General features: G+C 36.7%; 6 protein-coding genes and 1 long non-coding RNA gene across 11 annotated transcripts in view; 3 read left to right on the forward strand and 4 right to left on the reverse strand.

The window, feature by feature from the left end:
• Positions 1-733: 733 nt before the first annotated feature.
• wwtr1 (WW domain containing transcription regulator 1) lies at positions 734-57,555 on the forward strand. 2 transcript variants are annotated; one of them, XM_048168930.1, is made up of 6 exons: positions 734-1,475; positions 37,149-37,288; positions 48,523-48,734; positions 52,412-52,533; positions 52,687-52,799; positions 54,708-57,555. In XM_048168930.1, the coding sequence occupies exons 1-6, from the start codon at positions 1,066-1,068 to the stop codon at positions 54,887-54,889; spliced, it is 1,179 nt and encodes a 392-aa protein (XP_048024887.1). In that variant the 5' UTR covers positions 734-1,065; the 3' UTR covers positions 54,890-57,555. The 2 variants fall into 2 exon arrangements, with proteins under 2 accessions (XP_048024887.1, XP_048024882.1); XM_048168925.1 differs by having other exon boundaries at positions 735-1,475; positions 52,409-52,533.
• Positions 40,422-43,725, reverse strand: LOC125254358. Its single transcript, XR_007181642.1, has 2 exons — positions 43,208-43,725; positions 40,422-42,378 (listed from the first exon to the last, which is right to left on the reverse strand). It is a non-coding gene; the product is annotated as an uncharacterized LOC125254358 (long non-coding RNA).
• A 4,799-nt stretch (positions 57,556-62,354) lies between the features above and the next one.
• tm4sf4 (transmembrane 4 L six family member 4) lies at positions 62,355-64,441 on the reverse strand. The gene is made up of 5 exons (XM_048168941.1): positions 64,150-64,441; positions 63,744-63,833; positions 63,275-63,417; positions 63,004-63,187; positions 62,355-62,879 (listed from the first exon to the last, which is right to left on the reverse strand). The coding sequence occupies exons 1-5, from the start codon at positions 64,321-64,323 to the stop codon at positions 62,874-62,876; spliced, it is 597 nt and encodes a 198-aa protein (XP_048024898.1). The 5' UTR covers positions 64,324-64,441; the 3' UTR covers positions 62,355-62,873.
• Positions 64,442-75,847: 11,406 nt separating this feature from the next.
• Positions 75,848-89,555, forward strand: tm4sf18 (transmembrane 4 L six family member 18). 2 transcript variants are annotated; one of them, XM_048168961.1, is made up of 4 exons: positions 75,848-76,122; positions 88,480-88,551; positions 88,653-88,795; positions 88,892-89,555. In XM_048168961.1, the coding sequence occupies exons 1-4, from the start codon at positions 76,057-76,059 to the stop codon at positions 89,088-89,090; spliced, it is 480 nt and encodes a 159-aa protein (XP_048024918.1). In that variant the 5' UTR covers positions 75,848-76,056; the 3' UTR covers positions 89,091-89,555. The 2 variants fall into 2 exon arrangements, with proteins under 2 accessions (XP_048024918.1, XP_048024910.1); XM_048168953.1 differs by lacking the exon at positions 75,848-76,122 and adding an exon at positions 86,225-87,428.
• Positions 89,556-100,359: 10,804 nt separating this feature from the next.
• On the forward strand, positions 100,360-110,527 carry LOC125254375 (ceruloplasmin). Its single transcript, XM_048168972.1, has 20 exons — positions 100,360-100,545; positions 101,427-101,671; positions 102,463-102,675; positions 103,515-103,688; positions 103,875-104,129; positions 104,217-104,382; positions 104,474-104,613; positions 104,699-104,839; positions 104,928-104,972; positions 105,887-106,101; positions 106,262-106,412; positions 106,519-106,731; positions 107,210-107,417; positions 107,954-108,093; positions 108,188-108,316; positions 108,408-108,514; positions 109,225-109,444; positions 109,765-109,904; positions 109,991-110,153; positions 110,406-110,527. The coding sequence occupies exons 1-20, from the start codon at positions 100,388-100,390 to the stop codon at positions 110,444-110,446; spliced, it is 3,264 nt and encodes a 1,087-aa protein (XP_048024929.1). The 5' UTR covers positions 100,360-100,387; the 3' UTR covers positions 110,447-110,527.
• A 979-nt stretch (positions 110,528-111,506) lies between these two features.
• Positions 111,507-134,945, reverse strand: hps3 (HPS3 biogenesis of lysosomal organelles complex 2 subunit 1). Of its 2 annotated transcripts, XM_048168985.1 has the most exons (19): positions 134,605-134,945; positions 131,380-131,601; positions 130,011-130,298; positions 129,465-129,642; positions 129,293-129,375; positions 129,022-129,208; positions 127,648-127,729; positions 126,702-126,856; positions 126,444-126,545; positions 123,707-123,815; positions 122,484-122,671; positions 122,227-122,404; positions 120,488-120,721; positions 119,634-119,819; positions 119,359-119,553; positions 114,249-114,356; positions 113,128-113,334; positions 112,177-112,267; positions 111,507-112,081 (listed from the first exon to the last, which is right to left on the reverse strand). In XM_048168985.1, the coding sequence occupies exons 1-19, from the start codon at positions 134,819-134,821 to the stop codon at positions 111,969-111,971; spliced, it is 3,123 nt and encodes a 1,040-aa protein (XP_048024942.1). In that variant the 5' UTR covers positions 134,822-134,945; the 3' UTR covers positions 111,507-111,968. The 2 variants fall into 2 exon arrangements, with proteins under 2 accessions (XP_048024942.1, XP_048024947.1); XM_048168990.1 differs by lacking the exon at positions 126,444-126,545 and having other exon boundaries at positions 134,605-134,944.
• Positions 134,946-142,799: 7,854 nt separating this feature from the next.
• Positions 142,800-144,179, reverse strand: part of si:dkey-37m8.3 (serine/threonine-protein kinase pim-2) — a 6,488-nt gene continuing 5,108 nt past the window's right edge. The window contains exon 7 of one of the 2 annotated variants that reach the window (XM_048169009.1): positions 142,800-143,470. In XM_048169009.1, the coding sequence (XP_048024966.1) occupies positions 143,370-143,470 (101 nt within the window). In that variant the 3' untranslated portion in view covers positions 142,800-143,369. The other variant, XM_048169001.1, reaches the window with a different exon arrangement.

Raw genomic sequence — 144,179 nt, forward strand, 5'->3', positions numbered from 1 at the left:
GAACCACTGAACTCACATGAACTGTTTCAAATATGTTTTTAGTATCTTTATGGACCTTGAGAGTTTGAATGGCTTTGCTCTCAATGGAGGCCTCACTGAGCCATCGGATTTCATCAACAATATCTTAATTTGTGTTCGGAAGATGAATGAAGGTCTTACATGTGTAGAACGACATAAGGGTGAGTAATAAATGGCATTATTTTCATTTTTGGGTGAACTAACCCTTTAATACCAATAATCTAATATTAATATTTTATTTTATTTTAATTGAGCTTTATTATCACTTCACTCTTGTTTTGTGTTTTGTAATATTTTAAATTGCACAGAAATAACAAGTTGACAATTAATGCATAATATGCCAAATTTGTTATAAATGTATTATTCATTTCCAGCGTGTTTAGAATTGAATAAAAAACATATTGTTAATATTTAACATATAATATTAATAAATATATTAATTTTTAATTTAACAATACAACAGCACATTTTAAACTAATTTAATGGATTACAGTAAAATGTTTAGATAATTGTATCAGATTTTTCTTCATTTTTTTGTTCAAAGAAAAGTTGGTTTAGAGTAGGCTATCACTGCCGAAACAATAAAATTTTAAAAAGTTGCTATAAATTCTGGATAATCCATAGATAGTCTGTTGTTGCTTTCATGGACGAAACTGTATGTTACTGGTTAATTAAATATTCATGAGTTCAAGAGTCATTGAATATTCATGAGCTGACACAAGAGCCGCACAGAGAGCGAGAGAGAAAAGCTTGAGTTTACAAACTTTCCATCGGGACAGAAACTCCGTCAGCGGACGCAGGAAAGTTACGGAGCGCAGGAGGAATATTACTGAATACTCTCAATGCGGGACATCATGACATATACTTTTTTAGCTTTATGACAACTTTTTAAAGACTTTAAAAAGCTTTTTAAGTCGGCCGAAACTACATTTACCAAAGAAAGCACAAATAGGCCTAACCAAAGAAGTTCCTACAGTTTTCAGGAGTTCCATAGGCCATTTTTAATCGAATATTTTGACTAAGGTTTGTTTGTTATTGTTTTACAAAATGAGCAGTAACCCTCTCCAGCCGTTACCGGGCCAGCAGGTGATCCATGTCGCCAAAGACCTTGACACGGATCTGGAGGCTCTTTTCAACTCCGTCATGAACCCAAAGCCCAGCTCCTGGAGGAACAAACATTTGCCCGAGTCGTTTTTTAAGGAGCCTGACTCGGGCTCTCACTCTCGGCAGTCCAGCACGGATTCCGGCAGTCACCCGCCGCGGCTCCAGGCGCAGCACGTCCGCTCGCATTCGTCCCCGGCGTCCCTGCAGCTGCCCGCGGGCGCGCTGGGCGCCCCGAACCCCGCTCGTCATCACTCTCATATCCGACACCAGTCGTTCGATGTGGCCGAGGAGCTGCCTTTACCCCCGGGCTGGGAGATGGCCTACACCCCCAACGGACAGAAGTACTTTCTCAAGTAAGTGCTATATTAATTATTCATAGCTCACGACATTCCAGCACACAGTTACATTAACTGACCATAAATCAGTTACGGTAATATACCAATACAGACTAATTACTTTCTCGTTATCTTAATTTAGTACTTTATTTACTTGGTTTATTTATAAAATTACTTATTTATTTATATGCTGACTAAATAAATAAAAGGGAACATGAAGTTAAAAAATTTGCTTTATTTCACTTTATTTACATTATTTGCTGATGATGATTCATCTAGAAACATAATCACAGTGTTTTTTTAATGGCAAGATGTCCACAAGAGGTTGGGATCTCTAAACTGGTTTCTGATCTGAATCAGTGCATTCACACTAGTGAAATCTCTGCAGTCACGTTTAGCTTTCGTTTTGACCTATGAACAGATTAATGCAGAAGGTGTGGGCCGGAAACACACAAAACAGTATCTGGGCGTGGATCAGAAAGACAAAAACACCCGGTCCTGCTTACTGTCATGTGCAACACATGTTTCACACAACAAGCCTATGATCAAGGCTCTTTCTCACCTTGATAAGAATGTGTTTAGCATATCTCAGTGTGTCTCAATGTAAATGTGTGTTTTGACTTGTGTCTCTTCAGGAATGAGACAGCTATTCTTCTGTGGCCCTGGGGACACTGTTCTTATCTGATTCAGTAGGGATGATTAGTCACCAGGGTTGTGATCGACTCGGTGGGACATCGACTGTGGGTTCGCTAACTGAGATTAACTCAGTCTCGCCCCCCCAGGGATCACTTCCCTCACCTCGCTGATTGTGTTCAGATGACAAACATGTTTAGATTAAATCGCTTTAATGTGTCTAAATCTTATTTGCTCCATCAATTCTCACCTACATGGAAAAACAATTAGTTACCCACCTCTCTCTTCCAACTAATAAGTCTTTGGCTGTTCTCTGTGTGGTAGTTTGTCCTGTTTGGGGAAAAACATGGCTGTCAAATCAGTGCTTCTAAATTGCTTGGCCCAGATTTTATACTGGAAACCATGTGGGGAAGCATCGCGAGACAAAAGTAAACAAAATGAAATGTATTAACTATGTAGGCCCAAAATAGTATGAAGAGGAAAATTTTGTAAATGCATAAATAACAGCACATTTGCCACCCTAATATATGAAACAAACACTGGGTTAAACATTGCATAAGTATTAACTGTATTACCAAGTGACAGATCTATTTGCACCAAAATACTGTGGAGTTTGATTGGACACACTGATGTCAACAGCAAATGATTTAAAAGTTAGCTTATTTATTTTGTATATATTCTTTAGCTATACTATGCCTGATTATATGGTTGATACTTTATTATTTGCATTTAGCAGTTTTCCTTGTTGTATATAACCCTGCAAACCATTTTTGGATTACAGTCTACCAGTTGATGAATAAATATACACTACCGGCCAAAAGTTTGGAATAATTAAGATTTGTTAATGTTTTTGAAAGAAGTCTCTTCTGCTCACCAAGGCTGCATTTATTTGATCAAAAATACAGTAAAAACAGTAATACTGTGAAATATTATTACAAATGAAAAGAACTGTTTTCTATGTGAATATATGTTAAAATGTAATTTATTTCTGTGATCAATGCTGAATTTTCATCATCATTACTCCAGTCTTCAGTGTCATATGATTCTTCAGAAATCTTCAGATTTGCTTTTCAAGAAACATTTCTGATTATTATCAATGTTGAAAACAGTTGTGCTGCTTCATATTTTTTTGGAAACCATGATACATTCAAAGTTTAAAGATTAGAAAAAGATTTAAAAAAAAGACATTGATACTTTTGTTCAGCAAGGATACATTGAAATGTTATAAAAGATGTCTATTTCAAATAAATGCTGTTCTTTTGAACTAGCAACAAATCAGCATGTTCAGCATGATTTCTGAAGGATCATGTGACATTGAAGACTGGAGTAATGATGCTGAAAATTCAACTTTGATCACAGGAATAAATTACAGTCTAAGATAAATTCAAAAAGAAAGCAGCTATTTTACATTGTAATAATATTTCACAATATTACTGTTTTTTTAGTGTATTTTTGACCAAATAAATGAAGCCTTGAAGAGCACAAGAGATTCTTTCAAAAGCATTAACACATTTTAATTATTCAAAACTTTTGACTGGGAGTGTAAATAAATGCTCTGTATATGAATTTCCACGTTCATTGATCAGCTTATCAACCGCACTAAATTTATATGTGGAAATACTTTACTAGGACAATCTGACTGCAGAGTTCTAGTCTAAGTTTCCTTCCATCTTTTACCCGAAACTCTCTGTGTGAAAATGATCAGAAAGCGTGCCAGGGCTTGCCACACATTCAGCGGACAGACACCTCCGCCACCAACAAAGCAGCAGACTTGAGCTTCACACCGCCCTGCAATTAAACAGTCAGAAAAAGCAAAGCCAACCTGTCAGTAATGATAACCCTGCGCACCTCTGAACCTCTGAATGTGAATAAATCTCTTCCTGCCAACTTCACAGATATCTGTTTGTCTTTTGAAGTCAATACGCAGAAGAAAATACAATAGTTTGTTGAGGCTCAGGAAGTGGATATTGTTGTCAGTGAAGTGGCTGCTTTGAGAGACTGATACAACTTGTCTTTTTCGTCTTTGGATTGTTGCAGCTGTTCGTTCTCATTCACCCCCACTATTAGGGCACACGTATCTCTTTCCAGCGTCACACGACCCCCCTCTTTCTGCTTAAACATCTTTCTGAATATCTTTGTTACGACTTGCAATTCAAGACGCTACAGCTTAAATGTCTCAGTGCAGAAATGATTGAGTTGACTGATAGCAAAGAGAAGCACATTTTTGCAGCAAAATCTTGTAACTATTGTACGTTTTCCTGAATTGGTGGCTAATTTGTATGAAATACGTACAATCTCATATGCTCTTTTTCATACGATCTGCTTAAGTGCCACTTACAGTCTTATTTTTTTCTTTGTTCGAATGAATCGTATTGTACAAATTCATACAAAATTGATAGTTTGTAAAATACGTTTTCTCATGAGATACTGTTGAACTTTTGAGTATGAGCAACAATCAAACAAAAAATAAAAACAAATTTAATTCAAAATGATTTACATCATGATCACAGTATACATATAGTGATTCAAAATTACTGGAAAAAATTAAGTGTGCAAATACTAGAACTGATAAAGGGATAGTTCATCCAACAATGAAAATTATTTACTCACCATCAAGTTGTTCCAAATCTGTTTAAATTTCTCTCTTCTGTGAAACACAGAAGAAGATATTTCGAAGAATGTTGGTAATCAAACAGTTGATGGGCCACATTGACTTCCATAGTATTTTTTTTTTTTCAATGGGGTCCATCAACTGTTTGGTTTCCAAAATTCTTCACCATATATTCTTCTGTGTCCAAGAGAACAGAGAAATTCATACAGGTTTGGAACAACCTGAGGATGAGTAAATTATGACAGAATTTTCATTTTTGGGTGAACTATCCATTTAACTGCTTGTTAGCTTCTCTCTTATTAATCAATCATTTGCAAACCTGCATTTCTTTGCCCAACTTCATTACATAGGAAGAAAATAAAGGATCACCCTCCAAGAACCTTTCGGCTGGTGGTTTAATTTTTATTGTTATTGCTCTGACACAAATACACCATAGCAGCTTTGATCTAAAGTGAAGTGAGGTGAAAGACTTTAGTGTTTAGAGTTCATTCTTCATGCAAAGGCAGTCTGTAATTATGCTTCCATTTGATGCCATGTAAAGCATGAAAATGTCTTCCCTTCAGGCTTTTTGGTGGCCCTTATTCTCCATTATGTTGAAGAATAAGTTTTTATTGCTGCCAGCTCACATATTTCTATAATAATTGCTTTCTTTGCCTCGATTCATGAGATACATGAATGTCAAAACACTGCCTGCATCACATATCACCCCAAACCAAAGAGAAGAAATTATAGAAACAAAATATAGAAAATATGGAAAACAAAGCCTATTATAGGATTACTTACCAGTAATATTTTTTACCATTTAGTTTTTTACACTGTGACATGATTTTCATGACAATTGCACACATTTATCTCAAATTCTATTTACAGTAAATTCCTTTCTTATCCATTCTCATCCATTTTTGTAATTCCCATTATTCTACAATGTTTAGACTGGTTTTGTTTTGTTTCTGTGCAATAAAAACTACCATGATGTATAAATTTAACAGTTTAAATAAGATATTTTTCACATTACAGTGATGAGAATTTTGGGGGAAAAATTTGTTGTTTTCATGAAAATAATGTCCCAGTGCAAAAAAAAAAAAAAAAAAATCTCACTGGACTTTATGCACATTTTGAGATATTGCATAAAACACTGCTGGATGGAAACACAAAGATGTGCATAAATTATTTATGATAATTTTTTATTTTTTTTATCCAATAAGAAGACATAAACTACGATGGAAACACATTTACCGAACAAATCCCTCAATTAGCAACAAATAACTCGGGTGACTTTGCCTCAACAGAGGATGTGATTGGATAACTGGACATACCAGCAGAAGAGTCGCATCACAGCATCTCAGATGTTGGTTTGGTGGTTCTGAAACGCCTGAGCCAAAGTCTGCCATCAGAATGGTTTCGTTTAATTGCCTTCCAGAAGCGTTTTAAACGATTGTGTTCCCAAACACTAAACATTAGCTTACTAACACAAGAGAACATGACAGCATTTATTGCATTTCGTCTGTCGCTCTGAGACGCAATGTCATTAATGATGGAGGTTTTGTAAGATTCACCCATATAAATGAAAATGGCAGGTAACACAGAACAACACAGATGGACTTTATTAACATTTTGAGGTAATTATTAAGTCTTTGATTTGGCCGCAATCTGGCTGGCAGTGATGACGCTGATATTGCGGTAAATAAACTCAGAGCAGTTGTGGGTGTGATGTGTAACAGTGAAATTAGAGAGAGGAACATTTCGCTCGATCCAACTCATTCTATAAACTAAACAATTCTGCTGTAGCAACTGGAGGTTTATTAAACAAAATCCTGCTCAACTGTTATTGAAGTCCAGATGTGCTGTGTCAAGGAGAGGTAACGTCTGAATCTCAACTTTTATTCGGTAGCATTACACTTTTAAGACACTGTTAGCAGAGTTAGGTTTGGGTCCAGTCTGCTGGAAATGTTTACCAAAGACACCGTTAAATGTATCCCCCTTTTTCGTGGGCTGACGCTGAAGGAATGTCAAGACAGTGTTTCTATCTTGGCAGGGGTGAGCGACAAAACAATGGCTTTTGGGCCGCAGTGGCATAAAGCAGCCTTTAATGGAATCCCAGGCCTGCTCCTATCTGCGCTGCAGACATAACAGATGTGTTTGTTGAGACGGATGCCAGTCAGGATCTTTCTCTGTCTGCTATGGAGGTTGAGAGGAGATGTTGGACTCTCGTGGCACGGGAGGCTCTGCACTTGAGGCTGGAGGGACTTCCTGTCCAGCGCGTGAATTGGAAAGGCATGAAGATCTAGTCGTCCGATGCTGGTTGGCTAGGCCGCATCTGGCTGGCCCTTTCTTCTCCGCCGATAGCTGCCATCAAAAGACAAAAGTCTCTTTGTAGCCATGATTTTTTTCCTGAAACACTTCAGGGCCTTGCGTGACTCGCCGATATAAACTGTATAAAAGCAATTAAACTTGAAGGAAATGGTGTGTGGGGAGTGCTGAACACCAGTGTCTTTGTAGAGATGGGCAGAACTGGTAGAAATAAATGAAGGTAAAAGAGACTTTACAAACTTGTCTGATGTAAACAAATGAACCTCTTACTGCAATAAAATGTCAGTTCACTCAGACGAATCTAGATTTAAGGTACATTTTCAGCATATGGACATCAGAATAAAGAATATGATCTTTACTGGCCAGATACTAGCCAAATAATCATTATAAGTAGTACTCTATTAATATTGCTGATACTTAGGATTTGGGATGTCGCTACGAGCTGAATGATACATCACAAAGTTTCTTATCTGAGTGATCAAACTTACAGTTTTCATCCAGAATATCTTGAAGACTTGAAGATGGGCAATTTTCCCTTGTGAAAAAGAAGTGCACTTAACTGTATTGAATGTACACTTATAATGTACTTCAAATCTTAAAAGTATATTTTAAAAAAACTGTAATGGCAGATATAATATCAATGAAATTAAAGGCCGCTAAAGTGTACTTAAAGAGTACTATTTTTGGTAACACTTTATTTTAGTGTCATTGTCACATATGTTACATGTACTTACTATAGTAATAACTATGAATTATGCATAATTACATGTAACTAACCCTAAACCAAACCAAACCCTATGTATACTCAGTATAATTACAGTGTAACAGACACCTTAAAATAAAGTGTAACCCTATTTTTCTTAACACACTTAAGTACACTTTTAAAAATAATGTTTGTAATAATGTCAAATTGAAAGATTTACTTTAAAATACATTTTAAATAATTATGTTTTAATAGTCTTTTGTCGTGCTTCAAATAGTACACTCATTTTATTTATTTATTTTTATTTTTTTTATTTTAACTGTAGTGTGTTATTAGATATAACATTTATTACATAAATTTAACTTCCTCATTAGAAATGTGTAATTACAGGTATATTTAAATACATGACATACAAGTTTCAATAGAAATTACAGTAAAGTATATTTTCATTTACTATAAATGCTGGTCAGTACATTCAGCAGTATACTTTAACCATATCTCAAAGACAGAATTATGAAATTAAATATAAAGATATAAAGTGTCCTACTTAAATTGGTAAAAACACTCTAAAGTTCAGCTTAATTTGTGTAATATAACTATAATTCATTTTCATTTAATTGCATTTAACATGTGTAAGTACATTCTTTTAAAGTATGTCTTTTCCGTAATAAGTACTCTAAAGTCAAGTGTTTGCTAAATTGTACTTCTTTTTCAGAAAAGTTGACTGGGACTAGCAAGTAACCACCTTAGTAACCACACAGCAACATACAAATATCCACCTTAGCAACCACCTAGCAACTGGAAATCACTCTAAACACCTAGCAACATGCAGCACTCACATTTTATTCAGCAAATGTAATAAAAACTAGTTACGCATACTATGCTCTATATTAAAATGTGTTTTATTTGTACTTTGTAACTAAAACACATGGTGCTCCATTGAAACAGTCAGTGGTATTGTGGTGTTTTCAGACAAAGGCCAGTGTTATGAAGTGCTCAGTAAGCTCATTGACGTCTACAATAACACTAGAGCTGCGCTTCACACACGGCAGCTGATGGGGGGCTTTCAGAGGTGACGGCTTCTGGGCTCACACATATCCAATACGTTAAAAGCATCTGTTATTTATGGTCCTCAGGACTAGACTGTGTTCTTCTGCCTTTGTTTGAAGCATGATCTTTACGGACTGTTTAAAAAGATAGTACACAGTCTCCTGTGTGTTTCTGCACATTCTGAAGGCCTGTTCACACCAAGGCTAATGTTTGGTCTGAAACTTAATTTGAATGAACGGCTGTTAAAGCATCTATTTAGACCGTCACAAATGCTCACGGCAGATTTTTTTAGTGGACAAGGTGTGAAGGCCTGATCAGACCAATTCGAAAGTTTGGTATGAAAATTCCATATGCAGTCTTTCTGTTCAGACAAATGTGTAAAAAATAACAAACTGACTGAAAATGCAAATTCACACTCTGGCAGTAGATGGCGCTTATAGAAAAGCAGAATTACCCCATCAAGCAAAACACTGGAAGTCAAACAGTTGGTAAGATTTTTTTATTCGCTATTTTATGAAACAACACCAGTTACAAGAGTACAGAGTCAAGAGAATAGGTTTCGAATTCTTTCTCTGCTATTCGCTGCAGCTTAGCAAAATAGTCTGTGAGCGCAACCAAGTCAAAATTGTATTCAACAGCAGTGGCCATGGGCATGTGACCAAAAGTGCAAAGCTTATTGGTTGGCCTGTTTTATTTGCAGTGGAAAATAAATTATAACACATATTTAAAAAAAAAAAAAAAAACGGTCACATTAATGGCATGCAAATGTTTGTTTCTGTGTGAACTGGTGGCATTCATTCAAAGTAAAATGTTTGTCACACAAAATATTTGTCTTGGTGTGAACAGGCCGTCAGAAATGGAAATTTGTGCAGTGCTGCCCTCTGTATGTCTGCTTTTCTATAAGCGCCACCTACTGTCAGAGAGTGAGATTGCATTTTCATTCAGCCCATCTGCCGTTTATTTTGCATTTGGTCTGAACAGGCAAATCACATGCGAAAATCAAACCACGTTTTCTTGCCGAACAAGCTTTATTTTATGTGTCATTCTATTCCAAAACGCGTAATGCAATTCATAATGCAATGCACTCAATATATTTGACATTCTCAGCATTGTCACAAGGGACACTATTGTGGATGTTAGTGTCTACAAAAATCTAGCTGAGCAAGTTAAAGTAAACTGTTGACATGTTTATAGTTAGTTGTGTGAGTAATAATGTTCAAATTTAATAGAACCGTCATTTGAAGGTGCAAGAACACAATTTACCATTTTTCGACGAATTTTCTCAGGCAAAATCCAGTCATTTTCAATAGAAATCCATGCAGTTGGGAATTTCATGTGAGAGCAAATGATTTCCCCAAGCAGATTTCACTGCAGGTTCAAGTTGGTCACGCAGGTTCGACGCATTGACCAACTGAAAGCTGCTCGGTTTGAAAGCACTAGCAGTGCTTCATACTTCATATTCTACACTATTGACAATAGACAAAATTTAGCTAATGTGACCACACATTCACGGTGAAGAGATTTATTTACCTTTTTTTTGTGATGCTGAAATGTAACTTATGCCATGATGCCATCACTTTAAACATTTGAAAACAAAGAGCCCCTTTAGATGACTGATTCTCTCCGTTGACGGTCTTCTCAAGCAGAGTGTATTTCTGCACTCAGGGCTTTGATTTCGTTAATGCGCACCTGGCAAAAGAGCTAAGAAAGTTACTAACTTAACAAGGCTCTTCTGCACAGATCAGTTGATCATCCAGATGCATTTTAGTTTGCATTAAATGCCAGATATAGGCTGAAAGTGTTTTGACAGAGACTGCTTTGTGTACAGCGCTGCTCCTCTGAGCTCGATGCCAAAGTGTTTTACGACGTTTAAATAAAGAAGCAGGTTTGTAGCTCTTCAGTGGCTCTTGTACGCAGTGTTGCTGACCGTCAACAGACATCCCCTTCTGGGAAGACATCTGTAACCCTTTAGCAGGGGAGGATGGGAGATTGCTATGCACACGGCCCTCATATCTCTGTCAGTTTACAGATAGTGACCTAAACTACTGGCCGAAAAGCTGTTTGCTGGTTCTTCATTTGTGTTGTTTGCTAAGGCAAGAGTCACTTTTACTATTGCTCATACTTTAAGGGATAGTTCACCCAAAAATGAAATTTTGATATAATTTACTCACCCTCATGACATTTCAAACCTGTATTTTTTTATTTATTTTTTTTATTGAGTTTTCCTAAGAGGAGTTTGAATTCTTATTGAAGCCATTCCTTTTGCTTACCTTTACATTTTTAGTAGTTTATGTAGCGCTTGGCCATGATTGTTCGATGTGGATGTTATGTCTGAGTGCTCCGTTGCCCTCTGAGAGGTATTTTCCAGTGTTTTCCCTCGTCTCCGCACCCCCTTTCCAATAAGCAGTTGAAAGCGATGGCTCTGTCTGCAGGATATGGAGCTGCTCATTTCCTTTTGTTCATGAGAATAATGGCAGGAGGGACGCTCTGGGCAAAGTAAAAACAATAAACACACGTTACGCACTTCAAAGAGCATTTCAAAAGAAAAACAGAAAATAAGAATTACGTACCTCAAAAAAAGTTAGTTTATAGTTTTGACACCTGCTGTCTGACGGTGTCTTTCCATAAAGGGTAAAAAAAAAACCTGTAAATCTGTGCTCGAGCTTCAGATCTGGCTGCAATAACAGTTCTCACAGTATCCACTCAAAACTTTAACTTATATTAAAAAATATATATTATTTGCTTGAAATATTTCACATAATTTCCTCACCTTTATGACATTCCAAACTCTTTCTTCTGTAGAAGACAAGGCATAGACAAGACAAGAAGAGAAATCATATGTTTAGTAAAATGTTCATACTGCTCTCTTCTATACCCTTGTGAAAAGTAGTACACTTTAGCATACTTTTAAAAAGAGTACTTATTATGGAAATAATGCATTTTAAAATAATGTTGGATGCTTGATTGCATATTAATTGCAGCTAAAGTAGTTTCGGGCAGGTTTTGACCACGTTACACTTCTATATCACTTTGCCAAATGATTTCAGTTATTTTATTTCCAAAAGCCATGAACAAAATGAAATTTATGTTATGTTTTGTTAAAATTATGTTTTATGCTTTGTTTCTCCCGCTCTCTCTCCCACACACATACATTACAGACACAAACTCGGAGACTGAAACATACACATGCTCAGAAACTTGTTTTCAGCGCTGCCCTGTGACTTTATCAATAAAATAGATTTGCTTATTAAAAGCTACATTACATTTCACTATATCGACTTGGTAACATGGATGATTTTGAAGCATTTAAACTTACAGCTTCGCTATTAGCAGAAACTCTGCTGCCGAACACTGTTGAGAGTCTGCAAATCAATGGCTCAAGACTTTGTTACTAACTCTAAAATGACAATTTGAATTTAACAATGGAGACTTGCGATGAGATGCTTAAGAAATTAGTCTTACACACAAGAGCGTTTTAAGGACAAAAACCTGAAAAATGTCTTGAGGTGTGGTATTAGAAAAATAGTGCACACCTGAGGTGTAACAGCCGCCTACCATGTCAGGTGTGCATTATATTTCTAATAATTCAATGGCCCGGAGATTACGGTTCAGTTCTCAATTCTAACTATTAACTATGACTTTTGCCTCAATAAACTCCTAATTACTGGTTGTTAATAGTTAGTAAGGTAGTTGTTAAGTTTAGGTATTGGGAAGGATTAAGGGATGTAGAATATTGTTATGCAGAATAAGACATTAGTATGTGCTTTATAAGTACTACTAAACAGACAATATTCTAGTAATATGCATGTTAATAAGCAACTAGTTAATAGTGAGGATTGGACCCTAAACTAAAGTGTTATATATTGTTATATAATGAATGTGTTTTTTAAATATACTTTTAAGATTTGATACAGTACAAGTGCACATTCAGTACAATTAATTGTTCTTCTTTTTCACAAGGGTGCAGTGAAAACATACAGTGACTGACAAGCTCTAAAAGACATAAATGTATCAGAAAAGTAGACCATATGTATTAAAAGTGGTGTGTCAGTTTTGACATCAGTGATAAACACCACTGGTTCTCATTGGTTCCCTCAAACAGTAATAACACATTAATTTGAATATGCAGAAATGCAAATGTGATTTTACAGCTGCCATGGTGGGGCCAATGTAGGCACGATATGAGCTTGAGGTATGGGCCCTACATTAGGTTCATCCATGTGTTCATAGGGCTGACGTGGAACCCATAGACAAACTCATTTAGGTCTCATACCCATTTAGGCCTCATACCTACTTGAGGCCAATTCAATTCAGGCCAACATGGGACCCTTGGACAAACATACTGGGCCTAAAATGTTGGTTGGGTCAGAGCTTTATTTATGTAACAAAGCTTTATAAGAAACCATCACCAAGTCTCAATGATATTCTGCTCTCTGGATATGAATAGGTTAAGTTTAGTATTATATTATGAATAAGTTAACACAAATGATGCTGACTGTCATTACAACCATGGTCTAACTGTATTTTGGTGTTTAGCAGCTTTAACTCTTGTCTTTTCACATTCTGTTAGAAATTCTGAAAGTTTTTTTATGGCCACAAAGTCCCTGTTATATTTGACAGAAAGCATCTGTATGAGCTGATTGCTTTGGAAAATGGGTGTGTGTAAGAGTCTCTATCCAAACTCCACCCACTGTGTTGTAGGTGTGTTCACCCGTGAAAGGGCAGGGCTGAGAGAGGCACCGCCCCCTTCTAGACATGTTGACAGAGTCTGTGACAGACTCCTCCCTCTCACTGAGTTTTTGTCTCTCTCTCAGTTATGTGGATGTATTGTTTTCAGCGCTCCTCTACCAGGGCCATTTCATTCATCAATGAGGGGGGGAATGCGTGTGGTCGCATTTGTTTTGGAGTCGATCAGGGGCCCGGGGAGGTGGGCCACATCAGCATGGGCCTGCCCCTGATTCACAGCAGCGTCACCCCGTCTCGTGTGATGCATTGCTCGGGCTTTACTGAAGGACAACTTTAGCGTGATGCTTATTGTCTGTTGTCTGTAAGGGTCTGGCATGCGTCTGATCTTTGCAACGCAATAGACGGCCATGCATTCCATTCACCACGTCACCAGCAAGAAGGTGGGTGACAAGAGGAGAAGAGAAAAGAGTCAAATTTGCTCCAAGTGGCTCCTCCAAAGAATACACATTCCAGGAGAGCAATGCCTTTATGCCGCTGCCGAGGAATCTGTATCATTCTAAAGAGCAGCGAGAGCATTCCCAGGGGTTATTTTCTTTGAGTTTAATCGAATTTGACAGACCATTTAACATGCAACCGTCAAAGTTTCTAAACCGGTCTTGAGTCAGATGCCATCAGGGTCCAAAGTTAAAGGTTTTTGGCACACCTGCCAATAGCAAGTGAATTGAGAACATATGTAAACCATAAATATTATGGCATACCAGCCATGATAGAATCTTTATGACAATGGAATATTTAGCTGTTTCATTCTATGTCTATTTGTAACAAGGGCATTGTCTCTTGAGACACTTGAGACAAAATATGAAGACACCTCTTGTGAAAAAGAAGTGCACTTGATTGTATTGAATGTGCACTTGTAGTGTACTTTAAATCTCAAAAGTATATTTTTAGAAAACTGGACTTTCAGATAATATAATATTAATAAAATTAAAGGCTAATTAAGTACTCTTAAAGAGTCACTTACACGACTGTTTCTGAACACACTTACGAACACTTTTAAAAAGTACACTTTGTACTAATTATGTCAAATTATAAGTTTTACTTTAAAGCACATATTAAATCATTATGTCATATCATTTTGTCATGCTTTAAAGAAGTACACTTTTGTTTTTGATGTGTTGACTAACATACTAAAGCACATGTAAAGTTATGTGTGTTTTTCACTATTACATTTAAAGTAAATAAAATTGCTGTTTCATCATTACATTGTGAAATTACAGGTATTTAAATACATGACATACAAGTTTTAATAGAAATTACATTGAATTTTACTTTACCATGAATGCTTGTCCGTACATGCAGCAGTACACTTTAACCATATTTCAGACAATAGAAGTTAATATTCAATTACAGTAAAGTTTAGGGTCCAATTCTCACTATTAACTAGCTGCTTATTAGCATGCATATTACTTGGATATTGGCTGTTTATTAGTACTTATAAAGCACATATTAATGTCTTATTCTGCATGACCATATTCTACATCCCTTAATCCTTCCCAATACCTAAGCTTAACAACTACCTTAATAACTATTAATAAGCAGTAATTAGGAGTTTATTGAGGGAAAAGTCGTAGTTAATAGTTGGACCGCAATTACATATGAAGATTTGTGTAACGCAGTTAGTAGCTCAGGGAAGGAGGCGGGAACCAGTGAACGTTCAAATACTTTAATAATCACAAAATAAACAAACACAAAACAAAAGTAAAGCCGATTACTGACGATTACTAAAAAAATGTAATATTCTGGGTTTGGGACAAGTTATGCTCAATGACAAAATTAATGTCCATTAGCCCCTCATTTTCTTTAAAAAAGATTATAGAGCCGTATGATGTAAAGCAAACAGTTTGTGTTAAGTGTGAAATGCTTAACCTTTTCTGTGTAAAGTTATTTCCAGTTTTACAACTACAATGGAATATTTAGCTGTTTCATTCTATGTCTATTTGTAACAAAGGCATTGTCTCTTGAGACACTTGAAACAAAATATGAAGACACCTCTTGTGAAAAAGAAGTGCACTTGATTGTATTAAATGCGCACTTGTAGTGTACTTTAAATCTCAAAAGTATATTTTTAGAAAACTGGACTTTCAGATAATATAATATTAATAAAATTAAAGGTCAATTAAGTACTCTTAAAGAGTCACTTACACGACTGTTTCTGAACACACTTCGAACACTTTTAAAAAGTACACTTTGTACTAATGTCAAATTATAAGTTTTACTTTAAAGCACATATTAAATCATTATGTCATATCATTTTGTCGTGCTTTAAAGAAGTACACTTTTGATTTTGATGTGTTGACTAACATACTAAAGCACATGTAAAGTTATGTGTGTTTTTCAGTATTACATTTAAAGTAAATAAAATTGCCGTTTCATCATTAAGGTGTTTAAATACATGACATACAAGTTTTAATAGAAATTACATTGAATTTTACTTTACCATGAATGCTTGTCCGTACATGCAGCAGTACACTTTAACCATATTTCATACAAGTTTTATGTCATGTCGCCGTGAATGCATAAACTGACTATAAAAAATATTATTAAAATAAAGAAAGAAAAACAAAAGAAAACATGGGGTGTGTCAAAATTATTGGTGGTAATCAACATGCCACAAATGCTGTCTATTGAGCATAACTTGTATTGAACCTGGAATATTCATGTAATTTCAAGTCAAGTCATCTTCATTTATGTAGCGCTTTCCACAATACATATTGTTTCAAAGCAGCTTCACAGTGGCAATAGGAAAATTCTTATCGAGCTAAAGTTGGTTTTTGATTGAATCACTTCCGTTGTAAAAATTGTTAATTATTACTTTAGGGGCTGCTTAAATGACACCTTTCCTACTGAAAACCGAATATCTTTAATGCATTCTTGCCATTCATTTACGTGTTTAGTCTATAGGTTTGCATGTTTGAGTGTGTATGTGCGCAGAAGCTTGGTCTTTTTTTTAAAAAGTGATATTGCCAAATTACTTGTCTGGTCCACATAATACAGAAAAATTAGTTGTGACCACGGATCTGTGCGAACTGGAATAATTTTGATAACGTTTTATCTATACATAGGGAAAGGAAATTTCAGGTAATTTCTTGCACTACATGAAAATATCCAGAGACTGAGCAGCAGAACATGTAGTTGTTCTGTAGATGTAATCTGTCTCCGACTCATTGTGAGCGTGATTAAGCAGGTGTTAAGAGTAAAACAGGTAAAGCTGCATAGCTGTGCAATGGAGGTTTTGCCGATGCCTGAACAGATTATCCTTCAGGCACAAAGACACCTGAGCGAAACCCAACCAAAATCCTCCAGATAATCCTACACATCAGTACACCATTGGAACAGTGCTTGGTGTCAGTGTATCGCTGGTGTCAAGCATGTCTCGGTCGGTGTCTGTAGCAGCTTAGTGTCTTATTGCATTTTTGGCTCATGTGCTGTCTCACAGCTCTGACAGCCCCATCCACCATTATTGCTCATTTGATTGTAATTAACGCCATAACTAGGGATATAACTGAAGATCTATGGCAGCCCTCGTTGGTGTTTTATAAATGAGGCAACATTTGGGATTGTGGGAGTCAGTGTTTCCTACAAGATTTTGTTTTTGGCCCCTTTCATTATTATTATTATTATTATTATTATTATTATTATTATTATTTTAATTTGGTTTCAAATTGGGCACATATTTCAGATTTTACAAATTTTTACATTGCCATCACAAAGGCACAATAAAACAGTAGTGGCTCTTAATAAGCAACTCATTACATGTCAGACATACAGTATAATAACCTGCAGTTCAGTGACCAGGTTAGTAATCCAATCTAGTTTAGAATCATTTGGCAATTTGTGATGAATTCATGAAAATTCATTGTGATGAATTTGTGACCAATTCATGAAAAAGAATTGCGCAAATCATGCAACTCATTTGCAGACTGGAAAGCTTGTTGTGCTGCCAGTTTGTTCTTGCATGCATTCAGCTAATAATGATATAGAACGTTATGTTGATTATTATGTTGTTATTTATGTTAATTTATTTAAATATGTTATTTTTGTCACACACAGTCTCTGTTATTACATACACAAGTGCACACACGATATTGTCCCCAACACTTTTTGAAACATCTCGTGGCACGGACGTATCTAATACAAAAGAAACATCTCTAGTTGATTACCAATTAATTTTTTTTTTGTGTTAAATAATAGGCGATCTGGGATGTGTTGTTTTTGAAATCATGTTGAGTGCTCGTTGCCACTGTTACCAGCAACAGTGTTCTCTCTTGGTGCTCATGCACACTGCGCACTCTTCACATGGACGAGTGCTACAGTCTATCGCTTAACGCTGTTGCGGAGACTCTCTGTTCATTCTGGGGAAATCACAAAACAAAATGCACATAAACGTGTCCCTGCTCTTGATATACATTCACTGATGAACATCTTTGGATTTAATGAGAAAAAAATAAAATAAATTGTATGAGGGTGGATTAGACCCCAGAACCTCTGGCACGCTTGACAAAAATTCAACCACTAGTCCATTAGGACAACCTAGTACTACTAAATGTGGATCCATGAATTTATTGACTAAAGTAAATACTCTCGAGACTAACAATATATTGTGTTATGTTAGATGTAAGGATGAAACTATCATATTAAACATGAGGTTTATGTCATAAATTTTGTGTATTTATTATTGTAATAATACAATTACAATACACCCCCCACCACCACACACATTCCTGTCCCACCCACTTTTTAAAACAAAGTTACGCCACTGCACACACACACGCATATATATACATAAACACACACTCCTGGGCAAAAAAACTGGCTAAACACTAAGCTTTTATTTGTCTTAACCATAGACTGCAAAATTTAAGCAAATGCACTACTTAAAAAGCCATTGCCGTCTCAGAAAAACATCAAAGCAGAATGAAGTTTTTACAGAATATGGGAAGTTGTGTGTGTACAAATGATACACGAGTTGTAAGGTGATGCTCCAGAGCGGTGTCTTCGAAAATCTGCTGAGAAATTTAATAATAACTGCATCTCTACCACAGTGAAGCATGGAGGAAGAGGTGTCGTTGTGTAAGGAGCCTTTTTAGCTGCTGCTGTTGGTGAGCTGCTTCACTTTGAAAAGTCATTTAATGCTTTAGAGTACAGGAGAGTATTGCAGAATGGCTTGCTTCCCACAAATGAAAAGTTGTTATCTAAAAAGGAATGACCAGATGTTATTTTTCAACAAGACAATGCTCCTGCCCAAATTGCAAAGACAACCAAGAAGTGTCTTGAGAACAAGTCCATCAGGCTCATCTTTTGGCCTGTTCAGATTTCTAATTTGAACCCTATAGTGAATATTTGGTCTCACATTAAACTCAAACGAACTGGGAGACATTTTTCAACTACCCATGAACTGTTTGAAGCCATTAACATTGAGTAGAACAACACTGGCTCTTCCTGTAAAAAGCCGCTACGTTACTTTATCTACAGTATTTGCACAATTCTTGCTAATTTCCTGACCAGTGATTTGTGTGTAAAATGGTTAAGATAATTAAAAGTCCACTAAATGTTTTCCCCTTTTTTGCTTGGCCCATTTTTTTTTTTTTTTTTGCCCAGGAGTGCGTGTATAGTAGTGGCCAAAAGTGATGTCTGTCCTAGGAAAATTGACAACTTCACCCTTTATTTAAATATTATTAAAAATGTAAAAACTATTTTGTAAGCATATTGCGTAGTTGTGCTTGGAGTCAATTGCTTTATTTGTTATAATGCAATTAAACATACCAAATTGTTTGAGATTTTTTTTTTTGTTTTGGCCAGGTTGTCATACAAAGAATTATGTACAGAATTTTTTTTTTTTTTTTGTGTGTTTTTGCCAAATAATTTTGTCAGATAAATACCTTAACAAAGTTTAGTGTTTTTTTTTTCTTCCCTCATATTTAAAATGTTTAAAAAATATAAAATATTATGTAGGTTTTTGTACTTTGTACAGTTTTATACTGTGGTTTACAGTACCACAGCAATATAAATATACACTATTTTGCCAGATGTATTGGGACACCCCTCCAAATCATTGAATTTAGGTGTTCCAATCACTTCCATGGCCACAGGTGTATAAAATCAAGCACCTAGGCATGCAGACTGCTTCTACAAACATTTGTGAAAGAATGGGTTGCTCTCAGGAGCTCAGTGAATTCAAGCATGAATAAGTCCATTCGTGAAATTTCCACACTACTAAATATTCCACGGTCAACTGTTAGTGGTATCATAACCAAGTGGAAGCAATGGAAACAACAGCAACTCCGCCACAAAGTGGTAGGCCCCGTAAAATTACAGAGCTGGGTCAGCACATGCTGAGGCGCACAATGCGCAGAAGTCGCCAACTTTCTGCAGAGTCATCTCCAAACTTTGTATGGAATTCAGATTAGCTCAAGAACAGTGCGCAGAGAGCTCACCAAGTGCAATGCAAAGCGTTGGATGCAGTGGTGTAAAGCACGCTGCCACTGGACTCTAGAGTAGTGGAGACGTGTTCTCTGGAGTGACGAATCATGCTTCTCTGTCTGGCAGTCTGAAGGACAAGTCTGGGTTTGCGGGTTGCCAGGAGAATGGTACTTGCCTGACTGCATTGTGCCAAGTATAAAGTTTGGTGGAGGGGGGATTATGGTGTGGAGTTGTTTTTCAGGGGTTGGGCTTGGGCCCTTAGTTCTAGTGAAAGAAACTCTTAATGCTTTAGCATACCAAGACATTTTGGACAATTTCATGCTCCCAACTTTGTGGGAACAGTTTGGGGATGGCCCCTTCCTGTTTCAACATGACTGCGCACCAGTGCACAAAGCAAGGTCCATAAAGACATGGATGAGTGGGTTTGGTGTGGAGGAACTTGACTGGCCTGCACAGAGTCCTGACCTCAACCCGATAGAACACCTTTGGGATGAATTAGAGCTGAGACTGCGAGCCAGGCCTTCTCGTCTAACATCACTGCCTGATCTCACAAATGCGCTTCTAGAAGAATGGTCAAAAATTCCCATAAACACACTCCTAAACCTTGTGGAAAGCCTTCCCAGAAGAGTTGAGGCTGTTATAGCGCCAAATCCATATTAAACCCTATAGTTTTATGTGTGTGTGTGTGTGTGTGTGTGTGTGTGTATATATATATATATATATATATATATATATATATATATATATATATAATTATATAATACCATTCAAAAGTTTGGGGTCAGTAATTTTTTTTTTTTTTTTTTTTTTTTTCACCAAGGATGCATTAAGTTGATCAAATCCGTAAAGACATTTATAATCTTACCAAAAACATGGCTATTTAAAATACCTTAGCAACCACCCTGAGTACCCTAGCATTTGTCTGAGAGACTTAAAACCTTCAATCTTTGAGCTTTTAGCACTGATTCAAACATAAAACTACTTCATATTTAAATTATTTCAACTTCAAGCTTTTAAAACTGCATCAAACCTAAAACCTTCAAGCTTTTTAAACTCTCTCTCTTTCTCTCTTTCTCTCTCTCTCTCTAAGTTATTTCACACTTTAAGCTTTTACAATTACTTCAGGCTAGGCTTTCTCAAGCCAAAATCAAAGTTTGTTCACAGACTTACTCATCTAGTTTAAATTGTAATAATACTTCACAATATTACTGTTTTTATTGTATTTTTGATCACATAAATGCTTATTGAGCAGAAGAGATGTCTTTCAAAAACATTTTCAATGATAGTGTATATATATATATATATATATATATATATATATATATATATATATATATATATATATATATATATATATATATATATTATTGTAAATGATGCATTAGTATGTTTTCCAAAGAAAAAACAAGTTTAGTCTTTTTATTCTGTAATCAAAATGTTCAAACCCATCCAGTACACTTACAGAAATACAATTAGCTGCTAACAGCATTTTACATTGAACGAAGATCATGTCCTTGAGAATGAGAGTAACTTTGTTAAATGCCTAATGTAACTAATTTGTTAATGATGTGTAGTAACTTTTTTTATAGAAGAACAGAAAATAATAGAATTGGAAAAAAGATCATTGTGTTTTTCAGCAGTCGAGCCAAATGCATGAATTGAGAGACAGAAGCGAATGGAAAGGACAGTGGTGGGGGTCTGTGTGTGTAGAGCCAGGGTTCATTCCCATGTCTCCTGTAGGATTATTCACAATGAGTGCTTTGTCCAGCAGACATTAGGCTAATATGTGTCCAGTCTTTATATTTGTACTTACTCTGAGACAAGAGAAAGACGCCTGTGTGCCGTCATGAGCTGACAGGGGTTTGTGTCAAACGCTCTTTTGTTTTTTTTTGCGTCCTCATTGAATGTGCCACAGTTGACTGACGGCACACAGGCCCGTGTTACTGTCGGCTGGCATATGGACACAGTTATCAGACACTGGTGAGCCCCGCTCTGGGTCTCCAGAGAATTAGGGCCACACAAGGAAAAAAAAAAAAAAAAGCTGGCATTGTGATATGAAAAGATACAGGGGTTTTCACTAGATGACTTGAATAGCTATATTAGGAAAGTATATATAATCATTCAAGAATGAATGGGGTGAATTTTTTTTGGAAGTGCATCTGCATAAAAAAATCTAAAATATTTTGAGTGCAAAATCCTTGTGGGGCTGAACTTGAACTACAGGACTGAAAAAGTTCAGTATTTATACTTGGGTTTGCTTTTTCCAAGATCCAACTCAAACCTCTTTCAGTAATCTCAGAATTAATCTCAGAATATTTATACTTGGGTTTGCTTTTTCCAAGATCCATCTCAAATTCTGATATACATACATACAAAATCGCAAATTGCGAGTTATAAAGTCTGAATTGAGAGATTTCTGAGAAATAAAGTAGCAATTTTGAGACATAAACTCACATTTATACATTATCTTGCAATTCTAACTTTATAACTTGTAATTTTTAGTTTATATCTCAATTCTGAGAAAAAAAGTTAAGAAAAGTCAGAATTGCGAGATAAACTCGCAGTTATGCAGTTTTTGTTTTTTGTTTTTATTCAGTGGCAAAACAGGCCTCCATATCATTCCCACTGTTTTGGACCAATTCAATGACTTTATATGATAGCATGACTTATTATGATTTTATTTATTATTATTAAATTAAAATATTCAACAAAATAAGAAATATATTGTACTACTATTGTACTGTAAAATAAAATATAGAGTAATTAAAAATAATTTTATTTTACTGTAAAATTACAATACTATTATTTACTGAGCCTGAAATGCACATGACATGCAGACAAAAAAATATATATCGTATATTTTTCAAAAACACAGTTTGAAAGTTAGTCAGGCCGACACCAACAACAAACGTGTAACCAATTAGCATTAGGGGGCGTATAATTGTCGAGGAGACAGAACGAGCGAGAGGGAGATTTGAAAAAACTGCAGAAAGAGAGATGAGGCAATACATAAGAGCTCAAAAGAATATCACTGGAATGAAGGTTTATGACTGGGTAAGTGATTTAGGACCCACTTTAATATTAGAAAAGTTTTCCAGCACTGGAGAGAGCTAAAGCCACGCACACACTTAACGATTGTAAGGCCGATTATGAATGTAAATTGATACTTATGACTGATCGCGTCCAGTCAGAGCCAGTTGCGTTCAGTCTGCGATTACAGTCTGTGTTCAAATTCCATGTGTAAGTATATAAATCTGCTTCAGTCGCAGGAAACAATCGCTGTATGTTGAGCTCAGTCTTAGAATGTTTCAGCTAATCGTTAGGTGTGTTCCCGGCTTAAGCAGGAAGACGTAAAAAAACGTATGCGAAGGCTGCTTTTATTCCGCTTCACACGTGAGTAACACTGGCTTTGTGTGTCATGATTGTCTGGAGCTGCAGGGTGGTTAGGATTGGAGGGTGAGTTTTGGAGGCGGTGCAATGAAGAGAGGGGTGTTAGTAGGTCTTAGTTTTAGTAAATCGTGGTCACATTGAACTACTTCGTTCCCTTTTTTTATTTAACTAAAACAAGGGAACGAATTAGTAAAACATGCTGACAAATTGGTAAGTTACATCAATTTTTTATTTTGACGGGTTGCCAGCAAATAAAATTATGCGCTGTGGGTTTCAGAATGCAGCGTGGCACTGTGTGTTCTTACTCACATGCAGTCTGAAACTGGTCCGGTAGCACATATATTTAATATTTAATTCAATCGCAGCCTGTGTGATTTGACTGTCACACTAAGCCATATCGAGATTACGATTTTATTTTGATATATTGTGCAGCCCTACAGAGAATTAAAGCTTTTGGTGCGTTTGATGGGGGAAAATTAGTTATGCAGCAAAATAATGCACAACGGTTTGTGCTCATTTCAGAAAGTTGTCAAAGAGCCTAGCGTGGCTGTTGATTTCACTTTCAGCCCTCTCATCTCTCTGGCGTTCCCTCAGGCCTGTGGTGCCGGCCTCTCCCAGCTCCGGGGTCAAAAACAGACATCAGACATTGTGCTCTTTATCTTGGAGGGAAAAGGATACATGGGGCACCAGCACTGGACTGTTTTCCACAGCGCAGGGCTTTCCAGCTGAACTCAAAGTCCTGGCAGCCACATGGAAAAGGGCTGTAATCCTGCTTTTGGCCCAATGTCGGCCCACTGCTGGTGATATATTGAGCACGCTAGCTGTAGAGCGCCTCACACTTTAACTGACTCTGTTTTAACCTTTCCAGCTGCTGGGAATATTTTGATAGGTGGCGTTCCGACCTGCTCAGTGTTATTTTAGTATCATTGAAATGCTGTTATAGTTTTTGGTAATATTTTGAATTAGATTTTATTTTTGTATTTTTTGTTTTCACTTTAATTTTAGTTAAAATTTTAGTAATTTTGTTTTGTTTTTGTTACATTTTGTTTATTAGTTTTAGTTTATTTAGTTTTTGTTATCTTAATACTTCAAGTTAAACTAAATGAAAATGAGAAATTTTGCCTTGGTAACTAGCCAAAATGAAACACATTTTTTTTATATAATAACATAAAATGTTATTTCCGTTAATGTTCAATTTATTTCAAATAATGAAATAATTTTTTTGTGTGGTTGTGGTTTTAGTTAGCAACAATAACCCTGGACCGACTGTATGAATCCAGAACAAAATGCTAATGCTTTTCAATTATTTGGTTCATTCAATAATTGCAACCAAATTAACAAAAATAACATCAGCATTCTTCTTTCTCACTTCAGATAAACTCAGTTTCAAGTCCTATTTTTTAGGTACTTTTGGTTACATTTAGAATTGCATGTGTCCTTCATGGGCAAGGCAATCCCATAATGCATTATGAACTAAAACCAAAGAAGGATTAATTTGGGTTAGAATGATTTGGCCACTTATGGCCACTCTGAATAAATGTAGAATTTTATTTCATTTACCAATGACTCAAATGCTCTTTTGTCAGTGGTGTTACACCTACAACCAGTTACACCACCTGCTAATTTCATAATAAAGCTTGTTGTCAACATGGAGGAAGGAATTAAAAAAACAAAAAGCACTGATTTTAGTAACACTTAATTCTATATAAATTCAAATAATATATCTGATGAAGAACTTTGGTATTTTCCTTTTTTGTTGTTTTTTCTAATATTGTGAGATTAAAATTTGCGAGACTTTTATTTTATTAAAAATATTTTATTATTGAAATATTTATTTTATATTTTATTAATTGTTTATAAATATTTTTAATAATTTGTATTAATTTATTAATTATTTAAATATAAATATTTTTTAAACTCCTGGTGCTCTTCTGTAATTTTTTTTAACTTCATCGGAATGGTACGGAACTTGGTAAAGGTTTTGGCACTTGCTATATGAACACACACACACACACACACACACACACACACACACACACACACACACACACACACACACACAAAAAAAAAAATCATGGACACAGGGGCGTCAGTTGGGTATAGTAGGGTGTGGCAGCTGCCATAGCTTGGCTTCCAAGTCAGGTCAATGCAAAGTAATATATTTTTTACTACGTGTAACATACAGTACAGTTCAAAAGTTTTGAACCACTAAGATTTTTAATGTTTTTAAAAGAAGTTTCGTCTGCTCACCAAGGCTACATTTATTTAATTAAAAATACAGTAAAAAACAGTAATATTGTGAAATATTATTACAATTTAAAATAACTCTGTACTATTTAAATATATTTGACAAAGTAATTTATTCCTGTGATGCAAAGCTGAATTTTCAGCATCGTTACTCCAGTATTCAGTGTCACGTGATCCTTCAGAAATCATTCTAATATGCTGATTTGCTGCTCAATAAACATTTATGATTATTTTCAATGTTGAAAACAGTTGTGTACTTTTTTTTTTCAGGATTCCTTGATGAATAGAAAGTTCAAAAGAACAGCATTTATCTGAAATACAAAGCTTCTGTAGCATTATACACTACCGTTCAAAAGTTTGGGGTCAGTAAGAATTTTTATTTTTATTTTTTTGAAAAGAAATGAAAGAAATGAATACTTTTATTCAGCAAGGATGCATTAAATCAATCAAAAGTGGCAGTAAAGACATTTATAATGTTACAAAAGATTAGATTTCAGATAAACACTGTTCTTTTGAACTTTCTATTCATCAAATAATCCTGAAAAAAAATATTGTACACAAATATTTTGTACAATTGTACACATTAAATGTTTCTTGAGCAGCAGATCAGCATATTAGAATGATTTCTGAAGGATCATGTGACACTGAAGACTGGAGTAATGATGCTGAAAATTCAGCTTTGCCATCACAGGAATAAATTACTTTGTGAAATATATTCAGATAGAAAACAGTTACTTTAAATTGTAATAATATTTCACAATATTACTGTTTTTACTGTATTTTTAATTAAATAAATGTAGCCTTGGTGAGCAGACGAAACTTCTTTTAAAAACATTAAAAATCTTAGTGGTTCCAAACTTTTGAACTGTACTGTATAATTTGTATTTGTTTAATAAAAGAGAAAAGCAAGTAAAGCGAACCGGTTGTTATGTCTGTTCATCTGTAAAAGATGAACAAAAAATTTTTTTCATCATATTAAAAATAACATTTAAATTGGATAATATTCAGACTTTTGAGCTTTGATGTGAAGAAAAAAGCACTTGAAAAGTCCTTCATTCTTACAATTCTATAACTGTCTAATTTGCTGGGTTATGATCAAAGCTGTGCGCTTCATCTTTGGATGCACTACACACACTTGTCGTATTTTAAGGTTGGTGCTGTTGTCAACAGCATTTTAATCATTTTTCTCTCCGCTATACCGCTTTGCATGGATTTCAGTTTCAAAATTTCATCTAGTGGAGGCACAAAATCTTACTGAAAGCTCATTTTTTGAGATATAGATCTCAAATTTGGAGCACAACTTTTTTTTAGCTTTGATTTTTTTGCAGTTCTAGAGTAAAATATTTTTTTGTGCAATATTGCATATTACAATAACTTTCAACTTTCAAGTTCACTTTTTACTTTTTTCACTTCAGCAATAATCTGCCCAGTGTCATCTTTAAAAAGAGATCAAACTGAAGTCTGTGCTCAAAAAGTGAATAAAAGGATTATAACTACTGCATAAACATAATTGAGTACCATAAAATCCCCTAAAAATACAAAATATTAAATTAAACATTATTGAACTAAAATATAGTTCATTCATTTCATTGAAATAAAAATAAATTTCAACCGCCACGCGAGGAGCATCGTACATTAACATGAACTTAACAATGAGCAATATAGTTTTACAGCCTTTTTTAATTTTTGTTAATGTTAATGTTAATAAATCTTCATGTTCATGTTAGTTCACAGTGCATTAACTAATGTTAACAGATACAACTTTTGATTGTAAAAATGTATTAGTAAATGTTAAGATTAACATTAAGATTAATAAATGCTGTATATTGTTAGTTTTTAATTTATGTTAACAATTAACTAATGTTAACAAATGAAACTTTATTGTACAGTGATACTGTTTTTGCATAGGAAATGTGTTTATTTCCATTTATCTGAAAGTGAATGCCAGCATCTGCACTGGATTTGTATACAGTGACCCCTGTACCCATCAAGAGCACAGTTATAAAGTGACACACTTAAACAAGTTATGACAAGTTATACTTCACCATAGCATCATTACCAATGTTTAACTAAATGTTTTGGTACCTCAGTCCAGTAATGAGACTCACACACATTAGAAACTGACTGAAGTTAACTATTAACTGTGTGAAAGGATGTTGGCTGCAGGTTTGAGGGTGTTTATATGTTAATGTGTGATGTGGGAATGGGTGACAGGTGACGGGTTGTTGTCAGGGTGATGCTGAGCCAGAATTTAACTCAGCATTCCAACAACCCACACACACACTCAAGGAAACTGTCTTTGTGTAGCTAATCAATGTAGTGATCTGTAAAGGGTTAGTGAGAACTGCTGAGTTTACCATACATTTCAGACATTCACAGTGGTTTATGGGTGAATCTCACAAAGAACATTATTAAGAGATTTCTTTTTTTTTTCTTCTTTTTTTAAATGTTTGAACGGCAGTGTATATATACTGTATAAGTGGGGTAAATTATGAAAAGAACATATACTTTTAGGACTTTATAAACATTTATAGTTCAGTTTGAAAGCACCAAATGACCAAATCCTACTGAATTAAAACAAACCGTAACTCTCTCTCACACACACAACACACACGCACACTCTCTCTCACACAGCTGGGCTGCGTGAGCACTTTGATGGCCAATGATATTCATGAGTTTTGTGGGTTCATGAGAGGCTCAATAGCTCTCCGCTTTAAGAGATCGGATCAGTACATTCTTTTCCGCAGCACAATTTGCTTCTTGTTAGGCTGCAGTCTGGGCAGAGTCGCTCTGGAGTTGTTTAACATACTGGGCTGCCGTCCAGAACTGCCGCATTATAAAGTCCTAATGAGATCATCCCAAATCATGCAGAGTCTCAACACCAGCATGGATCTGGGGATCTGGACTCGGGACAAACTTTTGTGTCAATAATCAAAATACTGAAATGTATCAGTAATGTATTTAATGCTTTTAAACAGGCATTTACATTAACTCTTGTTGTGTAGCTGAACAATGACAAACCTCTTAATTGTGCTAAGGGTCAAGCAACTCTCAAACTTCCCATAAGGCTTTGCTTTGTCTCTGACGGGAAAGGCAGTAGTCATGACTCACTGGCTTACTGTCAAGATCTCTGTATTCAGTCGCTCGGCTTGAGCTGTAGTTCCTTCACAACCACAACCTGTCCACTCAGTGTATGCAGAGATCACACTATTGTTTTCTATATGTTAACTTGGTACTTTGGCTCTCTGTTTCTGGAGCAGTATGGCTAGTAAACAGTTGAGTGACTGAACAGACCCAGTAAATCCCTGCCAGGTCTAAAGTTAGCCCACCCAATGGCAGCTGCTCGGCCGTTCACTCCCACACTTACAGGCCAGTTGTCCAAACCAGTAACACGACGAGCCGCCCAAAGTCCTTCACAACAGCTGAGGTAGATCTGATGCGGGAGTGCTTCAGTTTTCCACTTGCTGAATAAGTATTTTTGGAGTCTGTTTCCACGCAAACACGGCAATAATGTATCATTGACTATCTCTTGCCTTTCGATCCAGTGGTCATGTTAGCGCTTGAGACTTTGTGATGTTGAGTCCTATTTTTGAGAAACAAAAAAGTGTTTCAAATAGTTGATTGTGAGTTTTCAGTGTTAGAGTTGTAACTAACTAAATCGATTGATGCTACTAACATAAATTTGTCATTTCTGTGTCGCTAGCATCACTTAATGGAATTGCAAAAACAGTGACTGTTTTTAAGCAGGTTTGTTTCAAGCATGCATCGTTCCACCCTAAACTCATGCCACTGATCGAGGTGGGATGATTGTGATGTTCAAACCACAGTCACAAAAAAGCTGAGATAGAAGAACAGTTAAAAAGTTAAAACTATAAATTATAAATAATAAAACTAATACCAAGGTTATTTCTGTAAACAAAAACTGAAACGAAGACGAAAACGATTGATCAAAATCGGTTTTTCGTAAACTGAAATAAAATACAAATAAATGTAAAAAACTCAAACGAATCTAATGACTTACTGAAAAACAAACTGAAATAAATAATTCATAAAATAAATAATTGTTTTCCTAATCATTTAGCTGCCAGCCTATGGCAGAAAAAAATAAAAAATATATTAGTTTCACTAAAATAAACAGTGAAAAGTTATTATTGAGTGCCAGGTACAGTATGATTTATATGCGCTTGTTCACCGGTATGAAGTGAGCAAGACATGACTTGATTATGGTTAAATAAAATAAAAGACACATCTAAATTGAATCTATAAAAACTAAATAGAAATGTGTTCACAAAATAAAAACTAAACTAAAACTAACAAACTCAATGAAACTATTTAAAACGAAACTGAATTTATAGCAAATTTAAAAACGGTATTAAAAAAAAAACAAATTTTAAAATGCAAAGCTATAATAAACTTGGCTAAAACCCTCATAGTTTTTTGGCAAATAAAATACTAATCAGTTTGTAAAAAACAAGTAATATCTGTTATTATTTATAAAGATATTGTTCCCTTCAATATTACTGTGATATTTCCCTCCTCACTCCCCGCAAAAAAAAAAAAAAATATATATATATAAATATATATATATATATATATATATATATATATATATATATATATATATATATATATATATATATATATATATATATATATATATATATATATATATATATATATATACACACACACACACATTACATGTACTTATTATAGCAATACAGTACATACAAACAGTACATTATGTATAATTACATGCAACTAACCATAAACCCTAATCCTACCCTAACCTCGTGTAGTTAATTAATCAGCTTCCACAGATCATTTATTATACCATGTTGTAAATGCCTGCATTTTTGAGTGGGAGGAAAAACGGGTGGAAGCTGCTAATCCCCACCCTGCTTTCCAGAAGAGGGCAGAACCTCTACAGCTCGTGCCTCAGATACTACCAAAAACTAAAACATCTGTATCAATCTTGAATAACTAAGCTTTATTAAGAATACATTTCTTACTTGAATGCTGCTTTTAAATGCTCTGGCGAGGAGATAAACATGGCAAACTTCGTACAGTTCATTCATGACGGGGTCTATGCTAATAAAGTCCATCAGCAGTCATGGGCGGGGCCTAAGCAATGTGATGTCACATTGCAAGAATCTGCAAATGGCTTGTTCTGAGACACTGATTATGATTTATGGGGATTAATGTATGGATTTTTACCATTATAGAGTGGTTGTGTACACGCACTGCTGACACATTTATGTTCAAACATTATATAAAAGTGAATTTTGCATAATACATCGCCTTTACAATAGTGTAACCAATTTTTTTGTCTAAGTGGAAGCTTTAAGGTAATATACAATCAAGATTATTTTAAAAATTAACCAGAATAATATTTCATGTCCATGTAGCATGTAACAAGTATGTGTAATAGCTAACTATTGCTTAGATTCCAAAAAAGTTAATATCATCTTATAGTTTAAAATATATTGCCCCTCTTAAATAACTTTACATTCGTTTTTACAGTATATAATAATCAACTTTGTATTAGCTTGTAGCTAATTTAAGCGTAGTTGCTTGACGTCACACTGTCTTCACTGCTGACCAGGCCTGCAAACACAAGCCACGACTTGCCCCGTTTCCACAGAAGATGTCAGAGCTCAGCTTTATTCCGTGTGCTGGCGGCAGTAATCTGGATGACTATAATTAGTAGCGCATTCCATTTCCTGCATGCCCCTCCCTCACATTTTCACATTCAATTGAATATTTCTGATTCCACAATATCCAGCTGGTGTTCTTCAACAATCCCCACCATCTAAATCTGACCTCTGGCGATCCGTCTTATGGACAGCCCCTCCGTCACCGATTTCTTTTCTCTTCTGAGGAGGAGTTGCCTTTGTGCTGGATGTGCAGGAATTCCCCAGTAACCCGAGCTCAGAGTAATTGGGAAAGTGGATCTTTTTCTTTTGTTCCTGTTTTCAATTAGCACAGCTGGGTGGAGAGAGTCCCAGAGCCATGCTGGGTTGCTGTCACCCTGTGGATGGGCCACTTTTGAATGGGGAGGATGTCACTGACTCAGCCCAGATGCAACCACAGTTACCATCCACCCAGTTTTATTATAACCTGTTGGATGAGATGACCTTTTGAGATACTTTTAAGAGTTTTGTGGAAAAGGGAAACGCTTTTGATCCTGTGAAGCGTTTCGATTCCAGTTTGCACAAAAGGTTAAAACAGTCAGCCAAAAATTACTATTTGGTAACACTTTATTTCGATGGTCCACTTCTAGACATTCTGCTAACTATATGTAACTACATGTCAACTTATTCAACTAACCTGAACCCTAACCTAACAGTCTACTACAGTCTACTTATACTAATTAGAGTTGACATGTAGTTGCAAAGTTACAATGTCTAAAGTGGAACATTGAAATAAAGAATAACTGACTATTTTTATTGGTGAATTTCAAAATATTACTGTATTCTTGATCCCCAAAAAATGCAGCATTGATGAGCATTAAAAAAAACAAACTATAAACCCTAAACTTTTGAACAATATATGCATAATAACAATATGCAGAATAATATTTGAAAAAAATATAAAAAAAAAACATATTTGACAGAATTATTGACTTGTACAAGAGTCAGCACTCTTGAACCCACTCAGGTGGGTTCAACTCTTATATATACTGTATCTAACAAAGATTTTCTTCTTAAGTAAGTGTGTTCCTTGTGTGTGTGTATTTATGTGCCAGCTCTGTCTGGAGTGTGTTGAAATCACTATGGCTACAGACAGACTCACATTCCAGGAGATTTCTTGCTGGACGCTGAACACACATGCGGGTGAAAGGTGCCTTCAGATTTGCCACTGCCTGCTCTATAATTAGAACATTAGATGGGGTTGATCTGGGTAGAGTTTATCTTTTCAAACAGGGAGTTGGGATGAGACATATCAAAAAGACCATCCCAGTTTTTATTTTAATGATTAATATGCTTTAGTTACATCACAGCCAATTTCTAGTCAGTCGCAGGTGGTATTAGGGGGGGGACTCTTTTTGGAGTGCATCTGATTGGACAAAATCTGTGGTTCAACATGAGTCGTCAGTATTTTTTTTTTTATATATATACTTGTATGAATTGAGGCTATTTGGGGGCGACATACAGGCTATGTGCAGCTACCAGGTGCCCGCGGGCACTGTGCTGGAGACCACTGGTCTAGACCCTCCATATAAAACCCTTCACAGACCTGTGCTCAGGACAGCGTCTTAAAGCCTGGATTTTCTGGTATAAATAATTCCAGAAGTCTGCCGGATTCCCCTCTTTAGATGTAGTCATGAGTTTAAATGGCGACTGAGAGAGATTCAATCACTGCTGCAGTGTATACAGTGCATGTTTGTTGACATGAATTTGGCCCATGACAAGCACTGGAACTATACTGGAGTGTGTGTGTGTTATTTTCCACAGCTAGCACGCTAACAGGAAGAGCGGGAAGCTCAGCTCAGAGGTGCTGTGTCCATCTGTTTACTGTGAGTGTGTGTCGGTGTTGTTTCAGCCTGTGTGTCACCTCTAATCCACCACCAAGCCATTGTTTCTTTGAGATGTGTGTGTGTGTGTGTGTGTGTGTGTGTGTGTGTTTCCTCTGCAAACAGCATATGGCTGTGCGAGACCTAAGCGTGCCTCCTAATCTCTGCTTCATTTTTCCAAACCAGTTCAGAAACAAATTTTTGGAAAACTACAAACCCTGTTTTTAACCTTAGAGGGGGTAGGGAAAAGTAAAAATCACAATATTTATAGGTAACGGATTTTGATTGTTAATTATGCTAATTGACCATTTTTTTTAAACATGTTGCAATTACAAAGGACGAAATAAAATAACTGTACCATAAGTGGACAACAAGATTGTAATAACTATAATAAACAGATTATTGTGGCGATACGAGTACAAACTGTACAATGAATATTATGAGTTAATAATGTTCTTAGTCTTTCCTTCCTGTAACGGGTGGCCCAGAGAGAAGCTATTTTTAATAGCTAATAGTTTGTTGAATTAAATGCCAGATGCAGTTTAAAACATCAATAAAATTCCAAGCAAAATAGCAATAATAATCAGAAAAAAACTTTATGCATAATGTGTGACTTTTAATTATAGACAAGATTGGGACTCTTATTTTGAAATCTCTATGCTTTACCATTGCCGGCTGCTAATTCTAAAACATGCACTCTTACAACCATATTACAATATAAACACCTAAATGCTTGGTGTAAACAGTATTTTCTGATTGCATACTTCTCTGAAACTGTGTGCCTTCAGAATGTACAACAGTGCTGCATTGCTACTTTGAAACATGCAGCCCTCATATTTATTTAATGTCTCAGTCATTTGAGATTTGCATGGTTGAGAGCTTTTATAACTTGCTGCTTATTATTTGCTCTGTCGCTAGTCCTATAAAACTCTACAAAACAAGAGAAAGTGAAAACTGTGCCATTGACCAATTGTAAGTAAACTGCTGTTTGCTTTAACAATAAGCTGCTAAACAGCTGCTCCACTGCACATATTGGCTGTAGCGTGCTGGAAGATGGGCCTCAAATTTAAGGGGCCCAGCCCACAGGTGCAGGACAGCTGCCCCACCCCAGAAGCCGAAGACCCCCGAGGGCCCGTTCCTTCTCTCTCCTGTCAGACCTTCATAAATCTAAACCAAATCTAAGTCTGCTAGCATCCTAGCTTTGTTAATTAACACCACTGTTGATGTATTTCACACAGCTGTCTCTTAAACCACAACTTCAGAAACTGATAGTCAGGTTTAATAAACACTAAGTTAAAAATATTACACTTCAAGGTCTTATAAGAAATTCTGGGAAATTTAACCTTTAAAAATGATGAATAGTTTATTAAAGATTAGGATTAGGAAAAGAAGATTAGATTGGAAATGGATTGTTAAGGGAAAAAATGTGCATTTTAGTGCTTTAAAATAATATTATCGGGACTAAAAAGTTCCCCTAATTAAAGAATCATCCTCATATATTCATATATAATCTCAAACATTCTCAAAACAAGAACTAAAAGGTCAGACAGCACATGGACACATGGCTTCCTGTTCTGTCACTGTGCGGGCATGAGATCAGCAGGAAGTAGATAATCTTCCCAGCGGAGCATGAATAGTTTGAGTGAGTCACTCTCTGATTGAGGCTTTTGTGTATTTTGTGACTCATTTGCCCATGTTCAGTCCAGTTTGTGTACAAACAAGCAGGTGGAGTTGATGGGGAATATATTTTAGTTTAAAACTTTTTTTTAAAATTATCTGTAAAGAATCTAACCAACCAAGCCATACGTTAATGAGCGGGAAATGTGTCTACATGTCACTAATGTGAAAATGGAAACCTGTTGCTGCCCTGAAGTCATGTTGAAATGATGAAAAGAGCACACATAAATCCAATAAAATTGATGTAGTTGCAGTGAGAAACTACATCTTTTTTAAGCCCAGATTTTTATATTGATTGATTTGTCATAATTAAGCTATAAGTGTGATTGTTGACTATACATATTTTCTGTACTATTTTAGGCAAATAAGCTTGTCAGTTGCATTTAGAAACGTTTTCCATCATTCTCTGTTTCAACAGGTCTGGTCAAATTTACCGTTGCCCAGCAAAATTTTGTGGGCAAAATCCACAAAATCCATTCACACAGTCTGGAGTTTCACATGAGGCCAAAATAAGTTTCCAACACTGATTTTGTTCATGTTCAAGTTGGACATGCAAATTTGTTATGTTGGCCAACAGAAAGCTGATTGGTTTAATAGTGACTTCTGTGTGAGAATTGCTTCATACATCACTACAGACAATAGAAAATTGACATATTTTAGCCACAAAAATTCACCAAAATCTTGCTAATGTGACCGCACCTTAAGAATAATGAAATAAATCCGTTATATTTCACAATGTAACACTATTCAATTTTTTTGTCAAATTCATAACTAGGAATTTCCCTGTATGAATTAAGTTCAGAATTTATCCTGCGTTCCATTTAAAATGTAAAATGTAATGGACGTGATATGATGTCACGCTCATAAATTCATTGTATAACAAATAATAACAATTCCAAAGCTAAGTGGTCATAGTGTAAGATAGCAATCTTCTATTTGTCACACATTTTCACATCATTTGAATTTGCAGGCCTTATTTTCAGCAAACTTGAACTTTCATACAGAGCGGAATGTGAAACTTCTTCACATGAGATTGTCCAGGAATGGCAGTCAATGGAACGAAACTGACCACCCCCTTAGCTTTGCAGGTGATCGACTGTCAATAAAAAAGTTTCCTGACAACCAGTTTTAGAAGCATAACCAATGCTATACAATGCTTGCATTTCATTCATCATTTACCGTGTCCTACAGATCTACATTCCTGCAGAGCTCATTTCCGATTCTAACAAAACACAGCTGAACCAGCTCATCAAGGTTGAGACTAATCTCAGCCGGAAGTCAGATCTCCTGGAGCAGGTTTGAGCACCCCTGAACTAGACAGTAAAGCCTACTTGATAATGAAAAGAAAGAAAAAAAACTAAAAAACTTAAAATAAACTGGTTTTCTGACTGAGGGACACTGAGATTGTCATTCAGCAACCGCCTGGCTGGCGCTTGTGGCCTTGCATGAAAAAATGTAGAGAAGCCAGAATTTCATGTAGCTGCAGTTTTGAAGGGTTCACTCAGGGTGGAGGAGTGGCGAGGAAGTGATTGAACTGGTGAGGAAAACACGGTACACCTGTTACTTGGTTCACGTACCGCAGGGTTTGTTCATGTCGGACGTTTAGAGCCGTGTGGTAAGAACTGCAGGTCAAACAGCTGTGTTGAGTCCAGCCATGGCTTAAGTTGAACGATTTAAGGCAGATTCTGGCATTTTCAGCACAAGAGTTAGAATAACATGAGACCACCAGAGAGAAACACTTGTGCACCACTAGCATGATATCTGGTTTTGTGGAGTAACTGACTTAAAATAGCAACTTATATATTTAACTTATATATATTTTGTTGGTTGTATTTTTAGTTTAAATTTGTCTGTTCAAATGCTGTCACCCAAATTGACATCATCAAACATTTTTGACACCCAAGTAAGTTTGCATTTGCAAGTTCGCAAAACCTTTGCTTTCACCCAAGAGACTTTGTTTTTATTCACAAAGACCTCAAAAATTGTTTGAGCACAACATTTTTGTAGGAATAGTGAATGATGGTATAGTGTGTGTGTGTGTGTGTGTGTGTGTGTGTGTGTGTATGTATGTATGTATAATCTTCTATTACATTGTAGTTAGGTACCATTTTGTGAGCACAACATTTTTTACCCCATAATCACGTTCCTTTACGGTCTCTGACGAGCTTCCCCAACACTGACGCCACTGTAGTTAGACACGGCCAAGAAATCAAAATGTTTGGGTTCTAAAAGTGTTTTGCAGTAGATTGAAGGATCATGCTAAAATGCCCATGGTGCAAAATCACCAATGTGTTCCTTGAATAGTTCTGATTCGCTTGACCATCCAAAAAGTGTAAATGCCTTCTACAGAAGTGTTTAATGTGAACATTTGCCGTTTTTCTTGTGCAGTCACATTGAGAAGATCACCACATGGCATGACCCCAGGAAGAACATGACACCCTCAGTGACCCAGATGAGTCTGCACAATCAAGCCTCCAACAACGCCAACATACAGCAGCGCTCCATGGCGCTCTCTCAACCCAACCTTGGTGAGTGTGAAAGACGTCCCTTGTAGCAGTCCACATTCCCCATTACTCATGAAAACAAACATGTTCTCTTGAGCTATTTTCAATCAGCTAAGAAGGAGCTGAAGGAGCTTTGTTACAGGTTCGCTCCAACGCTCAATGCCCCATGACATTAACACAACTCATTATGTTGTTCCAAACCCATAAGTCCATGGTTAATCTCCAAAACACAAATTAAGACACAAACTAATGAAACTTTAGAGGTTCCTGTCCCTCCACTGAAAGTCCAGGTAACCAAAACTTAGAAGATCCAAAAAAGTCATAACCATAGTGGCTGAAACCATAGTGGACATAATTGAGTGCACTAATTCAATCACATAATGGACCACAGTATCTGATGTACACTCAGCTTCTTCCTGGAGGGTCCCAGCCCTGCAGAGTTTAGTTCCAACCCTGCTCCAACACACAGATCTGGGGCCAGTTGCATAAACATAGCCATTATGTTAAGACAGTGTCTTAAGATCTAGTATGACCCACTAGCAGTTAGTCAAAAGGCATTCAATCTTACTTTTCAGTATCAAATTAGGCAAATCCACGTTTTTAGGGAAATAACTTGAAAAAGTTATGAACAGTCTAAAAGAAAAAGCATTGATGGCTAACTGGTAAGACCAGTCTTAGCGGTTTATGCAACTAGCCCCTGTAGTTTTCAAATAAGCCTGAAGGACTTGATTCGCCAGATCAGGTGCATTTAATTAAGGTTGAAGCTAAACTCTGCTAGGCTGTGGCCTTCCAGGGAATTAGTTTGACATGCCTGCGATAAACAATACCCATGCACTGTGTGGGCCGAATAATTTCAGAAGATGGCATCTACAGCTCTTCCGGCACGCTCAGTTTTCTCAATTTGCTCACTCATTTTCATACACTCATGCAAGAGTACTATGTTAGTGGAGTGTAACACAGTTCATTGATAAGGGAAGGAGGAGGCGGGAGCCGGCAAACTTTTCAACATTTTATTTAAAAAATAAACAAACACAAAGTGAAAGTAAAAGCGACAGCCCCTCATGGATGAATGCTGCACTCACATAAACAAAACATAACATAAATAGTCCAGGCATGGTCCTCTCTCGGCCTTCATAGTTGTCACTTTTCCATTTATCCTTCCAAGCTCCTCCATGAGAACTTGAAGCCGTGCAGGTGATGCTCATTTACACTCGTGCCACCTTCCTTGCACTGCTCTCACAGCTTGGCCTCGTCCTGCCCCTCACATACCCCCCTCGCCCCTCGCAGGCTGGAGGGTACCCACGAGACTGCGCTCTACTCTCCCCGTCACAGCGACAGTATTCATTCAATTCATATGACATCTGCAACTACATTTTCAAGTTACATTTTCTCATGAGATTGGATATTTAATTCTAGCACTGTGTCAGAGTTGGCGCTGGAAAGCACCATTCACATTTACTTCAAAAATGTAAATATCTAGTCAGTTTTTTTAGGCTAGGTACCAAAAAAAATTAAAAAAAATGAAACAATATGCTTCATCCAGCAACATTTTACTTTAATAATGTGTTTATGACATGAACACTTCTTGTCATTTTTGTATAACACCTACATCAGCCTGTCTTTTGATCAGAGGCCCTGAAAGAGGCGTAGCTGCTTCTCTGAGGGCTCAAATGCTGATTTAATGAAGAAAGTCTTCCAGCCGACAGATCTGAAGGCTTTTAAAGCAGTATTAGATTTGTTGACTGTCATACGTGAGGCATTGTGTATCGTGTTTGCGTGTTGTTTACCCTGCCTCATGATACAGGCTGCAACTCTACGGTAAATGACTTCCAAATGTGCTTTCTTTGTTTGCCTTTTTTCTTCCCAAATCCTGATTTGTGATGAAATGGAAAAAAAGGTGTGCCTCTGCTTTGTTGGCAGCCGAGAAACAGATTCCAGTGAAGGGGGTGGGGGGATAAGAACAAGACTAAAGAGTTTGGAGGGAGAAAGATTCCTTCAAGCACTTCCAGCATATAGAGTTACACACTATGAAGTTGTCTGGGATGTAAAGAAATTTAATTAAAGTTATTAACAAAAACTTTGACCTCCCAAAAGAACATGTCCAGTGTGTGTTTTGTAATAAAAAATATCAAAAAGTTTCCAGTGTGACAGTAGCACACATGACTGTAAGGAGAAAGCACTGGTGATGACATCTCACCGCACTGGATGTGAATAAAGCTGCTCAGCCTGAAATAATGAAGTGTGTGTAAGCCAACCTGCTACACTCGTTCAAACGGCTGTTTTTTCCTCCCTGATCATCTGTAAACTCAACCATTTGTTTCTGTGTTGCACGATCTTCCGATGACTCAATCAGTCAGGTTTTTTTGACATGGCCGTGTCATCCATTTTGGCTCACAGAGTACTAGAAGTTCAGAGGATGCATAATAGAAAGCCATGACTCAGACCCAGCCCTTACAATCCCATAATGCCTTGTTCTTCCTCTATCCCTGGCTTTTTTCTGTCTCTGGGAACTTGAGGGGCAACAGATTTCCTGTATTCTTATTTTAGACCAGCTCGAGCCTTCACCTGTTGTGTGTATTCATGATGGGCCCCCCTCAAAACTTAGGGATTATGGGTAATTGACACTCTAATGCAGGGCCCAGGGTCCTGTTTTTCCCAGTATCTCTTTTTCTGTCTTTTTCCTCTCTTATTAGAACAGTACATTTTTGGTGGAAATTTTCCGAACTTTTTCTTCTTGCAGTTGACAACAATTTACATATTGCATCACACTCAGGGTTTTACAGGCAGCTGCAGCTGCATCAGTTTTTTTTTTTTTTTTTTGTCTCTTATGAGACTAAGCCCAGTATGAATGTATGGCTTGGGTCAATAATGTGATGCTCATTTTATATGTATTTAAACGGACATTTAAAAAAAATGCAGTTAATGCAGTAACTTGAAAATACATCTTATATGATGAGGGTGTTTTTAATTTCTGAATGAAAATTACATTTGATAAATTATGTCATAGAGAGGTCTCTTAAAATAGCAGATTATTTGACTTTTTTGTGACAAAGCAAGGATAGTTCAGGTTACAAAATGTACCACTAAAACTTACCAAAAATGCAATGACATTTATGAATTAATAATTTATAATAATTAAAAAAAAAACTTGCCTTGAAAAATATTTACGTAAATTTTATTACTTTTTACATTTTACACCACATGACATTATTGAAAAAGTTATTAAATGTAACCATTTTATAATATTGGATATGCAACCTTGGCTGCATCAACAGAAAAGGAAATTAATTTTAGGGGCAACACAAGCCATTACATTTTAATTAAAGATGAGTATTACTCAAACCAATACACACAATATTTTGGTGTTGCAAGGACTACTTTGTATCTTATTTACCCATAAAAGGTGTTTATTAGTAATATGTTATACTGTGTCCCTTTTTGGGGTAAATACGGTACAAGTAAGGGTTCCATTAAGGTTACTGCTCAGTGACAAGCTGTTGTTCCCATAAAGGTACAATTGCACATTTAAGCAGACCAAAAAGTAGCCGTAGCCTAAATGAAGCACACTTCTTTGGTCATCACTCTGGAGTGTGGGTCAGGCTGCTGGCTGATCTCTAGCTGTTGTACTGTTGCTGAACAGGACAGTTGCCCGAGGGTTGGGAGCAGGCCGTCACCCCTCAGGGAGAAACATACTTCATTGACCACAAAACCCAAAGCACCTCATGGCTGGACCCACGGGTGGGTAAGTACTCCCTTCTAGAGTTCCTGGAGTCCAATCAGCCCTGTAGCTTGATTGAATCATTTAATTATTCCACATCCTGCCACCCCGTTCCAGTCCCGCAGTCTCATTCCTGTTAATTTGACCCCTGTTTCCCCACACTACCACTAATCTAAACCCACAGTATGATGAAATGGCATGAAGGTGTTTCTCTAGTGTTGTAACTAGCATGTGTTGTTTTGTTGACATGTCCGCTGAGAGTGTAATGATCCACAGATGATCTGCACTACATGCTAATACTTGTTGATTGTCATTATTGTCTGTTGACCTGATCAGTAATCATTATACTTATAAAAACTGAATGATCCTTGATGGACATTAACATGACCATTTCCTGGGACAATGAAAATTCTCATCACAACCTCATATCTTTCCATACCTGTATGACTTTCATTCTTCTGCGGAACACAATTTGAAGAGTGTTTTCTTCAATACAGTGGAAGTCAATAGAGTCCAAAACGACACTGGACCACATTGACTTTCATTGTATGGACAAAAAGTAAGAAAGTCGTACAGATTTGGAACGACATAAGAGTTAGTAAATGATGATAGAATTTTTAATCTAAAAAAAATTAATCTGATTTTTTTAAAAAGATATAAGTATAATATTAACGATAGATAGATAGATAGATAGATAGATAGATAGATAGATAGATAGATAGATGTACATATGAACATATATAGATCTTCAACATAAGAAGCAATAGTGACCCATATGGACCTATGATACAATACACTTATTGTGTAAATATGTTTTTTTACATTGTACTTATATATAAAAAATACCTGCATGTAATTATATATGTAATTAATTTCTGTAATTACCCCTACAAGTTGTTGACCTGACACCTACTCCTTAATCCAACCTTAAACCTACCCATATCACCAAACTTTACCGATATCTCTAGATAGCAGCAAAAGTAAGTATGTAGTAGTTAAAGACACCTAATATAAAGTGGGACCAAATGTAATTTTGATTATGAGCTGTTGTTGAGACAGGATGTCCTTTAATATCTCACAGATTTTTTTGGTCTGGATGTTTTTTCCTTTCCTTTTTTCTTGTCGTTTTTGCTGACCCTGTTGGACAGCTGATGCCTTTTCTGGGAAATCAATGAAACAAGAAGTTCTTTGTTGCTGTGGCTTTAGCAACTCAATCGACTCTGTCCGATCTCCCTCTCCTCCCCTTCACAAACCTTGTCCACTCCGCATGTGTTTTCTATCATGGCGGGTGTTGTGACACTCAGATGTCAGGGGAGCCGAAAGCTGGAAGCCAGAGTGTGTCGGCCGCCTCCAGAGCCACGGCTGAAGCTGTTCACATCTGGACAAGCAGCACACACTGGAACAGAGTGTAACCAAGAGTCAGTGCCGCTTTCCACCTGTTGGACTGTGTTGGACTCAGACAGTGAACCACATGAACTTTGACGTCTAGATAAATGGCATTTAAAAAGTAAATCTCACAGAACCTATCAAAAACATTTTACCTTAAATTCAAAGAATTTTTTGACCTATTTTTAGGACCATTATGATTAATTGCATTGAGACTACATTTTCATCACAATTATTTTTTGAGTTTCTGCACCACACACCAATCAGAATCCTTTTTATACAAATACGAAGTATTTTAGCATTGACAAAGTTTACCCAAGGAAGAAAATTCTGTAATTGTAATATCATAAATGTAACCCATATGAATCAACCGGTTTAATCCAAGTTTTCTGATGATACACAATCACTTTAGATTATGAACAGATATAATTTAGGCTTTTATTCACATCACAAACATTGATCAACACACATACATAGAGCACATCAATAGGTCAAGAGAAGCTTAACCATATTTAAAATGCACAAGAACAAACCTCACTGGTTTTCCTGTGTCAAGCAAGCATGTTTTGGTGGAATTGACAGAAATCTCTCAGGTTTCAAAATATTTTCTTTTGTGTTTTTAAGATGAACAAATGTCTGATACTTTTGGAACAACATGATGGTTAGCAATAGATTACAGAATTTTCAAGTTTGGGTGAACTAACCCTTTAATTGAATGGAATGAATTGTCATGGAAAATAATATCACAATGCAAAATAGCTTAATGGCAGTAAAAATAGTGGATGACTTCAGTGACAGAAGTGAAGTCTGAACTAGCGAATGTCTCCTATTCATCTTACCATATAAGGCCATCTTTGCTTCACCTCAACTGCTCGATTGCCAAATCCTCCACCCCATCCATAAAACCGACCTTTTGAAGATCTTTTTTTGTTGTGAATAAATGTTTGCAAATTGTATAAAGAAAGCAAACCATGGTAATTCTCAGCTCCTGCGTACCTATGATTCTGGAGTTTAGTAAGAGTTTAGCTTTAGTTGCTTGTTTGTGTACATGATGCAGATTTGATCGCAAAGTCCTTTTAGAGTGATAAGTTGGTCGTATGCCTTGACATTTGACCTGGTTTATCATTTACCACGCCCACTTGGATGGTTAACTTGTTGTCTTCCTGTTCACTGGACAATTGATCGCTTGAAAATGTCTATAGCAAGTCTGAAGAATCACTGCATATAGTCTAACATGGAAATTGGTTAGGTGCCAGTTTTATCCCATTCTCTTGTGCATTATGTAACCTTCTCCAACAGAATAGTAGAACCATTTATAGTAGAACTGTGATACACAGAGGGTTATGGGCTTCAACTTTTTCCACCCAGTAAGTTTGATTGAGTCTTTTACACATTTAAGAATATGTGGGTCCTGTGCAGATACAGTATGTACAGTATATGACATACTTGAGGATTGGGGATTTGAACAAACAGACTACGGACATAATACTTCAAATCATTATTATATTGCTTATTTTACATTGAAGGAGGAACGTGGACCGTGTCTATAGACCAGAATATTATAGAGACTTTAAAATTAAAGAGACTTGGGGATGGTCTCTTTTGATTTAGGTTAGCACTTTTACATTTATACATTTTACAATCTTTTATCCAAAGCAACTTTCATTGCATTCATGGTATCATTTCTTGCATTCCCTGGGAATTTAACCCATGATTTTGGCATAAGTAGTTGTTACAGATACATAAAATGGAACCCAACATTTTTCTTGAGATTTTCTTTCTTGAGATCTTCCATTAAGCTCCCAACACCCTACAAACCACTTAGCAACAGTAAAAACACTCAGAATATGTTACAACCACATATCAATGCCCTGGCAACCACACTCACCAACCTGAAAGAGTTTTATTCCATTGCATTTCATCGAGCTCAGGAGTGTCCGGTCTTGCTCCTGAATGGCCAGTGTCCTGCCGAGTTAAACTCAAACCTGACCAAACCACATGCCTTGAAGCTTCTGGCAGTCCTGAAGACCATGATTAGCTGGCTCAGGTGTGTTTATTTAGGATTGGAGATAAACTCTGCAGGATAGTGACACTCCAGGAGCAGGATTGGACAGCCCTGATTGGGCTGCTTTTGAAATGAAGTACGCGTTCTGCATGGACGTCCCCATATGCAGTATGGCGACTGAGTCATTTAGACAAAAAACAAAACAAAAACAAACCTGAAACAGGTTAACTCAATATGCTAACATGATTATTTTACTGAGTATACTTAGCGTGACCTGATTACATAAAGAGAGTCTCTTTTTTGTTTGTTTGTTTGTTTGTTTGTTTGTTTGTTCTAAACCTTACTGTAATTCTCAAGAAAACATTTGGTTCCACTTTATGTACAGTATCCGTAACTACTATGTACTTATTAGCAGTGTTGGGGAAAGTTACTTTTAAAAATAATGCATGACAATATTGCGTTACTCCCTAAAACAAGTAACTAATCGCTTTCTTAGTTACTTTTTATGGAAAGGAATGCTTTAGATTTGCATTACTTTTTCTCGTCTGGGCTGGGCTTGCTTGTTTGTTTTATAATAACAACAAAAATCTGTTTTTGGCAAATGTAAAGGCACTTTCACACCAAAGGTGAAATGAATAATCCTTTGGCTGAAGGAAATGCAAATTCACACCTGTACAGTAGAGCGCACAGCTCAAACTAACCTTTCAGCTGTGTTGATAAAAAGTGAAAGTAACATGTGAAGGCCAAGTATGGTAACCCATACTCGGAATTTGTCCTCTGCATTTCACCCATCCGGTTAGTGCACACACATTAGGAGTAGCGAGTAGTGAACAAACACACACCGTGAACACACACCCAGAGCAGTGGGCAGCCATTTTTGTTGTGCCGCCCGGGGAGCAATTGGGGGTTAGGTGCCTTGCTCAAGGGCACCTCAGTCATTTCCTGCCAGTATTGAAACTTGAACCAGCAACCTTCGGCTTGCCTTCTCCCATTTAGTCTAGAACTACAATAACCATCATGTTCACACACAGCGCCTCTGTGTTTACTCCTGATTTCTCTCAACATAGGGAGAGGATCGGTGTCAGTCAATGAATGGGAAAACAAAGTAACATGCGTTACTTATTTGAAAATGTAACCCCAGATATTTTGTTGTTATAATCTGATTACATAACTCGTGTTACTTGTAACACATTACCCCCAACTCTGCTTATTAGCTGTTTACAGTTACAATTAGGTGGCAACAGCCCGCTGTTTCACAGTTAAAAAAAAAAAAAAAAACTAAAGAGACCAGAACAACAACAAACTACTGGAGACCGCAACAACAATAGAAGGCCACAACAAGCGCATGTTTGAGGGTGTTCAACCAGCTTTTACTTAAGAGTACAAAGAAATTTTTATCGTCAAAACTATACTTTGGCTTTAAGGTTAGTAACTTGTTATAGTAAGTACACAGTATGTACAAGTAGATAGGAATGTCAAATAAACAGTGTAATTACATATATATAAGCACAATGTAAGAACATGTATGTACACAATAAATATATTGTATCAGTTTAGTACATTGAAGTTATAGATACCTAATATAAAGTGGACCAAATGTAGTTTTCACTTGCTGAGATTTGCACCAAGAAGAAAAGAATATAAACTGAATCTAAAAGTTGTTAGGGCCCTTCCAGCCACCTGATCATCGGCCATAGTGTCACATACGTCAGTAAGCCTTTTTTATTTTTAAATAAGCTGCACAATAATTAATCCAAGAGCAGTACAGGCTGCAGCCATGATCCGGAGTGCAGAAAGATTGTGCTTTGTTTGTGCCATATCTCATGACTCTTTCAGCCCACATCTGGCTTTTACAGGAATGTTTTCTCCATGTGAAAGTGGTTTACCCAACAGATAAACACACCACACACACAGATACACACATGCTCCAAATGGTCACAAGTCGCAAACATTCTTCACAGGAGCTGAGGGGTGAAAAACCCTTGTGCCCTTCAAAATTAAAAATATAGATTATGATAATGAAGCTGGTTCAGACTGAAGTAAAGCATGTGAATCTTGTTGCGCAGTAGATGAAATGGCTGTACATAAGGTCAGTTCTGAAACTATGCCAGTGGTGTCCTTGAAGCAAACATTGTGTCCCATCTGTCTATTCCTCTGAGAACATCAGACGTTCTTTACACTGAAACAGAACAGCTTTTCATGAGCCAGATGAATGAAATCGCATTAAAATACAGTAATTATTGTGGAAACTTATTGACAAAAATCATACTGCCTGCTTAAAGCAAATTGATTTGTTTCATAATTGATTTTTTTATTTTTTTATTTCAGACAAGACGAGCCAACATTCAAAGTTTATCTTTAGAAACATTTCTTTTTGAGTTAAAATAAAAGACATTTTATAAGCATCTAGAAGAGGCCCATCCTAATGATCACCAGTGTGACCTACACTGCTACATGGAGGTTAGCCAATCACAACAGAGCTTATTTACATATTGAAATCTTAAAGATACACTACCATTCAAAAGTTTTGGCTCAGAAAGATTTGTTTTAAAAATAAATCAACATTATACAGCAAAAACGCTTTAAATTGACCAAAAGTGGCAGTAAAGGACATTATAAATATTTTGTAACATTATAATTTCAAATAAATGAAATAAAAAGAATCCTGAAAAAATGTATCATGTTTTTTACAAAATTATTAAGCAGAAAAACTGTTTTCAACATTGATAATAATCAGAAATGTTTCTTGAACATCAAATCAGCATATTAGAATGATTTCTGAAGGATGAAAACTGGAGTAATGATGCTGAAAATGAGTTAAAATTGTGCACCTGCATTGTTTTATTTGACTGAAAGTCAAAAAATGCAAAAGAAATATTTTTCCAGTCATATATTTTGTCATTGAAGATTTCTTAAAAATAGCTTTAAAATATTGTCTCGTCTCATTCTTGTGAACCCAATATGTAATTTCCCAGTCAAAATGCTGAGTGGCTAATAACTTTAGAGAACCACTAGCAACAGTGGCTGGTGAGCAAAAAAGTTATTGTCAAGCCATGGCCATGAGAACTAAATTCTTACTTGGTTTTTGTACAGCTAACAATTATAAGTGGACTTATGTGACTTGCCTGTTGTCGGTGGTGACAGTGAAGCAGGGGCGTTTCCTCTGAGGAGGCAAGGGAGGCAGTGTCTCCTCAAAAAACAAACAAAATATCGATATTGCAAAAAATAAAACAGCACAAATATTACATTCAAAAGTGTATGTTACATTCAAAAGTGTAAAAGTCGCTCATTTTTATAAAGTAACAGTGTCCAACAGTGACACCCGCAGTTGAAGTTACAGCAGGAGGCTTGCCTCCTCTGTCCCCATTGGGTTAAAATAGACTGCCTAAAGTGTGCGGTGGGTTTAGTGTGGGGTAATTGAGAATGAATGGGGGAAAGTCACATGAGAGGAGGCAATGCCTCCGTCGCGCTTTGATTGGATATGACCGGTTATGATTGGATATTGGTTCATGTTCATTGGTTCAAATCCCGCCTCTTGTTTTTGTGTGTGTTCTCATCAGCCTGAATGAAGACTATAACTATAACTAATAAAAAAAAAAGTAAACAACTCAGCCACTTTGTCACGTCAAAATCAAACTTGAAATGGTCTGACATTACATAGTTATTGCAAAAGATACAAAATAGAATTGTATTTGGTCTCTCTTTTTTATGTAATGTTTATTTAACCAGGAAAATTAAGGACATAAAATTACTGGACATAAATTTACATATGATATAGAGTGTACAAAAGACTTTGCCTCCTCATTTTAAAAACACCACCACACACCACTGCTGTGAAGCCCGTTTTTTGTGTTTTACTGCTCACAGCCCATTTTTTGTTTCACTGCTCACGTTTTTAGTGTTTCACTGCTCAAGTGTTTCACTGCTCACAGAAAAAAATAGTAAAAAATGTGTATAGACTTCAGAAAAAGTAATAAGTATGTATTATTTCACAACTATAAGAATAAAAAGTATCCCTCACTGGGTCACTCATTGTAGATGTCTGATACCTTTAAACATCAATCAGCTTAGAGCTTGCCAGATGGAGAAAGTTCTTCTCAGTATGCATCAGATGATCAATGAAGTGTGTTTGTTGTGTGTTTGTCACAGTGCTCAACCAGCAGGCCCATCAGCAGCACCTGCAGCAGCAGCAGCAGCAGGTTCCAGTTCAGGTTCAGGCCTCCCAGCCGCAGAACTCTCAGCCCATGATGAACATGAGCAGCCCCATGAGTGCCCAGCAGCACCAGCAGAAAATGAGGCTCCAGCGCATCCAGATGGAGCGAGAGCGCATCCAGAGGAGACAGGAAGAGCTCATGAGACAGGTGTGTGTTTGCTGGAGAGAGAATTATCACAACAAATATAGCATAAAGGGCAAAAAATTCTCTTTTCATACTGCTGTGTAGAACAATTTATATTTCGTGATGCCTCAGACCTCACCAGGTGTCACCAGAGCTCTCTTTAGGGGTTGGTTTTAGGGGAACTGGTTATGATTTCACTTGTAGCTGCAAAAAAATAAACCAAATGCAAAAACACCTTTCATGTGCATCCATGTTTCCATTCCAAGTTGTGAATTTAACTCATGCACAAAAAATATCGCATAAAACATTTGTGCAATGTTCAATGAAGCACCGTTTCCATCCCTAATTCAAAATGTTAATAAATATTATAATAGTATATAAATAATAGTCAAATAACACTAGAACTTTATTTTTTAGATTCTTTTTAAATGTGTAAATAAAATGTGTAAACTTAAAAAAAAAAAAAAAAAAGCCACCTATTTCAACTAAAAAACTTAGTTCAGTTGCTGCCTTAAATTAAGTATAATCAGTTTGGCTGTACAAATCATTTCAACTTAAATTATATTCAACTGACTTAAAAATCAAGTTGATTCTTGTATAACTTATAAAAAAGTTGAAATTGCTTAAATTATTGTGATGAGGTAAAGTCATTTAAAAACATATGTTGCCATGACTTATTGATCATATAATTTTTTTTATAATGTATTAGAAGTGCTTTTTCCAAAATGGTGACATTGGGCATGATGTATTGTAACACAAGGGTCAGCTTAGAAAAAGGCTGGGAAGCTCTGGTGTAAACTTTGACGCCCCCTAGTGGTAATGCAAGTTCAGGCCACCCTCAGCAGGCAACATAAATCAAGCTCAGGTTTATAGGAATGATTCAAACGAGAACGAGTCCAGCCTCAGTAAAGCAGCAGCAGCAGACAGACCTCACGCAGCATGTGCTTACATTAAACATCTCTGACTCTATTAACTAGTTTGAGATGATGTAAATGATTTTTTTTTTGTGTGTGAGAACACATGCTGTTTGCATATGTTTTTGGACTAAGGCTGAAAAAGAACACCTTAAAAAAGATGAGTCAGGCATTGGTTTCTGGTACTGGACGTCTTCCAGGGTTTTCTGCTGGACTGGATTCTAGCAGCTGTTTTTGTGAACGCACTCCACCCTGAATCTTATGCCGAGAGACGCTCATCTATATATAAACAGCTTGAGCTGCTCTGACCAGCGCATTTAAAAGCAGAAATGTGAAGCTTATCATTTTATAAAAGCATTTACATTAATTCTTCAGATAAAACTCATTGTTAAAACTGTATTATTTGAGCTTTAATGTTGTGTAAATCCTCTGTACAGCCATCTTAGGGGTTTAGCTGTTATGTTGGCATGGCAAGTTGTAAATTTGGATACAACTCATGGTAAAGTCATGGTAAAAATCATTGTAAACATAGGCAAAAAACAAATGTGGGCACGTGGGTCTTCACGTTCTTATATAAATTTATTTCTGTTTTATTTTTAGCAATTTTGGTACAAACAAAAAAAATGGAAATGTTGCCTTGCCTAAACCAATTGAAATAAAATAATGAATTACATAAATAATTGTTTCAATCATATAATTTGTAATAAAAATTTATTAAATTGCAACTTGCAACAATGAGCATTTTTTTTTATCTTGTGGAATATACAATAAAGTACTTAAAGGGGTCATGAATTGAGAAATCAGATTTTCCTTGAGCTTTTGACATATAGCAGGTCATCATACAACAAGAATATACTGTAAGTTTTAGAACTGAAAACTTCTTTGTTAGTCCAAAAACAGCTTTTATTTAAACCAAGCCCAGATTATGACTCATTGTGGAACATGCCTATTTATTACATCATAGATAGGTGAAAGACCGCCTCTGCAGAAGATGATCAACGCCTACTTCTACATCGTTATTACTGTAGCCCCACCCACTGATTCGCGCATGACTAGTAGTAGGTAAATAATAGACATGACTTTAACAATGAATCCAGCAACTAATCAATAAATATACCTTTGAAGAGTGCAAAATGTTGTGCAGTGTCAGGTTGTGGAAAAAAAAGTAGCTGCATTGCATTGGATTTGCAGAGAGCCTAAAGTTAAAAAACGATGCTGTGCCTTCTATATTGGGTCTGACAGGAATGGCGCAACACACTTATGTGAGTAAAAAAGCTTTTACTGTCACTATTTCTTTTGTTACAGATCGTTTGATATGTACGGATTATGTGTACACGTCTAACCAAAAGCACCAGTGACCAGTGATTTCGGTTTTGCAATGATTCATGTACAGTCAGATCTTCTTTGTCTCAAAATCATTTATTGTTAGTAAATCAAACCAGTGACTAAACGGTCAACTTCACATTGTTTCTCTTAGTAGGATGAAAATAATCTGTTATTTAAATTATATATTGAAAGTGAATAAAGAACGCTCCCTGTACAGCCACTGGAGCTGTCAATAAAATAGCACAAGTTTATCAGTGACTGAGCTCTGGATTCTTGCCAAAACTCCCGTTAGAATCAACAAATCTCTTTTTTATTTATCGTGTTTGTACTGTTAGTAATGATGAAAGCATTCGTTAGTGTGCAGAAATCGAGTTATAATGACGAGATCACTGCATTCATGTGCTCAACAAAATGTCTGTGATCGGCTACATGCTCATCACTGCAACCTTTCATAACACAATCTAAACATAATGCTGTAATCAACACTTTTCATGATTAGTAAACCTTGAGAACTTTTTTTTTTTTTAAAGATTTATTTTTGGCGTTTTTGCCTTTATTATGATAGGACAGTGATTAGACAGGAAGTGAAATGGGAGAGAGAAGGGGACGGGACCTGGAAAGGACCATAAGCTTGGACTCGAACTCGGGTCGCCCGAAGTGCATTGGCGCTACATGTTGGCGCGCTGCCCTTGAGGCCATCGGCGCCGACGCCGACTAATCTTGAGAACTTTAATAGTAAAAACGTGCTAAAATCAGGGTAGGAAAAATGCCTTTTATATCTAAATTATGACAATTTTTGATGTAAAAATTATAAAAACATTATAAGTGCATGGCAGGAAACATTATGAAAAAAACTGCAGTTCATGACCCCTTTAAACACACGAACACTGTTTGCAGAGCTGCTCATAAGTTACTCAGTTCCGTGTGTGTGTGTGTGTGTGTGTGTCTAAATAAAATTGCTAGTAGGATGTATTAATACAGTGGTTCTCAACCACGTTGCCTATTGTATTTACTTGTATTAGACTTAATCATTCCACAATATAGCTGCTATTAGAAAGCACCACCATAACAGTAATAAGCCCCAACCCAATAAAGCACATATAGATATTGTCTTTAACAACTACTATTTTATTTAGATTCAACTAGTTTTAATCAATATTTGAGTATTAAATGAATTAAATAATGAATTAATAATCAACAATTCTCATTTATTTTCCTGACACTGACACCAGCACTAATAACTGGAAATACAAGGTATATTTACTTTATTATAATACAACTAGTAAACCAGTTTTATGAACACAGATTGGCATGTTTGTTTAAACTAAATAATGTAAATGTTAGTTCTTCCTCTCATTGTTTCAGTTCCTCATGTTAATGTTTAACAGGGTAAATGAAAATCATGTAAACCAGCTGCTGTGTGAATGCGGTCGGGTTACAGTGTTTGTGTTTCTCCAGGAGGTGGCGCTCCGACAACTGCCCATGGACTCTGAAAATATGGCACCTGTAGCACCAGCCATCAGCTCTCCGGCCATGACGCAGGGCAACATGCCCAACAACAGCTCAGATCCCTTCCTCAACAGGCAGGTGTCCTCTTTACCCTCTCGATGTTCTCTAATGTTAAAAATGAGTTTGTCTCATTTTTAAAATCTCCCAGAATGCACTCTGGTTGTGCCACAGCATTGAGGGTGTGAAGCTGTGTTAAAGTGTGTGTCTTTGTGTTTGTGTGTGTGCAGTGGGCCGTATCACTCACGAGAGCAGAGCACAGACAGTGGACTCGGACTGGGCTGCTACAGCATCCCCACCACTCCTGAGGACTTCCTGAACAACATGGAGGAGATGGACACAGGTGCAGCACAAGACGCCATGACATAACAAACATACTCAGATAAAAACATTATAATTACATGCCATTGCTAAATTCTTACACAATATCTGGTTGAATGACACATATACATAACCATATATATATGGTTGTGTGTGTCTGTGTGTGTGTGTGTGTGTGTGTGTGTGTGTGTGTGTGTGTGTGTGTGTGTGTGTGTGTGTGTGTGTGTGTGTGTGTGTTTGTGGCATTTTGCACTAAGTTATGACATTATTTTCATATGTCCCTAAATCTCATTATTCCAAATGATTATTCATTTGATTCTCATTGTGTCATTCAGTATATATTTTTTTATTTAAATCAGTTTGAGTTAGAGGCAGTACAACCCTTGTTAAAAAAAAAAGGTAAAGAGTACTTATTACTGAAATAATATACTTTAGAAGAATATGCTTAAGTGTGAACTGAACTTTATTTTTTTCTGACACTTAAATAATTTTGTTATTTGCAATTAAATGAAAATGTATTAAAATATTTTTTTGGACCCACTTAAGTAGAACATAAGTACCTCATTATACTGTACCTGTCAAAAGTTTAGAAACATTTAGTAATATTTAACATTTTTAATGTTTTTGAGAGAAGTCTTTTATGCTCATCAAGGCTGCATTAATTTGATCAAAAATACAGAAAATACAGTAATACTGTGAAATATTATTACAATTTAAAATAATGGTTTTCTATTTTAATGTACTTTAAAATCTAATTTATTTCTGTGATCAAAGCTGAATTTTCAGCAGCCATTACTCCAGTCCAGTTTTTTTTTTTTTTTTTTTTTTTTTTTTGGAACCTGTGATACTTTTTTCAGCATTCCAAAAAAAAAAAAAGAAGAAGAAGAAGAAGCATTTATTCAAAATATAAATCTTTTCTATCTATATAAATCTTTACTATCTCTTCTTTATCAATTTAACACATCCATGCTAAATAAAAGTATTAATTTAAAGTAAAAATAAATAAATGCTGTCCTTTTTAAACTTTTTATTCATCAAGGAATCCTGAAAAAAGTATTACAGGTTATAAAAAAAATATTAAGCAGCACAACTGTTTCCAACAATGATAATAAATCAGCATATTAGAATGATTTTTGAAGGATCATGTGACACTGAAGACTGGAGTAATGGCTAATGAAAATTCAGCTTTGCATAACATAAATTAGATTTTGAAGTATATTAAAATAGAAAACTATTATTTCAAATTGTAATATTTCACAATATTAGTTTTTTTTTCTGTATTTTTGATCAAATAATTGCAGGCTTGATGAGCATAAGAAACTTCTTTAAAAAACTTTTGACCAGTACTGTATGCAATTTCATAATTCATAAACTTATATCGTAGTGTACTGCAGAATGTACTGCCTATTACACATTAGTAATAATGAAGGTGCAATTTAGTTACATATAAACTAAATATATGCAATTTTAAATATAGCTTTAAATGTTAATGTCAAATAACAGACTACAGTTAAAATTATAACCATGTACTTTTCATGTGCTTTAGTACGTTAGTCAACATATTAAAACAGTGTGTGTGTGTATATATATATATATATATGTATATATATATATATATATATATATATAATATAGTATTTGGAAGGGAAATATAAGAATTGGGACGAAAATATGCTTGTCATAAAAATATGACAAGCATATTTATATGTTTTCTAAAATAAACAACTAACTCAAATAAACATATATAACATTTAACCTTCCCCATGGAAATGATAGCACATGCCATATGCCTGATTTAGCAGACTCTTGCTCGATTCAGTAGGTGAACAGAATTGTTCTTAGCATTGTTAGGATTGTTTTATATACAGTATGTTGTGGGTGCGAAGGGTAATATTAATTACTCACTAAACCCCCGTCTTCCTGTCTGCAGGTGAGAACATGGTGCCTGTCAGTATGAACGTACCCCAGCAGAGCCGTTTCCCAGACTTCCTGGACTCCATGCCCGGCACCAACGTGGACTTGGGCACCCTGGAGGGTGCCGACCTCATGCCCATCCTCAATGACGTGGAATCGGTTCTGAACAAGAGTGAACCCTTCCTCACCTGGCTCTAGACTGACACGCCAGATTAAAGACTGTTTTATATAAATATAGATATTATATTATATATTCAATCAGCCTCTTCCTCTAGTTTCACTTTTTAGGTGTCAAATTTGTTCTCTCACATCACCACAACTCTAAGAACAATACCAAAGTGTTTAGCCTGCGAACAAATAAGTGAGCATGTGTCAATCAAGACATTAGAGGAAGACAAATATGTTTGTTTTGTAACTGATGTTGGGTAGATTTGATTATGACTGTGTGTTCAGAATGATCACTTTGACAGTGGAAATGCCTGAATAGTGTCGTATAAATGAGTCGGGCTCTCTGATCATGTTTGTACATTTAACCCAGAGAGAGAGTCTGGGTGAATCTCACGAAACCCGTCAAGAATGTAAGCAGTCTTATTTCTGCCACGGAAAAAAAAAGAATATTAAAAAAAAAGGTAATTGTGACTTTCTCGTCTCACAATTCAGACTTTTTTTCTTGCAATTGCGATATTTAGACTTTTTTTCCTCAGAATTCTGCATGTGTATGCATTCAGGTCAGGTAACTAATGGGCCGTTTATACAACACCATTTTCAACTAAAAACAGGAAACTTTTTATGCTTTTTGGCCATTCATTTAAATGACAACAGCGTTTTGGGGGCCTGAAAATGCAAACTTTTGAAAACGTGAACATTTTGGAAAACAATTCCGTTATCATCTCAGTGTAAACTACAATTGTGAATTTGTGAAATCGTTTATGTTATTCGTATTATGTGTTTCTTTACGAAGTGACATCGCCAAGTACTGGCCTGGCATGAATACTAGTGTTTTTAGTCGTTTCCATGGATCTGTGTGAACAGGATAGTTTTGACAACGTTGCCGTCTGTACGCGAAAAACGCAAAGAATTTAAATTTTTAGTACAATGATGTTGTGTAAACGTACCATTAAAAAACTGAATTGTGAGAATTGCAGAAATGAGAATTCATAGAAAACCAATTTCGAGATATAAACTCTCACTTCTTAGCAAAAAAAAAAAAGTTACAACTGCAAGATATAAACTCGCAATTCTGAGATAAAAAAAAAATCAGAATTGTGTGATATAAACAGTTACATTTTTTAAAATATTTTTATTCCATAGCATAAATAAGCTTCCATAAAAACGTGTCTGTATCAAGAAGAAGAAAATTAAGCCAATTTTCAGGACCATTAGGAATTTTGGCAATAATTGGCAATATGCATTTGCTACCTTAAAGAGCTCTTTCTATCCTACTTAAACCAAAAAACTAGCTTTATTGGTATAGATTAATGTATTTAGATTGATTGAGTGATGTTAAATAAAATTGACTTGAATGACTTGAATAAAACCAGCTGATTTAGATGCTTCAAAAATCATAATGGTCCCTATGTTTTCATGAGATTCACTCTGCTTTAATAATTCGCATTTTGCCAAATCAGTAGGAGCAGTATGCCTGTCAAAGCTTTACATTGTGAATTTATATCCAGCATATAACTATTTCAGATGTGTTTTACTTTTATTCCAGTATAGATATTGTGTGAAGCTCAAGAAGCTCATGTAGACAAGCGTTTCATATCATATGTTTTTATGTACTGCTACAGTATTCCTATTTTCTATTCTGTGCTCTTGACATCTGGTGCATTTAATTAGTTTGCAGTTTAGTATTTATCAAGAGCTACTGTATGAACTTCTTTTTAAATAGTTTTAGTTTTTTTTTTTTTTTCACTACAAGCACTACAAATACACCAAGGATTCAGCAATACTAGTCTAGTCCCACAACAATATATTCAGGGAATATCCGCATTAAGTATTTTCTGATCATTTTTCCTTCATTTGAATGATCATTGTGGCCGACACATGTTTTTTTTATTGATTTTACTACCCTGGCTGAAATCCAGTTCACTATATAAACATATAAATATGTTTTGTTTTTCTACACAGGTCTAATTTTTGTATTGCATGTTTGATCTGTTTGATATTCATAGCATCAGGGGTGTGTAGACCCACCTCACCATGACTTCTTTATTGTGTATGGTTACTTTATAGATGGGTTATGAATTGAGAAGTGTGTTGGATTTGTGGATTGTGCAGTTGTTTGGGTGGAGGGGTGGTTTTTAGTAACTGTAGGTCAAACTGAGCTCATGACGTCCTTTATGAGGACCGAACGGTTAAGTACCGGGTCAGAAAGAGCCGATACAAGCTGTTCTCGAACCCGAGTGACCTTTGGTTGGTTTCTTCAGTTTTGGACAACTAAGGATGAGGTCTGGTGGTCTTGAGTGGCCAGTTCTGAAAGAAGGACCTTTTAAAGATTTAACTAATTTCTGTGATATAAACTGCTTTTCCAAAACCTAAATCATGCAATTTCCCAAAGAGTTGGATATGAGGTTTCAGTTCTGGTTGGGAACAGAATTTATTCATTGTGTTATGGGGTGAACTGAAATCTGGTGAGTGTAATCTGTACCGGTTGATGCAAGAGTTATGTAGCGCTCAACATTTTAGAATGCATTAGGTTTTGTAACATTGGTCACATACTGAAAAGTTCAGAAATCAAACAATTTACCACAGAAAAAAGATAGTGGTGTACTGTACGTGAGAAAAGTGGTTGTAACCTCTAAGAAATCTTTAAAATTGTCAGTAAAATTGAAAAGGAAAAGAATAAAATGGTTTTATTAGCATGGATGTATAGCTGTGTTTCTTTATGAATCAGTTTGTTGACTTTGACTTTACCAGCTGGTATGGTTAAAAAAAACTTTTTGGCACATACTTTTGGATAAACAATTTATTAGCCATTTTCAGAGAGTACACAATTAACAATTACACTAAAAAAGTGCACTTAATAGTCAAATTAAAAGTTTTACTTGTAAATACTTTTAAAGCATTTTTAATAATCTTATGTCGTGCTTCAAAGAATGAAAATTAGAGTTGTATTAAAAAATATCCTGGCTCTTCCAAGCATTATAATGGTAGTGAATGGTCCTCACGATTTTGCAGTCCAAAAAAGTGCATCCATCCATCATAAACATATTCCACACAGCTCCAAGTGGTTAGTAAAGGGCTTCTGAAGCGAAGGATTATATTTAAAACTTTATAAACTATATTAACAAGCTTCCTTCAAACATCCGTACTTGCGGCGGAAGCTTAACCTTTGATGCGACGTATGATGTAGGACATGTAGTAGGAGTAGTTGAATAGATATTTTTCTTACAAAAACCCATTGCTTCACTTCAGAAGACCTTTATTAACCCCCTGAAGCCTTCTTTGATGGATGGATGCACTTTTTTGAGCTTCAAAATCGTGAACACCATTCACTACTATTCTAAAGCTTGGAGGAGCCAGGATATTTTTTAATATAACTACGACTGTGTTTGTCTGAGAGAAGATAGTTATATAAAATTAGGATGGCTTGAGGGTGAGTAAATCATTGGATAATAATATTTTTGGGTGAACTATCCCTTTAAGCTAGCATGCTGCTTCAGTAGTTTGGTTACGCTCTTGTTTTCCGGAAATCTGCTGCTAGTTCCGCCATCTCTATGACATCACACACATCGTTAAAGATGGCAAGCGATGATTGGTCAGGAAGCAATGTGTAGTCTGACGTTTCTTGTACATGACACAAGAATTCAAAATCATATAATCTGGCATTTTTGTCTATCGTAAGAAACAAAAATGTTGTGTAGTCTGAAACCGGCATTAGTAGGTTAATGTCAGTGGACATTAACTTGAAAAATGGTATGTAATTATGTCGTTCTGTGGTTTAAACAACATACCTTCTGATGTTCATGTTTATTTCATGCTATGGATAGTAGGAAGAGACTAGTAGGAAGAGATGATCGGTTCACGTGCCGCTTGAACTGAGGCGCTACAGTGATCTATCGCCACACATTAAGAACCCAGTATTTATTGTTTGAACTTCTTAAAGATTGACAAAATTTGAAAGCTGAGACTTTGTTTCATACTAAAAGTAATCTGCTTTGTCTCATCTGTCTGTGACTTGTCAGTGTCCTCTTTGCTCCGCAATGTATTTTTTACCGCGTGAGAACTTGATGTGTGGCTTTTCAGACGTAACAACAGTAACAGCAATGGGTTTTTACAAAAGTTGGCTAGTAAAGACAAATACTGTAGTTTCGCAGTTGTCCAGCAGGGGTCTCAGCATCACTCAGCAACATTTGTGAGTTATTCTCTTCTGGACAAGTCAGAGATTGCTGTCCAGAGTTCAAATAATCCAAATAATTACGATGATCTGCACTGAAAGAATCATGTTGGCTTTATAAGAACTTCATTCATTTAAAAACATTGTTCTTTAATAGGCCTATTGTTATTTGAATGTAGAATGATAGCCTACATAAACTTGTCTGTTAATAATTAGGCTATATAATGAAACACTTTTTACTAATGTCTTATTGAAGTTACATTTTACGTTTGTGTTTATTTTACTGTGTAACTGCATATAGCCTATACTGCTACTGTACATTTACTTCATGGCAGGGCCATCGCCAGGACATACAGTATAGAATGGGCGGGCATTTCGTTAGGGGGGCACACATTTTTATGATATGACTTTCACCAAAACAATAACATCCCGTATTTATTATTACTGAAATAGACAAAGTTCTATATTAACAACAAAACACAAGATAGTCCATAATTAGACCAAACTAACCCTTTTGCATTATGCCTACTAACACGAGGCACAAAAACATTCCTTGAACAACACAATAATAAAAACGATACTAAATAAAAATAATATGTAGCCTATAGCATACTGATGTGTAACAAAGACTTTGAGTGTAGCCTACTCACCAGTAAAATAGTTGAAGGAGGCGGGTATTTGAGTGATAGTCATTTATAGATATAGCCTATTATGTATGAAGTTCCGCAACTGTGCGTTAAATATGAATTTTATGATCATAGGCAGGGGGTGAACCAACTCCACGCAGGCACGCACAGGTAGGGCTCAACCTGTGCAGAGCACATGCCCTTTTTGCCCTTACACTCCGAAGTGCTTTATTTATTTATTTATTTTAATTTTTTTGAAACAAGCAAAATAAACCTCAGAAGAATCGAAAATGGGCTAATTTCCCATAGACTAGAGCAAGACCATAGACTCGGCTGCCTCAATCTGTTTTGGCGATCTTTGATTGCGCCTCATTCGAGTGAAGCGAAAGCGCAGAGTGCACGTGAACCTACAGTCTCTTCCACTTTTACTAGTTACAACATGAAATAAACATGAATGAACACCAACAGGTATGTTGAAAAGATACAGTACAGTACACCGAAATCCGTATCATGTCACGTAATCGCTCAGTTTCAACCGTGGAAAGATGTCAATAAAACAGCTTGTAAACAATGTCATACATAACATTTGCCTCAAAAAAAGCAGTTCAGTGTCCAAAAACTTGTTAGTCAGCTAGACAAAATGAACTTAGAGAGCAGCATTTTGCTAAATATATGCACCATATTTCATATTCATTTTTACTTAACCCTTTTTTAATAGTACTGTTTGAATAGGCCTAAATCTGTTTTATGACAGCCACCATTTAAATGTTTATATTAAAAAACGTGTAGAAACATAGGCTAATTATGTCATTAAAATGTATTAGTAGCCTATAACGTTATTAATTTTAACATTTAATATTATAATTAGGCTACGTACCAACTGGGGTTAGCATTAGTCGAGACATTTTTTTTATTTGAGGAAATTTGCCATGTTGCCTACTGTACCTGATACGCCCCAAATTAATCATTATTGAATTGAAGTTAATCGAATCGAAATTGAATCCTGGTGTTAATGCCCAGCCTAATAGTGTAAATAAATGTTTGTTTATTTATTTATTTATTTACTTGAAGCAAATGTTGTCTTTTCCCATTATTTTGTTGTCAGGGTGTACCAGAATTACATGTTAAAATCACTAAAATTTTCTCGTGGGGGAGGATGCCACCAGACCACAGACCTATAATAATCTTATTAAATTTTTCAGTTTCAGCTCATACCCCTCAAAAGGTCTGTGGATGGCCCTGACTCCATGGAAAGTCTAAGAAAATGCACTTCCCATTTGAAAATACATTTAAATAGATTTCCTTGTTTCAAGTTTCTCACCACTGCACAACCTAAATATCCCTACATAAACACTGCTGATAAATTCTTTGTTAATAAAGTGTCCACGTTCACAAACCACTGTTAATTTTAACAGATTATGTAACGTTATGCGGGATTTGGCATTACAGAAAGCATGCAAAGGGCGCTCCCTTTATGATCACAGAAATCTAACTCATCTTTCATCGCGATCTTAAGAAGTTCTGTAACAATAAATGAAACTGACTGCACAATGAATCTCTTATTTACATAATTGTTATGAGGGGATATTTGCCAGCGTGCAGAACTCAGAATTCATTCACCGCTCAAAACGCCAGAGTTTTTGTTCAGTGCTAACTTAAACACCTCTGATTGGTCATTGCATTCAGGAAATCAACAGATATATGTTTGTGATTGGCTACAATGCTCAGTGCTGCAAAAACACGCTGTAAGCCTGAGTGAGAAAAATTTCACACTTGTCTCAAGTCTGTGGTCAGGGGAAGGTAAGCCTCGCCAAGCACTCTGCCTGATTTCTGATTCATATCTCTGAAAATAATGTGTTGTTTAAAGTTACCATTTTAGAGATTGTTCCTGTGAGCCAAATGCTGGACATTTGATTATGGAATACGTCAATGGCCAAATCCACAGAAATATTTTGCTCTCAATCGTAAATTTGCTGAATAAACATATGATTACGGGTCAAGTTGTGTCATCTGGCGGGACACAATGTCCTCTCTTGGGGATGGGCCTGCTTCATGGGGAATTATTTTTATTGTAATTACACAATGTTGATGTTGTTATTACTAAAGTGATATTTGCAGGTCTGGCTGTTTGTTGAGAATAATTTATCATGCAACTATAATACTTTAGTTTGCCACAAAATCGGGGGAAAGTCAGTCAGTAATAAAGCATCAGCCACATGCATCATAGGACATAAAGTTAATCATTCCTGTGTGAAGATGAGAGCTGTTGCCTATAAACCCATCATAAAATAACATTCCCCTCATAAAAAACTGATAGCACATCAATATCACAACGGCGGAACAACAAACATTTACTTTAGCCAGAAAGCCTTCTCTCAATAACTTGGATAGGCCTATAAGGTATAGCATTACATAAGAATGCTTATCAAAGACGTGTGAGTACAGTTTCAGCTTGCGGTTGTTATTGGACGCTCTTTACATGTTTAGTTATGAAAATTACGCAAATCATCTCCAACAGGCCAGCTGTTGTTTATGAAGTAACTCGAAATCTCCAGAGTACGTCACGGTGCTTCCCAGATCAACTCACTGCTGCTTCCTGTTTTCTCGAGTGAGAATTCAAAGAAAGAAAAAAAAAAAGTCTTTTTTTTTTTTTTGCTGAGTGATACGGAAAAATGCAAGTATACAAGGACAGATACGATTTTTTTTTAATTCATGAGTTTATTAAATGTCAAATATTCTTTTACTAATATAGCAATGGATTTCAACCAATTTCCTGAGATTTTTTTATCTTTTTTTTAACCAAATATTTCATATATTTGCACTCTCCCTTTCATCATTAAAAAAAGTCTAAATACATGTACGAAAATAACATTCTCTTACAATAAATATCTTTTTAATAGGCCTATGTATCAATACACTAAAGCTATCATATATATGAATATCCTATTTCATATAAATCTATATCAAACATCATGTGTAGCCTATATAGGCCTATATATATATATATATATATAGCAATATATAACAATATCAAATATCTGTTGCCTTCATAAGCCATCAGCCATCAGGCAGATGTTGTATACAGCAAACACGGAAGAAAACACCATCCGTCTGAACAGTATAAATAAAAATCATGAGGTGAAAAATGCTGACAATTACAGATATCGATGTATGATTAGTACTGAAGAATCATTGAATCAAGTCCATTCCGAGTGGTTTATTCCTGTGGATAAACATGGATAAACACATTAGATATGTGCTGCAAACTAATAATTCCCTGATGAATTTGCATACATCAATATAGATATAAACTGTGACTCTACATTACTAATATTACTATTATTTACCCCGCAGCAGCCGCAGCAGTCTCCACAGATGGTGCCGATGAGCCCGTTGATCACCTGGAAAGCGCACAGACCGATCTGAACCAGACCAGTCACCAGCAGGATGCAGAACAGGGTCAGATGCCATGTGATGATGTCTCCTGGACCCTCACATAAATCCCACAGCGTGTGATTGGTCAGGTAGTTTCTGAAAGAAATAAAACAGGCGACGGATGTTACATTACAGCTACTGGATTATTATCTGATTTAATTTAATTGGAAAATAAATACGCACCCGTCGATAAATGGGTAACTGGCGTGAGTGGTGTTAGTTTGTGTGAAGCACTTGGGTCCGTGATTAATGGCCAGACAGGAGACAATAACGGAGTAACCAGCACCTATAGCTCCGGCTGCGGCAAACAGAATGGAGCTGAACATCTAGATGAAAACAAACCAAATGTTAACATGAAAACACAAAACGTAGCCTGTAAGTACGATTTCCTGCTTAAATGTTACCATAATGTATTGAAACTATAATTTTATTCTTGTTTCTTCTTTGAAACAGTGACCTGTGTGTTGCGCTTACAAAAGTAAAAAAAAAAAAAAGCATATTCTGAATATTTCACTCGGAAAGCCTTTTCTGGAGGGAATTCTCAGATGGCGGGAATAACATGACCATTGTGTGGAGGAATGGCGTGAAAATGTCATTTGTCACATGACTTCTAATCCTCAAGAGTGTTTTAGTCAAAGGGGAGTTTTCTCACCGCAAACCGTTTTCCACAGCTCTCATTCCCACAGCAGCCACAGCAGTCGTTGTTCTTTAAGCCCAGGAAAACCAGCGCGGGGAAAATCATCTAAACAAAGACCATCCCAGTATTCATTAAATGCCTCAAAAGTCTTTTTTACATTGAATCAAACACCTTAAAATCAAACAAAACTTGTCTAACAATTAGTAAAATAAAAATGTCCCCTTCAAAGTACTGGCTATAATGCAAAAACAAACAAACAAACAAAAAACAATAAATAAAACAAGCTTTATTCATGAAACACGAACAGAGCAAATGTCACGCATTAAATGCATGACAGTTAATTTACAGAAATTAGAATATCTATTTAACTTCTCGTTAGAGGAAAAGTGTAAAACAGTTTGCTTCACAAATGTTCACTCACCAGCACACCAGATCCCAGAATTCCTCCAAAGTAAAAGACTTCGTTTGCGATGTCACTGCTCTGCTCGGCCACTGTTCCACTAGGGAAAAACAGCAGAATGTTGCAAAGGACACAGATGATGGCCAGAGGGATGAGGGTTATCCCCAGGCATTTGGCAAAATTTCCAGAACACATAATTCAGTCTTTGCTAGAGTCAAGTACAGTCCACAAAGTGTGCGCGATGGTTCTGGCCTTTCGGATTCCTTTGTTCGGGTAAGGCTTCCGTTCCTGTGCTTGTGCAGGTGAGTGTCTGTGTGGATTTATACCCTCCTGCTTCTGTGATGTTAGTGATAGCCACCTCCCTGTAAATGTGTAACTGTGGTGTGTCCTGCACCTACAGAGGTGCGTTCATCTATCAGACCCCACATACTATCAGCAGTGAGTCACAGTGGCCTCACCTTAACATGCAACACTTTACAGCACAATAGATCATTCACACACATCAGTGTACCATGAACAAATTTGACAAAAATTCGGATGATAAATGATGTGAATGATGCTTTTTCACATTTTTTCAGACAGATATTCAGGTTTGAAATGTTACTTTGTCAATACCAATTACACATTTTAAACAGTAAAATAACAGTAAAATTTCACAAATATTTTAAGTGAAAAAGAAGTGCACTTGAATGTGCATTTGTAGTGTACTTCAAACTTTTAGTTAATATACAGTAATATTAACTTGCAAATAATATAAAGTTAATGAAATAAAAGACTGACCATTTCCTGACCGTTTCTTACATTTAAGTACACTTTTAAAATGTACACTTTGTAATAATGTCACATTAAAAGTTTTACTTTAAAGTACATTTTAAATCATGTTTTAATAATCATGCTTTAAAGAAGTAAACTTATTTTGATGTCTTGACTAACATACTAAAGCATGTTAAGTACTTGATTATAATTTTATTTGTAGTCTGTTATTTGATATTACAAATAATTCAATATTAATAACTGCTTCATTACAAATGTGTAATTACAAATATATTTAAATATATGACATACAAGTTTCAGTAAAAATGACATAAAGGTATATTTTAGTTTACCATAAATCCCCATAAAATTTACGGTAAAAAAACGGCAGCTGTGGTTGCCAGAACTTTACCGTAAAAAATACGGTAGCAACGTAACAAAAAATTTCTGTTCAATTTGCGTATTTAAAAAAAACGTATTTCATTAACTGATATAATGTTAATTTAACAAGACGTTTAATAACAAGACGCATTAACACGATCTGGCATGGAACAAAAAACACAAAGGGAATATAAAGGGAAGCTAATGAGGAGTAACATGTGAGATTAATAATGAGTTAACAGGGTAACAAGAGGGCGGGGCAACAATAGACAGTTGAACGCATGACGCAAACAACACAACAACACGTGCCGAAGTACATGGCGAACGAACACAAACACCACACCACCACCGCTGAAGCGCGTGACTGGACAAACAAGACAGCCATGCGTTCCGTACGAACAGTGGTACAAACACAAACACAAGGTAGATCAAACTGCCGTCCTGACATATATGGCTTGAAGGTTGAACCACTGTAGTCACATCGGCTTTTTTAACAATGTCTTTAGAACCTTTCTGGACATTGAAAGTGGTGGTTAAATTACTGTCTATGGAGGAGTCATATATCTCTCGGATTTCATCAAAAATATCTTAGGCCACGTTTACACAACAGCAGAATACGGTTGTCAGTCCTGTATTTGAGTCTTTAATACGGTTACGTTCACACACAGTATGGTTATTTACGGGAGTGACAACCGCATTCTATAACCGAACTCACACCCGTAAATTTTCAGGACTCACAACCGCATTCTCGAAATATTTGCGCTGTGTGAACGGAACCGCACTGGACAACTAGTTGTCTGTCACATCATACAGTGCGAGAGAGCCGCTCTTCTGAGGTGTTTTGTGTGTGGTTTCACTTTCGGTAACTTACAGCAACAGAGATATGAGCTGTGCGTCATCTTAATGTGTTAGATCCAGTCACTGTTCTCCACCGGAGCGGCTCCCGTCAGTTTTGTGTTTCTTTTCCAAATTCAAATGCCGTGTCATGCGCGAGACGTCGCAAAGGACGTGACACGCGAGTGCAAAGGTTAAAGACTCCGGCTAGCGTGTGTTTACATGCTGCTGTTGGTTAATGAAGTTATGATGGATGAACTTGCGGTTCACTTAGTCTCTTTTCATGTCAAAAGTGATGAGACTTTTCAGTTTTTATGGACGTCACCATCTTTAATATTACATTGGTCACTGCCGTTATGGTTACTAGTAAGAGAATACGGGCTTGACTCTCGTTGCACGTTCATACAGGCAGTGTTCCAGACGCTAATGTAAGTTGCTGTGTGAACGGGACATTTCAAGACTCATACCTGTAAGTAAATGCGGTTGTCAATCCCAAAAACTGACAGTGTGAACGTGGCCTTAAATTGTGTTCCAAAGATGAACGAAGGTCTTACGGGTTTAGAACGACATGAGGGTGAGTAATAAATTATATAATTTTCATTTTTGGGTGAACTAACCCTTTAAGTATTGATTGCATATTTAAGTCCAAATGTCTGTCCATTCAATTGCTCTCACAAAATGTCCCTTCCATCAATACCAACTTTTGAAATGTCCAACATCATCTTCCTGCTTTAAAAGGAAATAGCATTTATCAAGCCATTTCATGGTGTTTTTAAAGTGGGTCATGTGCACACACTGGCTGAAATGAATGTTTTAAATATATCCACTGGTCAGGATGAATAACAGAGCACCCCTGTGACCCCATGCACACACACCCTGATCATCCTCGCCTTGATGCCGGCTGTTCATTCAGTGTATGGTTGGCTTAGTTCCCAGGGTCGCTCCATGGAATATCTGCATTGTGGGATTTTCCTCTTTCACTCCTCATTCCTCTCAGCACAATCTCTTAAGTTCATCTTGAAAAAACAATGAACTGTTTAATGACAGCATTATGCAAAGAATGCAGTGTTTCTGGTGTATACTCTAAAACTGAGGGGCAATATGGGATAGGTCAGAGTTTGAAAATGAACCATCATTCACCCAGACATGGTCAAAATGTAATAATGTTTTAATACTTTTCGGAACAAATTTTTTCTTGTTTTAGTCTTCCTATCACTGTTCGGGAAGACACACACTCTGTCAGTTTAAATCTAGACTAAAAACACATCTGTTTAAACTTGCATACACATAACACATTATCTACTTCATTCAAATCATGTAAATTGTTAGGCTGCATAGATTAGGTCAGCCAGAATCGGGAACACTTCCCATAACACCTGATGTACTCGCTACATCATTAGAAGAATGGCGTCTACACTAATATTAGCCTCACTCTGTTTATCCCGAGGTTTGCTGCACCCTGCCAGATCCAGGCCGTATCCAGATGAGATGAAGGACCTGGATCTAGACATGATGATAATGCAGCCCTGACGTTTCAACTAAACTATCCCCTGTGAAGGCCCATTTCCCTTTCCTTTCCTTATGTATAGATAAAACGTTATCAAAATTATTCCAGTTCGCATAGATCCACGGTCACATCTAATTTTCTGTATTATGCGGACCAGACAAGTAATTTGGCAAATATCACTTTTTTAAAAAGGACCAAGCTTCTGCGCACATACACACTCAAACACGCAAACCTATAGACTAAACGTGTAAATGAACGGCAAGAATGCATTAAAGGTATTCGGTTTTCATTAGGAAAGGTGTCATTTAAGCAGCTCCTAAAGTAATAATTAACAATTTTTACAACAGAAGTGATTCAATCGAAAAACAACTTTAGCTCGATAAGAATTTTCCTATTGTCTCTGTGAAGCTGCTTTGAATAAATAAGTATTGTGAAAAGCGCTATATAAATGAAGATGACTTGACTTGAACTGATGATGACTGTTATTACCAATGTTTAGTTTATAAATGTGTTATAAATACATAATACTGTGTGCATTACAGCATTTTTTATTTTTTTTTTGCATTGCATTGTCTTGCTATGTTTTCTGTTGGGGCTTATTGCTTTAATACAATATGTATTTCATATAAAATATCAAATATGTATGACTATATGACTGCAGAGTGAGCCCACATTTTTGACGAATCAAGTCATTTTTGACGTCACAAGTCTTGACGAATGTTTCTTTTGACCCCCTTCAACCTTGTTTTTTGAATATAAATAAAGTATCCTGATGACATTATATGACCATCTAACAAAAAGTTATTATGGCTTATAAAATTTATCTCATAGGGGGTGATTGTATCAGAGCGTCACAATCTGTACTTCACACATCTCGTCATCAAACCTGCACACAGAAGTTTGCTCAGACCATTCCCCATTTTTAGGGTGTGTCTTCTTCAATGGCCAATGATAAGAGTGACAGGTCCAAAGGACTTCTCTTTAGCTGAAATTTTATCAGAGGTGGGAGGGAAGTCAATAATTAAATAGTCAATGGAAAGATCAATGTGCATTGTGAAAACAATGTTGCCCAGAGCAACAGTTACCATGATAGGTCAGTTACTTGGGATAGTGGACATGAGTGACGCACTCGTTGAAGTATGCACTGAAACAAAACTCCTGTGATTACATCATCAATGCATACCCAACACCAAATCACTCTATTTTTACTCGGACCCAGAAAGGGATAGTTCACCCAAAAATTAAAATTCTGTCATAATTTATTCATCCTAACGTTGTTGCAAACATGAATTACATATTAAATATATTACTAATGTACTAGTTATAAGTACATTTTGCCAACTGTGGTACTTAAGTTCACTTAATATAAATGCACTAATTAGCACTAACACTTAAAGGGTTAGTTCACCCAAAAATGAAAATTCTGTCATTTATTACTTACCCTCATGCCGTTCCACACCCGTAAGACCTTCGTTAATCTTCAGAACACAAATTAAGATATTTTAGTTGAAATACGATAGCTCCGTGAGGCCTCCATAGGGAGCAATGGATCCATAAAGGTACTAAAAACATATTTAAATCGGTTCATGTGAGTACAGTGGTTCAATATTAATATTATAAAGCGACGAGAATATTTTTGAAGCGCCAAAAAAAACAAAATAACGACTTATTTAGTGATGGCCGATTTCAAAACACTGCTTCATGAAGCATCGGAACACAAATGAATCAGTGTGTCGAATCATGATTCAGATCGCGTGTCAAACTGCCAACGGCTGAAATCACGTGACTTTGGCGCTCCAAACAGCAGGTTCGACACACTGATTCATCTGTGCTCCGATGCTTCCTGAAGCAGTGTTTTGAAATCGGCCATCACTAAATAAGTCGTTATTTAGTTTTTTTTTTGGCACTCCAAAATATTCTTGTCACTTTATAATATTAATATTGAACCACTGTACTCACATGAACCGATTTTTTTAGTACCTTTATGGATCTTGAGAGAGGAAGTGTCCATTGCTCCCTATGAAGACCTCACGGAGCTATCGGATTTCAACTAAAATATCTTAATTTGTGTTCTGAAGATTAACTAAGGTCTTACGGGTGTGGAATGGCATGCTGGTAAGTAATAGATGACAGACATTTCATTTTTGGGTGAACTAACCCTTTAAATTGATTTTAAGTGTAGTCAGATAAAGTAGACCAAATATACAGAAGTGTTTTATAAGTGCATTACTTAAAAGTGTGCTATGAATGCTTCACATAAAATTTTAGTGGATTTTTATAGTTCCATTTTAATGGATTTTCATGAAAAAATAAAACATGCAGGTTAAATGTGTACTAAAATTCACAATTTAACAGTAAGTATACTTTTAGCATAAAGTACTTAAAGTGCTTTGTCCTGGCTGTGTTTGAGTCTCTCGTTCTTGTTCTGGATATTCCCCATTGAGGCAGTTTTGGATTACCTGTTGGAATCTTGTCAGAGGACTGGTTTGCCCATTGTAGTCTCTGGGCTACCAAGAAATACTTTTCCATCTGCACCCACGATGTCTGACCCTTGCTAACTTTCCTACTGCTATTTTTCTTAATAAGCTGATATTTGCTGCATTCGCTATTGAATCCTCCTTATTTCACATGACAGTACTATTTAAAGACACCATTGACATGTAGTTAAGTATATCATATAAAAGGAATATTAAAGGGTTACTTCCCCAAAAATGGGTGAACTAACCTTCATGTCGTTCTACACTCATAAAGACCTTTGTTCATCTTCACTGCTTCGAAGCTTTACGAATCTTTCGTTTCAAATCAGTTGTTCGGAGCACCAAAGTCACGTAATTTCAGCAGTTTGGTAGTTTGATACACCATCACTGATTCAAAACAAAAGATTCGAAGCAGTGTTTTGAAATCGGCCATCACTAAATATTGTTGTAAAGTTGTTGTTTGTTTGTTTTTTTGGTGTACAAAAAGTATTCACATCACTTTATAATCACTTTATAATATTAAGAACCACTGTACTCACATGAACTGTTTTAAATATATTTTGTGTACCTTTCTGGATTTTGAGAGGTTCGGTGACATTGCTGGCAATAGAGGCCTCACTGAGCCATTGGATTTCATCAAAAATATCTAAATTTGTGTACCGAAGATGAAAGAAGGTATTACAGGTGTAGAACGACATGAGGGTGAGTAATAAATGACATAATGTTCATTTTTGGGTGAACTAACCCTTTAACATTAAAATACATTTGAAATGAATTATTTAATGTATAAAAATACGTGGGCAATACATTATCAATACATTTTGTATATATTTATCATATATTATTCTTATATTTTAAATAATTCACAAGTGTATATTCTATGTCTGTTGTGTATATTTAAAAGTGTATGAAAGATGGGATAGTATGTTAAAAGAACATTTTAGTTCATATTCATGAACTTAAGAACATATACACTTAGTATAATTTAGTATAATTATTTTCTTAAGATTATCTAAAGAAGTATTAAAGAATTTTTAGTATATTAAGTACAAAATTAGTGCACGAAAACAGAGCACTTATGTACATTATGGAAGTGTACTGAGTATACTGAAATAAAGTGTATTTAGCGCACATTTTTTCACCTGGGTGGAGAAACAGAGAAAATATACATAGAGAGTTAAATTAGCAAGGAAGAGTCAAATATAGAAACTGCTGTAAAGAGATAAACATACAAAACTTTTCTCACTGTTATCAGTTATGATAGTAAAACATCAGACCAACCCATTTATGATCACCATAATTATTGCACATTGTTTTGTGCTTGTTGATTTATCTAGTATGTGTCAAAGTTGATTGTGAGACCAATGTCATTTGTTATTGTTACATTTATTACAGTTACCACAAAACTAACAAATTAATTTTAGAGTAGTGCTTCTCAACTGGTTTTGCTCTAGGAGCAAGATTTTAATTAGAGGACGAAGATTATGGGGCAGCTTATTCCATAGCTTAGGGTCTATAATACTGAAAGCCCTACCAACCACAGTAGAGAGTACCTGGGCACGACAAGCAAGTTATCATTGCTAGATCTGAGGGTCCAGGCAGGAACAATTATATGAGCTACTTAGTTTGACAAGTAACTGGGCTGGTAACACAAAGCTTGTGGATTTCAGTCTAGGACTTGGCTACAGGGATTCCCCTGTTCAGTCATCATTGTCTCCTGAGCAGCACAGATATTCTCAGGTCACTCCAGCATACTTTTCCTCAAATGACAAAAATTGTAGAATATGTTCCTGGAATGTAAAAGATCACTTTTATCCTTAGTGTTTACCAAATCCTAAGTGATTTCAGGGACATATTCTACAATATATATATATATATATATATCAGAAAGTCATTTGACAGAAGCACAGTATGAACAGTACGTATGCCGCTGGAGCAACCTCATGGTACAAAGGTGAAAGTTCATAGATAAATATGAGTACATAAAATAATAATCCAGAGTAATTACAAAAACATGGATAAAGGTAATGCATTTAGTGATAGATGAGGAGAATTTTCTCACAGGTGTATAATGCAAAATAACTTTTAAAATGAAATATTGATTTTAATTTTAGAAAGTTATTTTAGAATATTCATTAAAGTACATGTCATCATTCATTAGTTGGGGATCAGCTTGAAATATAGTAATTAGGATAAAAATCAAATTCTAAATTTAGCTTGTGTTCAAATGTAAATACCATGTCTTTACCACTGTATCATTTTGACCACAAACAGTTAAAACTCTCTTACAGTGTTTTTCAGTATTTACGTTTATTTTGGACTTGCCAAGCTCAGTAGTTCTTCTTCATTACTCTCTTATGTTATTAGTGTTTTACAGAACAAATATTACTCTTAGCACAAAGTACAAAAATACTATCTATTGTGGTATGTTGTGATAATATTTTCTATCTAAGACTGACTCTGAATAATGTGGTATGATTATTTGTCACAAAACATGTACAAATGTCTTCTATGTCTCTCTGGGTACTGTGTGGTGCCAGGTACTGTGCTTACATTAGATAGTGTTGTTTGCTTATCCCCTTCTCCACCCATGTGATCTTTCACTTCTCCATCTGCTGACGCCATGATAGGATGCTATTTAGAGCTAACAGTGAGTGAGGAACAGCAGGTATGGGTTATTACCTGCAGACTTTAGACTCTTGCTTTGACATCAAGTTGTGATGGAGAGTATCAGAACAATACAATGAGAACAATTTTTTTTTTATATGAGTTAGAATTCAGTTCACCATTAACAAGGTGTTGAGAGGTGTTTCAATTACATAAGCAGAAAATTATGCGTTTCTCAATCAAACTGTGTCCGGAGAATTTACAGTCACAGATGCTAATTTGAACTTGAGACTTAGTTTTTCTTGCTTAATATGTGTCCGTTTGACCTTTCAGCTGAGCTCCTTTCTCTCCACAGGGCCAGGAGCATGTCAGCACTCCCACAGGAAGTGACATGTTGCATTTGTCTGTAGTGTACAGGAAGGAAATAGGGTGTTGCTCACTGCCCGACCATGCCCGATATGGCCCAGAGGCTGACCAAACTGCTCTTTTACTGAAAAAGTGGGTACAGCTGGCCCCAAATAAAATGAAAAATGAATATTCTTCACCCAGCCCTCCTCTGGGGGAAGGAATGGTGTGTTCACCATCTCCTGGTACAGAGCAGCTTCCTCCATCTTTGGGCCACCCTTCTCAGAGCCGATTAGATCGGCGCTTTGAGGGTTTAGCGGTGACCTAGATAGGGTGCATTGCCTTCCTGTGTGGGGCTCGACGGGGCGGCCGGGATGACAACTCCAGTCACGCCGGAGCTGGTGTAGAAAAGTGAACTTTGTTGGCATCCTTCATCTCAGCCAGGTCCAATCAGAGATTGCTTTCCTGGACCACCAAGGTGAACACTGTCTGGCTGAGGGCCCTCGCCATGACTTTCGTCACCCGGAAGGTGAGGTCAGTCACCGTGCGCAGTTCCTGATGAACCTGCAGGATGGCCATGGCATGCAGGGTGGAAGCGGCCTGTCCAGCAGCACTGTAAGCTTTAGCAGCCAGAGCTGCTGTTGTCTTATAGGCCTTGGACGGGAGACATGGACAGTTCCACCAGGTGGTGGCACTTTGCAGGCACAAGTGCATTGCAACTGCATGCTCCACCTGTGGAATCTCCACGTAACCCTTGTCAGTTCTGCCATCAAGGGTAGTGAAAGTGGAGGAGGCAGCAGAGTGGCTTTGGGCAGTAAAAGGTGCCTTCCACAACTTCTGAATCTTATGCACTTCCCAGAAGAAAGGCACTGAGGCAGAACTTGGCTGTGAACCATGCTCCGCACCCTGGACCCAATCTTCGGACCGCAAGTGCTCAGGACAAGGTGGAGGGTTCTACTCGAGTCTGCATAGACATCAACTCTGAATCTTATTCAGCGTGAGCAACCCACCCAGAGGGTGGAAGCATAGCTTCATCTCCAGAGGACAATAGCCCACTCTCTGATGCAGCTATCAACATCTGATCTTCATCTGGAGCACTGAACGACACGCTGGTTTGCCCACGAGAGGGACCCCGTGCCATCATCCAGCAGCTCGATGGCACAAAGCATGCTAGAGGAGTTTGAGTTCCGCAGAGGGATGAACTGGCCAATGTGCATTGGCCTTACGGAGTTTCTTTACTGAGGTGAGGTGATTGGGCTCCCAGGCAAGTCCCCAATATGTCAGTATCAATGTGACGCCGAACGTGACTGACTGAATGGGAATGATAGTTTTCTAGATAAATACTTGTAGCACATTTTTTAGTATATGAAAATGTGATTTGGAGGAGGCGTGGCTTTGGAGACGCTCTGAAGGGAGGGTATGTTATGATTTGAAACTAGCTCGCTATTGCTAGCCTCTCCAAAAATGTCCTATTGCACTTTTAAGTGTAATTTTATGTGACGAGCAGGGTGGGCAAGAGCCATGAGGGAACGGCGCGCGGGCTGGTGACGCAAGTGATAACGAGCATCACCTGCGAGGCGCGCCGGCCTCGAGTCTCTCACAGAGGAGCTCCGCGAGCATAAAAGGTGGAGCGACGACAGTAAAGGACGAGAGAGGACCAGGCCTGGACTTTATTTTATGTTTTATTATGTGTGTGTGGCCACCAGACGTCCGCGAGGGTCTGCCAGCATTACTTTCGTTTTGTATTTGTTTATTTTGGAATTTTGAATGTTATGTTGAATGTTCGCCGATTCCAACCTCCTTCTTCCCGTATCTACAAACTGTGTTACATTTTAATTTTAAGTATATTTCTGAGAAGTATACTAATAGCACAGTTGAATAAACTTTTTTTTTTTTTCTTTTTTTTTTTTTTTTGTAAGGGATGTCTTAAATTCATAATTACTTATATTGTCTTTGAAATATGGTTAAAGTGTAAAATATGGTTAAAGTAATTGCTTTTGAAATTTGAAATGTGAATGGTGAAATGACTGCAATTTATATGCAATTATAGTGCATTTTATACTGGACTATCAAAAATCGTTTAAAACTTGTTTTGTTCAGTTTGTTTAAATGCTAAGTTCATAGAAATAGTTAAAAACTATTTTGTTTAAAGGCACAATATGTAAGATTTTTGGATTAAAATATCCAAAAACCACTAGAACAGTGTTATATATTTTGTTGACTTGTGTACTTACATTATCCCAGATGTTTCCAAGAATGTTTAAATCTAGAGCAACAAGCAACTTCTTCGTAAGTTGAATACGGAAGGCTGTCTAGCAGAAGCTAGATGTTTTACTTGTTAAATATGGATTTTTTATTTTTACACAAACGCATCACTTGGCTTCAGAAGGCCTTTATTAACCCCCCGGAGCCATGTGGAGTGCATGTTTATGAAGGATGTGGATGGAAACACTTTCTTCAGCTCATACTCATTGGTCCCGTTCCCTGGCATTATAAAGCTCGTTAGGATATTTATTAATATATCTCCGACTGTGTTCATCAGAAATAAGATGGCTTGAGGGTGAGTAAAGCTTGGGGTAATTTTCATTTGAAAGTGAACTAATCCTTTAAGCACTTATTTTTCACAACATTTAATTTTGCTAACATGCATATAAAAATTGTAGTTTAATCCTTTTTCAGTGAGAGTATCGATCTGGATATGCTGTGAGAGACATGTTCTAGTGCTTAACCAAATATACTAGTTGCTTATTAACTTTGTAGGTTTTGTCTGTTCAGTGAGTCCTTTGTTGAATTCATCTTGGCAGTGATCTAACCAGCAATCAATAAGTTTTTTCAAATGTTTCGCCAGTGTGTTTTTACCTCGTGATTTTAGATGAAATCGAGGAGACCAAAGGAAAGAGTTTATTAAGTCATATCCTGGTCACAGTAAGAACACTGTTTGTTTATGATCGTCTCTCTCTCTCTTCCTGTATCTAATAGAACAAAGGTGCTGATTTGTCTCTGGACCGTCGTCTTGGTAACTGCATGCCCAGACGAGAGGGGCCTTATAAAACCATAATCCCACCCATGTGGACGGAGGCTTTGCTGCAGGTAAGCACATTACACCATGTGACTATTCAGATCCTCTTGCACATTTGAAGTAACACTTTTCAGACAAACATGAACAGCTCTTTGGCAAATACAAGAATTTGTCATTATTGGTAAACAAATTGTTTACTTATAGTATGATTTTGAACATGGGAGAAGAAAATGTATTTTTACCTCAAAAACAGAGAAGTGAGAAAATATCCATGCCAATGAAATCGCATACTTACTGTAGGTACTAAATTTGAACCATGTTGTCACTGTCATGTGACCTACCAGCGTCATTTCACTTCCATTCATAAATCTTTCCCATGTCCTCATGGGATAGTAAAGTGTCCTTTGAGTGCACACTTCACAATCTCAGTAGTAGGTCACCCGGGCACTTTTCGCCAACTGTTTTTCGAATACTATTTGGATATACTATGTTGGCGTACTGTTTTTCACCTATAATATATAATAGGGAAGTATTCAATTTCAGACATCTTCTGAACATCAGCCTATCTTTACACACTCTTAGAAGAAAAGGTTCTTTATGGAACCATAAAGCATTCTGTCAGGCACTTCATATATAGAACATTTTAGGGGTTCCCATCATGGGATCATTTTATGGATTTAGTTTCAATTAATTTGTTTTGTTTTGTTTTAACTCATTAAATTTTATTAATTAACCAACTCGCAAACATACTTAATCACTAGAAAAAACTGAAATAACCATTAAACATGAAAGTATTATGTAATCATAAAGGCCTTCTTTTTAAATTGAGTCGAGTACCCTAGGGTTTTATATTTAACCGCACTGAACCTTTTTTTTTTTTTTCTAAGAGTGCAGGAAAGATGGGCAAGAGAAATCTCATAAACTGAATTCAGATTCAATCTGAATTGACCCTAAACTTTCAGCACAAGCCATGCAGACATTTTAAACCCCTTGAGAAGAGTTTACCTCTGCTCGGTCCAGATTTACTGTGTTTATAAACCTTCAGAAGAGCCAGAACATAGTTAACCTCTTACCCAAACAAAACTGAATATTATCTTGCCACGCACATTTCTTTAAACAGCTATAAATTAACCATTAAGATGCTTATCGGGGCTGATTTGCACATTTCAGAGTATATGACTGTATATTGCCTGCTGTATCTGATGACGCTCATGTCAGATGTTACTTCATGTCAGAATGAATCCCAAACGTGTGTTTGATCAGTCACAGCAGCTACTTCCATGAAAAAAACTGAACACCGATTGGGGCAATCACTACAAATGAATTGCACCTCGTTATTAAATTAAAAAATTTAATTATTAAAAAAAAAAAAAAAAAAAAAAAAAAATGATGTAAATCAGATAACAGGACCAATGTAAGCACATAATTAGTTGTTTACAAAATTAGTTGTGCAGGAAGAAGCAGACTACGATCTTGCCTTTTCTTTTCTTTTTTTTACAGATCTATAAAGCGAGACAAACAGGAATTTTATTTAAATGTTTAATTTAAAGGTACACAATGTAACTTTTTTTGTACAAAATTAACAAAAATTAATACATCATCAATCCTTCTTCCAAAACTTTGAGAAAAGTTCATCCGGCTACTTTGATGTGTGTCACAGTGAGACACACATCAGAGTTGTCACAATGAGAAAGAAAGGTTGACATGGAGCATCTTAATCTCCAACCTCAGGGGAATCACCCGTTTTTAACAATCGCCGAATAGAGGAGAGTCTACTGGCAAAAGAGAAAGCGACAGAGCTCGTAATAAAACTAGAATCAACATGGGCTTGGCTTTTCGGAGATGACAAGAACTGAGGGGTCTAAAATGTTGTAAAAGCGACGTGGAGATGATGGCATATTTATTACTCAACAGATGAGTATGGTATTTTATTGAACAGATAATATGTAGCTGCCATATGTAGCTCTCTAACTGAGTTTATTGTAAAGCATTATCTATTGTGAAGACTCATTTCAATATGGTTGTTGTTTTGCTGTGCTGGAATTTATTTTCAAGGAAGTACCATGTCTATTAATGGGTAAAGCTACAGTAACATCCTCAGCTAGTTAGCTTGAGATCCTTTCCATCTAAACTGGTTATATCTCTTAAGCCCGAATGTTTTATGAGCAATAGGATAATCTCTATCTATGAGAAAGAACCATAATTATCCGCCAAAAAGTTACATGAATTATCCATAAACATGTTATTATAACGCATAACATATGAGATATTTTCAGAAAAAATTAATGACATTAATTTTACTTTTATTATAACTTATTATTTTATGATCCATGTTGCAATTCTTCATTTATACTGTATGCTAATTTACTCAATGAAATAATCAATGGATTCCCATTTTAATGACAATATTTCTTTTATAAAGTTGCTTTAAGGCATTATAAGAGAAAAACGTATGCTCACTTGAGAAAATGTTTTCTACCAGGGCATAAATAGGAATAAAAATTCTAAAGTAATGATTTATTTATTTATTTGGTCCCACCTTAATAAGGTCTCTTTAACTACTATGCATTTGCATTATAAAATTGTGAAAATTATTTGATTCAATAATTGACCCTTTGCCGGGAGTTTGATTGACAGGCGATCTAACCAGTCATAATGCCGAATCCACCATTTTGTCCGACAAAGCAGTCAGGGGAGTTAGTAGATTTACGTCAGTGGACTTTCCATGGTTGAAACAACATTCCTTATGATGTTCATTCACGTTTTTTAGATGCTATAAATCAACTAGGAAGAGATGATCGGTTCACGAGCCGCTTGAACTGAGGCACTACAGCGATCTGTCACGACACATTAAAGAGCCATAAAATGGTATTTATTGTTTAAGTTTATTTAAAAATTACAAAATTTGAAATTTGAGACTTTGTTTCATATCAAAAGTAACCTGCTCTGTCTTGTCTGTCAACACGGTGTCAGTGTCCTCTTTGCTCAGCGATGTATTTTTCACTGCGTCAGAACACGATGTGTCGTGAGAGCTCAGCATGGCTTGTCGGACGTAGCAACAGTAACTAAAGGGGTCGGGTCTTTGCGAATGGTCAATTGTGTACACTTGGAAAAAAAAGGGGTTCAGTGGGGTTCTATATAGAACCCAAGTATTCTTGACTCCATTTTAAAGAACACTTCTTGCCAAAAAAGGTTCTATATACTTTAATATGATTCAAAAATTTCCAGCTCAGCAATGACAATTGATGCTGCAGCTGAATGTGTGGACTGTGGATGTGCGTTACAAATGGTGTGACCATTAGTGAACTGGCAGAAGGCAGCTCGTGACTGTAAATGTATGGTGGGACCGGCAGGCTGTAGGAGGGTCACATACCAGGAGTGCTGGGTGTGTCGCAGTCTTCAAGCCAAGTGCAACTCATGTGTGTCTCTAAATTTGGACTTTAGTGAACTTATAAGCTTCAATAAGAATTTAGACTAGGAAAGACATGGATTAACTGCAGGGCATTGATTACTGTGAAACCAACTGTACTGATGATTTTAGTACTATTTTTAAGTTTTAACTAAAACTACTAAATTAAGCACAAAAGTTAATTCTATAAAGTTAATATGTGCTGCAGACATTTCAGCTCTGATATATTCAGCCCCAAGAGGCTATTACTTTATTAAAATATTATTATTATTATTATTATTATTATTATTAACAATTTATTTTATTGTTATATTTATTTTACACTGTAAAACCGGATAAGTTAAGCAACTCAGATTTTTTTAAGTAAACAATAGTTATAAAAAATTTAGTCAAACTGAAAGTTTTTAATTTTATTTAATGTTTAAGTCCACTGTACTTAAAACCATTCATAATGTTTCACATTTTTTAATTATTTTGATGCAGTAGTTGTTAAACCCATTAAGTTCAGAATACTCAAAACATTTAAGTAGGCTAAACAACTAAAAGATCATTTTAGTAGAACTTAAAAAATGAACTTTGTACCACATAAACTCGCTAATTACTATTAAATTGATTTACTGAATAAACTAACAGCTAAACTTTATGGTTAAGTGTTAGTTAGTAACAGCACACCAGCATGTGTTAAATGTAACCAAACTGTTAATCATGCTGTTAATCAGCTGTTAATAGCCTTGAAGCTTTGCAGCCCATTCTTGACCTAACCACAGGCACTACTCTTCACCACAATGGCAAACCTACAAAACTTCAACATCACAGAGACACATTTAAATACCAAAATAACATAACATTAAACAATAACATATCTCCCCCTGTATTAATCTTGTGCAAAAACACACAAAATAACACTCAATTTCAACATTTATTTTCCTTACGAAGTGTGACGCAAAGCATGCTGGGAACTTGAAATCTGCTGCAACTCAGTTTAATGTTGAATGGATTCTTCTGATAACGTTGGTTACAGCAATGTCACTTTATGTCCCTCAGTAAACTTAAAAATAATAATTTAAGTATAAGGGTTAACACAAAAACCTTCATTTTCACAAATTAAGATATTTTTGATAAAATCCGATGGCTCAGTGAGGCCTCCATTGCCAGCAAGACAATTAACACTTTCAATGCCCATAAAGGTACTAAAGACATATTTAAAACAGTTAACGTGACTACAGTGGTTCAACCTTAATGTTATGAAGCGACGAGAATGCTTTTTATGCACCAAAAAAAAAATAAATAAATAAATAAAAACTTTATTCAACAATATCTAGTGATGGGCGATTTCAAAACACCACTGCATGAAGCTTCAAAGCTTTATGAATCTTTTGTTTTGAATCAGTGGTTCGGAGTGTATATCAAACGGCCAAAGTCACGCCCCCCAGTGGTGAACCATTGAAATTTCGAAACACTTCTGACATAATGTGCGTTCAACAACCACATGTATTTACACTTGTCCAGTTTCATCTGGAATGCGTCTCAGACCACCTCATAAAGCCATTTGAGTGATCTGATTTAAATCTGTCGAAAGCGATTCGGAGGGCATTTACACCTGGTCTTTTCACTATAAGGTAGCTATCCGATCAGAGAAAACACATGAAGTGACCAGATGTACACAAGCCCTAACACAGAAAATTGAACAGGAAACAGTGCCAATTCACTTATAAACTCAAACCCAGAACAGACTTGACAAGTACACAGATGGAATCAAATGTTGGTTCAACATATCTTGTTGACATATCTTACTAAGATGTAATTTTATATATATTTTATACCCTTATTATGCACATAAATGGACTAATGTGATCATATTAAGACAGGTTGTGAACCCTTGAATATAACTTTCAAAAAAAGTTCAGTACAAACGTTAGTGTCATCAACCGCAGCTGTCACAGTTGGTAGGCGACAAAAACAATCCTCCGTAGGCTAAATGGTCCCATTTAACAATGCTCAGTCCGACTTTGTGGCCTCTGAATTGGGAACCAGCTAATATCTTATAGACGAGATGAACAGATTGATTCAAACAGATGAATGAATGATTGTTATATATAAGTTTTTTCTGCTCTCTCGTGTCATTGGCCATTAAAGTCTAATAAGTATAACGCTCACACTTGTCCAGTGGCCATATGACACTGCAACATATGGCTGCAACATATGAATTTGCAGTGTATGTAATGATGTATTTGTATGGGTGAGATCACAGCGGAAAAGCCCTCTACATGTGTCAGGACGCTGGAATCTGCTTGCCCATTCATTTTTTAGAAAGGAAATCAGGGGTGGAGGAGAACTGTGAGTCTTGAGGAATCTCATTACTCAAATGACCAACTACAAGAATAAACTCGTTACATTTATCAGGAAGTCATGTCATTGCACTTCCGTTGTTTTGATTAATTTGCTTTCATTGAGGGAAGTTTATAAGGTCAAAAAATGTCCTGCCCGAGGACTGTGAGAAAGACACATTTGAATCACTTTTATTAAATGGAAAGTTATGGCTGGAAATTTTGATTGAATTAGCCATGTTTGAAGATAATACATTCCTTGGCAACAGCCAACATTGTAATGAACTGTATTGCTTGATTTGATGAATAATTGATTACTCTTAGTAATAAATGTACCTATATTAATTGATCATTGGTGTATTTTGTTATGTTACTGTTATCGCTGTTTATAGTAGCAGTAAGTCAGGCTGTGTTACAGTGATTTTAACATGCTTTTAAATACTGCTTCGCGTCATATTCATAACGGATGGTTTTATTGCAGGGGTCCATGCGTCTCTGTGGTTAAAACCCCTTGTGAATTGTTTTGAATTTGCACTTGCAGTGTACATCAAATCTTAAAAGTATATTTAACAAAAATGTACTTGTAGATACAATAATAGAAAATAAATAAAAGTCCACTTAAAGAGAGTCACTTTCATGACTATGTTTTTAACATTGAAGTTTTTACTTTAAAGTATATTTTAAATCATTAAGTACATTTAAATCAATAAACTTTTGTCATGCTTTAAAGTACACTTATTTTGATGTGTTGACTAACACACAGTGAAGTATTTCATTATAATTTGAACCGAAATGTGTTATTCGACATTACATTTAAAGTATATTTTAAATGTACTAAATTGCAACTTCATCCTTACAAAAGTGTAACTACAGTTGTTTAAAAACATGACATACAACTTTAAATAGAAATTACATAAAAGCCATAAATAAACATACCATATATGTAATTATAAAATTACATATAAAGATGCACTTAAGTCCTACTTAAGTTGGTCAAAAAGCACTCTAAAGTTCAGTTAATTGCATTTAATATTACTAAATTAAACTTAAACACAATTAAGTGTCTGAAAACATTACATTCAGTTTACACTTATGTATGTTCTTTTTGAAAACTTATTTATGTAATAGTTACTAAAGTTTACTTATTTTTCACAAGGGAACATACAAGCAGAAGTTATTCTACTCTTATTAACACATATTTAACAAGCATAGAAATTAAAATGTTTTAGTAATGGTTTTAATAACATTTTAATAAACCACCATTACATGAATGGCATACTAAACTCTGAAGTATTAAATATATATTCACTAATATTTAACAACATTTAGTATGAAAGGAACACAAAGTTCATCAACGCGGTTCTACAGCATTCTTTTTTGTCGTAATACAGATGCTTGAGCACATATTTTTTGTTCTCAAACCCCCTCAAAGCACAGCTCAACATACACAACAGTGGGCATTTGTATCCTCTGTGGAACACTGTTGAGTTACGTAATGTAGTGTAATACTTCCATACCAGGCTGCTTTATTCATAAAGCCTGATTACTCCAGCGTCTAATCCTGGATCACAAAAAAAGACCTGTTACTTCATGTTTGTCTGGCTTAATAAAGATTTTACACCATAAACAAACAGTGCGCAAGTGTGCAGATGATTCACATCTAAGTATCAATGTTATCTCAGATGTTTTTACTCATTGTCTTTGGTAGTTATTGTCCTGTTATGACATCTCCTGTGGAGAAACATGTGAGGTAATCACCTGTTTTCTCTGGGGGAAAGTAAGGACACTTCAGCTAAAGTCTCTATTTTTCATACCATTTCATCTCAATTGTATATTAAAGGGATCTATTTTATGAACTCTGAACGCTGTGTCATTAGCGTGTGTGTGACAGCAAGTGATGCCATCTATAGTCTCAAATTAGAAGTGTTAAAGGCTGAAACAAGACCCATCTCCACATCATCTGGACCACATCTGTCTATAAGACAAAGGCGTAATTCCACAAAAATATTGAGCAGCAAATCAGCACATTAGAATGATTTCTGAAGGATCATGTGACACTGAAGACTGGAGTAATGATGCTTACAATTCGGCTTTCATCACAGGAATATATTTCATTTTACAATATATTCACACAGATATTTTAAATTGTAATAATATTTTACAAAAATACTGTATTTTCTGTATTTTTATCAAATAAATGCAGTCATGGTGAGCAGAAGAGACTTCTTTCAAAACATTAAAAAATCTTACCGACCCCAAAATTTGTGGTGCATTCAAAAATGACAATAAATACCTTGTAACAACTTTTCTGTTAATCTGTTAACCTTTTCACTTTGTAATCACTGAAAAACAAGGTAAAATCTCCATCTATCGTCTATGTAACCTTGTCACCAGCCTTGTAGTAAGAAACTGATACTTGTAGAAATATACAACATTAGATGTGCCTTGTAGTTTCACGACCTTGAGCACAAGGTTTTTAGCTAATGTTAAACTGCAAAGCTCGATTTCAACATATTAAGTAAGGGATAATCCATGTCTAGCTGTGCATTAAACAATTGTAATGCATGACGTGGAGGCAAAGAACCACCCAAAGTGAAGAGTAGCGAAGAAGCTATTTTATTACTATTAGTCGCGTGGCTGAATCAGCGTTGATAAAAAGATTCTCTGCTCCTGAATCCATCTGTGTCCTTCGCGATATTCGCTCTCCATGTGTGAGCGACGTACTGTGTGTGCGCTACAATGAAAACAGTGCATTATTAACTGTGCATTAAACGGTTTTATTGCACACCTTCCAGCCAATCTGAATCGAGTATTCAGACAGACCATGGTATAAGCTGTTAATTTAGGTTGAGATTTATCTGATAGAGTCCAACCTTTAAAACATCTTTTCTGAATGTCCACAAAATGAGTTTTGTGGGAAAACAAAGTCCCCCACAAAGTGCAGTCATATCATCTGTCAGAGAGTTTGGAGTCATACTGAGGCCTGGATTAAAAACACATAGGGCCCTGAGGCTAAAGCAAACTCAAGGACCCTCTTCACAGTAGTCTATCTTGGTGCCACAAAGTTTTCTACCATAAAAATAATGAATATTTAAAATAAATAAATAAATAAAATAAAATCAACAGTAAACAAAGATACAATGAGTATAGGCTTATATATAAATATTCCAGGCTACAACACATTAAGAGCATACATGCATTTAACACCAGATGTGAGTTCAAAGCAAACAGGTTTCCAGAAACAGCAACAACTGTTCTTTCTTGCTCTTTCTGGCTCATTTCCCAGTAATGTTTTGCTAGGGTTACGGCCTTTAAATCTGAATAAATTAATTAATGAATGAATAAATAAAGGACAGAAACAAGATATTTTTAATATAGTGCAAATGTTAAACAATATTCATATTGCATTGCATTACAGGCTGTTAATTATTGAATTAATATTTTACTTCAATTAAAGTTTATTAGAACTGATCATATCTACATAGAAGAAAAAGTCATAGCTTCTTCCTTAATATGGTACGCAATATGATATCAATGAGGAAAAAATTATTTGTGTTGTTTTTCCTGCTTAAAATTGGACACTTTAACAAAATCAATAAACATTTTCATAATTTTTTTATTTATTTAATTTTTATAAGTTTGTTGCCTTGAGGCAACATTGTACCACAATGGACAAAATTAAACATATGGCATTTTCATGTAGAAAAAAAGAAATATATTTATTGAAAACATTAATTTCTTTAACTAGACACTTAAACAAACAAATTTATCTAGTTTTTAATGTATTAAAAGTTTCATATTTAATAAAAAGTAAAATTTTACCATAGTGGAACACAAGTATTACCAAACTATCATATATTTATGTTATTATATCAAGTTATCATATCTATATTCATCCTCATCTCCATCTTCTCTCTCATCCTAAGTCTCTTCCTGATGGATTGTCACTATGATTTAATCTTTCTCATCACAGTATGACCCCTCATTAACTCCTCATCCTCACCCTCATAAACTGGCTTTGCTACCTGTGTTTTATACCTCTTTAAAGTGCTATAGAAAATGTGCAGATCATAATATATGCAGATATAGTATGTGAATTAGTATTCTTATAAGTGCATTACAAAATCATGCGAAAATGTGAATATATTTAGATAATTCTAACTCTTTTCCTTACAAATATGATACATTTGTATTCAAACCTATTATGCCTGTATGGCCTTATGCGATTCCATTATGGTACAATGTTGCCTTGAGGCAACATACAGTTTTTTGTTATTTTCTCTAAAACATTTGATTAAATATAATGCAAAGTTCTTAAAAATACTTCTTTACTTGCCAGTGAAGGTGACTCATATTTTTTGTGGGTGATTAAATGGTTACAAACAAGTGAAAAAAGCACTTTTCAATGGAGAAAATATGGAGTCATGTGACATGTGCACATGTGCTGAAACAGGACACAAAATGGACCCCTGTTGGTCATGTTTTGGTCTTTTCTGCACTTTTATTGATTAGTATTTGAGTTATTCTGTCCTGAGATACGTTTGATCAATCAACTGGTGGCTTATTTTATTAAAAACAAATTAAAATAGACCATGTTGCCTGGAGGCAACACCGTACCATAGAGGGTTAATTCATGGAATCCAGGCTATAAAGCTCTTAAATTATCCTTAGTTGCCCTGATAAAACGTTTCCATTGTTCTTGGACAGAATCCAGAGTTTAACTGTAAGATCATGACACAGGCAAAATCCATGCTCCTCATTACCATGGTTTTTATGGTTTCTACAATAATAATAACAACAACGATGATAATAATATTACTAAGAATAAACAATGGTATTTGTAATCAAAAAAATTAAACACATGAAAAAAAAGCAACTTCTAAAAGTGACTTATACTGCCCTTATATTACCTAATATTTAATATAAAGCTAATAGTAGTAAGATTAATAATAGATACCATAATGCAACATTTCTACGAGTTTGTCAGTGCTGTGCGTAAGACAGCTGCTCTCACGCGGCGACTACTGGATGCACGTGTGATTTAAACAGGTAGCGCTGTTTCATCACTTGGCTTTTGTTGTTTGTTTCCCATGCGCTTGCAGCACTCCAGTAAATAACAGCATTTTATATGTGGGGGCGTGGTGGGGTATTGGCGATCAGCCCAGCAGGAAAGGTTCAGGTGCACCCGAAGTCCAGTCAATCCTTCCTTCGGCCAGTCACGGGCCCTCTCCATGCTCTGGCCCTGGGGCTTCAGCCCCACCTAGCCCTTATGTTAATCCGGCCCTGAGTCATACTGTATAATGTCAGCCCGTTTCCTGTCTCCTCCTCCTCAGAGGAACAGTGGCTCATGGGGGACCGAGGAGGGGGGTAGTCTTTTAAAATTCTTCCACTCGTCCGTCCACCACTATAGTTTCCTGTCCCGGATTACAGCTGCCTGTTCTCATTCCCTCTGCTCCGTGTGAAGATGTGTTCTCTGAGCTTTGCCAGGTCTCTGGGTTTGGCCCTCATTCCCCTCGCCACTTGCTGCATCGTGGCAAATGTCCTGCTTTTCTTTCCTGATGGAAAGGCGATATATGTTCAGGAGGAGCATGTGACCACATTTGTCTGGTACTTTATGGGAATCGGAGGAGGTGGTTTGGTGGTGAGTATCAGACTTGTGTCTGGATAAATGTTGTCTTGTGTCCAACAAACTCAGTCCACCAACACTATGCCACAACCTGGACACAAGACAACATTTATCCAGTCTTAATTAAAATGTTTTAAATGTTCAGATCAGATTTAAGCTAAAGAAAAATTACACAGAGATGTAAAAATATATATAAAAACTGTAAGGTTTTGATTTAAGGGTTAGGATGTAGAAAATCTAATAAGCGTAATATAAAAACAACAGAAGTCAATGGGATGTGTGTGTGAGATTCTTAGTTGTGTATTGGTCAAAACAGATCTATGCAGTTGAGTGTGTGGAATAAGCAACACGCTCTCAAAACAGTTTTGAAAGTATTTTATGATTTGGCAAATTGGTGATGTATTCATACAATCTCTTATTCATAATCTAATTCAACTGTTTAGGGTTAGACTTAGGGTGGGTTTAGGGGTGAACCCAATGATGCCTTACAATGGGTTTCAGATTTTTTTGTATGGGTCGGATTTTATGTACTGTATTTGGGCGACTCGTACAATACTTACGAATTCTCATAAGATTGGGTTGGAATGAGTGTTATAAAGTAAACTTCTGGGCATTTTTTGGTTGAAAATGAAAACCTTAAATGTGAAAATAATGAGCTAACACTAAAATAAATGGTTGAAGGGACCTTATTTCACAAGACATTCAGTAGGCTACATCTGAAAAAACAAGAATACGTGTTTAAGCAATAAAAACTTCACTTGTAATGGAATTAAGCTTAAGCTGAAGTACAAGTACTAGGACAAATTCTTCAGATATCTAATATGTTACTATGCCTTCTTTGTCAACGATATCTTCATAAACTTTCATCAAAATGCAAGATTGCTCCACATCTAACACAATTTTCCTTTTTTGCTAACATTACCAAATCACTATTCACAGTCCATGGATAAAAAGTTCCATTCTTGTTGAATATCCCACTTGTATATGTCAGAAGTAAAATGTAGTAATTGAGGTGCAATTACTCAAGCTGGTTGAACTGTATTGAGAACTCTTTGTCCACATTCAGATGCTGATTCCTGCCTGCGTGTTTCTGGGAATGGGGAAATGTGTGGATTCCTGTGGAACAGACAGCTGTGCAGTGAGTGTTGGGAAGGGGGTCTGTGGCCCATATTTGAGCTCTAATTCAAAGACATGCTGTACAGGCCAGCCAGATTCATCAGTTTCACATTGTGTGTGTAGATGTGTGGTTCAGTGATAGCGGCTCTGGTAGGACTAGCCGGCTCTGGATACTGCTTCCTGATCTCCGCTGTGGCGCTCTTGAAGGGGCCGTATTGCTATACTACGATGGGATGGAGGTCTCCTTTTGAGACCGACAGGGGGAAGTAGGAGCTCTTTTTTTCTTTTTCTTTTTTTTTATAATGCATTGATGGTGATGTTATAAGACAAAATTCCTGAACTCTTTTCCTTCAATTTTTCAGGTATCTCTTTGATCAAGAGAGATGGTCTGACTGTGTTTACCCAAAACACATTGTGGAGTGGAATGTGACGTTGCTGTCCATCCTGTTGGGTCTCAGCACCCTTGAGTTCCTTATCTGTTTCCTGCAGTTCATCAGTGGTCTGGTTAATGCAGTGTGCCGGCCATGCTGCTACAAACAGGAGTACAGCCTAAATGCTTGAGGACGGCGCACTTCCCAGCCTCCATCAATCGGAAACAGGACTGCTCATCTGCAGAAGAAACACTGGGCCATCAGAGAGCTGACAGAACTGTCAATCACACACTCCAATACACATTAACAACTGTAAGTCGCCTTGGATAAAAATAAAAATAAAAAATGTTAACATTAAGTCACTGCATTTCTAATGAATGTATTGAAACATCACTCCAGCCGAATTTATATTAGCAGTGCATGTTTTCTGTATAGAACAAATATTTGTATTGTATACTACCTGCAATATGCATTTTGCTCAAATTTAAAAGTATTTTTGTATGAGTTCTGGTCCTTTTGTACAGGAAGTTGTTTTGTAAATTATTTAAATATTGAGAGTAATAAAAGAACAGTTGATGAATGTTGTTTTATATACCTATAAAAGCTGTAATATGTCTTGAATATTCCCTTCAGTCAATAAATAGGTTTTGTTTTAGACTGCTGTTGTCTGTTTTGTTAAATTTATGGATATGCATTTGTAGCATTTTCAGTATTTGCAGTACAACATTATTGCAAAAATCCACTAGGAAATGGTTGCTGTAAGCCTTATTATCCCATTTCAGCAATAAAATAATCTCTGAATAATAATAATCTTTAAAGCCGTGTCACTCTGTAGCACTAGCCCAAAGCCTCTTGGTATGTATTTTAAAGACATGCAGATTTCTGGCCAAACATAAGCTACACAAGTACCTAAGCACAAACTCTTTAGTACCAAAGGGCATTTATCCCATCCTGATTTGTATTTTTGTGTATAAATCATACTAAACAATTTCAGATTTCCAATCAGAATGTAAAATATGTCCCTACAGTATATTCATGTGAAAAAATTATTGCCCCATGAGCTTAATAACTGGTTGCGCCAACTTTAGCAGCAAAAAGAAGAAATCAAATGCTTCGGAGAACCATACCTCAGTCTTTCACATCGCTGAGGTGGCACTTTTCCATTCAGAACTGCTTAGTTCAGCCCCAATGCAGGATTTTTTCAGCACGAACTGCCTGCAAGTCCTGCCGCAGCATCTCAATCAGGTTCAAATCTATAGATTATCTCTGACTAGATATTCAAAGGTGTATTTATTCCTATGCTTTAGATCATTTTAGCATAGTCGACTTGTGCTTTACAGACTGGTGAAATTCTGGAATTTTTGTTTGTTTGTTTGTTTTTGGAATTTTGGAAGCTCAGACAGTTCTCAGTTTAGAGATAATGAATATCATTAGTTCTTTGGAGTACCAGATCCTTTGAAATACCTTTGTAACCCTTCCATCATCTTCTTCGTCATCATAATTTCTGTAATTTCTTACGTCTTTGGCATAGTGTTGTAGGAACTGTGGACGAACCAGACAATTGAATCATTCAGATGATTTTTTTTTTTTACATAATCCTAATTCAGAATCAAGTTGCGACTCCAGCTCGTCTGCAGAGTACACCCAGGCGGATTAATTTTATGACACCCCCATGCTTCCTGATAACAGGAGGAGTGACAAACCAAATGGTCACCAGGAAGATAAGATTCTTTGATCACCCAGATCAAAGAAACAGAGGAAACAATGCAGGCCCCATTTGTTCTCTAAAAGACCTAACCTCACAGAAAACTCAACAGAGACTGTTCTACAAATAAAACTGCTTCGAAATTGTTCCAACAATTTTAATGGACTTATCAAACATCTTTTAACTACATACATTTTGCATTATGTGTCCACAAGTACTACCTGTAAACAGTTAGGCTTTAGAACACTCACAATTCATGTAAATATGTTAACTCTTGACTGAATGACTGAAAGTATGCCTTATTTGGACTTGATTTATTTCTTTTTATCTTTCTTAAATCATGGCTTGAATGAAATCTGTTTAAAATGTATCATATTCCAGTTAAATAGAAATTATGTTAAAATGGCACTCTGCTAAAGCAGAGACAGACCGGGATGTAACACTTATGTTTTATTGGGGGCAGAGGAAGGCCCTCTTGAAACAGGACAATGTCGGATTGGCCAAGACTCCTCAGAGGTGTGACAAACAACTAAGTTTAAATAATCATATTGCAAGATAGTGAACTAGGAGTTGGTTAGTTCTGGTCAAGGAAAACAGAGCAACAGAAGAAAGAACCGGTCAGCCATGACCAGAGTACCAAGAACAATGGAGTAACAAGAAGAACAGACAAGCCGCTCATTTCAAGCCATCCAACTTCCACTCACTTTTCTTTTCTTTCTTTAATTTTCTTTTCCATTGAAAGTCTTGTGTTCTAAGTTTCGCACAAAGTTCAACCAACGACTTCTGCCGCTTCAACTTTAACTCCAGCGACAAAGAGACTTCCCTTTAATTTTTCAGCAAGCTCAAACGTGATTGGGTTCTACCGAACACAACACAGACCTTGAATACCCTGCCACAACTCATCGACTTGAAAAACTCTTCTCTACACGCCAACGAGGGATATTCACATTCAAAGTCGACGCAAGCAAGTACCTCCAGATTAAAACTGAACTGGTGCATTTAATGATTCATGGTTCATTCAGGTCAGATCTTCTGAAAAGCATAACTTTGCTAGGAATTCATCATATCACACTCTCTCTCTCTCTCCTAAACTCCTTCTCTCTCACTTCCTGTCTTACTGCAACGCGTATGAATGAATGTATGTATGTATGTATGTATGTATGTATGTGTGTGTTCGTGGTAGATTAGCTTGTGTTAGAATAAATAAAGTCTTTTATAGATTTTAAAAGAAAATGTCTTGTATTATGTGCTACTATGATTTAATGTCTTAACCTGTGATCTTAAAAAGTTACCGTGCTCTAATCAGTGTTTTCACGATACAAGAGCTTATTACGGCTCGAGCAAATGAACGCTGGACGACTCAGTTGCTCGGTCGTAATCTAAACAACTCTTTATAATTCCCTATAAATATTTCATTTGAGCTAATTTTACTTTCTAGGGTGTTTTCCCTACAGTAATGGTGGAGAATGCGGGCAGTTTAATCTAAATTTGGAGCACATATCAAGTCATTTTTCTTTTATCAACGCAAATTATTAAACCCCTCAGTGTTCGTGTGACGTATGCAGCGCGCGCGGCACGGCCCGTTTGAACGAGTGCCTGAATGAGTGAGAGCTTTAACCCCAGTCTGCTGTCTTGTCTCTAAACTCCAGTCTGCAGTAAATTTCAGATCTATGATATCACAATAAGGTAAGAATTAAGCGTGTTCCTTAAATTCTAGAATGCCTTGTTTATAGCTATCCTGATGTCTGCGTGTTCCAGCGTCATATAGCTATAATAACGTTATTGTGTATCAGAGAGCTGAATTGAAACTAAACTGTAATAGTTAAAATACTCTGTGTAGGACGAATACTCTCCTCACAGAACGGCAAGATTGAGCGTGTTCCTCGATCTGTTTCTAAATCAATATATTTATAGCTAAGGTGTCAGTGCGTGTTCCACTGTACTCAATCTGCTATTTTCCCCTTTGTTAAACATTAACGCTATACGCTTGCTTGTTTTATATTTATAGCTAAACTGATTATAGTGCGTGTTCCACTGTACTCAATCTGCTATATTCTCCCTTTGTTAAACAGTAACGCTATACGCTTCCCTATTTTATATTTATTTATAGTTAAACTGATTATAGTGCGTGTTCCACTGCTTTCAGTGTGCTATATTCTCCCGTTTGCTAAACGCTATGCGCTTGCTTGTTTGAGCTCATGTAACACTACGTGTGTCCGAGCGCAATTTAATGGGAAGTGATTTGAAATTGATCAAGTGAAGCTTTTGAAACTGTTATATTTTGCGTGCATATAGAGACCCGCCGAGGTCGCAATCTTTATTAGTACAGCAGAAAGCTATCACTTTAAGTTTAAGCCACGTCGTAAAACAGCTACGAGTGGTGTCTCTTATTTATAGAGTTGAAATGCGCCAACATTTCACGTAATGCTTGATTGTACGTGCATTTGTCTTTCATTTGTACAGTTACATGTATTTGATGTAATTCACATGTTCGCCACTATCATTTTGTTTGGTCGCCATAGTTACAGTCGTGGCACGGAAGTCTTAACCAACGCTTCCGGAAGAACGTCATTGTAAACAAACCGCACGGTGTTGCTAAGCTAACCTCTGTAGTTTTTTACATTGAAGTTCGTATGCTAAAGCCTTTAGCCTCAAAGCTAATCTAGTTAACATCATTGTGTGAACGCAGTGTCTGTTTTAGCAACTATAAAGTGATTTAACTGCTTAAAACACTGCAATTTTATGTACACTTGTTGGTCTTTCCTTCTTATTTTCCCCTTTACTTTCTCACTTATTACTTTACCTATATTTTACTTGAAAAGAAAAATATTGGTTTACAATTATTAATCGTTTTACCTGCATTTGACTTGAAAAAGAAATACTGGCTTACAATTTTTAATTGTCAAATTTGAATTTAATAAAACTAATTAAATTTAAATTGAAATCCTATTTTTCTAGAAAGTAATTTTAAATGATTTCTACATTTCCAAATTTCCATTATTTCTAATTTCATAATTTTCATAACTAAAATTATATTTTAGATCTAATTACTTCAGGTATGAATAAGCCTTGAACTTTAAAAGTTTAAGCAAACTTATTCCACCAAAGTTTTTCCTAATTTTGACTCACATTTGTTCATTATTTTATTGCGTTATATCTTTCTTTTCCTTTTCTTGGTTATACACTTAGCCACTCTATTTTATTTATTCATTTACCTCTTTGTTTAATTCCCTTTTTCTTATCTCATCCCATTATTTTCATTTATTTTCTCTTTCTTACATTTTTCCTTTCCTCTTCGTATTCTAGCTTAGGAACGACACACCTGAGCCTCAATAGGAGACATTGATATCTTACGAGTTTCAAATCAATCAGAGACAACCCTCTCTTTACTAAAAATTTTATTCTCATGTGTTTAGTTGTTCATCAACTACCAGTTCTATACTCGTAATTAGACAAAGGCTTCAGAGCCATTTGTGGATCTGGTCTCCTCCCCTTTCCTCCCCTTTTCCTCACGTCTTTCCTGTTCTATCCTCCTTTCTTCCATCTTATTCTTCAGATTTGTAGGGATCAAGCTTGTACGAACCATCAATCGATTCTAAAGAAAGAGAAACACAATCTTTCCAAAGATATAATTCATTAGGTATTTGATCTTAATCAAACCCTTTTGTGTTCTCCATACTCCCTGCATTTGTAAACGCAATTTAAATTTTGACATTTCCTCCAAGAACATTTAACAGAGTGTTGAGCAACCGTTGCCTTCACAGCATCCCTGGTAAGCAGTTCAACTGAAGGTGTGTGGTGTCAATCCTGTCAAACTAAGAAAAGAAGAAAAGAGGTATCAGCATTATTATTGTATTATTGTCCTTGCGAACATAAACAATAATATACATTTTCTTTTATTTTATTTTTAGAAACAGCTTTTCATTAATAGAAAATATTTATTGGAAATAAATATTTCTCTAAATTGAAAAAAAAAACCTCTCTTTTTCCTTACTCAGTCGAGTGACAAAGTCCTCACATCACGAGTTGAAAACAGTTTTTCATTGATAGAAAATATTTATAGGAAATATTTCGTCTATTGAAATTTGTTTTAACTTTTTCTCTTTCTCTTTCCCTTACTCAGTTGAGTGACAAAAGTCTTCTCATCACTAGCCTACCTGTCTACACACTGAGACCAACACGTAGCCTATTGGTGTACATTCACTGAACAACACTTAGCTGTTCCACCACATATAGGCTTGCACCCCACACAGATCTGTGTCAGTCTCTTCTCCCCAGCGTGCCAACATGTCGCAGACGGAAAACCCCACTGCCCAAGATGTGGACGCCTGGCTCAGCGGCATTACAAACTGCCTCATGCCAAAGACAATTGAACTGTTATTATTTTTAATAATAATCATAATTCTGAGAAGATTCCCGACACATGATTCAAGCCAGAACCAAGACCACACTGAACTAGGCAAGATAACCAATTCTCCAAGCATTGCCTTCACAGCCCAGCTGAAACTAAGCGACAAGCACATCACCCACCTACAGGAGGAGCTGACACGTGCCCAGAGCCGCATAGACAAGCTGGAAGTGAAAGTCCAAGACGACTTCAAGCGTCAGACCACTGAGTTCCTGAGAGAGCTGATGCACATCCAACGCTGCACAGACCAGCACAAGATGAAAGCTCAAGACAAACTTGTGGAGTAAGAAACAAAGGAACAAGTTGACAAGCTCCAAGAAGCCCTTGCAGTTGCTGAACGTGAAAACGAGAATTAAAGACTGTCCAAAGCCACCTGGTAAACCAACTACAAAATGCCAATTCTGACATTAAAGATAAGAACTTTAAAATCAATGCTCTGGAAGACCATTTGAAATGGTACAGCACTGAAATGGACCATCTGAACCAACAATTAGACGACGCCAACGGCAAGCTCTACATGGTCAGAAATGAACTTAAGCATGTTCACAAGCAGAAATCAGAGTCAAGAAGGGAGGGGCCTCCCTCAGCATCACCACTGCTGAGCAGAACAGAGCCCCCCATCCAAGAACTGCCATGCAACGGAAGAAGTGAGTGGCCACAACCCACAACACCACCGGTCTTCACTACAGAATTCTTCCCTGTCAACCAAAGAGAGCTCATCCATGCAGACCCCAAAGCTGCACACGAGATGACCCTTAAAGACCTTGACAAGCTGGCCAAGAACATCACACAGTTCAACCCGAACTCCACAGAGAGCCACAACATCCAGACTTACCTCCGAGATATTGACTTCCACCTAGAGGTGAGACCTAATGTGACTGACAGAGACAGGTTGTATCTCCTCAGGTCCACATCCAGCCCAGAGGTACGAAGCTTCTTAGATCGACAACCTGTTCACGTTAAGCACAACTACCAGCTATTACGTGAGTTATTGATCAAAGAATTTACAGGCCCAGAGTCTGAACATGGACTGTTAGTCGCCTTGGAAACCAAACAAGGTCGACAAGAGACTCCCCAAGCTTACTACAATCGTTTCCGACAAGCCTACTTAGGTGTACATCATGAACCTGAACTTGAAGAGGATGTGAACTTCAAAACCCTCTTCCTGAGAAACCTGCACCCTGGACTAAGTCACCATCTTGGCGTCATGGCCTGCCCAAACACCATGACAATCCAACAGCTACGTGACTTGACACACAAGGCCTACATCAAACAGAAGATGGCCTCAAAGAAAGGTTTGAAAACAGCCATGATTTCAAACTCCGTCAGCCAAGATCCAAGCCGTGCACTGCAAGACAGCCAGTGGCATGACAACGCCACAGTCTGTCATAAAGAGCACATAGAACATGACCCCCATGCCACTGACAGCTTCCACACTGACAGCTGCAAAATGCCATGGGACCAGCCACACTTCTCAAGAAAACCCCCAGAAAGAAACATCTGGGTTCCCAACTGGACAGCCAAAGTCCACCAACCAACACATTCAAATGCATCCACTGTGGGTAAGTGACGGCGGAACCCACCTCTGCATCACTCAGTTAAACACAGCACTGAGTACGCCCAAGAACAAGACAGTTCCACCTCAGAAGACATGGAACAACTGATGAGGCAAATGACAGCGTTCTTTGCAAACAACATAAATAGGGATGATCACAAGGATGATTCACCCCCATTATGACTAGAGACAGAGCGGAAGGTCAGTGATCATCTGATCCACCTTCCAAAAAGAAATGACTGCCACCTGTTCTACAACAAAACAGAACAAAGCAGTCTCTTACAGCCAAACACCGCTGAAAACTCAGTAGTACCAGAAAACACAGTTCTGGTAACTCATCACCCACCAATAAATCCAACAAGTTCCCATCTCAAGAACCATGCTTGTGCAACAGCAACAACCGTAAGCACAGAAGGTCTGACAGTCTGTCACAACCAGGAGGCTTTACAAAAGGAATGCAACGTAGGAGACAAAGTTTTGCACCACAGCTCAACACAGCCATGCCAAACTTCCTCCCACTTTCTGCCAAAGAACTTCCTGCCTCACTGGACTGACTCCCATCAGATTATGGACGATCCCTCGTCCCAAGTCCAAGATGCAAAGAGCCAATCGTCATCTAAACCCTTCAAGAAAAGGGGGGAGAAAGACAGACTGAACCAGATCTGACCATACACTACACTACACTACATCACATTACACTACACTACATTAACATACTCACCAACATGCTCTTCCTACAGACAGAAATTAGTTTCAAAAACTAGCTCAGCCCCAGGAAACACTCAACTGTTGTATTTTGTTTTGTTTTCCTCTTCCTCTCTTTCCCTTCTTCTTTATAAGGTAAAATACCTGTCTACCTCGTAAGGGTCAAGGTCATGACATTAGGATTGACGCACCACGCCTAAGGTCTGAAAGCCACCTTAAAATTTGAACGTGAGCCAGAGAGATCAATGCATGATGGGTCACATCATTTAACCACAAAATTAAGGGTAAAAAAAAAACGGTAAAATGGTCTCAACCTAAAACAATTTAGAAGAGAAGAAAACAAACAATTTAATCACACAATTTGATCCAAGCATTAACATACTAAGATTACTAACATTATCTAAGATTACTCAGATAAACTAATGCCCTGCACCAATACAGTGGTCAATCATGGAGGTGTTGTTTTGTTGTTGCTTTGTGTGTGTCTGCTTCTGTCCATTTTTCTACAGTGTCCGCCGATGTCTCCATCCCAACACATCGCCGAACAAAAGAGGGGATATGTAGGAACTGTGGACGAACCAGACAATTGAATCATTCAGATGATTTTTTTTTTTAACATAATCCTAATTCAGAATCAAGTTGCGACTCCAGCTCGTCTGCAGAGTACACCCAGGCGGATTAATTTTATGACACCCCCATGCTTCCTGATAACAGGAGGAGTGACAAACCAAATGGTCACCAGGAAGATAAGATTCTTTGATCACCCAGATCAAAGAAACAGAGGAAACAATGCAGGCCCCATTTGTTCTCTAAAAGACCTAACCTCACAGAAAACTCAACAGAGACTGTTCTACAAATAAAACTGCTTCGAAATTGTTCCAACAATTTTAATGGACTTATCAAACATCTTTTAACTACATACATTTTGCATTATGTGTCCACAAGTACTACCTGTAAACAGTTAGGCTTTAGAACACTCACAATTCATGTAAATATGTTAACTCTTGACTGAATGACTGAAAGTATGCCTTATTTGGACTTGATTTATTTCTTTTCATCTTTCTTAAATCATGGCTTGAATGAAATCTGTTTAAAATGTATCATATTCCAGTTAAATAGAAATTATGTTAAAATGGCACTCTGCTAAAGCAGAGACAGACCGGGATGTAACACTTATGTTTTATTGGGGGCAGAGGAAGGCCCTCTTGAAACAGGACAATATCGGATTGGCCAAGACTCCTCAGAGGTGTGACAAACAACTAAGTTTAAATAATCATATTGCAAGATAGTGAACTAGGAGTTGGTTAGTTCTGGTCAAGGAAAACAGAGCAACAGAAGAAAGAACCGGTCAGCCATGACCAGAGTACCAAGAACAATGGAGTAACAAGAAGAACAGACAAGCCGCTCATTTCAAGCCATCCAACTTCCACTCACTTTTCTTTTCTTTCTTTAATTTTCTTTTCCATTGAAAGTCTCGTGTTCTAAGTTTCGCACAAAGTTCAACCAACGACTTCTGCCGCTTCAACTTTAACTCCAGCGACAAAGAGACTTCCCTTTAATTTTTCAGCAAGCTCAAACGTGATTGGGTTCTACCGAACACAACACGGACCTTGAATACCCTGCCACAACTCATCGACTTGAAAAACTCTTCTCTACACGCCAACGAGGGATATTCACATTCAAAGTCGACGCAAGCAAGTACCTCCAGATTAAAACTGAACTGGTGCATTTAATGATTCATGGTTCGTTCAGGTCAGATCTTCTGAAAAGCATAACTTTGCTAGGAATTCATCATATCACACTCTCTCTCTCTCTCCTAAACTCCTTCTCTCTCACTTCCTGTCTTACTGCAACGCGTATGAATGAATGTATGTATGTATGTATGTATGTATGTGTGTGTTCGTGGTAGATTAGCTTGTGTTAGAATAAATAAAGTCTTTTATAGATTTTAAAAGAAAATGTCTTGTATTATGTGCTACTATGATTTAATGTCTTAACCTGTGATCTTAAAAAGTTACCGTGCTCTAATCAGTGTTTTCACGATACAAGAGCTTATTACGGCTCGAGCAAATGAACGCTGGACGACTCAGTTGCTCGGTCGTAATCTAAACAACTCTTTATAATTCCCTATAAATATTTCATTTGAGCTAATTTTACTTTCTAGGGTGTTTTCCCTACAGTGTGCTACTTGGTGAGACCTTGTAGTCAACTTCATGTTGCTGAAAATGTTTGGTTTAAGTGTTGACTTTATAAAAATTTGCTAAGTCAACAAATTGTGTTCATTTATAATTCTGTTCAAACTTAACAGAATATCCCCCAAATGAAAATTCTGTCATTATTTACTCACCCTCATTCCATTCCAATTTCCAAACCTGTGCAACTTTCTTAAGTCTTTGAAACACAAAAATATACTGGATCCACCTTTTGATATACTGAAAATGAAAGAGCACCAATAATTATTCAATAAAAATCTTGACTTTTGCCCAATCTCTCCTTGATGGGTTCAGGAGTAGTGAGTTATGATTTGTCAGCAAATTTTAGCATAGTGTAGCATAGCATAGATTGCTTCATTATTTTGAAATAATCTGTCCCTGTGCATTGCAGTTAGGTTTCAAAACATTTGAACTGCTGAGTTGTCAAGTCCCAGCAGACAAATATCTCTTAACTCAACATGAGACAAGTACCTAAAACCCTATTGATTTTTACGTAATGCAAACAAACTGCGGTTTTTGGTCAGCAATGTTTTCCCCATCTACCATGAACAAACACACCTAAGGATTTTTTTTTTTTTTTGTGGTTTTGTACCTATAAATTGTCCAACCAAGAAAACACAATTAATTAGTCTTAATGTCTTAATTCAGATCCAAATGTCTTTATCAGACATATGGTTAATGACTTCAAAGAAAACTTTTCTGATAGACTGGAGTTTCCTAGAGTCCATTGGGTCACATACTGCCAGTAAATTCACGGGGTCATGCACAGCCAGACCGCCCAGCTGTGTGTGTATTAGTCAACTTGCCCTCTTCATGTCTGTTGTGATTGGCTGACTGCTGTCACCTTCTATCATTTAAAGAAGTGAAGCATCTGCTACATTCTGAATCCCACTGATCCAAAATGAAGGGGCTGCAGTGGACGCTGCTCGGGGTTTTGTGTTGTGCTGGAATTGTATCTTCAATCACAAGGGAATATTTCTTTGCCATTAAGGAGATTCAATGGGATTATGCTCCTAGTGGTAAAAATCTGATTCAGAACAAAACCATAAAAGAAGATGAGTGAGTACACACACTTCTGACTAGAATGTACATGAGTTATGAATTTTGTATGCAAGAATTGAGCTTATAATAACATTTGATTTAACATTTAAAATACACTTTAGTTGCAATTTACAACTTATGATTGAAAATTATAGCCTTCTTTAGAACTTTAATGACAATTTCACTTGTTGATTCTGCCTATTACTTAGGCAGTCATACTTAACTGTGGTCAGTAGATCATTGTTTTCAATCTCATCACTCCCATTGGAAATCAGTGCATTATTTACGTAAAGATGAATTGCCGCTTCATACAGATGTTGCTGTTAGTTGAAAATTTTGGAATTGAAGATTCCGAAAGTGAGTTCTGGCGACTTTGTTTCTGCAGATAGTCGTCAGTAAGTGTGAATGCAGCTTTAGAGTCTGGATCTTCAACAAATGCTTAAACCCAAGTATTACATGTGTTTAGACTTAATATTTTTAAATGGTGGATGATAAAATGAGCAGTAAGCCATCATTTAGCAATGCCTTATTCATAACTTAATAACTGCCTAGCAACACCACAGCAAACACTCTAGAAACCACACAGAAACCCTAGTAACCACCAAGAGACACCCTAGTAACCACCCAGAACACCTTAGGAAATGTCTCACTCCAAAATGTGTATGCGGTGGTCATGTATGATATCGCAAATCATGCGGATTTTTGAGAAGGTGTATGCTATTCCTCAAAATTAGACATTTTGAAAGAAATTCTGCACTAGGAAGCACCATTCACATTTCCTTTAAAAGTTTATATGAAACATTTTCAAAGTTTAAAAGAAAATACTGCCTGTGTAGGAGTGTTGCCAGATTTTCTGCATGCAAAAGCTTCACAGAGAATGTTGTGTTGGTGTTTGACAGAGAGGCACGGGTGTTTCTGGAGAGGGGAGAGCAGCGGATCGGGCAGGTGTATAAGAAGGCAGTGTACCAGCAATATACTGACGCCACCTACAGGCAGGAGATAGAAAAACCCAAGTGGCTGGGCTACCTCGGACCCCTCATTAGTGCAGAGGAAGATGACATAGTTGTTGTGCATCTGAAGAACATGGCCAGACGAGCATACTCCATCCATGCACACGGCCTCAGTTACAACAAGACCCATGAAGGTGCGTGCTGCAAATGATGTCAAATACGGGTCTGGATTCATTTCATCAGTTTAACTTTTGGGTAACACTTTTGAATACTGATCCTTCATTAATGAATATCTACACAGGAACATATGAGTACTGCATTATTAACACTCTAGTAACTACTATTAACTAACAAGAAACTCTGATTTATGAAATTGTAAGTAATAGTGCTCAGTTGAAGGAGGTAGTTCACTATAGCTAAACCATAACTACTGTTTTTTCATACCTCCCAGAGAACTACTAAGAACTACTATATACAGGTTCATAATTAACATGAATAATGCATAATGTATAATTAATTCTAAAGTGAAGGTCATGGTAACCCACTAGCTATTACCAAATCCTTCAGAAGGAATTACTTATTATTTGGATCAGTATTCTAAAGTGAAAAACATGATAACTCTCTAGTAACTACTGAAGTCATTGTAAACTTTTGACGTTTTTGTACAGTTTTGTACAGTAATTCCTTCTGATGTATTTGGTAACACTTAAATAATCACTAGTGGGTTACCATGACCTTCACTTTAGGATTAATTATACATTATGCATTATTCACATTAATTGTGAACTTGTATATAGTAGTTCTTAGTAGTTCTCTGGGAGGTATGAAAAAAATAGTAGTTACTGATTAGCTAATAGTGAACTACTACCTTCAACTGAGCACTGTTATTACTAATTCGTAAATAGTTATTCATTAATGAAGAATCAGTGTTCTCATGAATTGTTCATCTTAAATACTCTAAATGGAATACGGAATTTCTCTCCAGGAGCACTGTATCCCGATTCATCAGAAAAGGAGGAGAAACATGATGATTCAGTGGCCCCTGGGAAGTCTTTCACCTATGTTTGGACTCTGCCACCTTCCCATACCCCTGGCAAAGATGACACTACCTGCCTGACCAGAATATACCACTCCCATGTTAATGCCCCCAAAGACATCGCCACAGGCCTCATTGGACCTCTCATTATATGTAAAAAAGGTAGAAATCTTTCTCTTCACTTCAGGGTTCAAATGCTAGGACCCCTCTAATTACAGTAATGTTTTGGGTTCAAATACAAGTAACTTTAAAATGTAAGTAAAAGTATAGCCACAAAGCATTATACGTTAGCATGAGGCTAGTTTGAAAGAATCACTTACTGACTGCATCATTTTTTTCTAACTCATGTCATGACAATGTCAACCTGTAAATGCAGTGTTTTTGATATGAAACACACAAAGAATTTACAGCAGTGACAAATAACTGGAAATGTATATAACTTAGAAGTAGTTCCACCTCAAATTTAATGCAAAATACAGGCTTCAAATACTTTTAAAGCCATAAAGTGCCTGGCCCCCATTTATTTGTGTGTATTTAATTTAAAAAAATTTTAAGTTTTTCATCAGATTTTTGTCAAAGGTTTGATATTTGTCAACATTTGTCAGTATTAGATCTGGAACATTCCATTAAGGCCTGAACAAAAATAAGTCTTAAAAAGTAATTATGCATATTACATGAGCATTTTTAATAGTCTTTTCACTCAGGGTTTCAGGAACCATCAAGTTAGAATGCAAGTTTGTTAGTGTACGTTTACAACAGATAGTAAATTTACAGATCATTTATAACAGCATATATAACAACAACAACAACAACAACAACAACAAAAACATCTGGCTAACTGCTACACTATGACAACTTAGGATATGATGACACTCAAATGATTATGTACATTCACATAAAAAGCTGACCACCATGAATGTCATTGTTTAATTCACACACTTCAAGTTGTGATATAGTCCATTAACAATGAATAATTCTTTTTTTGTTTGTGCAATTGTCAGGCTCTCTAGATGTCCATGGCGATAAGACAGCTGACTATCTTTACACCCTTATGTTTACGGTGTCTGATGAGAACCTCAGCTGGTATCTGGATGAAAATATCAAGACGTACTGCTCAGCAGCCGCCAAAGTAAACAAGGATGATGACGGCTTCCAGGAAAGCAATAAAATGCACTGTGAGTTCAGTAATAATGTCCTGGAATAATGCCTTATGATAACCTAAAATGTGAACAGGCCAACTGGTCAAACCTTGTTCTAAACACATCTATTTACTACCTATAATACTAGCATGCTATACTATATACTGCCTACTATGTGTAACTATCTAAGAATTTCAAATTCCCTTGTGAACTTTATTGTAGCCATCAACGGGTACGTCTACGGCAATTTGCCAGACCTCACTATGTGCATGGGAAATAAGATCCACTGGCACCTGTTTGGGATAGGTAATGAGGTGGACATCCACTCAGCCTTCTTCCATGGACAGATCTTGACGGACAAGCGGCACCATGTTGACACCGTTAGTCTGTTCCCGGCTACTTTTGTTAATGTAGAGATGATGGCGGACAATCCCGGCCAATGGCTCCTCAGTTGTCAAGTCAATGATCATTTTAAAGGTAAAGACAGGCCAGATCTGAGTGTAAATTTAATATTATTATACCTGTAATTGTGTTGAATTTAATGACATTTCTCCCCACTTTTAGCTGGCATGCAAGCCATTTTTGAGATTAAGAAATGTTTCCCAAACGTGCATAAACCCAGACCATTTGGAGAAGTGAGACAGTATTACATTGCTGCTGAGGAACTCATCTGGGATTATGGGCCAACAGAAATAAACCAGTATACAGGGAAGAAACTTGTTGATGACAGGTAACAATATTGTTTTAAGATCTTAACTGAGAGACATACTAAAGTCAAAGGGAATGTCTTTGAATTTGAGCTTGTCTCTGAATATCCACAGTGTATCTGACACTTTCTTTGATAACCGCAATGATCGCATTGGAGGCAAATACAAGAAGGTCCAATATGTGGAATACACTGATGAAACATTCACGAAGCGCAAAGAGAGGACCTCTGAGGAGCAGCACCTGGGAATTCTGGGTAGATGTTGTAGATAGAACATTGTATTTAACTTGATTAGAATTGAATTATAAAGCCAAATTAATATCTTTGAGTTGTTTTTTAGGTCCAGTCATCCGAGCAGAAGAAGAGGACACAATCAAAGTGACATTTAGAAATAAAGCAAGCAGGCCCTACAGTATTCAACCTCACGGAGTGCAATACAGCATAGAAATGGATGGAACACTCTACCACAACGTCCTGGAAGGTAAAGAAAAAACCTCATTAAATAAATGTATAAAATTTCTTACAGTCTTGAACAAAACGTCACTATTTTATTTTATTTTTCTATGTAGAGACATACACTGCCAAGAAGCTTCGTGAACTCAAGAAAGAAGCAAGTAAGAAAAAGATCTCAGTAATATACAGAAAGATCTGAAAATTAAAGGGATAAGCGATCCCAAACTGTTGTATATTAACTCTAGTGTTGAATCAAGGTCAGGGATCATTGCGCAAAAGTGTATTTTCCCAGTCCTGGCTGAAATCAGTCCAAATTTATCAGAGACCAAAGTTCCCTCTCTGAATTATCTGGGTGATTAGTGAGCGCATGACTGGCTTTACTGAGAATGAACAGAGTGGAAAATCAAATCAAATTCACCCCATGATCTTCCTTAATACTTGTTTCTGGCCTTATCGTTCACCAGTTCACATTACTCCATAGAAAAAAAAAAAAGTCTTTATAATCCATCCATCCATCCAACCATTTTCCAAACCATACATCCTACGTAGGGTTGCAGGGATGCTAGAGCCTTTCCCAGCATCTTGGACCATAGACGGTGAAACACCCTGGATAGGGCTGACTTCATCATTTTTCTTTAAAATATAATTATTTGGTTTACTTCCAAATGACTTTCATTTTTGGCTGACATCATGAAAATAGTTCTTAAGCATTATTTTAGGCAACATGTTTCAAACTCTGTTTCTGGAGGGCCAACTGCCCTGCACAATGTAGCTCCAACCAGCTCCAAAACACCTGCCTAGTAAGTTCCTAGTTTGACCTTGATAAGCTGGTTTAGGTGTGTATAATTAGGGTTGGAGCTGAACTCTCTCTGGACAGTGGCCCTCCAGGAGCAGCACTCAAAATCAACTGCAAACTCATATTCAGCTCTGACTCAATCTTGGTACAGAAAGCTGACTTTTAACTTTTCATTCAATTCCCAGTGGATAAAATGAAGTCTCGCACTTCATATTACTTATAAGGCAAGAAAACAGTCAGTAAATGTAGAAAAGATGTATGTTCTTCATATCTTCTCAGGAGTGGTTGAGCCACTTCCTGCTGCATTGGTCCGTCCTGACACCACTCACCAGTATGAATGGGTGGTACCTAAGGGTGGAGGACCCACCGAAAAAGATCCAGACTGCATCACCTACTTGTACTACTCAGCGGTAGATCCCATCCGAGACACCAACTCTGGGCTGGTTGGACCTCTTCTGATCTGCAAGCCAAAAACCCTCAAATCAGGGAAGCAGGTGGGGGAGATGGATGCTGAGTGAGCTAAAATTTGTAAAATGTGTTGAGATGAGAGTACAGCAGGGGTAGAGATGTGGAAAACTTTGTGATTTGAGTTCCAACAATATTGTGTAACAATTCTTTGCTCACAGCTTTGCCAATATTTATTTTCTATTCCAGAAAAACGTGGAGAAAGAGTTTCACATTCTTGCAACTGTGTTTGATGAGAATCTGAGCTGGTATCTGGATGACAACATCAACAGATGTGTGAAACAGCCCAAATCTATAAATAAAGAAGATGAAGACTTTCAAGAGTCAAATAAAATGCACTGTGAGCACTAGTCACATATCTTGATAAAACACTCTTGCATTTCTGTAGCACACAAACCATATTGTTTGCACTTTCACCCAAACTAATATTTGTTCTCCATTCACAGCGTTCAATGGATACCTGTATGGGAATCTCAAAGGTTTGAGTATGTGTAAAGGTGATAAGGTGTCTTGGCATCTGTCAGGACTAGGATCAGAGGCAGACATCCATAGTCTTTACTTTGAGGGCAACAGGTTTCTCTACAAAGACACCAGGAGAGACACCATCAGTGTGTTTCCTCATATATCTCACACCATCATCATGGAGCCTGACAGCATGGGTACTATCCCATCTCTTTGACCTCACTGTGATAAAGAACAATTATGTGCTCAACTTATAACACAGCGTTGTTGAATTCTTATCTCGATCAGTTGACAAGCGTTCAACCAATGTTGTACCAAACCTATATGCATTACCTTCTCCTGCAGAAAACCAAAGAAGTTATTTTGAAATACATTTTGAGATATTTTTAGCCATACAAAGAGTCAGTGGGGTCCAACTTTGATTTGGACCAATTTGACTTTCATTATTTAGACAAAAACAGTTGAAACTGAATATGAAAAATATATTCTATTGTGTTCCACAGAGGAAAGAAAGTCATACAGGTTTGGAACTTCGCTGAACTTTGTTAGATTTATGCTTAAAACTAGAAAAATAATAATTTATTCCTTACACAATCACATAAATATTCATATCTGATAAACATTAAAGTATTACACAGTGTGCTGTTCTGATAATTTAACATGTTGCATCTGCAGGACAGTTTGAGGTGAGCTGCAAAACCACAGATCATTATCATGGAGGCATGAGAGCCAACTACACTGTGGAGAAGTGTCGCTTCTGGAACCGCCAGTCTGAGACGATGCTACACCAGAAGAAGTATTACATTGCTGCAGTTGAGATGGATTGGGACTATTCACCCAGCCGCACCTGGGAGGAACAAATGCACCATGGTCTGAAAGAAAGGTATTCCACTTCCTTCACCAGAACTCACAAATCTCATTGGCAAACACTACTTGGCAAATCTTATTCCACGAGTTCGCCTGCCCATCTAGTCTTAATAGGTAAAGATAAATGATCTTGGCTTGCTGATTAGGCTACTCCTGAACCTTAGTTTGAAACTTCATTTAAGACGTTGAAGAACACCAGTGGCATTTAGCACGATTGATGCCAAACCTGGTTATATACCAAGTGTCAGGGGAAGATTATCAGTGAACAACCACATCAATGACACCAAACCAAACACCACTGGTTCTTGAGTGAATTGTGACAGACTGTGATCAAGTTTCAAGTTTTACAAGTTTGGAACAACTTGAGAGAATGTTTTGTTTTTGGCTGAAATATAGACCCACATGTCTGTATGTCATGTCACAAGTTAGTTTTGGACTAAATTGAATTTACAAAGACTGTTCAGGCTATATCTTTGGAAAAGAACATGATGTTAGACTGTCTAAACTAAAATGTGAACACAAGTTCTAAATAATTTATTTTGATATATTCAGTCCAGGCAACGAGTTCCTCAAGAAAGAAGGAAAATTCATTGGTTCAAAATATAAGAAGGTGCTGTACAGAGAGTACACTGATGAAACCTTCACCAAACTGAAAGACAGACCTGCTGATATGGAACACTTGGGAATTATGGGTAAATATTTACAGAATTTGCTGTTGACTCATAATTTGGTGTAAATGTTTGTAAATATTCAGAATATGCTCAACTGTGGTATTGCTCATCTCAGGACCCATGATCCATGGTAAAGTAGGAGAAAAAGTGAAGATTGTGTTTAAGAACATGGCTAAGAGACCGTACTCAATACACGCCCATGGAGTTAAAACTGACAGTCCTCAGGTCGCCCTGACACGTCCAGGTAAAGGACAACATGACCTGACAGTTGTATATTAGACAAATTAAAGTTCATATTGTTCATTAAGTCCAAAGAAATATGTTGCTCATTCAAGGTGAAACTCAGACCTATACCTGGTACCTTCCAAAGAATTCTGGGCCGACAGAGGAGCAGGAGGAATGCAGTGTTGGGGCATATTACTCCACCGTAGATGTTATTAAGGTACATTTCTGACCTATGAAACAAGGTCATGGGACCTTGTTTAAAACCATTTTCTAATCTTTTGCAAAACTCCATAATATCTCCTGACTGTCTATCAGAGAAAACAAGTGTGATTTCTTAAATCCTAATGAGCTTGCTGTCTACCAAAACATGGCACTTCGTAACTATTTTATGTTTTAGTTGTGAATTTGTATGATTTTTTACAATATCTTTTGTAGGTTTTCGTATAACCTGCTCACGCCCCATTGAGGGTTTATGGGTGGGGTTAGAGTTGCAGCTTCATGCTTATTGTTATTTTAAAATAATAAAAAATACAAAAAAATACAAATTCATAACAAACATAATAAACTTGTAAAAAAAACATATTTTCTTATGAGATCAGGCTGGGTGCAGCATCCTGAAATTTAAGCTCTGAATTCAAAGCGCACAGGAATCTTCACTCACAGTTGTTTCTGAATGCATTAATTTTACTTTTCGTTATTTAGTAAAATATAAGTGTATTTATAATCATCATTTCTCTTGACTAGTCCACAATCTTGGATAATTTATTTTTCATTGAAATGCATTCAGTTGAAATGTGATTTCCAAATTTGGTCAAAAGAAGGTACTGTAGAAGATTGCATAATGAGAATTATATCTATAGAAAAATCTTAAGGAACATGGTGCCTAAAAAACGGTTTTGGAACAGAATCTGATTTCTTTTTGCGCAGGACATGTACAGTGGTTTGATTGGGCCGCTGGTCATCTGCAAGAAGAGCCTGGCACGTACGTTGGGGCTGAAGAAAGAGATTGAAGAGTTTGCTCTGCTCTTCCTGGTCTTTGATGAGAATGAATCTTGGTATCTGGATGACAACATCAAAGCTCATGTTAAAAACCCTCCAAAAGATCTGAAGGAGGATGAGGAGTTCATCGAAAGCAACAAGATGCATGGTGAATTTTATATGTTCTGGGTTGCATAGATTTGGTCATGGTTTTTGAGGATGAGGACATGTCACTTAGTAAGGATGACTTTTTAATTCTCAAATAATTGAGAACTTCTCATGGAGTGGTTTAGCATACTAAAATGTGTACTATCTTTACCACTGTTAAACTCTAGCGGAGAAATTTCCTCTTTTAATTAATTTCCTTTAAAGCATCATTGCCTCAGCATTAAACTGCAATGTTCCTGTTATTATTATTATTATTATTATTATTATTATTCAACAAAAGCTCTAGTGTAAAATGAATGGTTATTCTTTTGTTTATCACAGGAATCAATGGTTTAGTCTATGGCAACCTTAAAGGCTTGAACATGAAGGTCGGAGATAAAGTGTACTGGTATCTGATGGGAATGGGAAACGAGGTGGACATACACACTGCACACTTCCATGGACACAGCTTTGACTATAAGGTAAAGCATCCCTCCCTCCCATTTTCTACAGAAAATGTAAAAATCTTCCAAAGCAGTAGTGTGATGACTGTCGGCTTTTACTGCAGATCAGTGGTACACATCGAGCAGACGTGTTTGACTTATTCCCCGGAACATTCCAGACAGTGACCATGCGTCCGCTGTATTCTGGCACATGGCTCCTGCACTGTCATGTCACTGACCACATCCAGGCTGGAATGGAAACCACATACACCGTACTCGAAAAAGACGGTGAGTTTACATGACAAGTACAGCATGTACAAGTCTTTGAGATCAGTTTTAGTAGTTGTACGGACAACAATGAACATATTTTACTACCCTGTTATGCAAAGCTAAATGGGAAAGTGGGTCATGTTGTCACATTGTTAACACAAGAACACAAAAGTCTAATTACACAAATGTTTGTTTTGTAATGAAATTGACAACATTTTACCAGCTTACCAGCAACACAAACTAAATTATATAATTTTTTTTCTTTTTTAGGGAAAAAGAGGGGCTTCCTGGGTTTGTTTGGTAGTGGTTAAAATTCAATGTGCTTGTAACAGGAAGTTTGTTTTAATACCTGGCCATGATTTTTCTAAATAAACACTTGTAGTTCTTCATAAGTAATTTACTCTTTTTGCAAATGAACTGAAAAAACATTCCTGTCTTGGGAATACTGTTAAACATGACAGACATTAAAATTGGAATTAAAATAGGAATATGAAAAAATGGTCTCTAAATGGACTATATCGAAATACAAGGGGTCAGAGGTCATTTGATTTTGCCTAAATGTTATGAAGATTTTTTTTCCTGACTTGTGCACAGTAAGACCAGGAAAGAAGACATTATAAATAGGTTTTCGATTTTGAAAGAAAATATGATTCTGTAAAGGGAGGACTGGAAGTAGAGTTGTTAGAATTTGAAATATGTTACTGAAGCTTTAAAATATGATTTTGTAAATGGAAGGCTGCGTCCGAAATCACCCCCATACCCTTAAATAGGGCACTATTTGAGGGGACAGCCATTTGTAGTGGTGTCCGAAACCACAGTGGACGTTATTGAGCGCACTCATTCAATCCCACCATGCACCTCTGTAATGAGTGTACAACTGATGTACGCTCAACGTCTAGAGAATACCCATAATGTGAGAGTCACACATCTAAATTCCCGCATCTGACCAGAAGATTGCGCCCCCAGCTGAATCATCCATCCGTCCATTTTCCAAACCGCTGTGGATATGGCGTAATATCATACAGGTATGAATTCATATTTAATTGATTATTAAATAGTTTAATTATGGTTTATACATGTGGATTTCCATAACAGAGTTCAAGATAAAATCATTTCATTACTACTGGAGCTGCCAAGTTTGCTACATTTCAAAGATTATTAAACAGCAAGCACAACATATTGCAAAAGCGGCAGTCCTTCCGGCGCACTTAGTGACCAAATTCACTCACTCTTTTTCATTTACTCCTTCAAGTGGACTACATTAGTGGAGTACTGTAGTGAATAGTGAATGAGGGTATAGGGGGCGACTTCGAACACAGCAGAAGAGAATGTTCAAAAGAATGTTTACAAAATGAGCTGTGCGCGAGACTCTGCATTTGAATATAATTTAATGATAAACAAAAAAAGGACATTTTTAAAATGTTCATTCTGAAAAATCATATGAAATGAGATGATAGATGCATTGTGGATAATGTGCACACATACATTCGAGAAACATTCAAACAAAGGCATTGCAAGCCAAACAAACAATTTAAAAAACACTTGTAATTTAACAATTGTACGTCAATGTGTTTTGTTATATAATGTAGTCTATATTTATTCTGACTTAAATTGGGAGTACCTGTTTTTTGAAGCAAACTTGTAACATTCCAGACTTTATGAATGATTGTAACATGTAGTTCCAATCAGATCATGTTCACAGCAGTCAAAGATCTGAGAGGACACCTAACAGATTTTTGGTTATCAGCATTCAAAGCAGCAGGACGACTGTAAATCCAGAGGTTTAGTGTTGATTCACCGATTGTCTAAAATAAATGCCAATGTCATATGATTTCATTGGCTGCATTCAAGTAGATGTGGCAGGAAAAAATGGGCCGTTCCATCATCCGGCAACAACTCCAGGAACTCTAACGGGTTCAACTCTTTGGCCGCCACAACCAGAGTTTCTGTAAAAAAATAAAGGATATTTACATGAGCAGCAGAATTCACTTCACTTCATTCTGTCGTGTTTGGACATACAGTAGCTTAAAACAGCTTATACCTTTGAGTGCTGAGAGGAGGACTGCATTGTCATTTCCTGTTTTTCTCATCCTGTCACAGACCTCAGGGAAAAGCTTCTGCCACCACAGAGGCTGGATGAAGAGAGTAGTTGTGAGAAGTATAAATCAATTAGAGGCCAGTAAACAAGGACAAAATCTCTGACTGACATGAAAGTTACACCTTTTATCGCATCACATCATGTTTATTATTACTTTTTTCAACTATCATTGGCAAAGTTGCGTGAGGGCGAAAGACCTCAAGTTTGGGTGAATTAGCCGCTTCGTACATTGCTATACTAGGAATGGATAATAAACAGCCTTTTTTTTGCCCTGCGATATCCTGCTAATGTGGCCGTACCTTTAAGGCCTGTTCACACTATAAAGATTAACTATAATGATAACTATATTAGCATCCACACCAGTGCACAATAAGGTTTTGTCGTCTGCCACTTTAAATGCTCAAGCTCTTTAAAGCAGGATGGATTCTGATTGGCTGTTAATGATTTATTGTTCATCAGCTGGAGAAAATAAAAAAAATAAAAAAATCGCTCTGAAAGTGATTCCAAGGATATCGTTCCTTTGTGCCATTCTTTTTATAGTTGTTCTGTGGATTCTGATATTCTTTTATATTTAGAAAGATTTTTAGAACTATATTTTTATCATTATCAATATAGTTATTGTCCTTCATGTGAACCGGCCTTTAGTCTAAATATGAATTGAATCAATTTCAGTGAAGTTTGAAGAAACATTTTAGGAGTAGCAGTGAATAACAGTTTGTGAATCCATTCATAATTGTGAAAGTCACAAAGCAAACCTTTCTAAAAATTTTCATCCATTTTTATGACACTTTGGCCAGTAACACTGAGAATGAAATGTTCAGTTAAGACAAATCAAGCATGTGTAGAAGTCTAATACATCTTAGGCCTTATCGCTGGAACAGTTAAGTTAGTTACCAGTTTGTCGTTCTGTAGCTCGTGGTTGGCATAGGAGATGATGGCTTGTGGGCATCGGTCTAGAAGTCTGTCGATGGAGCTCTCGTGTTGGCCCAGTTTGGTGGCACAGAGCACGTGCACGCTGAGACCGGTGCCATCAGAGTCAGACAGTTGCTCCAACAGAGGCAGAATGTACGAGACCTCCAGTGTTGGGCCGCACAGCAGAGACTGCACACCGTGAGAAGAGATGTACTAAAGCTTTATTTGCACCCCAACATTCTACATTTATCTTTTGTGTTCCAAAGCGGATAGAAATAAACAGGAACATTAGGATACAGGTGAGAGAGAGAGCGAGAATCAAGGCTTCATCAGGACAGCATTGTACTTGCTTCAGAGAAGAGCAATTAATTACACATTTTAAGATGAAGAGGTTCTCTTTGGTTTTCAATTGCGATAACTAACATGCTCACTGCTGCTTTTTTTAACACAATGCATTTCCCATTATGAATTATGATGCAGCTTGGTTCATTGGTTCTTTGGGTCGGATTGCTTTTTCACCACATCCAGAGTTAATTTCCAATCGGGCTGAGACCAGAACGATTTCAGAACGATTGTTTTGATGCGGATCTGAGCATGATTGTTGTGTTCATATATCCATAAACAAACTGAACTAAAGGAGAAAACATGCCAGGTTCTGAAACAAAACTCAAAACACCATGAATGATGCCAGATTTGTCATTTTTGGGTGAATAATTCTTTTAAAGCTGTTGCAAAGCACATGTAAGAAATTATTTGCCGAGCTGAGGTTTGTGTACACTGTAAAAATTATTTTTCAAAGTTGTAAATAAAACAAGCATTACTAAATTGTTTTACAAGAAAATACCAAAAATCTTTCTGATTAAAAAAAATCATGCTTAATTCAGTGTTACTTGTGATTCTTTGTAATTATTTGTGAAATTTACTAGCAATTTCTGAGTGAATTTCTGATTGTTTCAAAGTAAATACCAACTTTTTTCAGTGTACACAAGGCTACACACCTTTACTTCAGCTATTCTGGCTGCACTTCATAGAGGTCTTTGATATTAATTTGTGTTATTTAATGGTGTTGCTTGTCAAAAAAAGAGAAATATATCAGTACACACTTGAAGTTTGTGCAGGTCCTCCTGGTGGTCATGGGTGATGTTGAACTGGACAGGTGTCAGGATGTTCACCCACGGATACAACATTCCATAATGAGAACAGGAGTTTATCTGGACATGAAGAAAAATTTGATTTGAGTCTTTATATACCACTTCCAAGCTACAGTAATTAAAGATGTCGGTAACACTTTACAAAAAGGCCTCATTTGATAACATTAGTTAATGTATTAACTAACATGAACTAACAATGAGCTATACATTTGTTACAGTATTTATTCATCTTTATTAATGTTAATTAATAAAAATACAGTCACTCATTGTTAGTTTATGTTAGTTCATAGTGCATTAAAGGGGTGGTTGATTATGATTTCACTTTTTTAACTTTAATGTGTAATCTTGCTGTCAGAGCATAAATAACATCTGCAAAGTTACGACGCTCAAAGTTCAATGCAAAAGAATATATTTTCTTTTTCAAAATTCTCTGTCTAAGGACTACAAAAAATAGCTAGTAGGGACTACAACAAGCTTTTTCCTGGGTTGGTGACATCACTAACCCTAAAATTTACATAAACCCTGCCCCCGAGAACACACAACAAAGAAGGTGAGGCCATGTTGTGCTGCTTTAGAAAAGAGGAAGTGTTTTGTAGTAGAGTGTTGTTGCCATGCCTCCATTTTACGCCGGACTGCTTCACAAACGAGGGTCAATTCAACGCTGGATTTGCACAAAAGATGAACATGACAGCACATGCTAGTTGATGAGTTGAATCAACTCCACAGCAACTACATAAATGTATCCATTAACCATTCAGAAACGTATAGTTGCATTCTAAAAGTTGTAACTTCTTCCCGAGTCTCTCCATCAGTGTCAGACTCCGGTTTGAACAATGTAAGGCTGAACACCGTTACTGACAATCATCATTTTGGCTGCATGACATTCTCCAGCTTTGTTGTTGTTGAGCAACCAAAGCGTGAGCTGTTAAAGCTCTGCCCTCTTCTGGAAAGTGGGCCAGGAGCAGCAGCTCATTTGCATTTAAAGGGACACGCACAAAAACGGTGTGTTTTTGCTCACATCCAAATAAGGGCAAATTTGACAAGCTATAATAAATGATCTGTGAGGTATTTTAAACTGAAACTTCACCGACACATTCTGGGGACACCAGAGACTTATATTACATCTTGTAAAAGGGGCATTATAGGTCCCCTTTAACTAATGTTAACAAAATATACATTATTTGATTTTAATTAACATTAAAGGGGGGGTATCACACACAGTTTCTGCCAATCTCATGTTAATCTTGAGTACATATAGAATAATATTGCAGCCTTCATATCTCAGAAAAGTCTTTAGTTTTATCATATTTATAAAAGATAGATACGCTGTACCAAGTCTTTCCGAAAAAAGCTGAGCTCCTGGAGGCGTGCCTGCTGTCAGTGCCGTGGGCGGAGCTAAAGAGTCGCGAGCGCGCACAGCTTTTGCGTAGAGATCGTCTGCAAGCTGTGACATCATTATAAATAAAAAGGGAACAAAAACATTTGTGTTGTTTACATTTTATGCACTTGTGCACCGATTGCCAACAAAACACAGACATCTGATGCAGCTTTACTCACCACCCGCGATCTGCAAATCCAGCGCCGAACTGGGACTTGTTTACAAAGCATTCATCACCGAAATCCCGGAAACAAACTAACATATGTGCACAACTCTGTTGCTGCCCCGGAAAAACAAACTTCATCCACTGTTCCGTTAAGACTAGGTTCTTTGGGAAGCTGAAAAAGGTAATCTTTCCCTCACAACAAAAAACACACTCCTTTGTTGACAGGAGCTGCATCTTATTTCGGAGACTGCGTCCTCTAGAGGTCGCATTTGAAGGCTGCATATGTCATTAAGGATGTCATATTTAAGAAAAGTATCTGTAATAAAATTGATTCATTGTGAGGTGTAAAATACTGTAATGTCTTTCTTTCTTTGCAATCTAACTGTTATTTTTCTTAAATGAGACTGCCTCAGTGATGTATGTTGCCTTCAAAGGGTGCAGCCCCTGAATTGGGACAGCCATTGTTAGGGCTGGAAGATTATGGCCTAAAATCAAAACCTCGATAAACTGAACATTTTACCTCGATTACGATTAATGAACGATTATTTTGTTTCTGTTTTTTTTTTTTTTTTTTGCCCCCCCATAGTTCACTGACAACGTTTATACTGTAAATATGTTTGACTATTAAAGGTGGGATATTTTTTTCTTTTGAAAGAGTGCTCTTACATAACAGCTCACTATCAGAAGTTATTTTATCTATGGTTTGTAACATTTCTTACAGATTTCTGCTCGTAAATCAGATAAAGATAAATTATCACAGTACCAGTAATGAGAGCGATTGCATGTGTGAATTAGTCATACCGTCTCTCTATTAAAGGTGATACAGAGGATCTTTTCGTCGACTGAGAAACCAAAGACTGTTAGTGAGTTTTTGAAATGAGCGCATGCGTAAGAACAACCCCCCCTCCTTCACAGCTCATTTCGAGGGAACGCCTCCCAAAACTCGTGCATGAGTATTGGAACACGAGTGTTTACCACCGGCATTCGCTGTGTCGTGTTAGTGGATTCATTATGTCGGACTCACCACAGGTAACTCATAATCTGCAGTTGTTACTTCTGTCTCATGACAAAAACATTGCATGCAGCACCTGAGGAGTGTGGAAAGTTACTGGAGCGCTCACGTCTCTCACAAGGAACGTCATGGCAGTGATTGACAAGCCAGAGGGCCAATCGTTTACGCGATGATCGCGTAAACGATTGGCTGATGTTTTTAAGGCCCTACCTCGTGCACAGATGATGTATAATAATATTATTCCTTTAAGTGCACCTAATAAATAGTCTTTTATCAGTTAGTAAAGACAGTTTCAAGTAATATTGCAAAAATGTATAAAACAAAACATCCTCTTTAGCACCTTTAATTGTGAAGCTGTGGGTTGTAAATAGTTCCTTCAAAAGTAGAAAAATATATGCTATAATAACTTTTGAGTTTCTAAGCTACTTTAGTGATAAATCACGGGACAACGCTGACAACTAGTTTCTGCGTTCCTCTCTGTGTGCGCGATCTTCACGTTTTGCGCAGCTACTGTTTGTATGAGTGTTTGTGCCACAATGCAGCTGCGCGAGCACGGTAGCTCGAAATAATATACATCCAATCGTCTAAAATCACTTAAATGTCCAAACTGGTAAACCTTAAAACAAACACAACTGACAAAGTTTAGTGAAGACGCAAGGCTCACCACTTGCGCACCATCACTACGTGTTGATCCGGCGTTCACCTCCGTGTTGCTTTTATGCCACTGACTGGATGGGGCGGAGTCACGTGGCTACACTCACGGTAGTATGTTTTTAAGGGGGAAGTATTAACAGGATTAAAAAAACGAAATAGCCGACATGAGAAAATTACGTCGGTTAGAGGTTCTGAATTTCGGTTTCAATTACTTTTCGATTAATCGTCCAGCCCTAGCCATTGTTGAAAAATCTCTCAGCTTCCGTATCCCGAACGAAGCAAGTTGATGGGCGTACTCTTACTCTTGCTCTGGGTGGTGTGTGTGTGTGTGCACGCTTATCCGGGAGAAGTGCCTATACAAAGATTACGCCCTTTATTACATGATAAAGGGCCATACTAAAAAAAAACAATCGGCAAAACATGTCCGCAACCGGAAGTAGTATATTTGGCACAGAAAAATACTCCCAACTCGTGTTTTGAAACTTTGGCCAACTTTGGTTACTTTAACAGTGTAAATAAGTCGGAATGCATGAAATAGCAATACACCCCCCGTTTAACTAAGATTAATAAATGCTGTATTGTTCATTCTTAGTTTATGATAACTAAATTAGTTAACTAATGAATCCTTACTGTAAAGTGTTACTAAGATGTCATTTATGCAGCATTTTTTAAATGCATCTGTCTCGAGACCTAATATAATTTACAGGCTAACTGTATTATCTTAATTAGCGGTGTTTGCTAAGGCAACAACAACTATTACTTGAGTTAATTAATTTGAAAACCTTGTTTAAACCTTGATTTGTTCTTAGGGTAAACAGCAGTTTCCTATTCCATTTGTGCTACAGACATGATTAAATCATGTGTCTTGTTGAGGGGAAGTGTACTATTACCGTGATCAGACAATTTTTACCTGACAAAAAAAAAACAGCAAAAGAAAGTATAACATACACTACCGGTCAAAAGTTTGGAATAATTAAGAGTTTTAATATTTTTTAATTAAGTGTCTTCTGCTCACCAAGGCTGCATTTATTTGATCAAAAATACAGTAAACACAGTAATGTTGTGAAATATTATTACAATTTTTGTTGTGTTTTTTATTGTAATATATTTTGAAATGTAATTTATTCCTGTGATCAAAGCTGAATTTTCAGCATTATTACTCCAGTCTTCAGTGTCACATGATCCTTCAGAAATCATTCTAATATGATGGTTTGCAGCTCAGTTATTATTGTTGCTCAATTATTACTAATGGTTCTTATTAGGGCTTGACATTAAGTTTTTTGCTCACCAGTCACTGTGGTTTTTCTAAAATGACTAGCCACTGAGCATTTTCACTGGGCACAATTGTTGTTGGGAAATTACGTGATGAAATAGCAATATTTAACTAAGATTAATAAATGCTGTATTGTTCATTCTTAGTTTATGATAACTAAATTAGTTAACTAATGAAACCTTACTGTAAAGTGTTACTAAGATGTCATTTATGCATCACAAGATGAGACGACACACGATATTGAGTTCATGAGAAAGGGACGAGATTATATTTTAACACTATTTTAAAGAAATCTTGAAGAAGACAACTTGAAGGGAAATTTAATGAGGATTTATTAATGGTGCTGGAAAAGCTGTGTAAATATGGTTTTCATGATACTACATACAAATTTTGTTTCCAATAGAAGATTTTTTTTACACTGTTTTTGTTTGTTACACTGGTTTTCTCTAAACTCTCTTGCAGTGCACTGGGGATCCTTGGACCCCAGTTTGAACACTCTAGTAATCACCTAGAAACATGTAAACAACCACTCAAAACACCTGCTATGTTACATTATGATAGGAAGATAATCTTGCTTACCAGATCCTCTGCTGTTTTGAGGGCTTTGACACCGGAGCAATCTCTGTGTGTGATACGGTCAATATAGACAGACGTGAGACGGAATAGCAGCTCTTGGATGATGGATTCATGAGAGGACGCTACTAACAGAGCCTCCCAGAAATCCACCAGTAATTGAGGACTGCTCTCAACCTCAACACCATCCTTACACAGCTCCTGAGAGAGAGATTAACACATGCAGCTATGAGAAAGACACAGACAGAAACAATCTCTGTCTCCCAGTGTGCTGCATGTACCTGGAAGAAAAGATCGGCCTCCTCCAGTCTGATCTTGCTGTTCTCATGCAGCGCTATGACTGCCGCCACCAGCAGTCCCTCCTGTGTGTTGGCCAAGTGCTGGGCCAGTATGGTGGGCAGCACAGCCTTCCCTCTGCCGTGCAGCAGTAGTTTGGGCACCTCTATGAAGCCATACACCTGCAGCATCTGGAGACAACAGCGAATTAGTGACTTTGATGTGAATTTGTTTGGAACCTTTTTCCGTTAGCGAAATGTCAAAAACAGATAATATTGTGTCTAAAATGTAAGTCACTTAATATTAACCTTGTGTTTATTGAATTGTATAAAAATGATATCACTTTGCAATCATGCTGATATTTGGGACAAACCGGACTCTTGCTCGTCTGATCATTACCAAACTATACTGTACGTTATAAATATAAAAACAAAAATCCACATAGGGGCATTTTTTTGGACCCATATCTTGATTTTTGGGGGCAAATGGATGGTAAAACCGCAAAATTACAACATGCTTTCCATTATTGTGAAGTAATAGTAAAGATCTGCTTCATCAGTGTCACTCAGTCGCTGTCTGTATTCCATCAGAAAGAGTTTGTGCCACACTTGAGTGTGTTTAGAGTTTTCAGAGGAACTAAGTACAAATCTGGGATGAATAACTAACAATGTTGCATAGTGTCAGTGCAATAATTTAATAATAAAGTGTAGTTTTATGTTTATAGCATGCTAGTTTCAATGAAATACTATGGGGACTACGGGGGAGATTCCCTCAATTTGAACACAAAAAACAGCCACATTCCTACATCAAATGATGATAATAAAATGTTTAAAATAGTACAGAATTCCTCATGTAATACCTCAGCATGGCGGTCCATCTGTTGCTTGTAAGTGTGCAGATCACCCTTTCGAAGTGCCAGGGAGGCTATACAGAGAGACAAGGTAATGGACGGGGCCCCAGAGGCCTCCAGCTGTCTCAGGTGGGTCATGGCACTGTCAGGATCAGCCTTTAGCATGGACGGACTGCTCACAACATGAGGAAGCTGATCAGGTTCAGCCACACTAAAGATCTCCAGGACTTTATCAGCCATGTCCTGCACCACACAAACGAGACAGGATGATGATTATAACAATAATATAATTTATTATAACAGTTAAATAATAACAATTATAATTTGTTTTAAATTAGTTTTGCAAAGCTTTTACAAAGATTTGGTGTGATTTTACTATTCTCATCCAATAAATAAATTCATAAAACTAATGTTATAAATTAAAAGTTAAATAAATACATTCTAATAATAACTGCAAAACTGCAAACCATGCAGCTGTTACATTTTGATACACAGAATCAATAAACCAGAGATGGGCACTCGGGTTAGTGACTCGGACTCAAGTCAACTTTTAACAGACTTCAGACTTGACTTGGACTTGACCTGAAATGACTTCAGTGTTGACTCGACTCGGCACAAAAGACTTGAATATTTTAAAAACGACTCAAGTCTTTTACCCTTAACTACTGATATAATAAATAAAGACTTTTTGTTGTATTTGAATGGTTTTATAATATCTGCGTCACATATATTTCCCTTTCTGTTGTGGTAGATCAGACTCTTGTCATAGAATTTGATTAAGTATGTCCGTGTATTGCGCGTAAACTCCAAAATGTCATAAGAGTCCCATGAAACATGACGGGAAACATGACACCGTTAATTCAGGTATGAGTACATGATTATTCATGTACCCTTATTGTAAAGTGTTACCAAAATATCTTAAACTCTGAATTAAAGGTTATCTAAATTTCGGTAACACTTTACATTAAGGTCTCATTTGATAACATTAGTTAATATTAGGGCTGCACGATATATCGCATGAGATTGTCACGCGCATTTCGTCAGTAAAGCCGGTTCCCTGATTACCTCTAAATCGCCATCACCTGCTTTCAAATGGAGCGGCATTTAATAGACAGAGCCGTAGATCACTGAAAAGCCACGCAATATCGCATTCATCTCGCAGATGAATCGCCTTCGATAATGAACGCGATATTGCGTGGCTTTTCAGTGACGGCTTTACTGACGAAATGCGCGTGATAATCTCATGCGATATATCGTGCAGCCCTAGTTAATATATTAATTAACATGAGCAAACAATGAGCAATACATTTGTTACAGTATTATTAATCTTTATTAATGTTAGTTAATAAAAATCTAGCTCCATTGTTTGTTCATGTTAGTTCATAGTGCATCAACTAATGTTAACAAATACAACATCTGATTTTAATAATGTATTAGTAAATGTTTGAAACTAACATGAACTAAGATTAATAAATGCTGTAGAAGTATTGTTAATTCTTAGTTAACTAATGTTAACTGACGAAACCTATTTGTAAAATGTTACCTAACTTTCTATATACTGTATGCATTTGCATAACCTGCCTACTTGACAATTGAATTCTGAGTAAATACGTAAAATAACCATTAATTTAATTTCAGCAGTTTTGTGCACAACTCGTTTGCTATCAGTGAATTGCATTTTAGCATATATTTGATGACTACTATATCTAAAATTTCCATCTGTGAGACACTGGTGCTTCCTTCAGTACCTTGCTAAGCTCCTCCATGATCTCCTCATAGATTGAATGCTTCAGGAAAAAGAGAAATCCTTTGCCGTAACCATTTGAAAAGGAGCTCATGGACATATTTCTTTTGATAACATCAGTCACAGTGAGGCCTGACATCTTATAGTACGGAAGAGCCAAATGACAGTCCTTCTTATCAAACCTGCAAATTAAGGATGAAATCAGAGTATGACACTGACAATTACTGATCACAGATCACACACTCATGAGATGCAGCTGACCTGCTGAAGCAGTCTCCTAATTGAGCACAGCTCTCCTGAAAGGCCTGCTGCAGCTGAGCTCTCTCTGCAGGATCAGAGTCCCGCTGCATAAGCAGTGCCGTCCGCAGGAGCAGGTGACCTTCACTCAGTAGGTGAATGCAGCTCTGAGACGACGGGCTCGATTGCTCGTATCGCTTGCTGTATTCCACCTGATGGAAACATCGAGGAATGTTTACAAAGAAAACGTGCAGTATGTGGGAAACATGGGCCATATAAAATCGGTTTTATCTTCTCCCAAATTCCTTCTTTTTTTTCATTTAAATTTTTCTGGATTCTGTTTGAATTAATACATTACATTTTAGTAATAAAAAGCATATCTAATTAATTGAAATCCTGAATTCAAATTTATTCAAAAAAAAAAAACATTTTTAGGACTCTATGAAATCCACTATTTTCTTTCCAAAATTCACTATTTTTTCCATTTGATTTATTTATTTATTTTGGATTCTGTTTTAATGGTTGACTTAATTCTAATAATCAAAAATGTCTAATGAACGTAATTCATAAAACAATTTAATAGTTTATTACAGTTTTTACAATAATAATAGAATTCAGAAATTCTTTTTTAATTTTTCTGAATTTATGATTAAATACAAATGTATTATTAAAAATGGTGGTAATCAAATGAACTAATAGAAATTATAATCAAATGAACATTTAAAATTTTATTTTATTTTTGGCAAACAGTGCTGCACAACTTTTACTGTTAAAGTTTTAATAATTTTATTATGATTATTATTATTTACTTTGAGAAGTACATTCTACTGTGCAATAGAGATGTATTTCTGTCACAATTTCCTACTTCACGAAAATCATAGGGCCCTAGAAACATGACAGTGTCAAAATAAAAAAGTTTTAATTTGGTTAGATATAAGCAAATTAACCTTAATAAAGGGTTTTCTGCATGTGTAATTTTTGCGCCATTAGTGGCAGCAAACAAAATTGTAAAAATATTTATTTTTATTTTCCTGCACATTCTTATAATTGTGGCATAATTGATTTCAGATCGATCCCCATTCATAAATATTGTTGGACGCTTTACACATCAGTCAGAGAGTCTCTTCCTGTCAAAGTGGGCAGTGCTTGGCTAGAATAAAATATAAATGTCTCAACAATAGTCTGGCTCTACAAGGGTTTGTGATATATTATATATAGTGTTGATATGACAGCTGAAGCTACGGTACTATTTCTCTGTAGAGCTGCAGTGTGGACACAGAACTGATGACATAGAGGTTCCAGCCATGACCGCTGTCAGTCGGCTCTGTGGATTTGGAGATGGAGGTCTTCCTGGATCTGAAGAACATAGAAGAACATGGTAACGGTCATAGATCGTAACTGCACAGTTGCATTTACTGCTTGCGTTTTCTTGAGTTAAGGTGCTGCCACATTTACCATTGTTAGTGGGTGAAATGCAGTCAATTCAATAGGAATCAACAACCATCAGGAATTTTGTGAGGGCAAAAAATTTTCCAAAGCTGATTTCGCAGTTGGTCACACAATTTAGCCGCACTGACCAACAGAAGCCACTTGCTTTAAAAGTGACCTCTGTGTGAGCCGTGCTTCATACATTACTACTGACAACAGACAATGGACCATTTTTTTTTGGTGGGAAAAAAATTCAAAGACACATATACTCAGTCCACATATACTGCTTTATATGTGTCAGTATGCTAGGTCACTTCATTACACAAATAATACCAATAAAACACATTTAAACGGGTCATGACATATTTTTTTTATATATATGTTCCTCAAGGTTCACTTATAATGTTAATTTTTTTTTTTTTTTTTTGTGGGGTGGGGCAAAAAAACCAAAAATATAAAAGTTGAAAAAACGATTATTTTCAATCCTCATTCTGGCCATCTGTCTGAAATAATCTGTTTTTAGTAAGGGTGGGAATCTTTAGGCACCTCAGTATTCGATCCAATTCCGATTCTGTGAGTCATGATCAGATTCCAAATTGATTCTTGATCTACTTTTCTTCCTTATTATTAACCCCTTAGCATTCCTGTAAAATTTACCTAAAATGCCAAAAAAAAGGCATACCCAAAGAAAATTGCATGCTGTTCTTGAACTATTTGGAATATGCGGTACAGTGGGACGCTAAGAGGTTAAATCATTTGTTTACTGTCTTTTATAAGAATTTTTTTATTTATTCCTACATATGTAATTATAAGTGCTTTTTAAAATAATAATTACAAATTAAAAATTTAAATTAGAACAATTGTTGAGAATTTTAATAATATAAACTAATATAGCTTCAAAACAAAAAAGTAAGTAGTAAAAGAAAAGAACAAAACATATTACAAACAATAAACAAAGAGTGCTTTTAGTATTTAAGAGTAACTGAACATTTTCCATTCAAAAGCAGTGAATGATGTTTTCTCTTTCTCAGCTTTACTGTTGTTTGATTATTACTGATGACATCATAGACAGCAGGAGATCTAATAAGCTGCCTTCACACTAATGCACAGATCTCTTTTGAAATATAAGATGTGGTTTGTCCTGTCTGTATAATCCAAAGCCTGTAAAAAACATATGGATGACGCACCTTCACTCTCTTCCATTGTAGTAAGTGAAGCCGCAAGTGTGTCTATATGGCGCTGACATCTTGAGTCTCGAGTCTGCGCATAATGAACTTGAAAACTGAGTCTGCGCAGTAGTGAGCACGAAGTGCCAGCGTGATAAAAATGGCCTAATATGACAGAAATTGTCTTTAGAAAAAAAATATTTGAAGTGAAATCGCGATGCATCGATTTTTTCTCCCAACCCTAGCTTTTAAGGGGCCGCTCCTTTAAGGCTTGTCAGTTAACGGCCACTGTTATGATTGGCTAACGTCATTCCATAGGAAACAGTATCAACGCCCACTCGCTATTACACAAGTATGTTTTGAAAACATCCATATAAACCCATCATTTACAGACAAAGCATTATGAAATCATTTAATTACAGTTTGTGAAGCAGCTGGTGTCAGATCCAATACAGTTGGCAGCTTCATCTTTCAATAAAAGTTTCTTTGCAAAACTCTCCATCACAATGTGCCTCGTTTACAAAACAAAATGCTCCGAACAAACATATAATCCTCAAATGCGATCCGGGATGCCATCAAAATAAACCATCCACTTTTACGACTCTGGGATCCTTCTAAGGTTTCCACAGAAATATGCAAACGAGCCGTTTTAAACTGGACACGTCAAAGTGAACGTTCTTTCACTCTTCCATTTGTCCTGTCAGGAGATTCAAGTGCATGAAGTATGTCAGAAACTGAATGCACATTTTGTATCCAGTGGAGACAGCATCAGTGATTATAATGGCATCTATTCAATTTTGAATTTTGGCTGATGTCAGCCGTTAAGTGACTGAAAGCCAGTGGGCGGGGCCTGTGGTGTGATGATGTGTAACTATTCGTCGACATCTTGCTCTAGAGGCAGGCATATGCAAATGCATTTGCCCATGTGACGTCACAGATCCCGCTTGGTCAAAATGAGCCGTTTTGGGAGCTTGATTCAATTCTTTGTTTATAATGAGGAGGATGTTTTTAAGGTGCTTTAATAGTACAAAGACCTCTTACAGTCAAAAGATCAAGGCAATTTTGATTTCTTATGTCATGACCCCTTTAAATTGACAGTCAACGAATTGTTAAAATGCTAGACTGAAAAGGGTTGTGGGATTAGTATAGTTGTAGTTGGTTAAATTCAGTTATAGCATTAAAGTGTTCTCTAAATAAGAGTAAGTCCTGAACCATATTGAGAGGTTCTTATCTTATTTATCATGACTGAAATGTCATGTCTGAACAAAACTGAGATGTTAGATAAATTATGAATGACTGCATGCAGGTAACACTCAGAGTGGGTTAGGAGGAATTTTAGGGTTTGTTTCAGAGCGGCCCACTGTTAGGATCATGCTACTCGCTAACTTACAAGAAGGACCTTGACAGAAGGCTTTCCAGAGTTGGTGTTGAGGACGGCTCTAGACCTACAGCTACTAAAATGCCTGTCAGGGTTCTGTGTTCCCTCGATTCACTACAATAAGAGTTACAGGCCATTTACTCAGGGCACTACGATACATCTACAAACCAAACAGCAACGTGATACTGAAAAAAATCAAGCAGCCAAAATGTATGAGGTAAACATTTCTCATTTCATGTACTCTGAAATGTAGTGAACATATACACATACGTGTTTTTACGGGCTGATCTCTCCATGTCCTCTTTGCTGTCCACGTCTGCTGCTGTCAGGAGAACGATATGATTTCCATCCTGACAGAGAAACTTCAGTCCGATGAAGAGCTGGATCCTCAGAGCGCACACATCCATTGTGAAGGGTGGACAGGCCTGATGGGACACCGTTCAGATATCAACAGTCAGTCAACTAGTTCTGAAGTGAATATGAGTGGTTCCTGGCCATGCATAACTCACTGCCTTGATTCTAGGGTCTTGGGGAGGGTTGACAAGGTTTTTGAGTGATTCTAATCTTAAGTCACTTTCCCACTGTTGGTTCTAAGAAAGGTAAGGAACTTACACTTCAATTTGAGCTTGGATCAGCACGATTACAAACCGTTCTTGGTTCTCATTTGGCTAACCGTGCTGGTAGAATGCATGCTGGCTCGTCGCCACTCAGGATTGGTCACCAAGTGCGATATTTGAGCAGCATAAATGCAAGTTAATAATAGAAATATCTGATTATCCTCCATAACGTGGTCGCTATTTACATCTCATACCATCTGTAAACTTTTGTGTCACCAAGGCAATGACTGACACATCTGTATTACATTCCAAAGCATTCTGTTATCAGTCCCACAGTGGAAAATTAAACAATTTCCATACTGGCTGGGCTGGCGTGACCATGCTTGTAGAGATATGACTTAAGTCCTTCCTTCTGAGTAGGCTTATGGGACATTTTCACCCATTTTGTCATCTGGCAGTTGAAAATCTTATGTAAAGTAATAGCACACAAGCCACATGATGCATCATTCAGGCACAAATGGTGCAAAACTTCCACTGAGGGGTTTTAATAGTAATGGGTATAAGACTGAGAATCGAGGAACCGTCAGAGGTGTAAAAAAAAAAAAAAAAAAAAAGAGAAAATATACAAAATCCGGGGAACCCATGATGACTTGTGTTACCTTCATGGTGGTGTCAATGTATGGGTCATCGAGCCGAGCCGCTACCGCACTGCACCTGACGGTGAAACACTGGAGAGCATTCCTACAGTAAACACAACCACAATCAATTAAGACTTCTCAGTTTTATGTTAAAATTGGCATCAAATGGAAACTCACCTCAATTATTTTCTAAATGCATGTTATTTATCCTATTATGAATGATTAACAATTTTTTTTAATATTGTCATTTTTAATTCAAAATGTCTTTATCTTTCGGTTAAATGACAGACTTCTCTTTGTTGACATATGCCAGACATGTTCTCCAATCATTCTATCTGCATAAACCCCGCCCCATTCTTACAATCAACTGAAAGCGTGCATTAAAGTTGTCATGAGACGAAAGCTGTGATAGCTTTTTCTTCCCTATTATGACATATATATTAGAGTGAAAAAGCTTCTGGAACAGGAAGAAATGTAGGGCAGGACTTCATTTTGTTCATGGGGAATTGATTAGATGGTTGTGGTTTGCTATTGGTGTATCTCATGTGAGTGAAAGGTTGGCCCTCATCATCAGAGAAGAGATGTTGCTGCAAGAGGGAGTGAAAGTTATTCTGACTAAAGATTACAAGCCACATGAATAAAAAAAAATAAAAAAAGATGTGCATGGAAAAATAATTTATAATAAATACTGCAATATTCCTTTCATGAGTTCACACTTACATATAATTAAATAGAGTAAAGGTTATGCGTATTTGGCATGCAGTCTTAAGGGAGGGCTCCAAGCTCGGAATTTGGCACAAACCCAGAGTACTCCCTCTCCCCAAGTTGAGAATAGTTAGAAGTGAGGAGATGGCGTAGTGGAAACTGTCATGGAACAGAGGTAAGTCTGCTGTATATATACCTCTTATATCATTAATTGCGTTGGTTAACTGAATGTGCTACTCTTGTGTAAATAAGGTTAATTATCTTAATGTGATCCTGCTGAACTTTGTTAATAAAACATCATTAAAAAAACAAGAATTGTCAATTTTGATTTCATGGTGACTTTAAGGTCAACCAATCAACAACAGATAAAGTCCCCATCCTACATTTATTTCTTTTTCATTAATTAATTTTACTCTGATGTACATCACAATATGGAAGAAAAGATTTGTCATTACTTCCATTAAAAATAAATACCAACATTTTACTATTCACAGTAAGCTATAGAATAATACATAATACTAAATATTTAAATGTTTTTTAATGACAAAACAAGAGTGTTTCAAGTGAAAAACCTGTTCATCTCACTATGTACTGTATCACAGCACCCATAGACAGCAAATTTTAACCAAAGTTTATGTGTCAGGAAGTGCCGTATATGTACTGTGGACAGCGGGAATTTGTCCGCCATACCTGGTGATGACGTAGAGGAACTGGTCACTAAGCACAGCCTGGTGGGCCTTTTCTGGGTACTGGTAGGTGGACACGAGCTCCACAGTGTCCTTCAAGCTGTACATGTAACCAGTGTTCGGCAAGGAGAAGAAAACAAACATACATGTAGGTTCCCCAACTTTGGAGACAGAGGCTTCTTCCTGTTTATCTGTTCAGACAGTAGGAGGAAACCATTCAGTCCAAAGGAGAGGGGTGTGTGTGAATGAATGTTGCACACATAGCGTTCACTAACCAGTAAACATGGGGTGGAGCTGTAGGGAATGCAAGTGTGTCTCCTCAACACTGCAACCTTGGAAGAAATCAGGTGCAAACCTCCTAGACAGGGCAAACTAGAAAGGTGACATCTGACAAACAAACACACCACATTTAAAAAGCAGCTAATTTTCTCAAGCTCTTCATTATACCTGAATAAGATGTAAACCACGCTCATGTCTCCTCGGCTCTCTGCCTCCATACCAGTCCACTCCAGAACTAAAGAGATGCCACACTCCTGGGCTTCATTACCCAACATCTCCTGATGCTTTGGGAACAGAAAGAAGTCCTCTTGCTCATGGAGAGGACTGAATCCATCTTTTTTCATCTCTAGAAGAAAAAAAATATGAAAAAAATTAAGAAATTACACTGTTGCAACTTGTGTTGTTATAAACCAATTTATCAGCCAGGGCTGCATTTCCCAAAAGCATTGTGAGCCCAAGTAGATCGTAGAGATCTTCAGTGCCAGTGGTTTCTACTGTCTCGATCAGCCTAAAGTATTCTCTATTTTTTATGTGAAATATACTTTGGGCTTTAAGTTTACAATGCATTCGAAAAGTACATTTTATTTAAGTTATTTTTGCCAATTTTGACTTTATTAGTACAGTAAAGAGAAAGGAAATAATGGGAGAGGAGAGAGGGGAACTGTTCATACTAGCTCCGATGATATTTGCCTGTTACCAGCCTGTTAGTAATACCTGCATCTTCATCTAAGCTGGTTTCAGTCATGATATCTTCAGGTAGAAGCACGTGTTGCTCTGCAGCCTGGCTGCTCTTCTGCCGTGGGGTAAGCTTCACCACCAGGACCTCCAGATCCGTTTGAAGGGCTACGTATCCAGCACAGAAGGCCACCTGAGACGGACTCCAGCCCTGGATGTGAAGAATGAGAACCCTCTCAAAGTCCAGCACAGAGAGCTGTTCGCTCAGTGTCTGTCGCTTCAGACTGAAGATCACCAAGCTCTTTGCACAGCCCACTAGAAGATCACCTAAAAGGAACAGAAGACTCTGTTACACGTACCTCAGGTAAATGTACAGAATGAACTGTAAGTAAACCATTGGTAGGTTAATTCCACGATGTATGAAAACACAAGATGCGTCTCTATTCAGAGGCCTCATCCTTTGAAGGCCAAATGACGAAGGACGTCCCAATTCAAAGGCTCCTTTGAATGCGGCCTACCAATGCATCCTTCATTTCCTGGGCCATGAAGGATAGAATGGATGGATTTTCCTTCAAAGGATACAGCCTCTGAATTAGGACACAGCTTGAGAATCTATAAGCAGTCTATAAGACATGTTGACTTCTGATTTGACCAATGGTGTGAGTATGGGGGACGTCCAATTTGTCTGAACTTGTTCAATGTATTTGTGTAATGTTACACTTGTCTGAAGTGTAACAAAGTGTTTAGGCTCTGGATATATATAGAGCATCATAGAGACATATGGCAAGCAAGACTCTACCAAGAACAACGTAGTATCATCATAGAAACTAGGGCTACCCTCAACTAAAGATTTTTCTGGTCAACTAGTAGTCGTTAATTTTTTTTCAAGTTTATTAATAAACCATATAAATCATAATAATGAGTCTTTAATGCCTACAGTACATAGCCTAATTAGCACTCCAACGCACTCATAAAGCTTGCCACCATGCACCAGCAGACATAATGATTATGAATGTGTTGCGGAAAAACAGCAAAGAGATTTCTTTAACATTTTAATAATTAATTAATAAACTTTCTGTATTTTCGGGCGCAGTGATGAAGTCAACAACGCTGACTCGTCATCTCCGCAGTAGTGCACGCACCTATATGCACGTTTTCATACAGATTACATAACCTGAGAATATTTGTTTTCCATTTGAATTGGTTCACTTAAAAGTAGACATTTCACTTTCTATAGATATATTTTTCATGTCTGTGAGGCAAGTTTACATGGAGTTTCAGTTCTTTCTTTTTTTGGCACGCTCAAGTTCACAGAGAAAGATGGCAGAAAGCACACCCAGTGAGTGAGTGGTTTTTGTTGTTGTTTTTGTGTTTTGATTCTGTATGATTTCAGTGCAAGTGTTCTCACCAGTAAGACTGCAGCATGCCATACACAGTGGTGGCTCAAACAGAGGGATTTCAATGATCTCCATTTGCTCTTTGGGAGCTCCGCGGAAGGATGAGCCCCGCAGGAAGTGACCCAACAGACGCACCCCAACACGAGTCTTCTCGGCAGCCTGGTACCTCCAGTTAGTGTAGGCCCTGAGATAAGTGGCCTTGTTCTTCTCTTCAATAGTGACTAGATAGTCCCCTAAGAACAAAAACAGCCAAACAAGTCAGAAACTCAAAAAAAAAAAAAAAAAAAAAAAATTTTTTATTTATTATCATCATGTCAAGATTTTAATATTGTAATGTGATATTTTTTGGACATGGTGCCATATTATGAAAGTGACATGTGGAGGCCAAGTATGGTAACCCATACTGGGAATTTGTCCTCTGCATTTAACCCATCCAAGTTAGTGCACACATATTAGGAGTAGTGAGTATAAACATAGATACGTACACCCGGAGTTACACCAAACTTCGGGTTACCAGTCTGACTCTTTAAACATTAGGCCACAACTGCCACAACTATGTTTTTGCACATGTACCATGGTATTCCAGTGGTACTCTTTTAAATGAACACAAATTGCATGATAAACGAATAATCGGTATTTAACATCTAATACCATTATGGTGCACATTGTGAAAAATAAGTGCGCTTAATTGTATTGAATGTACATTTGCATTAAACTTCAAATTTTAAGGCCCAGTTTCACAGACAGGGCTTAACCTAAACCAGGATTAGGCCTTAGTTCAATTAGGATATTTAAGTAGCTTTTATAAGTACACCAGAAAAAAAAAAAAAACATTACTGGGGCCTGTTTCAATAAGGAGGTTCAACCAACTCTGAGTTAAAACTTGGACTCTGAGTTGACTTACTCTGAGATGGGAAACTCTGAGTTTTCAGTTTCAGCTGAATTGAGTTAGTTCAATCGACTCTGAGTAGGTTGACTCGGAGTTAAGCGCGTGCACCACGACTATGAAAAGCCATCATCAATGGAGCACCGATATTACGATTCACCATGGCAACAGCACATGACAAAAGGACATCCGGATACTTCTGAGTCAATGCAAGTTTAATTCTTATCACTGTTATAAACTCAAAGGTGAAAACTGGTAGAATGGTAAGTTATTGAATTAATATTCATTTTCATGGTATCCCACATGCAAGAAAAGAAGAAAAAAAATAATTTAACTGGATACAATAATAGTGTAAATGATTTTATCATTATTAAACACTCATTAGGCAATTTACTTCCACTTTTAGAACATTTTCTTCATTTTTATTGAAAATCAATGCCTTTCTGATGTGATATTTGATGGGAAAAGGGAGAATAGCGAGCTCGGCAGAAGGCGGATCTGAGCCCTGTTCATCGCATCACAATTTGATTCTCCGCACCCACCACACTATTGCCTACACCACTGCAGCCACAAGAACGTACGTGAATTTTAACCTGCTCTGACATTTGTGGACGGAGCTACTGTAAATTTGCACTTAGTAATAGACTCCGAATAATCTTGTTTTCCATTTTCATTAAGATTATTTTTATTACCACACTGGCAGATATTGATAATTTTACTTAGGTCCCCCCAGGAAACAAGACTAAATATCTTATATAATTTTCTTATATGCAAAATCCATCTTGATTTAAGAATTTTTAGATATTTGTACTTAAAATAGGACAAAAAATACTTAAAAGCATTTTTGCAGCGTGAATGAATTAGTTAACTATTTAAACATGACTAGCACTTTAAAAAGGGGGAGGAGACCAGAGGAAACTCTGGGTTGACTGAAGAAAACCTGCTCCTGACCAGGTTAGGTTCACAGAGTAAGTTACCATGGTAACTGACTCTGAGTATAAGTTACCTCTCTTTCAGAAACAGGCCTGACTTAACCTGCTTTCTCGGGTTTGACATACCTCCCATTTTGAAACGGAAAACCCAGAGTTTCCCTTCATTTCAGGGTTAACATACTCAGAGTTCTCACTTAAAGGTGCTAAAGATGATGTTTTGTTTTATACATTTTTGCAATATTACTTGAAACTGTCTTTACTAACTGATAAAAGACTATTATTAGGTGCACTGAAAGGAATAATATTAATATACATCATCTGTGCACGAGGTAGCATCAGCCATGATCGCGTAAACGATTGGCCCTCTGGCTTGTCAATCACTGCCATGACGTTCCTTGTGAGAGACGTGAGCGCTCCAGTAACTTTCCACACTCCTCAGGCGCTGCATGCAATGTTTTTGTCATGAGACAGGAGTAACAACTGCAGATTATAAGTTACCTGCAGTGAGTCCGACATAATGAATCCACTAACACGACACAGCGAATGCCGGTGGTAAACACTCGTGTTCCAATACTCGTGCACGAGTTTTGGGAGGCGTTCCCTCAAAATGAGCTGTGAAGGAGGGGGGTTGTTCTTGCGCATGCGCTCATTTAAAAAACTCAGTCTTTGGTTTCTCAGTCGACAAAAAGATCCTCTTTAGCACCTTTAACCTCCTTTCTGAAACGGCCTCTGGTGTGCATCTTCAGACAAAACAATGGCACTGACTTATTTTAGATATGTCAGTGCAAGTGGCTTTCAGTTAAAACAGCTCAAACATGCATTTTCTTCTAGGACTAGCTTAAGCCTTGTCTGTGAAAGTGGGGATAAAAGTTTTAAACTATTGTACTTTCGGGTAATGTAATGTTAATAAAATAAAATGCCACTTAAATGTACTTAAAGAGAGTACACTTTCATGATTTTGTTTGTTAACGCACTTAAAAAGTGCACTTTGTAATAATGTCACGTTAAATGTTTTATTTATAATCATGTTTTTAATAAGCGTTTGTCCCGTGTTAAAGTACTTATTCTGATGTCTTGACTAACATACTAAAGCACATGAAAAGTATATAATGTATAACTATTGAGTGTTATTTGATATTACATTTAAAGTTAATATATTTTAAAAACTGCAACTTCACCATAACAAATGTGTAAATGTATATATATTTAAATACATGACATACATCATTCAATGTCCAAAAACATTACATTCAGTTTGCAGTGCTCTATTAAAGTATCTTATTTCTATAAGTACTCATTTTAACAGTATGCTAAAGTGTACTTTTTCACAGGGGACCATGGTACTTTCAAGACACTAGAAATCACACAGTCATCTTATATTCAGTGACTCATACTACAATCCTAGTGCTGTCACTGACCTACTGTGCTGTGGTGGATGCTGAGCACAGAACCCATGCTGCTGAAGCGGCAGATAAGCGGACATCCCTCCTGCTGCAGATTATATGCCTCGATTTTACAGCCTCCAGCACTCACTACGAACAGCGCCCCGCCGCCGCAGCACACCAGCCCAGGCTCCTGCTCCGCCGCTACGATGTGCTGAGACGCGAACGGGTGACAGTTATAGACATGAACCATTTCTGCTGCGGGGACTGTAGTCTACATGTCTGTGAATCACGGAAGAGTTGCATAAACAGAATAAGTGACAGAATAACAATTCGCATGACTCGGGTATTAAAAATAGGTGGAGTTTAGCAGCCCGGAAGCTGTTTCTAATTGGTCCGGGACGATGGGTCTAAATATCGACTAAGCTATTTTAACTACTAACTGTGTGTTTTCAATTCATCGGCTATTTAAATTTCTCGGTGTCATTATTTAGGAAATAATAAATTGTTTACACCACTGCTGAAGCAACAAGTAGACCATAGCTTGGTCACGTAAAAGCTGTTCCTCTTTTCAGCGCTGGTTAGGGTGAACCAATCACAGTTGTTTGAGTGTAGAGTGTAGCGAACAATAATTTTTATTGATGGGGCGGATTTTAATTTGTGGGCCAGAAATCAGTTAATAATATTAAAATATTAAAACAATTATATGTGGTCACGTTAAAATGTTTCACACAGGACAAAAATCGTTAAGAGATTTGAATGCATCTCAATGGGGGAGTCGGCTTCCTGAGCCGGTAAGCGCCCCCTGGAGGAAGAACAAAAATGGCACAATGCAGCACAATGCTGGGTGTTTTCAATAGTCTGATCAATATCACATGCCTCACAGTCTTGTGACGATCAGCACAAAATTATTAACACCGTGAGCCGTCAGTTCACCCGCCGAAAATCAGTTTATTAATTGATATATATGAAGTCAAAACAAACAGTCGACAAAAACGGGTGTGTGAATCTGTAAAGAATTGTAACTGTACTGACTTCCTGGAAAAATAAAGAAGTCATATAATGGCATGGGGGTGCTGTCCATATTGGTTTTCTTAACTATCAATCAAAGAACTTGGATTTTCATAGGTTTCTTTCGTTGTTTATTATTTTACTGATTAGGCCTGTTAAAGTCTCATTTTATTTCAACATTTTCTTATATTCAGGACAGATTTGTTCTCAACTCTTACCTGCGATCTTTAGATGTTAAAAGAATGAGGCATAAAACAAGATAAGTTTAATTAGAAATGGTGTATTTATAATGTTCCTGTAAGTACAGTGCACACTATTTCCCTGTTGGAGTTTTATCATCTTAATGTTTGCATTTATAGTTTCTTGTTTGCTTTGAAACAATCTGTATTGTATAAAACGCTATATAAATAAAGGTGACTTGACTTGCTTGCAATTATATCCTTGCATCTCCTCTTCCCTCCAAACTGATTAAGACACACCTCTTGAGATTTTTTTGTTGTTTTTAATTTTTATTTTGTGTACTATGCTCTGGATAAAGGAATCCTTTGGACAGTGAATGTCAAGCCTTTAGTTGTTCAGCCACCAAAGTGGGCTTATCCACTAGGTATATTCAAATTACCTACTTGCATGTTTGTTGTGGTCACATCTAAATTTAATTGAAATTTCGTGGACAAAAAAGGTAAGAAGCAGAGTGTAGGAACTGAAAGCAAATCAGACAATCAGACAGAGAAGACTTGGTCACTAAACTGACCAAAAAGCATAATTAAAATTGAGTCTAAGTCAACAATTTAGGACCATAAAATAAGTGATCTGTCATTTGGGACACCATTCAGTCTGAGAAACTGACTCTTCCACATATAAGACAAAGAATGCTTTTAAGTGATGGTCCCAATAAACAATTATGTCAACTTTAGGTAGTCAAACAAGACAAATGTGTTTGGAGATGGCACATTGCAAGGAAAATCATTAGTCAAGTCAAGTCACCTTTATTTATAGTGCTTTTTACAATGCAGATTGTATCAAAGCAGCTTTACAGTGGTAACAGGTAAATAATTTTGGCTGCATAGCTGCTCTTAAAGAAGATGGTGTCATTGTCCAGTTTAAGGAAATTCAGTTTTGATTCATTCCATTGTAAATATCAATAGTTATTTTAGTTAATTTGTCTATATATCAGCATTGGAGAAAACAGTGATGTCATTGTCCAGCTCAGTTCAGTTCGCATACAATGGTGTCAATGCAGGCAGATCAAAAACATTGTTGAATATCATGTGTCCCCAACTTATCAAGCCAAAGGCAACAGCAGCAAGGAACCCAAACTCCAACAGGTGACATCAGATGACAAACAGGTGATAAAAATGGAGAAAAAAAAAACCTTGGGAGAAACCAGGCTCAGTCAAGGGGGCCAGTTCTCTGGCCAACAGCGAACAGTGCAATTATGATTCGGGCAGCGTTACAGGTCATAACCCAGATTGGGATTGCAACAGTCAAAATATTTAATCCAGTTCCATCTAGTTGAAGATCGTATTCATCACGCCGGTATGGGATGGTTTGTTGGGAATTTGTGCCACTGGTTGTCGTGTCGGTAAGGCCTTCACAGTGGATGATAGCTGACACAATCTCTGCTGACACTTCAGGGCTGCGTTGTTGTCGTGTCTAGGCGCAGGTCCTCAATCTCACCTGGATACGGCCCGGATACAACCGACTACGGTGAACCTCGGGATAAACAGAGAGACTAGTATTAGCATAGATGCCATTCTTCTTCTGATGTAACGAGAACATCTGGTGTTATAGGAAGTGTTCCAAGTTCTGGCTGTTTTTTGTTTGTTTGTTTGTTTGCTTGTTTATTTTTATTGCTATATCAGCATCTATGGCTATTTTCAAGGCAAGAATAAATAATAATAAATAAATAAATATAATTAGCACAGTAATAGTAAAAAACAACAACTCACATAAGATTTTTAATTTCAATATTTGATAAACTTAAGATTGTTCCTGGTGAAACATTTTTGAAAACATCCATTAAAGAACTTTCTGTGTAAAAACATTGCCTAGTGACATTCAAAGCAGTACATTCCAACAAAATATGTTTTATAGACAGAGGAGTTTGACAAAAATTACATACTGGTGGTACATCACCTTTCAATAAAAACAAATGAGTAAGTCTATAATGACCAATTCGGCATCTTGTTTAAGTCTGATCATGTCTGCTCTCGAAAATAAAATTTACAAAAAAAAAAATTAATTTATGATTGGATTAACTTCATATAACTTATTAACACAACTGTTCCATTCCATTTGCCATTTTTGATATATATACAAGTTTAGCACAAAAATCACCAACAATTAGGACTTCTATCCACCGCCAGTACTAACTCTGATAGAAAATCAGAAAATTCTTTGATAAAGTCTGTATTGTGCCCTGGTGGCCTGTATACTGCAGCCAGCACAAATGTCAAACGGGATTTGTCACTTACATTACATAACATTACCTAAAGCACCATCACTTAGAAGGAATTATAGAAATCTAAAACCAACCTTTATTCTTTTTTTTCTTTTTTTTGAGGAACTCTGTTTGACCTGACCTCTTGAACACAGGACTGAAATCATTCCATTCCAAAACATCATTCCAAAACAATGACGGACTTATAATCAAATGTCGTTTGATTGCATAATTCTACATAATCTCTGTAACCCACACATTTGACTATCATGATGCAATCACTCATTGTTTATGTCCTTTTAGTAATTATTAATTAGTTCATATGAAGCATGAAGTGCTTGGTATCAGTGTGAACGATTTCTTATTTCTTGAATTATGGTATAGACCAAATTTGTGTAAAATGTATCATATTCGTATTATAGGAATGTCTAAATTATCCCCTGCAAGAGCGGGAAAGTTAAGAGACCATGTGACTAATAAGATAACAACTGTTATTTATGTGAGAGGAGGTGAAAGAGTCACACCATGAACCAAAGACAATACCTAATTGGTCAGAACTCCTCCAGAGGGTTGGACAAACAAAACTCGGGACACGAACAAAGCATTAGGAGAAGATCAGATTTGGGAGACATGTAAAATGGGTTAAGACAATGGCAAGCCATCTAATTACTCTTGTCTCACTTACCTTTTACTCTTTTCTTTACTTAGTTCCTTTTCTTTTCCATTGAAAGTCTTGTTTTCTAAGTTAAGTTTTTGCCACAAAACCACAGTCCGTGACTCTATATTCTTTGCCTGCCTCAAGCTTCAACTTCAAACTGCAGAGACTCCGCTTCCATTTATTTACCAACACACCAAGGTGATTGGCTTCCCAAGACATTACTCCAGATGCGAAAAGACCTCCAGCAAATCAATGAACCTAGGAAATCCCTTTTCAGCAAGGACACCACAAAAGGAAACCCCCATCAAAGACACAAACAACAAATGCAAGTAGCAACTCCAGACTCTAGCCAAAATTTAATAACCCCACCTAAGAAACGATAGAAGGGTTAGATTAATGACTGAGGATTCATTCAGGTCAAGTCTTATAAAGTGCATATATTGCTAGAAACTTGGGATTTCATAATTTCACACAATACATAATCAACAATCAATAAAGTCTCATTTAAATAGGAGTGTTCTTTTGTTGTGTGCTTAAAAATGTAATGTCTTAAACTGCTGATCTTGTTAGCGTGCTAATAAAGTGTTTTCAATACAGTTTGAATATTTGTATGTCTGCGTACATTAGATTAGTCAAGATTTAGTCTAGTACCCATACCGAAACTGGTATTAGTATCAGTGCATCCCTAATCAAAACCTTTTGAGTCTGAGCTATAATGTGTGTTTGATGTTTAAAGTGTTTTTAACCAATAAATCAAAAAAAAAAAAAAATTACATTTTCTATTATAAAAGTTTAAAATAATTTGTAATAATAAATTATTATGTATTACATATTATGTACTATAATGCTTAAAATATTAAAACCTGTGTTGCTTACATCCATAATTTAAACTACTTGACTGAAGAACCTGGAAGTGCTGCATTCATATGTGAAATTCAGTGCCATTCACGGCAATCTATCTTTATGAGGAAACATTTTCTTCTGTAACAGCTGTAGAATAATATCGGGCCAGACCGAGACTGGAAAATGGGTTTGAAAAAAAGGTTTGCCTTTCAAACATGGCAAGGCCGACCCATTCATCCCATTAAAGATATTCACATTTTTCAGAAATGGAGGCCTGCAAGGGTTTATGGTTCAAGAAAATATGGAAATGTTTTCTGTCTCTGGATCTTTTTCCTGTTTAGTCCAGTGTTCTTCAGCAGACTGGATGGTGAAGTAAAAGTGGAGGTAATGTAATGAAAACAGTGGCATAGAGGAGAGCAGGGCACACCTTGACTTTTGCAGTTTGTATAAATCTACTTAGGGTTCAGAGAATTTCCACATTTCCAACATTCCACATTAATTTTTTACATGTCTGCTACAAATACGTGGCTGTTTTACAAGGTATACTTTCTTTATTTACCCCAAAAGAAGGGAAGTGAAATGTGACAACATAACCCCATGACAGCTTAAAATGTTCTGATCTAATCAAAAAAAATATACATGACAAATTAAAATATTTTGTAAATAAAAGACAATTATAAAAAAAAAAATCATATAAAACAATAGCATTTTTTTTTAGAAATTCATATTTAAAAAAATGTGTAGTTTGACAATGAACACTGCAAAACACAGCTATACAGCCTATAAGTCAAAACAATACAGGCAAACAGATGAAGAAACATATTCAGAAGAACAGAGCTGAACAAAACACTCCCTTACCTCCACTCACAGCTCTCACAGATCATGAGACAAATAGACGGGCTAGTACAAATGCTGTAAATTTCTTGAAATAATATTTTATGAATGTTCTGGTTCTTCCTCTCAGTCTTTATTCAACTTTTTTTCATGGTTTCTCAACAGAAATGAAAAAAAAAAAGTTAATTATGCCAATTATGTTGGTAACTGTATAGAACAGCATAGTTCTAATAGCAGGACACATTGTAATGCAGTGTTACAATGTACCCTATCTGCGCAACTGTAATTTAAACCTGTGGTTAGTCTCTTCTGCTAGTTAGTGAAGCATCAAAGAACTATCTAAACTGCTAAATAACAGATTGGAGATTAAAATCATATCAAATTTGTCTAATTTCAAATGAACAAAAAATATAGATGAAAAATTAACTTAAAGGTGCAATGTGTAAAATTTGGGAGGATCTATTGACAGAAATGCAATAAAATATACATAACTATGTTTTCAGTGGTGCATAAAGACCTTACATAATGAACAGTTTTTATTACCTTAGAGTGAGGCATTTCTCTTTCATACACCACGGGTCCCCCCTCCATGTCAAGTTGCCATTATGTGTTGGCAACTTTGCACTGCGTGTCTTTAGTAAATCCCGACAGTAGTTTTTTTAACACGAGGGTTTGTGCTGGCGCAAGCTAGTAAATCTGGCCCAAACTGTTCAAAAATCATTAGCTCAGGACCTGTACATGGTGCTGTTACCAAATGGACCCTCGGATCATGGTTCCGATAAAGTGTACCAATTTTCATTTCAATTGAACAAAGTTTTGCTGAGATACAGCTGAACCAATTTTGGGTCGACATTGTTAAGTTTGAGACATCACAATTTTTAAATAGAGATGAATAAAAAAAAAAAATCTGTTCAGAATTCTGTTCTGTGCGGCTCGGTCCAAAGATCATTTAAGCCAATTTATGAAAGAATTGGGCAAAATCTGAAGGAGGAGTAGCTAAAAAAAAACAGAATACTGTACTTTTCAAAATGGCCACTACTCATTACTATTCAAGTTCTACTTAAGTAGAAGAAAGCACTCTAAACTTCAGCTAACTGAATTTAATATAAATTTAAACTACAATATATTTTCATTCAATCACAAATATCATGCTAAGTGTCTGAAAACATTACACTCAGTTCGCAGTGTTCTTTTAAATGATGTTTTAACAAAGTTTGGGAGGAGCACGTTCAGATAATTAACCTAAATAACACGATAGGAGCACATTTAGTTAATCAACTTAATTAACTTACCTTACCTTACTTACCTCTGTTCGTTGACAGTTTATCAGCATCCCTCCACCACCCCATCTCTTTACTTCTAGTTCTAACTATTCCTATGACAACCAGGGACAAATTTCCAAGCACGGAGCTCCCCGATCGGACAGCATGCCAAATACACAATCTTTACTCTATCTAATTACATGGAACTTTTAAGATATTGTTAAAAATGAAGTAAAAGTTGGCACACCACAGCTCCAAAAATAGAAAAATATAAATTTCATGTTCTCACGACAGGTGACATTTTGAGCCCAGTGGCTCTTCATCAGACATGAACACATGAACACAATAAATTTAAAAAAAAGTTTTCTATCATGCTCCATGCACATTTGTAGTGATGTAAGATGAACGGAAATGCACCAGGGTTTGATAGACGTGTGTAAAACCAGACCAACTCTTGTGAGGGGGGCACTGGGAACAATCACACTCGGACACACTGGGCTCATTGAAGCAGTGTGAAAGCCCCCTAAGGGTGTGTTCACACTGGTGAATGTGATTTCACCAAGTACAACACGTTCCTGGATCAACATCTTTGTTGGTCCTGGAACAACATTCCAATCAACCAATCAGATTTGAGGGACAAGTTTACCATTTATGTCAAGTTTAGATTTGCAACCAGGGTTAGGTGCTTCTACATCAGTGTTATTCAATTATCTTTACCATCTGATTTTAGGGATAAGTTATGGGTATGATTAGGTTTAGGGGTATGAATAGGGTTAAAACTACATTTTTGGACAGGCATGTTGTTCCAGGATCAACAAAATATTTACCCTGGTAAAAAGCCACCATAAAAAGCTGTAACAGCTGTTGAATAACATTAGGCCAGACCAAGATTTGAAAATGGTTTTTTTTTAAAAAGATTTTCCTTTCAAACATTGCAAAGCTAACCCAATAAAGGTATTTACATTTTTTTTAATTTTTTTTTAGAAATGGTCACATGGTCCTTTGGAGGCTGTGGGAATCAGGGTGGGGCCGAGAGCCATGGGAATGGAGCAAGGCCGGTGGTGCGAGTGTTAATGAGCATCAACTGTGTGCCACACTGGCCTCTAGTCCCACAGAGGAGCTCCGGAAGGTTAAAAGTAGGAGTGATGACAGTGCAAGATGAGAGAAGACCTGTTTTTTTTAAGTTTGTGCATCAGTCATCCATGAGGGGTTGCCGCTTTACTTTTGATTTGTTGTTTATTTTATGATTAAATAAATTAATAAATTATGTTAAAAGTTTGCTGGTTCCTGTCTCCTTCCCTGAGTCTTTAACTGTGCTACAGAGGCCTGCAAGGGTTTAAGTTGTTGCACCTTCTTTCCTGTCTAGTCCAATGTTCTTCAGCAGACTGGATGGTGAAGCAAAAGTATTCTCGTAATGGTCTGTCTCCACCCAGTCTCTCTTTCAACATATCTGCATTTTTTTATCCTAAACATAATTTAGAATTTTAAAATATGAAAGTGACATGACAACTTGGCGCCTGGGGAGCAATTGGGGGTTAGGTTCCTTGCTCAAGGGAACCTCAGTTGTGTGTAATGAGAGTGGAAGAGAGCACTGTTCATTCACTCCCACTACATTTCCTGCCGGTTCTGAAACTCAAACCCGCAACCTTCGGGTTACAAGTCCGACTCTCTTACCATTAGGCCACAACTGGCTCTGTTATGCTACTTAACTTCTGACCCCAATGATCGATGGAATCCCCTGCCTGCCTTCATTCTAGCACTGAATATTGAACCATTCGTGCTGTAAGATCTGCTTTAACGTCGGCCTTTTCGCTGGACTGCGATTCAGACACTGGCTAATCAGATCACGGCATGCTGTACAAGTTTGGAGGAGAGAGAATGTTAGTCAAGACCACGTAATACACCAAAGCTGACATTTGTGAAAATATCTTCTGAAATATGTGATTAATATAAGCTAAGTGTAAGTGGAGACATTAGGGTCATAATTTCATTCCTTAGACGCTTTTCCACAGTCTGGTCGAACGGTTCTAAGAACGGTAAGGAAAAATTCCAGTTATATTTTCACTTGAGCCTTTATGGCACGTCACAATTACAAACCGTTCTCAGTCCAGAATTCTCAGCACAGTTTGCTAGTAGAATGCGTGTGATGTTGCAACTCAGGATTGGTCACTTGTCTGTTGCCTGCTTGCCAGTTTCTCTGTAGCTTGCTTAGCACACTATTTGAGCGATGTAAAAACAAATAAATAATACATTTAAAAGAAATACCTAATCATCCTCCCTAACATGGTTGCTATTTACATCTCATATTGTCTTTACACTCTTGCATTACCAAGGCAATGACTGATGGATTTGTATTACATTCCCAAGAGCCGTACTGGCTGGGCCGGATCGGCATGGAATAGAATGGTTAAGCAAAGAGAACGGTTTGGCCTGACGGTGGAAAAGTGGCTTTTATCTCACTGGTAAACATTTATGGTTGTTTTTGCCATTTTTTTCTGTTAAACACCATTTAGCTGTTGTTCTAACAGGTTGTGCAGAGGCTTTGCATGTGCATTTATGAATG

The sequence above is a fragment of the Megalobrama amblycephala genome, linkage group LG2 (assembly GCF_018812025.1).
Source record: "Megalobrama amblycephala isolate DHTTF-2021 linkage group LG2, ASM1881202v1, whole genome shotgun sequence".
Taxonomy (NCBI): Eukaryota; Metazoa; Chordata; class Actinopteri; order Cypriniformes; family Xenocyprididae; genus Megalobrama; species Megalobrama amblycephala.

What these genes read in the sequence shown, in the direction of transcription:
- wwtr1 (XM_048168925.1), top strand. Translation starts at nt 1,066, where the DNA reads ATGAGCAGTAACCCTCTCCAGCCGTTACCGGGCCAGCAGGTGATCCAT. An exon ending in GGACAGAAGTACTTTCTCAA is followed by an intron (nt 1,476 to 37,148) that starts GTAAGTGCTATA and finishes TTTCTTGTGCAG; the next exon opens with TCACATTGAGAAGATCACCA. An exon ending in CATGGAGGAGATGGACACAG is followed by an intron (nt 52,800 to 54,707) that starts GTGCAGCACAAG and finishes TCCTGTCTGCAG; the next exon opens with GTGAGAACATGGTGCCTGTC.
- tm4sf4 (XM_048168941.1), bottom strand. Translation starts at nt 64,323, where the DNA reads ATGTGTTCTGGAAATTTTGCCAAATGCCTGGGGATAACCCTCATCCCT. An exon ending in TTCTGGGATCTGGTGTGCTG is followed by an intron (nt 63,834 to 64,149) that starts GTGAGTGAACAT and finishes GTCTTTGTTTAG; the next exon opens with ATGATTTTCCCCGCGCTGGT. An exon ending in AGTTACCCATTTATCGACGG is followed by an intron (nt 63,188 to 63,274) that starts GTGCGTATTTAT and finishes TATTTCTTTCAG; the next exon opens with AAACTACCTGACCAATCACA.
- tm4sf18 (XM_048168953.1), top strand. Translation starts at nt 87,252, where the DNA reads ATGTGTTCTCTGAGCTTTGCCAGGTCTCTGGGTTTGGCCCTCATTCCC. An exon ending in GTGGAACAGACAGCTGTGCA is followed by an intron (nt 88,552 to 88,652) that starts GTGAGTGTTGGG and finishes TTGTGTGTGTAG; the next exon opens with ATGTGTGGTTCAGTGATAGC. An exon ending in TTTGAGACCGACAGGGGGAA is followed by an intron (nt 88,796 to 88,891) that starts GTAGGAGCTCTT and finishes TCAATTTTTCAG; the next exon opens with GTATCTCTTTGATCAAGAGA.
- LOC125254375 (XM_048168972.1), top strand. Translation starts at nt 100,388, where the DNA reads ATGAAGGGGCTGCAGTGGACGCTGCTCGGGGTTTTGTGTTGTGCTGGA. An exon ending in GGAAAGCAATAAAATGCACT is followed by an intron (nt 103,689 to 103,874) that starts GTGAGTTCAGTA and finishes ACTTTATTGTAG; the next exon opens with CCATCAACGGGTACGTCTAC. An exon ending in AGAGTCAAATAAAATGCACT is followed by an intron (nt 106,413 to 106,518) that starts GTGAGCACTAGT and finishes CTCCATTCACAG; the next exon opens with CGTTCAATGGATACCTGTAT.
- hps3 (XM_048168985.1), bottom strand. Translation starts at nt 134,821, where the DNA reads ATGGTTCATGTCTATAACTGTCACCCGTTCGCGTCTCAGCACATCGTA. An exon ending in CAGCTTAGATGAAGATGCAG is followed by an intron (nt 129,643 to 130,010) that starts GTATTACTAACA and finishes TTTTTCTTCTAG; the next exon opens with AGATGAAAAAAGATGGATTC. An exon ending in CCTCCTCTCAGCACTCAAAG is followed by an intron (nt 112,082 to 112,176) that starts GTATAAGCTGTT and finishes ATTTTTTTACAG; the next exon opens with AAACTCTGGTTGTGGCGGCC.